General features: G+C 38.9%; 7 protein-coding genes and 1 long non-coding RNA gene across 11 annotated transcripts; 2 read left to right on the forward strand and 6 right to left on the reverse strand.

The window, feature by feature from the left end:
* Nucleotides 1-519: 519 nt before the first annotated feature.
* On the reverse strand, nt 520-35,541 carry gna11b (guanine nucleotide binding protein (G protein), alpha 11b (Gq class)). Of its 2 annotated transcripts, none has more exons than XM_008399277.3 (7): nt 34,511-35,541; nt 16,599-16,783; nt 14,536-14,690; nt 10,436-10,564; nt 7,705-7,834; nt 7,365-7,518; nt 520-6,197 (listed from the first exon to the last, which is right to left on the reverse strand). In XM_008399277.3, the coding sequence occupies exons 1-7, from the start codon at nt 34,644-34,646 to the stop codon at nt 6,007-6,009; spliced, it is 1,080 nt and encodes a 359-aa protein (XP_008397499.1). In that variant the 5' UTR covers nt 34,647-35,541; the 3' UTR covers nt 520-6,006. The 2 variants fall into 2 exon arrangements, with proteins under 2 accessions (XP_008397499.1, XP_008397500.1); XM_008399278.3 differs by lacking the exon at nt 10,436-10,564 and adding an exon at nt 13,213-13,341.
* A 664-nt stretch (nt 35,542-36,205) lies between these two features.
* Nucleotides 36,206-40,297, reverse strand: LOC103458453 (uncharacterized). Its single transcript, XM_008399279.3, has 4 exons — nt 40,023-40,297; nt 38,763-39,311; nt 38,527-38,687; nt 36,206-37,638 (listed from the first exon to the last, which is right to left on the reverse strand). The coding sequence occupies exons 1-4, from the start codon at nt 40,188-40,190 to the stop codon at nt 37,206-37,208; spliced, it is 1,311 nt and encodes a 436-aa protein (XP_008397501.2). The 5' UTR covers nt 40,191-40,297; the 3' UTR covers nt 36,206-37,205.
* Nucleotides 40,298-41,382: 1,085 nt separating this feature from the next.
* Nucleotides 41,383-43,513, reverse strand: tpgs1 (tubulin polyglutamylase complex subunit 1). Its single transcript, XM_008399280.3, has 2 exons — nt 43,100-43,513; nt 41,383-42,160 (listed from the first exon to the last, which is right to left on the reverse strand). Exons 1-2 carry the CDS (start codon nt 43,444-43,446, stop codon nt 41,503-41,505), a joined length of 1,005 nt encoding a protein of 334 aa, XP_008397502.2. The 5' UTR covers nt 43,447-43,513; the 3' UTR covers nt 41,383-41,502.
* A 1,214-nt stretch (nt 43,514-44,727) lies between these two features.
* Nucleotides 44,728-51,161, reverse strand: LOC103458455 (inositol-3-phosphate synthase 1-A). 2 transcript variants are annotated; one of them, XM_008399282.3, is made up of 11 exons: nt 51,026-51,161; nt 50,718-50,842; nt 50,440-50,601; nt 49,463-49,592; nt 47,431-47,624; nt 47,185-47,334; nt 46,877-47,095; nt 46,633-46,797; nt 46,415-46,528; nt 45,544-45,761; nt 44,728-45,430 (listed from the first exon to the last, which is right to left on the reverse strand). In XM_008399282.3, the coding sequence occupies exons 2-11, from the start codon at nt 50,829-50,831 to the stop codon at nt 45,229-45,231; spliced, it is 1,668 nt and encodes a 555-aa protein (XP_008397504.2). In that variant the 5' UTR covers nt 50,832-50,842; nt 51,026-51,161; the 3' UTR covers nt 44,728-45,228. The 2 variants fall into 2 exon arrangements, with proteins under 2 accessions (XP_008397504.2, XP_008397503.2); XM_008399281.3 differs by having other exon boundaries at nt 50,938-51,145.
* A 4,440-nt stretch (nt 51,162-55,601) lies between these two features.
* Nucleotides 55,602-71,175, forward strand: LOC103458456 (programmed cell death protein 10). Its single transcript, XM_008399283.3, has 8 exons — nt 55,602-55,759; nt 58,655-58,873; nt 60,072-60,125; nt 65,973-66,090; nt 68,283-68,409; nt 68,933-69,011; nt 69,087-69,169; nt 70,307-71,175. The coding sequence occupies exons 2-8, from the start codon at nt 58,784-58,786 to the stop codon at nt 70,386-70,388; spliced, it is 633 nt and encodes a 210-aa protein (XP_008397505.1). The 5' UTR covers nt 55,602-55,759; nt 58,655-58,783; the 3' UTR covers nt 70,389-71,175.
* Nucleotides 71,176-73,286: 2,111 nt separating this feature from the next.
* LOC103458488 (beta-1,4-galactosyltransferase galt-1-like) lies at nt 73,287-86,787 on the reverse strand. 2 transcript variants are annotated; one of them, XM_081603375.1, is made up of 5 exons: nt 86,339-86,787; nt 75,453-76,058; nt 74,746-75,076; nt 74,489-74,664; nt 73,287-74,028 (listed from the first exon to the last, which is right to left on the reverse strand). In XM_081603375.1, exons 2-5 carry the CDS (start codon nt 76,025-76,027, stop codon nt 73,815-73,817), a joined length of 1,296 nt encoding a protein of 431 aa, XP_081459501.1. In that variant the 5' UTR covers nt 76,028-76,058; nt 86,339-86,787; the 3' UTR covers nt 73,287-73,814. The 2 variants fall into 2 exon arrangements, with proteins under 2 accessions (XP_081459501.1, XP_008397553.2); XM_008399331.2 differs by lacking the exon at nt 86,339-86,787 and having other exon boundaries at nt 75,453-76,139.
* On the forward strand, nt 79,280-82,040 carry LOC103458457 (uncharacterized). The gene is made up of 2 exons (XR_532585.2): nt 79,280-80,042; nt 81,697-82,040. It is a non-coding gene; the product is annotated as an uncharacterized LOC103458457 (long non-coding RNA).
* Nucleotides 86,788-88,394: 1,607 nt separating the features above from the next.
* Nucleotides 88,395-96,013, reverse strand: LOC103458459 (beta-1,4-galactosyltransferase galt-1-like). The gene is made up of 5 exons (XM_081603374.1): nt 95,873-96,013; nt 93,124-93,754; nt 91,276-91,606; nt 91,018-91,193; nt 88,395-88,670 (listed from the first exon to the last, which is right to left on the reverse strand). Exons 2-5 carry the CDS (start codon nt 93,711-93,713, stop codon nt 88,454-88,456), a joined length of 1,314 nt encoding a protein of 437 aa, XP_081459500.1. The 5' UTR covers nt 93,714-93,754; nt 95,873-96,013; the 3' UTR covers nt 88,395-88,453.
* Between the last annotated feature and the right edge of the window lie 47,731 nt (nt 96,014-143,744).

Genomic DNA, 143,744 nt, shown 5'->3' on the forward strand with positions numbered 1-143,744 from the left:
CACAAGTAAAGCCTGGTGGCCCACCAGGCTTACATACACTGAGGGAAACCCTGATATTAAGCTGATATTTCATTCTGTACTGCTGTGTGACAGCTACAGATACTTTTTGTAAGATGGTACAAATATGATGCTCTAACGTGAGGCGTAGAAGGTTGGAAAAAACAACACTTTATGAAAGTACACTGCTTTACAATTGATCTGTAAAGATGAACTGAACTCAAGTCTTCAATAAACACACATCTTCCTCTTGGTGAGACTCAAACTAAGACAGCTTGTTGCACATTTCTGGCTTTATAAACTTCACTCTTGATCGCAAGCATCTTTAATTCCCCACTCCTATACCAGAAACTCATTCTATTTCTCCATCACTTGTTCAAAACTTTACATTTTTTGGACCCTTTCTCAAGTTTATACATTTTGTAATAAATCTTCAAAATAATAATAAATGAAAAAAACATAGTGACCTCCAAAATCTTGCGTCTTTCCTTCAGTTGGCATAAAACCCACAGACACGTCATCAGCAAGTATAGGAACAAATTTATTTCAATTTAAAACAGATACCTTGTCATTATGTTTCTCTCTTAGAAGGCGACAATGATCATAAGTCATGTTCATGTTTGAATGAGGATCAGGCAACAGTGGTTGAAACAAATACATGAAACAAATAAAAAAATATGGCAAGAGTTATTGTAAATCAATAATAACCAACTGATTGAACCCTATTCAACAAAAGGGCTCTACTTCAGTGAAAAACATCCAAGCCCTCACTTTCAACACAAAAACAAACACCACATGCAGATATAATTACAGTTTCTTTAAAAATATGAAAAAAAAGAAGAGCAGATTATCTTTCAAATCAATCTTAAATACAGATTAAGATCTTTGTGTGTTCATAATTATCACTTTAGTCTCTGGTTTGTTTTACAAAGGGGAGCCCCCTCGGCCCCCTTCTCAAATGGTGGTCCGTCTGATAGCGACCACATCATTGGCACTTAGAGAGAGCCTGGCTCTGGAGAGTGGGGTTGGCACACTCAGAATAACATCATTTACATGTTGGTTCGGATATAAAATAAAACCAAAAAACAGAAAAAGAAAAAAAATCACATTTTATACAAACCACTACATGATTGAAATTCAGCTTTTACTGGAGTGAGGAAACCAAATGAAGTGGTCCAAAAAAACAAAACAAAAAAAAAGTGTTCAGGAATTGTTTATATTACATTAAAAAAAAAACAAGGAACAAGCTTTGGGCTGAGTGTCCAACTCTATAAAGATGTGTAAGAGATAAGTCTGATTCCCTTAGTTTAACAGCAAGCTTACAGAAACATTGTAAAGGGCCATCTCTCTTAACTCAAGGCAATAAATAAGTAATGTAGTGTGAAAGGAGGATAATAAAACACGGTCACGATGAGTGACGGGAGACTGAACTGCATCCGTCTGCGCCGCTTGGTTGTGTTGAAATAATTACATGTCCAAAAACAGGAAAACTGAGACCGCCGACTCGAGTGCGCCGACACCAGCACTGTGTCAGGGCTGTGGAGTCAAGTCAGCAAATTCACGGTCGGAAACCGTCTGGGTGAGCTGCGCTCGGCAGAAAGTAGAACTAACACTACTGATAAAACTCTTGGTTACGCTCACTGGCATCCTGATCCTCTCTAAATGACAGCAGTCACAGCAGCAGTCGTGAGGTTAGTGTCATTTTCAGCAGAGAAAATGGCAGTGCCATACTGGTGGGCACTGTTGCATATTTTAAACCTGATTACACTGGAAACCAGCTCCTCTGTGTTTTGTTTTAACAGAAAGATAGCTGAAGAATTATAAACATCAGGTTCTGTTGAAGCGTTTTAATGGATCAATATCTCACTCGCAGAAGCTTCATTTAGTATAAACCGGGGGCAAATCTGGATATAATGGTTAGTCCGAGAAGAACAGAGACCAAAGTGGACTTCTACGGTATTTGTGATGAATGCAAACTATTTTATGAACATTTAAATAATCAGCATCATCTTCATCATGTAAGCGTTTGCTGGCCATTTAAGCAGAAGTCCACTACTTGCTTGGGAAATTTGAGGTAGCAGGCGGTGCGCCACTAATAAACTTCCTGCGTGAAATATGAACCGAGAACAAAACATGTGAAGCATTTCCAGTCAGAAAACTAATGCAGTGGAAAAATTAGACCGGTGTTCACTTGACCTGGGTTTTTTTTTTTGTTTCTCGATTTATACCATAAAACTACTATGACTGAAAACACTTTACTTGTTCTGTTCTCAGTATACGATCAGTGCCTCCAAGCTCCATTTCCAGTGTCCCCATGTAAATAACCAATGCAAATAATGCAATAATGTTTGCATAAGCTACTGCCATTTTGATGCTAAAACGATTAAAAAAACCCTTTAATATTGGTTTAGCCGTTAGCTTGAGACTCTGGTAACAACTAATCTGAATTTAAACTAAATCAAAACATCATCTTGAAAACAACGAATAAGAAACCCAGCTTTTATTTAATTTTTTTTTTCAACAAATGCACCATTCTTATATGGTGCATTTGTTGTTACTGTAGTCGTTACTGTAGGAAGAAGTTAATAGATACTATAAATGGTTAATGCTAAAACTCAGCCAGATGGAGCATAAAAAGTGTCAGAATCTTCTAAAACAGGAAGCGTATTTTCTACGGCTGCCTCATCGGTGAACTGGACGTTTAGCCAATAAAGGGCTGAATAGCAACTCGAAGTTTATAAATTCACATTTGCATACACTTTTATTTATTTTTTATATTTTTGGTGCCGTTTTAAGACAATAGACGTCCATTTTGGTCTTAGTCTTGCAGTAAGCTTAACCAAGTAATACTGATTTTTGCTAAATGAAAGTTCCTCCACTGCTTGTAAGATATCAACTTAAAGTCTCACTTCAAAAACCTTACCTATCCTTTTAGCTGGACTTTTATTACCCCTTTGCATGAATGTTATCGACTTCCACACAAAATGAAGAGATTTCTCAAAATTACATACATGTTATAGTAGGGAAGGAACACCGTAATCGATCTGTTCACAAGGCAGGCAGTTGGTAAACTGCAGCACTTTAGTCCCCGAAAAAAAAAAAAATACTTTTATCATTATCACTATTCGACCTCCTTTAGCTGCCATAAAAGCAGAAATGCATACAGGTTAAAATATGCAACGACACCAGTATGGTCTTAATAACATCTCTTGGCTTACGAGCTACAACTCAAATACTTGGGGAAATCATGCAATACTTGTCCTGGTAGTAGTAGTAGTAGTAGTACTAGTAGTAGTGTCCGTACTGATAAGCGCCTCAACACTCCATGATGGATTACAAGCAACACTGCGATACGGATGCAAACAGAAATGGTGGTGAGAATCCAGAGGAAATACTTAAAGAAAGCATCTTAAGTGTTGGTAAAAATGCTCTACTCGCACACATACACGCACCTTACAATTGTGTTAACACTCTTCTGCCTTACTTCTTAATAGCACAGACAGCAAATAATCTCTTTCTAAACAAGTAGTAGTAGTAATAGTGGATGACTTGGTTCACTGTGGTCCTTTGCTCCACTCCCCGCTGTCGGATGCACTGTGATATAGCCCTTAATGAGGATGAAGGGTAAATCACTTGTAGAAAAGGTCGTGTACGAGACCAAAAGAAAATATATATATTTATATATATATATATATTTATATATATATCTGCACTTCACTGGCACTATTCAAAGCAAGCCTCCAAAAACTGGAAATAAAAGCAAACAAAAACAAAACAAAAAAAAAACATTTTATCTTTTGTTAAGTTACAAATAGCAAGCATGGACCTCAGAGGTCTTCAATCACTGATAAAAAAAAGTCCACCTATTTTTGTACTGTACATTTTTCTAGGTATGTATTACAGCGCTGCATCTATAACCCAACGGGGAAAAAAATAAAATAAAACTAGTCATTAAAAAATATGAAAAAAAAAAACATGTGAGGGCTCCCTAAGATATAAGAAAAAAGAAAACAAACAGCATTATAATGGATGGAAATGTAATGGCAAGTACATCTGGAAATGTCTATAAGAAATAGAAAGCAGAGATAAAGTTCTTACTATACCAGACATTCGTTTTTTTTTTTGTTGTTTGTCGTTTTGTAATTTTTTTTTTTTTTTAAACAGCAGTTCAGACTCAAGTTAGGCTCTGCCATGAGAAAAGGAGCCCTTCAACATGACAGAAACACGAGCAGTCAAATTATCAACACCTTCATCCTGGTCCATAAATTATATAAATAAAAAAATCTTTAATTACTCTCAAAATCATCCTTTCACCTTAACCATGAAGATTTATTTTTTTTTCTTTTTAGTTGAACCAGCCCTAGTTAGTTTTACTCTGAACACAGAGCTGTTGCAGTAGTGTGGCGTTCAGAGGCTGTCTGTTTCTCCGACTTCCCCCCCACATCCCCACTTCATTTCCTCAACACCATGCGGCTCTTTGAAATCCTATTAATCAAGTGAACATAATTCATAATCACAGTATCAATACTACCATAAATTCATAGGAGAAAACTGTATGCTAAAGAAAGTCTTTTTTTTTTTCCTTTTTTTTCTTTTCAAAAACCAAAGATGGTGTACCACAGAGCACTTGTTTTGTACAGAAGAGTTTTGTGTATATGTATTTACAAATATACACAAAAATTTGCAGACTTCAGAGTATTTCTCTGTGAAAGGCGCATCTTCCTACCTTTCCCCTTAATTTAAATCGCTCAACAAAACCCAACGTAAAAATAAAAAATATAAGAAGCACAACCTGACGCCAGTGATGGCCGCGTCGCGTCAGGAAGTGTGATGTCGTCGGACATGCTGCGTTTCCGGCCAATTTAGTTACTCGCAGATCAACTCCATGATTGAGAGTGCAAAGTTTTCCAATGCGGGGTCCAAGACTAGTGTTTTGTACTGAGGGAGCGGTTTCGTGTGCTGCGTCAAGTGGAAGATTGTCCCTGTAAATTCATACAGAATACATTTTGGAGGAGGGAAGCGTGTGATTAACTTAAACAAAAAAAAAAAAAAAAGGATACTTATGTCAAATAAGTTGCTTTTTTAAAAAATTTTGCCAAATTTATTTTATACGCTTTCTGCTTTCATGCCCGCTTGACTCAGCCTGTGTAGTGTTAGTGTTTAAATCAGTAGAAATCTGCTAAAAAAAAAAAATTATTCGGCAACAGATTTTCATTAGCTCCGCTCCCTCTCTTCTTGTTGAAAATGGATAAATGTGCATTAAATTCATAATATACATTTCTTTTTTCTTTTTTTTTGCGATGCTCACACCTGGGGTACATTCATAGATGCGAGGCGATGACAGAATCCTCCAGTCCGTCCCTTTGTTTGGTGCGCGACCTCCCATCCGGACCGCGTCGCTCTGGAGGGGCGTCTGTGTTCAGCACCGCTGGTTCTCCGATGATGTCACCAGATAAGTCAGTCAGTGCCTTCCACACTGGCAGGAAAGGAGAAAGGGTCAACACTGCGGGGCCCTACGATTACTGTTTTCTTTTTGTTTTTTCTCCAACAAAATTCATTGCCAATAAAAACTGCCCCAAATACAAATGCCAAAGATAAAAAATAAAAATAAAAAAAAAAGATCCCTTCCGGTCGCTGCCGCAGAGCCCGTCTGAAAGGTTTGTATGCCAAGCTCTGACACACGGAGCAGCTTTTTAAGGGCCGAAGACTGATGCGACAAGCTGCCGAGAGAAGGAGGAGAAGGACGGAGCGGCTTTGGTGAAAGAAGGGAGCACGATTCAAGGTGGGAGGACCTGGAAATACACACCGTACTGGACAGGAAAAAAAAAATATTTAAAAATAAAAATTAAAAAAAGCAACAGTTCTGTTTGTGTGTGAATGAGTGTGTGAGAGCCGGAGTGCTGCACTGTGCGATGCGTGTGGGGTTGACGGCACGTTCCCAAAGAGGGGTGCGCTTTGTGCAATGGGTGAGGGGGGAGAAGTGCGTCGTGAGCACCGTCCCCGCCCCTCTCACACCAGGTTGTACTCTTTCAGGTTGAGCTGTAGGATGGTGTCCTTGACGGCCGCAAACACAAAGCGGATGTTCTCAGTGTCCGTGGCACAGGTGAAGTGGGAGTAGATGATCTTGTCGCTGTCTGGGTTCAAGTCCACAAACATTTTGAGGATGAACTCCCGCGCCGCCTGGGCGTCTCTCTGGGGACCTGGAAGTGGAGGGACGGGGTAAAGTGAATGTTTTTGTTTTCATGAACACACAAGGTGACAGAAAGCCCTATTTTTGATCAAATCGTGTGTGAAGTGGAGAGAAATTTATGTTTGTTTTTTTTTTTTTTTAAATTGCCGTTGTAAACAATGTCCATCTACCATGTCTAAGAAGAATCGTCAAATGTGGAGACGGAGCCAACTGGAGATTCATTTACACTTTACCCGTGATGGACACAAAAAACTAGCAAGAGTATTTTAGCAGCTAGTTAGTAGCAGCTGCAACCACTTCAAGGTGACTAAAATGTTTGCCTGATAGAAAAGTCCCACAAACACTACATACGAGATTAAATAGCCCTTCCACAACAACATTTTAGACCTCTGATTAATGTATTTAAGGCCAACTTACATTTTAAAAAATAAATAAATTTAAGACATTTTAAGGCCTTCATTTTAGATAAGTAAATTTAAGACTTTTTAAGGATGCGAAGACAAGCTAGAAGACGTTCCATCTTACCATGTAATGGCCTCAAAACATGCTTTGGTGTAATTAGACTAAATTTGAACATTATGGCCTACAGGAAATGCTATTTGTGGAAGAATTTCAACACCGCCTTGAACCACCTCAAACATGGTGGTGGCGTACCGAGGGGATGCTTTTCTGCAGGAGGGAGAAAGAAGCTGATCACAGTTGGATGGATGGAGTCAAGTTCAGGTAAGATCTTTGCCAATTTGTAGAAAACCCACACAGGTTTGTTAGAGCACTGAACAATTTATAGAAACTAAAAGCTTTTCAATGCAAAATCTGCATTAAGACCCCTTATTACTCAAGGCTTTGGTGAATAGCACACGCCTCCAAATTGCACCAAGACTCATTTAACACATAATCTGTGGCATTTTATAAATCGAAATCTAACAGGATTTAAAGGTTCAGTACGACTGGCTCACTGTGACTTGGAAATGGCACAGAGGATCATTTTGGATACCAGGAACTTGAGGGAAAACTTATTTGAGAAAAATCAGCATGGAAGCATTAACGTTTCCATCTCACTGACGGTGGTTCTCCATATTTGCGAGGTCGTTAAAACCGTTGTTCAGTCTAAATCTTGGGCGCAGGATGACTTTGGGAGACACTTTAGTCGTTAGTTTGGTCTGAAATATTAACGCACCGTCAAATTCGGGGAAGTAGTCCACCAAGTGCGAATAAGAAATCTTCTCCTCTAGTAGATCCTTCTTGTTGAGGAAGAGGATGACTGAAGAGTTTTGAAACCAGGGATAGGTGATGATCGTCCTGAACAGAGCCTTGCTCTCCTCCATGCGGTTCTGATACGGAAAGAAAAAGGGATCAAAAGACTCAAAACCTTCACAATTTTTACGAGAAAAAATAAAAAACAAACAGAAAACTCCCCACGGCCGAGAAATGACCACTTTAAAAGCATTCAAAGTTTAATCTTCCATTTAAGTTCAGAAAGGCTAACAAAAGCAACCAGTTTATTCTTCCTCGCTCACCTCGTTGTCGGACTCCACCAGGACCTGGTCGTACTCACTCAGCGCCACGAGAAACATGATGGAGGTGACATTCTCAAAGCAGTGAATCCACTTCCTCCGCTCTGACCTCTGACCCCCGACATCCACCATCCTGACGGCAAGATGACGAGGAGGGAGGACACGTCAGAGAAATTTGTCGCAATTGGAGCCTCGTGGGGCTCAAATGTAATCGTATATTGGTGTATTTTTAAGACTTTAGGCTGAGAGCGCTCAGGAAAATCGGAAGGAAATATTTCAGGTGGAATATTTTTTTGTTGTGCAGACGACGGTTTTGAATCCATCACAGTGCATTTGGTGCTATGTGAGGATATAAAAACACCAAATCAACAGGTAGACAGATCAATCGTTCTTTCTAGTCGTAATGAGGCCTGGGGTATCTGTAATTGGTCAACTGATTTTGGCTTTTCCATTTAATGGCATATTTAATTGTTTTTGTTTGACTTTCTCTAGATGTTTGGCTGATGTTCTTTCTCCCCCATAATAAATATAAAATCAGATGGGGACAAAAATGCTTTGTTTTCCCTTCATATTCTCTACAGTCACTTACATTTATTGCATCTTGGCAGTATTTTCAGCATTTAACTTAAATAAAATGCACGCCTCATCCCAAATAAAAAAATATTTTTTACCCCGTCGCATTTTTATTCTCTTTACAGTGATGTAGACAAATGCACCTGATGGATTCAAAACCTTGACAAAATGTTATCAAATATAAATAATCTTACCCTAATAAGTGTTTAAATGTAATGCAGATTTCCTTACAGATCTGCACCCAAAACGTATGAATGTAACTGAGAAAATACACCAACAATTTCCAGTCTGCGTTAAAGGAATGCCGTTCATTTCACAAAAATATAATCTCACAGCTGTGTTTCAAATGATTACTGAATGAAAATACGATGTTGCTTTGAGGTAAAACTCCACTACTCCATTCGCAGGGAAATCAAAACGTTTCACATTTCAATATCATACAAGTATGATAATATGAATAAGTACAAATAGTGTGGCAACTTGGGGGAAAAAGCAAGTGACCTCTAGACCTAACGACTGGCTTGGTGACAGCAACTAACATCAACTGTTTGCAGTAACTGGCAATACGTCTTTTTTTTTTTTAACAGTTTCTGCCTTTGACCTTTCAGGCAAACCGTCTGTCTACATCTGGCAGGGCAGATCTGCTCTGCAAAGCAGATATCTAGCACAGGCATCTTAAGTGTGTTGACTTTATTAAACATGTGCTTGCATAACCTTCAACCATGTAGATTACTTGCATATTGGTGCATGGGTGTCTACGTGACTCACAGGCAATAAGTATTTCATGTGGCTGAGGAAAAATGCCAGTCAGGTGAATATCTAAACTGTGAGTCCAAGCCCTTCGTTTTGGTTCTTAAAGTTTCTTTTTAGCCATTTATTGGTGTAATTTCTATTGTTGTGAAGTAAGTGTATTTACTAAGGTTATGTTTGATCTAAATTCTTTTTAGAGGACAAATAAATAAATCTGGAAGGAGGCTACTACTTTTCAGGGGATTGCATACCAACTCTTTTGCATTCTTATTTAGTTCATCAAAATACGGCTTAATCACTGAAACACAGCTGGACGTTTCATAGTGTTATTTTGGTTTCTTAAAATGAGCGGCATTCCTTCAGATCCGTTCACTGGAGGTACATCTTATATGAATATCTTACATGTACTTGGGAATTTGAACATCAAGGTGATTCGGTGTCTGACCAGGTTTGTCAACTTTTCCCACAACGACAATCGTCAAGTTTCAGAACATGCATGGAAATGAAAAGTGAGAGAGCAAAAGATGTGGCGTGAGGAGCCGAAAAGTGGGACACGGGAAGGATGGAGGACAGACAGAGGACAGGGAGAGTTAATAGTCTGGTGAAAGAAAGAGGGAGCCAGAGGTGTGCAGGAAAAGTTGATGCCGAGAACATGCAGGAAAGCAAGCGGCTGATCACCGACATGCACACAGAAAACATGAGTTTTTTTTTATAGGTTTCCCAATGCCTCCCCGAGACGGTGTCACCCACTGCTCATTTTAATGAGCCCTAATTTGTAAAAAAATAAAAATAAAAAATAAAGATCCAGTCGGATCCTTCAGGAAACCGCTAATGCAGAAAAAAAAATTGCCGGCATGGCAATTAAACGTTTCCCTTTGGAGTCTGCTCTCCTGATTCACAGGTGCATTGGCGCCCTCTGGTGGTGGCCCAGTCCACTGTGGTCCACAGAGACCCAGGGCCAATATAGGCCCTGCAGGACCTGCTGCCCAAAATAACATTCCTCCACAGCAGAGAGGACGACCTCGTTTCTTATGACGGCCGAGGAGGAATGGAGGAGGAAAAAAAAACGAGAGAGGGAGAGAGAGAGAAAGAGGAGGCGACCCATTTAGAGAAACCGGGCGGCAGAATGTAGGACTTTGTGTTCATTCTCTGTTGTGTTTTATGTGCACTGTAGGATTCTTCTTGGTGGCAGCAGGTGACACTAAATTAGCAAGGACTTCACTTTCATGATCGCATGGAAGCATTTAGAAAAGCATGGGATAGGAGTGGGACATAGACAAAGTGTTTTTTTCATTAATGGAGATGGATGAAAGATGTTTTCTAAAGGCCCAACGGGAAAAGAAAATCAAATGATTATATGGATATGATGGAGAAAAAAAAAGAACCCACTTGAGGTTGGGCCTCTTTCTACCTGAAAATGATGCTTTGCAAGTCGAAGGGGTACTCTATGATTCCTGTAGTGGGGATGCGCACTCTGAGTACATCCTGCTGAGTGGGAAGGTAGCTGGGATCGGCAATACGATCCAGATCCGAAAGATAACTACGAGAAGGCCAATCAGGAAACGAGGGAGGAAAGAAAACAAACAAACAAAAAACAAAGAGGGAGGGAAAAAAAAGACAGACAGGAAAACAGTTATATAAAGCGTGATAGGCAATTATCGCAAACTGCTACAATTCCAGGAAAGCGCTGATCAGTCCTGTAGAAAAAGCTTCACAGGAAAAAAAAAAGACCACATCACAGAAACAAAGGGGTGTTAGTCTGTGCCACTCCTCCAGCAGTACTCTTTCCAGAAACTAAGAATATGGCCAAAGTTCAGCAGCAGCAGCAGCTTTTTAAAGTGAAAACAAAATCTGGAGTCAAGTTACTGATGGGTTCTGGCTCAGACGGTGAGATGGTGTCCGTGACTGCAGCAGCATTTGGGCCACATAAAGAGGGACTGGGCATGTATGGAGACAAGATCCATACAGGAAATATGTCATTTTAAAGTCAATTTATGAGTTTTTTAATTTTTCTTTTGCACTTCAGTTCCACACATCAGGATTTCCTTGATATCCTTGTCCAATCCGTCTTTATCTGGGATTCTGTGGCTGCTCCCTACACGCTTCAGTGCAGCGAGGTCTGGCCTCAGGCCAACACAACTCTAAACACAAACCACTGATCTCCAATCAGATTAATTGCATCAGCTACCATCCACATCCATAAGACAACTTGGCTTGTTCTAATCTGTAACCTGGAGTCGCTTCACAGATTTTGAATTTGTGTTGCAAAGTCGTACAGGAAGAGATGCACCGAGAAAACTGCTGGTGGCCGGAAACGGACGATTTCACGTCTGGTTAAACCCGAGTGGCGTCTGGCAAGTTGGGACGCTCAAATCTGATCTTTTGAACGCATCGGGTAGCTGATTTTAAGGTCCGCTAACCTCAAAATTGTGCAAATTGGAGTAAAGAAAATAAATCTGTTTGGCGGAAACACGGCAATGGTTTTCAAGAAAAAGTTTTTGCATTACGATAAAGCGATTTTTCTGCAGTGTCAAAATCGGTGTTTTTTGCAAAACCGCAAGAAAAGCACTTATTTGAATCACGTCAGCTTGTATACACTTATTTGTAGGAACTGGCCTCTTTGCAATGCGCAGCCACTCCCAAGTATGAGGGCCTTGTTGTTAAATAAATGCCTGAATAAAACGTAGATGTCTCCTCTGATGGCTGATGATGAGCAGCAGGCTGAAATATGAATCTCTCCAAAATGTCTACATCCATCACATCACAATTTTTAACAGCTTATCAAGTGTACAAGTTTATACACCTTTGATTTTAATTGCATTTCTTATTAAATACAAACACCACTAATGTAACTGTAATGGAAACTCATCTATTGACATTCTTCAGTGTTGAAGCCTTCACTGAGGAAGGAAAACTTTGAGTTAGCCATACAAGATTGTTTGTTCCCATTTGCCTGTAAAAAGCTGAAATCAAAACTTGTCAACCACAAATTGACATATGGCAAGTAACTTGAAAAAAAGTCTTGACAATAATTTCCTTCTCAAATATTTAGCAGAAATTTAAACTAACAATTTCTAGATCCGGTTTTTACAAAATGACCGTTTTGAAGTGAATGCTGCCCTTACTCCTGTCAAAGAGCAGCGGGTGCTGCTTTGGGTTCCTGCTCTATCCCAAAGTGATCACAGACTGCCCCCTAACTAGTAGGCCGTCCCTCCCAGCTGCTGTCGGAAGAAGAGAGGCGTACCCTTCGAATCCAGACTGCAAATAAAACTCAAAGCTGATCTTGGCTGGGTCTTTGTTGTAGGCTCGCGCTACAAAGATTGAAATTAAACCATACCCTAGAACACGTAATGAAATCTACTGCCAGATTTTATTTTGGGTCATTTTTGTCGGCTACTTGATATAGGAGCAGAATATGGATTGTAAAAAAGTAAAATAAACACGAGGCTCTACAGGAAAAAAAAAGTGTAGTCGTAAACATTTTTACGGTGATCTAATCTTCCCTCTTAATCTCGACTATGACATTATTCCTCTCCCACAGGGTGCATTACATTTGCATGGACACTGTTAATTATGCAAATTGAGCGGTGACAACATTCACTGATTTTCAGACTTTCAGGACATTCAGAATTTCAGCAGAAAGCAGAACAGAGCGTGGTGAAGTCGCTCCATTTATCCTTTTGAGTGTTCACACCGCCATCTGTCATGTATTTGGAAACGTTGGCAGCCTTTTGGAAATCATTCGCTAGAGGTAAGCATCCAATTTCCTAAAATATACACACACAGACTCCCGTTTCTGTAACGCTAGCCCCGCAAACTGCCGATACACGAAAAGAAAGATGGTTTAATGTGTCGACTAATCGTTTCGCCTGTCGTAGCAATAAATCACTAGCTTTACACCGACTCCTGGCTTATAGGAAGTGATGTCACTTCTGGTTCTAATACACATAATTGATGATGTAGGGAAAACTAACCAACACTAGCAGGTGAAAAATCCCCAAAGTTTTGATATTTGCCACAAACGTCTGATCAGTGCATCTCTGCATACTTGTAATGTTCTCGTTTTTGATTGGGAGAGCAGAATAAACGTCCGCTCTTTCAGCTTTCTCATCTCTACTCTGATTCCCCATCAGTGGTTCATGTTGTCGAGCCCCGGTGATGCTGCAGTCCTGGTGCTTTTGGGGGTACCTGAAGATGACGTTCTCCAGGTCAAAGGGGTACTCTATTATACCCGTGGTGGGAACACGGACCCTCAGCACATCCTGCTGGGTGGGAACGTATCCCTCCGCAGTCACACGGTCTATATCGCTAAGATAACTGGAGATATACATGAATAGTGTCGATAACTGTGAAATGAAGACAAATATGATGACTGACTCATATACTTTCTCAAACACACACACACACACACACAGGAAAAAAAAAACATTTAAGATGCAAACACACGGGAACCAGCCATGAACATGAAATCAGATGTAATTCAGCTAAACCACAACCAGGGGGCACTATAAAGTGACTCAATTCCTCCTGGTTGTGCACCCTGGGGTCACACGCAGCGTCAGTTTACACTGCAGTACACAGAGTAGTACGGTTCAGAAATTTAAACCTTTAAATGTAGAATCATATAAATATACACACATTTACCTCTAATTATTCAGTAAAACTGAGTAAAATAACCAGAAGAATGTGGATTAGTATATTAAAGAGAATCAATGAGCTTGATTCCGAGTTTTCTGTCCAGGTTCTGTGCCTTACAAGCATTTTAAATTTGGGGGAAATAAAATAAAAGAAAAAAATTATTCTTGGGTTTGGTTACTAGGCAGATTTAATCTACTTGGGATGTATTCTCTAAAGTAAATAACTCTAAAGTAAATATTGGGTTTCTGCTATTGGGTAGAAAAGGCTCAACTATAAGAGGCACAGCAGGTCTCCTTAAGCTGCCGGCTGACTTTCTTTAATTATTGTCGTTTCAAATTTGGACAAGATTTTTAGTTTTCTTCAAACCCCAAATCATGATTTTTAGGACTAACTTTGAGTTTTTAAGAATGCAAGATTATAAAACTTAAGTAGATTCAAATCCAACATCACACAAATCATTTTTTCTCCCCTTAATCACAACCTTTTTATGAGCCAAGCAGCCAAAACAGCCATCATTCAATATGATGAGATTCACAGCAGAAATTATGTGCCAATAACTTTTTCTATGAATTTTATCCGTACACAAGTAAACAACTTTACTGCAATAATTTACAAACTGCATTATGAAGAAGTCCAAACCAACCATGCTAGCGTTGGCCTGGCTCATTGTAAGCACTTCTAGCTCTGCATGTAAAATCCTACAGTTTTACAATCTCCTGTTGGGACAAAATGTGTCGCTGTCAAGAAAGACCAACACTGAAGCATCCAGAACATCACTGGTGAACGAGATGAACACAATCACAAGACCGCACTTAAAGTGACTGAATTTTAAAGCATCAATGCACATTCACACCCAAGGATGAGCACACGTACTATTTAGTGGAATCAGAGAGCTGGTACTCTCTGCGACGATCGTAGGCCTCCTGGATTCCCGGATCAGCCCACAGGCTTTTAATAGCTACGACATAGTGCTGATCAAACCCATTGATCTTCTCAATATCCACTTCCTTCACAAGCATGGCGTTGGCCTGGAAAGACATGTGAGAACAAAGAGACTGGGATTAAAGGAGGACATTAAGAAAGTCAACAGAGTAAATAAAGTCTGACAGAAGTATTTTAATAAATTTGAACTGAAGTTTTGATACATGAAACATTGCTCCTACACTTTATTTAAAAGTCCCATATCTTTCCAGTATCCAGACACAAATTATTCAATTTTTATGATGCAATGGACACTTGAAAACAAGCATTCTGTTTTTTTCCCCCCAAATGGTTGACTTTGGACTCTTATAGGGCTACTTCACCTTTTTTTGGACATCTAAACACACTTGGATCATTTAAAATATATAAAACGTGGGACTCCTTTACACCCAATACAAGGACTGGGGGTTTCAAAACCAAAAAAGAAAAGAAACAAAGAAAGCTTGCAATGTTTTTAAGAGTGCATAAAATAAATTTGTAAAAAAAAAATAGATATGCATTTTGAAATACTAAAAAGGGAAATCAAGTCTCAAAAATGTTACTTTTGTATAGGCTTATTTTTTTTTTTTATCCAGACACAAAAAATGGCAAAATCCAATTCCACACATATCAAGACTGCGTAGGAACCGCTGATAAAGCCTTCCTCACCGTCTGCCTGGACCAAGCAGGAAAAATCTAACCACCCACCAGGTCTATGTCCTCCAAATATATTTTCGCCAGACAGATTTTAGCATAACTTTCGGTGCCAGAAGTTGGTTCAAGGTAAGACCTAAAACACGCCGTCTACCCACGCAGATTGCATTCAGAAAAAAATGCTAGTTGATTGAGTTTTAAATAAAAGGTCTTTAAAAAAAAAAGGTTTAAAAAAAAAAAAAAATATATATATATATATATATATATATATAGCTGGTGAGAGTTAATCAAAATGTCAATGTCTGGGATCATGAGCGCCCCCTGCCATTAGGCAGGAGAACTGCCTGCCTCACCTCGAGTCTGTTCTCTGCCATCTCTGATCGCTCCTCAGCACACGAAACACGGTACACAGTTGGTGACAACACTGTACATTATATATATAAGCTAAATGAGGGGAAATTATTTTATACATTAAAAGTTTTTTTAACCATTTTATTGGTGACGTACAGACGTACAGACAGGAGGAACAGGCTCTCTTCGAGTTAGCGAGAAGTTGCGCAATCCAAGGTGAGGCTCAGCTTGCTGCTGCTAAAAATACATGATAATGCAAAATGCAGGATGAAAATAGCAATCTAAATTATCATTATATTATTCTTCCATGATGACAGGCTCTGCCTCCCAGGACTGCAAGTCCAGTTCCTTGACAATATCAAAAGAACAAATAAATTTCTATCACATTTCGTATTCTTATCCATTAAAAAAACTACATAAATCCATAGAATATTTTATTCTATAAATAAAATTTAATATGTTTTACTTATAGAATAAAATGGGATGTAAATCCTATTTAGTTCTATAAATAAAACATATTGAATAAATCCTATTTATTCGATTTTATTAATATTTATAATAAAAATAATAGAATAAAAATATCCTTTATTGTCCCATCATGGCAAAATTGGTGTAATGCACACATCCAAACCAAGATAAAAACAAGCCATAAAAACAAAAATACTTTTTTCTATAGTATTAAAGACCAAATTATTTAGATTCCTCTTATCCAGTGGAAACAAACAAATAAAAATAAAAAAATCAGGCAGTTCTTTGCACTACCCTAAAGAAATAAAATACATTTTTAAAAAAGCTCCTCTTCTTTCCTCAATATACAAAATCAAAATAGACTTTTTGCATCCATTTTTCCAGCAGCAGAATGCCGTCTTTAAGATGGCAGACAATACATTTTTTTCTTAAATGTGAAAGTAATTAAAGGAAATAACCAAACATTGAGATTTTCCCGTCGTTTTCTGCAGGCCAGCATTTACCCGGTTCTGTTCATATTTGTACGGGATCTTGAGGTTCTCGGTGGCGCGGATCATGGCCTGCATGGAGGTGAAGATGTTTTGGTAAACAAGCCGGATGAAGCCCCGCTTGTCTTCATCCGAGTAGCCGGCTCCGTGGATGATCCTCATCTGCTTGATGAAGGTGCTCTTGCCACTTTCTCCTGTACCTGAACACAACAGGCAACAAAACAAAGACAAAAAGCAAAGTTACAAGGAAGGCATAAAAAGGGCCAGAAATGAAAACAGAGACCGGAAGTGAACTGGTTTCCCTAGAAACGCAACCAATTATTTCAGAATTCCAGTTAATTTATACAAGAGTTAATTGTTAAAATATTTTTGTTTAATGGGCACTAAATATTCAGTCAGAAAACAAGAGCAGTTGAGATAATCTATATGACAACATCAACTCTCCACATAATCTGCACTCACCAGTTAAAAACAAAAGAAGGTTCTGTTTGATTTGGATCAAATTTCCAACATCTATTGTTTGATGGGTCAGAAATTTAAAGTATTTTTTTTCCAGCATTTCTTCCGTCACCTTGGCCAAGTAGTTCAGTTTCTCAGTAAGTCTGAAGAGTCCAGAGGGAAATATAATGTCTTCATGCTCTAGACATGCCAGATTCTCACACAGACCCTTTCAATCAATTAGAGAATTGTTGAAAAGTTGATTTCAGTTACTCAATTCTCAAAGTCAAACACGTTATATTGATAAACTACACACGGACGGATGTTTGCAGGCTTTTTATTTCTATTGATTAAATCAATTGTCCATTTGCGTCTAATAAAAACACAATATTAGAATACGACTGTAGTCCAATTAAAGGAGAAGTGTGTGTTTAATCCCTGATTATTTTCATCTTAATTTGACAAACTCGGTTCATCGGAACACATATTTTATTTAAGAATGACTTTTAACCTATGAGATACTCAGAAATATGATTAATTTTGATCTCATCTATACAACTGTCATTTTCTCACTGGGACATAAAATATATTTATCTACTTCAGCACTGCGCATATGACGTTATTAGAATATCAAATGTTTTGTAGAGGCGCTGCTATTGCCGCAATCTGTTGCACGAAGGAAGGCGTGGGCCAGCTGCCAGTGGCAAGGTCCAACAGAGTTTTTTAATAAGTTACAGTTTCGAAACCACTAAAATATTCCATCAGATGATATCTACAGTTCAAAATCCTTTCAAAGAGATACCAGAAGCAGTACCGGAGATCTCCGGCTGTTAGCATAAAATAGCGCAGAGCTTCCTGTCCTTGTCGCTGAAAGAAGGAAATTCATTTTTATTTGCTTGTGAGAGAGAAACATTCAACTGTAAATCCTTCAGGGTGTAAAAAAAATAAAATGGCAAGTGAAAGAGAATATGGTGGTGGCAGCATCATGGTGTGGGTTATTATTGGTCACTTTATTTTCAATGAGCAATTAGCAGCATGTGTTTTAGTTAGCAACAGCTTAATCTATATTTTATCTTTGTGTCAAACAATAACAGTCAATATATACATATGATGTTATTACAGCAGCGACGAAACTAATTGTTGCTATTCTGTTCACTTGTACCAAAAAGATACTCAGTGAATGGCTCAAATAGGCAGCAACAAATAGACTCTTCTTTAAAATGTCCAATTTTAGTCGGATTTAGTTTTTAGGAAATTCCTTCTGTTAAATGCCAAGTTGATTAATCCGGTTATGATGACAAATATGTCAAAGCACCCTTGTCTGATGTCAGGAAGTAGCCCTACAGTTTGGTAAGTGACCAAATTAAAAAATACTTCTAGGAAGAAGACATGAGTGGAAACAGAGAGCTAACTGAATTATGATAATTAAGACAGCTAGCCTCATTTCCTGGATCCAACACTGAGCTACCGCTGCCTAAAAAGGTGACAGCAGAGGTTGCATTTCTTGAATAATCTCTCCTAAAATCTGCATTTTTATCGACCATATCTGGTTGTAAAACAAACGAGTGGAGATTTATTTTTTATTTTCCTAGAAAAATGGGTTTAAGCTGTTCAAGATTTAACAGCCCCCATACTCTACATTCTGCCTGGAAACGCCACCCTGGGGCCATTTAAATAATACAAATAATGAAGAAGAAAAAAAAAAAAGTCAAGCTGATGGCATTTCGGTCCTTACTGAGATCAGAAAGGTTCCAGCACATCCATAATATCTGCAAAACTGAGAGAAGACAAGGTTGGGGAAAACACACTCACACGCACACACCTCACCACCACCTACATTCAAGGTTTTTGAAGAGCAGCCATATTTCTGTTACTATAGCAACCCCTCCTCTGTCTTCCTCGCTTTTTCGTTCCTGCTTTTTTTTTTGCTTCTTTTTTTAAACCCCTCCCATCCGCCCCTACTCTCTCCTCTCTTTCGTTGCAGACAGCAAATATAACCGAGAGCCCCTCAGGCTCCCTCTGTGCTCTTCATATTCTGGTGCACCACAGAGAAGAAGAAGAAGAAGAAGAAGAATGGGCCCGAGTTGCAATCCAATGAGACGTTGAGAGGAGGGGGGGGGGGAGGGGCGGCGCCGAGGTCAGCGGTATCCATGTTCACGCAAGAATACGTACTTTCTATCCCCTCCAACGCAAAGTTGGGCCTTCGAGTCCCTCTCTGTAGCAGCTAGTGACACCTCCTCCTTCTCCAACAATCCAATGCACGGCAGTAAAGGCTAACCACTGACGTTAATTAGTACTGCAAACCAAACATGGAGAAAAAAAAAAAAAGTCAAATACAGAGTGTGGCATTGGCTGCATCCTGCTTCTGCAGACGAGCAACAAGATCACTCCTCAACTTACTGTCTGATTTATTTCTCGTGACCCCGTCACAAGATCTTCCTCCGCGGCGTTCTCGTAACTGTCGTGTCCCCCTTTGACCAGAGAGCACACTGCGCGCCTCTGTCTTCCCGGTTTCCTCCCCACGCCGCAACCACTTCCATGTCCTTGCCAACTCGCTACCCTCACAAATCCACACCACCACCACCACCCCACTAAACCCCCCCCCCCCCCCCTCAACCTCCTGCTCCATTTCATCTCAACCCCTCCTGGCCTCCCCGAGGCAAGAAATATGCCTCTCCATTCTCATCTCTCTCTGTCAAGAATTTTGGATATTCATAACTAGAATCAATCCATTCTTTTTTGGTAATGACCCAGAAAAAGGAGGTCACCTTTTAATAGCTCAAACACTACTTTGGCTTGATAACGCCTTCTGTTCCAAGCAGCCAGGAGTGTGAGGGAAGAGAGGGAAAAAAAAAAGGAGAGAGAGATTGAGAGTGAGATTATGTCCCAATGCAACAGTGCAAGGTACATAGCACAGCCCACACACCAACACCAGCCTTTTGTAGAGCTACAGCGTTTCCTGAATCACACAGACGTGGACGAAAGTAAAAGTTTCTATTATCATTCGGTACAAGTACCCAAATGTCAAGGAGTTGGTCAAAGAAGAACTGCATTACAGTAATCCATGATGGAGCAGGTTCTGAACACCTGGACCCTGGTTTTCATAAGTCTTTACATAACTACGGGTGTCAGTTTTGAGTAATACCCGGTAGAACTCGAATAGTGGTATTAAATACAGCGGTTTTAGATGAGTTGATGTCTGGAGAAACTTTTTTTTACCTCCCTCACACGCACACCTCAGATACTACGGGTGTGATGTTTAGGCCTGAGGAAGATTCTGGTACCAAGGAATACAGATCGGTTAACCCACTAAATGTTTTCATCGTACCATTCCTAAGCTTTAAAGTCCATCTAATGAGAGGCTTTCCTGGCTGTATCAACCACAGGTAGGTTGTTGAATGCTTTGCATGGCCATCGATTAAAAAAAAAAAAAATTGCATAAACGTTCTATGGCAACCTGGGTGGTTAATGCAACTCCACATTTAAAGAAAAAAGAAAAAACAAGGGTGCAATTTTTACTGACAGGCCTTTCAAAAAAGATAGGATGGTATTTTTATGCTTAAGATTTACTTTTGATGCTCCATTTAAATATTGTGTGTGTGTGGGGGGGGGGGAAGCTTTTGTAACTTTAATTAAATAAATAAGCCTGAAATGTATTTTTTTTTAAATTGTGATTTAATTGGTTACAGCTTTCTCGATTTTCACACTATGACTGTCTTGTTCTCAACGGCAGCAATAGCAGCCAAATTACTTTTCTTTTTGTTTGAAAATCAAGAGGAAAAATGTGAATGTCAATACCAAATCAGACTAAATTTTTTCTGTTCGAGGTCGAAAGGATTGCCAAATCATTTCCACAATTTGTCAGCAACACAGGTCCATCTCTGGGACACAGAACCAGTTTAATAAGTTCAATTATTGAACAGACGAACGTGGCATCATCAAGCATCTGGTATCTGTACCTAAGGATGAATCAAACTTTAACAGATCTTTTCTTCACATCTTGGCTGATTTTGTTAGATTTTTCCAATGATGTCACTAGAAGCAGTGTGTTTAAGGTCAGAGCTTCAACATTTTAAATTTCTTACTTTTCCACGGTCAGATTTCTAGACTTTTTTTCTTGTTATTGGTAGAGCATTAACCCTTAAATTCTTTAGTAATAAATGAGTTTTATGTTTAGGTTTCACAAATTATGAACCGAAACAATACTGAAATTAGTGTCGTATTTTCATATCTTAATATGCATTGATACCCAGTGGAAATGGTCTCAGCACTACTACAGAAGCCAACATTCGTGCTCTTCTTCATCGCATCTTTAGAGGATTTGGCCAATCAGCACCAAGGCAGGAGGGAGAGATTATGGATTGGCTGCCTAACAACCACCAGTCGTCCAAAGTTGCACTGAAGCCAGTCTGCAGTCTTTTAGGTATTTTATTTATTTTTCTTTTCTTTTAAATAGGCTCTAGTGGCCTTTATTTGACAGTTGTCAGACAAGAAGTCAAAGGTCATCGGGCCAGGACTAGAACTGGAAACGGCTGCTTCTATGAAGGCCTCCGTATATGGGTTGCGTTCTCTACCAGAAGATGCTCCAACAACCCCACAAAGCAAAAAAGAGAAATGAAAAATGGACTTTTCTGTAAATTTGAAAATATAAGCAGGGATCAAATGCGACTAATTTTAACCATTTCGTTTTAATGTAAAGTGACTACTACTCCAATAAGTTAGTAGTTTTAGGAATGGGACTATAATTACACAGTTCTCTCATATGGCACAGCAACTGGATAATCCCACATAAGACAGATTTCACTGATGAGAGTCAATATCACGCGACCTCATTACACCCCTACAACTCTTCCCCGCTGCTTACCTGGTGCCTGCCTGCAATACCTGCCAACTCTCTCTATGCACCAAAGATTATCATGGGAAACCCGTATGCAAATACACACACACAGATATAATACCCCACATTCAGCAATGGTGGCTTATCGCAGGTTATGAACTGTCCACTCAGCAGGACACATGACAATTCAATCTCAATGAGGCGAACGGATTTGCATCGACACGGCATCGAGGTGAAAGTGCTAACAAACCTCGAAACTGGGCTTGAGCACGTGTTGGCATTTCTGTCAGCACCCTGGAAAAATCACCGTGTGAGTCAGAGGAAGAAGAGGGCTGACCAAAATGCAGCGTGGGTCCCGATCTTTACACCATTGAGGAAAGTGGCCTCTTTACGGCACACAGAGAGAGGAGTCTGAGCCAAGACGGCCTGAAGCCCCACAAGACACCACCTGCCTCGCTAAATGTACCACACACAGACTCTGAGGTCAACCTCAAGGCATGGATGTTGCCTCCGCTGCGATGGCCCACTTCTCCTCAGTCATGACCCAGGCCATCCCAGGCCGCACCAAAAACAACAAACCTGCACATGTAGCGACGCAGAAAAAGAACCACCGCCGCTTGTCGTCAGAGTCTGTTGTGTTTATCGCTGTCTGGATGTGCTGCTTTGTGCGGACGGCTCTGCAGCTGCTGAGAGACCTGCGCGCGCGCGTGTGTGTGTGGGTGGGTGGGTGTGGGAACTGTAAATCGAAGATACATGCTGGAGCTTGTGCCACACACAAACACATGCATCACAAGCTAACACACTTGGATTGAATCACCTCACCATCGTCTTGTCTGTCGAGCGAGCGAGTGTCGTTCTAGTCAAGAGGGAGTGGGTGAGCTAAACCAGGATTCAGAGAGCGCAGCAGTGATGTGTTTTACCTGGGTACCTCTTTAGGGGCATGAATTGCTCAAATTATTAAAAGCAAAAACAAACTTAGGGTTCAAAATAAGGGTGGTCATTTACCGTATCGTTTATTGGGATAAATTTCTTGTCAAGATCAGATTTTCGATTTTAAATTCCCATCAATAAAGTTGAGAAATCCTCCAAAACTGTCCTTTTTGTAGGGATTGTTAGCTTTACTATTTTCTTCACTGCTTGTTCAACAAAAGTAACAACCGACGTCAATAAAATTTTAAATATTAAATGCAGTTGGTGTGACTGGTGTCGCATAAAGAAGTGCGTCATAAACGGGTTTTTCAAAAGCAGCATTTGTGTTTGTGGGGTATGATACAGATACCTAAAAAAAGCAGTAATAAATAGTTCTTTTCGTCACTTTTATCGATATCACAATAGCACCAGAATGTATCGTGACTACTCTTTAAGTCCACATCGCCCGACCCTAGAGCAAAAACAGATGAATCTGCATGTCTCCTGATTGGAGCAAACCTGGACGAACATGTCTGCTTGTGCAAACCTGACTTTAATATGTGTAAGTTGTGATGGGAAGCGATAAACTTTGCAAGAAGCCACTGAACGACAGAGAGAAATGTGAAATTCAGCTCCAGCTTTAGCATGCCGAATTTGATCCTCTCATGCGCCTGTAGATGGTTTTCAAACCACAGAGCAAAAAGCAGCAGAAAAACAAACCTATACACACATTAAGGCATACAAATTTGTCGTCTTGGAAAAGTATTCACACCCATTAACTTTTTCAAATGTAGTCGCATCACAACCACCAATTATTAGCCGATCTATGAAGACCTGAGAGGTTAACTAGAGAACGTTGGTAAACGATCGACATCAACATTGAACCCGACAGACGCCTCAGGGGGGAAAGTTGTGGTGAAGATTAAAAAAAACAACAACAAAGGTTAGGTTATAAAACAATATCCTGAGTTTTGCCAAAAGTCACTGCTTAGATGGCAAAATCTCAACTTTTACATTCAAACGCCACAGATCCAGACTTTAGGAATTCTGGCAGGAGGAAAGCTATTGCTGAAAGAAAGCCAATAGTCCCATATGAAGTTTGCCACAAGAAAGTTGGTGTTAAACATTTTTCTCCACAGTGGAAGATGGTAATGGCAGTATCATGCTGTGGAAATACAGGAAAGCTGGTCAGAGTTAATTGGAAGATGGATGCATCCAAAAGAAGACGAAATGCAAAAAAAAAAAAATAATTACATTTACATCAAAACTAAACAGATATTTTTCTCATTTGACTCTAAACTTCGGTAGGTTTATTTATTTTCTATTGCTAATTAGAACAGGTTGAGCTAACAACTCAACAAACACAATATGTGAAAAAGGTTCAGTGTTCACAGCAAAAGATGTAAGTAAAATTCAACAAACGTAGATTTATATTTAGACTCATGTCTTCTTCCTAGAAGTATTTTTTAATTTGGTCACTTACCAAACTGTAGGGCTACTTCCTGACATCAGACAATATTTCACTACGCACAGTCAGTGTTGTAAAGGCCATGATGCTTTTTTACGCCTTTTCTTAAAGTAATAATTTTTTTTTTTTAATCAGGAACAACAAAAAATGGCTGCTGCTGCACTTGGTTGAAGATTAAAGTGACAAGTTTGGTTTTGATTAAAAAAAATGAGACAGACATCCTTCTAAATATAAAAAAAACTATGTAAAGGTAGAATCAATTTTTTAAAAATACACCTTTTTTCCCCCAGATTATAAAAAAAAAAACTGCAATGTTGCAATAAATGTATAGCCTGTTCATAACCAATGGAAAAATCTTTGGCTTTAAACCAGCTAAACCAGTTTTCTATCAGACCAGCTTTATGCATTTTTCCAACGCCTCCTGTCTTATCTTTAGCCAACTCTGCAGATTCTGTCAGATCCAAGTTGGGACTCTGGATAGCCCGGTTCAAAACATAAATATCACTTCCAGTCAAAATTTAAACACCAAAATCACTTCTTACTTTCAGGATCTTTACAGACACATTTAATCACCCACTTATGCCAATCATCTCTCTATAGCATAGAGCTAGTTCTGACCATGTAAAGAGCTCTGCAATACCCAACCATGTGCAGGGCTCCAGATCCACTGGCATTAGCAGCTCTGTGTACACACACACGCGCACACACACACACACACACACACACACACACACACACACACACACACACACACACACACACACACACACACACACACACACAGCAGAAGAGTTAGAACATCCCCCCCTTTGCCATATATGATCAAAATAAGACCACTTGGCAAGAGTAGTGAGTTCAGAAAAAAAAAAGTAAGTCAGCCCACAGTCTGATCCTCTTCCTGGTTCAACCAGTCTGTTCCTCTGAAACACATTTTAACCAAGGTAACAACAAGGATCACATGCAACAATAAAAACAGAGCATTAAAATATGTCATCTGAGTCAATGTTTGAGCAATGGGGCACGCTTTTAAGCCTTTGATCACAAAACATCCCTTTCTAGCAGCAGCCATGTTTAAATGCAATATGTTGCAGCCAACGCCGGCTCACTGACGGAGCTTTACTAGAAGCCTAACCTCAACTGGTTTTTGCGCAAGCTTCTCACCTCCCTGACAGCTCCAGCAGTCCATCTACCCAAGGCAGCAAAGGCCGCAGCTTCTGGCTCGCTGTGTTTTGACCAAGTAGAGGCAAATTATTGCTCTGTGGAGCGGGATTTTGTCAGTATGGCCTGATATGGCACTCCGTGACAAGCAGCCAGACTGCGGGCACTGCCTCACTCAAGACAGAGACGATATCTCAATATACGCGGCTACAATGGTATTGTTTGCTTAGAAAATACATAAGGAATCTGTAAGCTCTGAAAAAAATATTTAAAAAAATATTTAAACCTTTAGAGACGAAAGTATGTCAAAGGATTTTCACTCTTGTGCCCTGAGGTAAAAGTTAGCAATGCGCAACTTAAATTTTTGAGTACTTACTGGTTGTGTAAAATAAGAAAAATAGAAAGACTGAAGTGGATCAAGCTTTTTGTTCGTGTTGATTCCACAACTTGGTAGGAAACTCCATTCCTCACATTTCGTAGACGTCCAACTTGACAAAACCTGCTGGTTACTAGAATCGGCCGATTTTCAGTTCGACTGACCCAGACTGCTGGTTAGTCAGTTGGAAACTCAAAAATCAGATCTTTTTCTGATCAGTAAATGCACCACAACTGCAACTTTAGGCATTTGAAAACTAGGTCAGTGTTCACAACTTGTGAAGCTTGGTTTACTCGTTAAACCAATTAAAAGAATTATAGAGGAAAATCATTTTTTGTCACTGAGATTGGGACTTAATTTACCTTTAAGTTACAGAAAGAAGAGAAAAAAAAACTTTCGACTTGACTTAGACTCCAGTCTTTTGAACAATCTTATTATCTTAAGTTAAATGGAGGGGAAACAAGCTAGTGAGCTGCACAGGCAGGTAACATGCCGCAAATGTTTCTTTGTTGTTTTTTTTTCTTAACACAATGAAAAGGTGCGCTTGATTCATCATCCAGGGTCATTCAAAGAACATGGACTATTAATGGCTCATAATCTGTCCATGTTAGCTTTAGCTTTATGCTACTGACCACATCAATACTGCCCACAATAAACACTATTAAATGACTCCATGTGATTTCAGAATAATATTAACAAAACATAATTCAGACAAATTATTTTCCCGTTGTTAAGACGACTGAATCACCACACGAATACTTCCTGCTCATCAAAATAAAAGCTATTTTTATAATGCGGGATCATAAATTGAATGTTTAACCTCAATTAGTTATGTTGCTTTTTTTTAGTTGACCATCATGTTTAATGCTAAAACTTGATAGATTTGACTTATAATTTTCATAACAATATGAAGCAGCTATTTTGTTTGCTGAATTGTAGAAATAATTCTTAAATGTTAAGTGTTAAATTATGTGCAAAGAAGCGTTACAGGTCTGCATTGCAGCGCTGTAGGTAATTTACATGGATTTCTGAAATTAGAGAAATTGCCTCTAATTTACAAAGAACTACTAGTAATTTCTCTGCTTTGTTTCAAAACGGTAAAACACTGTTTTAAAAAGTTTTACAAAACCCGCTGAAATTAGAAGCTGGCTGTTGATCTCTAATTTGTGCATTTCTAATTGGGTCAAAATCTGAACTACTTCTGCAAGTCAGACCTGTATTTAATACACAACAGATAGTGTAAAAAGGTTTGATATTTAGAAAACCTTTGTTTTAGTTTCAAAAATGCAAATTATTTCCAATGTTTCCCTATATAAAAATTTTTATGTCATCTTATCTGAATCTAGTAATCACTAATCATTTTATTAAACCCTTTTTTAACACTTTAATAAGTTAATAAAACTCCATTAACAGTTTCAGCCTCCAAAGTGAGGTCCAAAATAGACTCTCCTCCATTTTGATGTACTAAAGTCAACAATGCCACATCCAGAACTGAAGTACTTATTCATTTATGGCCACCGTTTTTGTAATAGTATATGAATTATCAGCAAATAAGTACTTATTAACAATTTTAGCTTTACCCAGTCATTAATAAATTAAATTATTGCACAAGTGCTACTGCAGTCAGCTGTAACACATTATGTACAAACTGTGCATACCTAACTAGATTAAGCTGTCGGGAACATTCTTGCAAGATCAGCTGAAATGAACAACAAACTGTATCTCCTACATGTGCTGAATTTGCTGAGTAGTGTAAACACAGAAAACCTCAAAATTTACCCAAGAAGGCGATTGTTATCAGTGTTCAACTCCAGTGCAGTCGAGCACACCTGATGGCGGCTCTGTGGCTCGGTACGGCAAGTCTAAAGCGGAAGGGGTCACCGGTCTCATTTCCCTTGGGCAAGACGCCGAAACCCAATCGATCCGGCGGTCAGGGCAGCGTCTTGAAGGGTGGGCGCTGACAACAGAGCAGCTTCGCAGCTCTGAAGTACTATAAACATCGTCTCAGTGTGGCACATGTGGTTAAACACTCGGAAACAGACATTGTCCTGTCCTCTCCGTGTAGAAGGCGACTCACTGAGGGTTGAATAATGCCAGAGGGGGGATAATAGGAGTCAGTGACATCTTAAAGTCTGAGCAGCAGATGTGTTTAACCAAGCCTATTAGAGCCCGGACTAATCCTGCCTTACACGTCCTTATCCAGGCATTCACCAACACGACTTAAGTCACACTGAACAATCCACTTATGCCGTGACTAATTGCAGCTCTTGCTTGCTCTCTGCCTTTCACCCTGACACTTTGATAAATGTCTTCTATTGCCTGTCATCAAAACCAGGGTTCATTCGGAGACACGGGCAGAGACCAAAGCACAACACCGGAGAAAGACAGTCATACTGAGGGTTTAGATGTGGCCGTAAGCAGGGGATGAACAACGGTATCGAGGCATTAACCCCTCAGTCAGACTGTGGCATTGATGAATGGGTCATTTCAGGTAAGAATGCGTGAATGTCGTCGTTCACGCAAAGCGTTGTGGGTTGTAGGAATAAGTTCTCCATTAGATCCTCACAGTTCAAAGTGAAAAAAATATATATAAATGTCGCAATAGAAAGTTATGGTGCGACCAGAACTTTCTCTGGTTGAACTGACAGAAGGTTGTTACGTTTGTCTCTACCGTATGAGACAAATTTGACTGTTTGTATTATTTCCAATCGTGACATGGAAACTAAAGAACGCCATCCACTAAAAAGGTAATTCTGTTTTTAAGCAATAGTTGATTAACTAAAAGAAGAATAATTTGTAAGGCATATTGGCAAAAAAAAAAACACATTAACTTGAAATCTGCTACTTAAACTTCAATGTTATTTCCAACCCAAGACACAAAGTCAAACATGATTCTAGCAATATTTTTTAGGAAAACTAATACTCTGTTTTTAGAAATAAAGGTTTCACAAATTTTATTACACCTTTATTAATGAAGTATTTAAAAAAAAACACAGTTGGCTGAAGCACTGTAGACCAGCAACCACAAAGAAACAGTTAAAATAAAATAATAAAATCACCAAACCTGATCTATAGGGGTGTAACAATGAACAATCGATATCTTATATACTTTTGGGAAAACTAAGAATCCTCCCACCCCGAATTTCATGGGAATAAATGTGCCACAAACTGTTCGAAGGAATCTGGACTCAGTGTGGAGTCATCCAAGTCCAGGTTTGACTGGTCCATATTTTGTGCACGTTTACCCAATAAATAAAGGCTGTAAAGATTTCAGAAATCTTAAAATGTGTTATAAAGAATCTGTTAAGTGTAAAATTATCCCATTCTTGTTTGACCAGTTTAAGAATATTAAGATTTCAACCTAGAAATTATGAAATAGCGCTGCAACAAAAAATAAAAATAAGATAACTGGTTGGCGCTAGTAAAACGGAGTTCAGCGTTATTAGCAACTAACGGTTAGTCAGTCAAGATATTTACTTGGTGCTTTGAAAAGGACATTAAAAATATATAAATATCAATGGTATGCCCCCATTTATTTTCTTCTACCAAATCAAAAATGCTGCCAGATTTAAAACAAACAAAAAAAAGGTTTCTTGAGTTTTTATGTAACCAAGTGTTGTCCAAGTCCAAGTCTACTACCCAACAGCAAGGCAACAACTCAAGAACTACTTCCTTTTTCATATCAAAATAGGAGTTTTAAAGAAATAGTGTTGAGCTGAAAGCCTTCACATCTAGTGCCTATAAAAACTATTTGCATTAATTTGACCATAAGGCTGATATGCATCACTTTGGCAGTAAATACGTTGTAATTCTGTAAATCTCTTGACACATCATCATGCTAGACACTTATTAACAGGTATTTTACTCAAAAATACCTTGGAGATTAAGTTATAATAGGAACAATTATGGCTTTTCAGTCTTTAAGATGAGTAATTAGTTTGTGTAAGGTCTTTGTGTATCTAACGTGCCAATGAGAAACCCTGGTATTTTTCCTCCAAGTTCCCATATCATCAGAATCTCACACCAACCCATGCACGGTAGCTCCAACCCGTAGATGTGTCGAAATCCGTCCCTCACAGACAGTCTGGCAAAAACCCAAAATGATTGCAGCACACAAGCTTTTCAAAAGCACAGCAGAAAAGCAAACACCTCTTTCCAGATCCTCTCGCCTCAGCAGCGAGGTAGAGGAGAGCGCCACAGTGGTCGAAATGTACGACATGAAGCAGAATGTGCCCCATCAATGGTATGGCTCTAGTGTGGCCTACTTTACTGAGCTGAGGTATTCAGCGGGGAAATAAAGGAGACACACATGTCGGATAACCAGGACTGCTTTTGGTGGGTGAGAAATGGGAGCAAACGTTTTGAAACCAAGGATGCAACCTAGATAATTCTAATTGTCCTAAAAATGGACACCTGCGTCCCCCCCCCACTCCTTCACCTCCCTGTTCCCGCCCCCCCCAGCAAGTTTCCAACATTCGACGATCCAAAAAGGTGCTTGACGAGCGGCCGAGTGGCGGCGCATCTCTCGACGGAAAGGAAAAAGGAAAACGGGCACATTTGTGATAAATCGCAGCCAAATGTTTCTGTGTCCACAGAACTATGAATCAATGCAGTGGAGCTCAACTTATTCAACAGCAGCTCCCACCTGCCCACACACCAGCTATAAAAATAGCTAACCTACTCAGCTAGACTCCAGGACGAGGGGGCAAATCCATCAGAATCCTTGTCCACCAGAAGGGTAAACTCTGTGCAACGCCGTGCTTACCGAACAATAAAAAGAAATGCAGCGGTGACAAACTGGACACCCAGCAAGGTCTAAGTGAGGGAGCCAAAGCCCCTTTCTAGCCATACAAATGTTACGCAACATGTTGAAGGCAACTCAAAGCTGCTGCATTTTTTTTCTTTTTTTTTTTTTTTTCTACCCTCCAGACTCCATTAGGTTTCTAAGTGTATGTGAATCCATCTTGAGCTCTCACATTAGAGATGTAAAGGCCGGAAGCTGCACAAATAATAAAAAGATTAATGAATATAACATGGAACGGAAGTCCATTCAGAACTACGCTCATGGATAAACAATAGACATCCACTGATACGGCTTTTATTGGCCGACACCAATTTAAAGTTTTGTCTAATGCCCCGCCAACCCAATCTCTAGGGTTATAAAACACATAAAATAAATTGCAAGATTATTCCCTCTGGTGTAACAAAGGATATGTAACCAACTTTCTTTATATCTAAATTTTAGAATCATTCTCAGACATTTGTATTTGGGTAAACAAAAACAAACAAAAAAATGTGCAAGATTTGCTGACACACGTCTGTTTCATTGTTAAACTGAAAGAGCACAGGTGCAGGATAATGAAAAAAATTCAGAGTTTCAAGCTTGATGCATTAAAACAAAAAAAGGTAGATTTTTTTCCCCCAGCCTTTGAACTGCCAATAAATTGGTGTAAAAAATTAATTAACTAAACTGCTAGTAGATCCACATGTACAAAAATCCTGAACATCTTCAATCACAATAGACATTAAAAGTAAAACAGTTGCTTTACTTTATCTAGTCAACTACAATGCATTTATTGAGCTATACTGATCATCATTATTTATTTATTTTTATACAGATACATCTTACAATTACTAGTGATTATTGTATTGTTTATTTCTACACTAAACTTAAAATGATTTTGCAAGGATTTCCTTGTAGTAGCAGCACAGTATAGAATAAAAATGATTAAAATGACAGGTGAAAGTTGTCCTAATAGTTATGAGATGGGAAATTACAAAAGGTGGAAACAGAACGGCTCCAAACTAAAAAGCTGTGCAATGTGGCTGAGGTGTTCTCCGTTGTTCACCTGGACCAAGTTCTTCCTGTTGTCTGCTGGAGGCAAAACAGGGAGAATTTTATTTTATTTTTTTGTAGAAATACTCAAGAAAATTTTCTTTAAACTGCATAATCTTTTATTCAATAGAAGTTGAAACTGATTAATTTGAAAGTATAAGATCATTCTACAATAGTTAAGGTTGCTGAAACTATAACTAGCCTGCAAGGAAGTGTTTGTTTTTGACAGCCGATTTAAACACAAACAGAAAATGGTGAATTCTCCAACTATTCCTCTGAAGTAATTACTTATTTACTCTGTCGATCGTCAATTTCCTCATTATCTGCATGTGCATTACCATCATCAGTGGTTTACACCAATCTCATTTTCTTAGGTAACATTATAATTAGCATGTAGCCTCAATGGCAAACTCAAACTAAATCGCAAACTAACCACATTAAACTTTAGCGAACAACAGGAGTCGTCAAAGGAGGTTTGAAATGTGCCTGTGTTGGTTAGAAACCGAGACGTCTAGTGGAAAACGGTGCCTTTTGGTACTTCAAAAAGTTGTAACCAAGTAGATCAAAACTGTAAAGTGCATAATTCAAGCATAATTCAGATTAAATTAATTTATGTTAAAAGTTCAGAGATTAGTGAAATGAAGGATATAGCTGCCATCTACGTAGTACAAAATGAGACGAGCTAGCACACAAGAGTAGTGCAGGACGGGACAACATGCAGCACAGTTCACAAATATCTGTCAAATGTTGTTTGTGCAAAACAAATATCAGTAAGTGCAAAAAAGATGGAGTCCTGCACTGAACTACTTCATGCAAAACAAGCAACAACCGTTGGCTGCGTTCGTGATTGCTGTTTGCAAATTCTGCAGAGTTAATATTATCTTTTTTATAAAACATTTGGAGAAAATGTATCATGAAAAAGTGAAGCCGTTGCACAAAATGTCTGGCTGCTTTACTGCAACAAAAGTGTCAACATGCTATTATTATTATTAGTAGTAGTGCTAATATTCTCCACATCATTTCACTCAAGTCTTTTATTCTCATAATTACACTCAGACCGTCTTGTTTTCACATTAAATCTGTCAACTGTAATTATTGCGATCTAAATAATTGTTTAAAAACGGGTCTCTCGTAGAAATCACCTGCAGAAATAAACTTGAAGTCAAATAAATGGGGTACTTCAAAATGACTTCTATTTTTTTTTTGCTAATGTAGATGTGTTATAAGTCCAAATATTGTGGCAGATTTTCACACATCATCTCATTAAAATCTCACTAAGAATTTCTGAAACTGATTCAAAGATCATTTGTTGCAGATCCAAAGCGCTGGCATAAAAGAAAATAAATTTTAAAAAAAAAAGCTTTTGCTTTGCGTTACAACTAAGTCCCATTTCTCTCCATATCGCTTCATTGCATTTACTTTTGCAGCAGCAGCGAGAGAGCTTTCTTCGTGCGGTAGCTGGCGTTTTTACTGCTGGAAAACAAACAGCCCAACAACTGCTGTACATAAATGAGCAAATTGCTTAACAGCTCAATCTCCATCAGCAACACATGCCTCCTAATGCACCCGGCACATTGCTTCTAGAGATGCTACGAATGGCAACAAAATAATTTCACAAGTTTTCTTTTAATAAATGGCAAGACGTGTCACAGGCTAATTACAGTTTGCAGCATGGACACACAGCGCACTGAGATTGCTTTGTTATGAGCTCAGCAGACACAAGAAACTCCCTGAATATGCTATTTGAAGTTCAGAGCATGCTAAATATTCTTTAGGCTCTTACGACTAAGGAAGTTGCATCACAGTTCATTCACTGTACAGGGACGGTCCCAAGAGGAGAAGAAGAGGTTTGCAAACATGCATTATTTACAGGCCGCTCAAGTAAAAGAAAAATTTTAGATGCAGTGTGCAAACTGTAAAAAAAAACAAACATACAAAAAATAGTTATTAAATAAACTAAGAAGAACCGAATAGAATTTTTTTATTCTGAATATGTCAAATTCAGATAAAACAGGTCAGACCTTTTCAGAAAATCTGTATTGACCAGAAGACCTATATCACTACATATTTAACTTCATACGTTTTTGAATTACCTGAAGAAAAATAAAATCACGTTATAGGGATATACATAAAACATGGATAATCATGTAATTACTGCTGTTTGGATAGAATTAAACGTAACTGCTAACTCCATCAAAGCACACTTAAAAACATTCAAATAGGCAAATCAGCACTTTGCATAAAACATTTTTTTTTTTTACAAAAACTGTAAAAAATCTGTATGGAAAAGCCAGCTCGGTGCATTTCTAACCATCATCCACTTCTACATAAAAAGGCAATAAGAAAAGTCACAAATGTTAATTACTTAATTAGCTATGTAAAGTCTTAATTTTCCATTTTCTAAATTTGACCATCATAACCCATAAAACTTGCAACAGTTTGATCCTGGTGCAGATGAAATCGCTCATCAAGGAGAGGCAGTAGCACAATGGAAATGATTAATGACAGGTTTTTGGAAAACGTGTGGCTGAAAAACAAATTGTATTTACAAGTGTTTTAAAATTGTTTATCAAAGTATGTGTTTCAGTGGTTCAATTAAGGTTGTTGTTTTTTTTTTACACATCTGTGCCCAGGAAACCTTTGTTTCACTATTTGTCCGTGCTTTTCACGTATACGCCCCTGGTCAATTTGAATGCCTAATGTCCCCCCCAACTAATCACAATTCATGCAGCGCCTTTCAGAGAAATCATATTAAAAGCCTCATAGTGAAACCAGCCTTCCAGTTAGCAGCCTGGGTAGCATATTTGTTAGCATTGCCAAAAAGGCCCAAAACGGTAAGTTGCCCACACAGCAAAACAAAACACTGCGAGCGATAACGGTGCTTGAACGTTTTCATGCTACATACCGAGCAGCAGCAATTTCAGCTCTCTCCTGGAGTCCCGCTTGTCTCGGCGGAGTTGTTTGTCAATTTCTGCATTGATTCGTTTCGACTCCTTCGCCTCCTCGCTCAGGCAGCAAGCCATCATGGACTCCAGAGTCATCCCCCCTGGTTGTGACAGCCCGGATCAAACGGGACCTGACGAACACTGGCTCACGGTTTCCGTTTCTCCCGAATCCCCGGCCCTCGCTTGGCTCTCAAGCAAGCGAGGAGGCGGCGGTCAGTCGGACTGGACTGGACTGGACGGACGAACGGATGGATGGATGGTCGGGGCTGGGGGAGGGGAGACTTAGCCAAGGGGCCTCGCTGTCAAGTTGTCCCCCCGGCCGGGAAGAAGCGCGACTTCACCCGGATGTTCCACCGTAAATCACGGGAGATTCACACTGGAAACGGGAGCTAAGGACTCCTCTGACTGCACCGCTCTGAACACAGCTTAGGTTTTTTTTACTTTTTTGTTCCTAATGGCAGCAACTTAAAGCCCCTTTAGGTTTTTTTTTTTTTTTTCTGTCACTGCCTTTTCCAATTCAATCTTCACCATCCGTCAAGAGTGGTTCAAACCTGCAGCCTCCAACCCGGTGACCGCTGATGTGTCTGCAGTCTCTTCGGCGTTATTCCAACAACATCAGCACAACCTCCCTTAAATTAGGCCGAAGACAGTCGGGAGTGCTCGCCCTGCTAGCCCGCTAGCTCGCCCAACTAAACAGCGCCTCGGCTAACGTAGTGACAGCCCGCAGTGATTGAAACAGCAGGCTGGTTGAAGGAATTTGTCCGCCTAGCTAAAAACAACAGGACAACACCCAGTTACATCCTGAGTCATCCCGACGGTAAATGACAAAGCTAGTGCAAAAAGCTGGTAATAACGGAGAAAAAAACTCGTGCCGAACCGGCGGCCCTTGCCGTAAATATGTTCACATCAAACGCCCGTCGCAGGAATAAGGTGGGCACACTCCTGGATGCTGCCAAGCGAGGCGGAGGAGGGAAGCGCGGCGTTGACTGACAGACGGCGGACTGCATGAAACAGGTTTGGGGCAGACCAATTGAATGAGCGAGGCGGGTCTCGGGGTGGGATTTGTATCCGAGCGCCCCAACTTACGTCCATGAGATGCGAAAATTGTCCACAGCATATATAACCGTCTCATATTGTAAATGTAGGACGCGTATGGTGTGGTCTAAACAAAGTGTTTGCGAAAATGGAAAAGTATGCATGGAGCAGGGTGTTAAAAGTGGAACTAGACCCATATTTTAACGACACTGAAGCAGCACCGCCGCATGAAAACCCCCCCAGCAAAAAACGATGTAACCAAAAGGCAAAGGTATGCTGGAACTGCAGCGACATCTTGAGGCCAGGGGAAGAATTGCATAAGACTCATTCACAAAATTTTGTGGGCTACGCAACTCCCAACAGTCTGTAAACCTCTCATATTTTATTTGCAATAAATAAGAAATTTATTGCAACTAAAATATTTTTTAAAATATGCATTTTTTTAATATAGAAGTATTTTTCCTCTTCCTTTCAGAAACGGCTTAAACGTCCTAGCAAAATGCTGAATTTATAAAACTCAAAATGTTTTAAGACAAAAAAAAATCTGAAAAGTATGGTGTGTCATCAACTAAAATGCCTTGCAGTCATCTACCTCCAGATAGCTAACTTGTAAACACAACTTAGCCATCAGTCATTTATTCTCAGTTTAAATTCAGCTGCCACATTGGAGGTTTGTTGGAGAACATTGGTGAGCAAACGGGATCATAAATGCCAAGGAACATACCAGCAAGTGAGGGATAGAGTTGAGACATTTATAGCAGGGCTAGGTTATGAAACAGCATCTCAAGCTTAAAAAAATCTCACTTCACCGTTTCTAAATTTGATCATAATAACCAATAAAACTTGCAACAATTTAGCCGTATTGCCCAGCAATAGATCACATTTTATAATAAGAGAAAAGGGGGAGGGGATGCCATATCTGCTAAAGTTCCAAAACAAGGTTGTCCAACCAAGCAGACGGGCTAGATAAGGAAAACATCAACAATCGTAACAACCATAAACATACAGTCATAATGAAGAATTTTTGAGGTATTTTGCAAATAAGAGCGAAGGGGGAGAAAAAAAAAATCAGTCTTTAGATGTGCAAAGCTGGTAGAGACACTATAAGCTTCCAGCAACATACGAAAAAAAAAGTGATTCTGTAAAACACCAGCTCTGGGAGGATGAATACAAACCCATTACATCATGTCTCACTTTCAAAAAAATATATCAAATCATACATTATTTTTTGTTTTACAAATATGCACGTCTTTTAGATTTCCACATAAAATCCCAAATGAAATCCATTGACATTTGCATGTGGCAAAAATGTGCAATAGTTCAAAGGGATTAGTATTGTAACTGCATTAATGCACCTGCGTTTATCTGGCGGTAGAAATCATCTTCAGGTTCGGTTTTCCGTAAGCAAACAGACCGGACTGAACTGGTCTTAATGGAGGCCACACTGATACCAGACAGACAAGTCAACATGCTGTTGTTTACAGAGAAGATGAAAGCACACACCTGTCTCTGTTCAACTTCAAAAAGTGTTTATGAGTTGAATAGATAAGTTCAGTAGGTTATATATTTGCAAAGACAAAATTGATACGCCAGTTGAGAAAGCTTTCTCGGCAGCTAAACTCAGGTTCTTTGCTGTTGGAAATAGTCACAGAAGAGGCCTCGGACCTCCTCGGCATCACTTTGGTCCATGCTGGTAGGAGCCAGGGCTTTGTGGCAGGGCTGGGGGTTCTCTGCCTCACACACCTCCACCTGCCACTCTGCTTTGAAGGCGTCTCCGTGGGACTCGCACATGTTGTGCAGAATGCAGCAGGCCAGCATCATGGTGGGCACCACGTCCAGCCCGCAGTCGTTCCTCTTACTGAGGCACTGCCAGCGCGCCCTGAGCCTCAGCAGCGCCTCCTCCGAGGAGCGCAGCGCTCTGCTTAGGCGCCGGTTGAACAGCTGCTGCGGCTCCAGCAGCGCCGTGCGACATCCCCGTCGGCTCTTTTGCTCCGGATAGGCCTTCATGAGCCAGCTCTGGAGCGGGTAGCAGGCCTCCCCCAGCAGCACATACCTGCAGACAGTAGATGGGTTTCAGGCTGAAAATATAAAAAAAAAAAAAAAAAAACACAAAGCCCTCAGGCACAAACGAGTAAACAATTAATATATTCCACTTCTGAGGCTGACCTGGTCCACCTAATCTTGCTTTGCATTTCCAACTAATATTTTTCCAAACGCTTAAAACCTTTCTTGCAGTCTCATTTTACATATTTTATAGCAGGAGAGATGGCTTTTGTTTGATTGGTGTCCAGTTTTGTTAATTTTATGTTCAGTATTCTAAATTCAGTTTTGATTACCTTAAATCTTAAAAATTAGTTCTTTAATTTTACCAGATTTTTTTCCCACCATACATATGTTGTTTCTCGTTTCATTTTAGTTGTTTTAATTATCAAAAGTAAAATTTCCCATCTTAAATTCATTTAAAGTTTATTAGCCTACATGGAAATGACGTGTAACAGAATCTTTGGTTATTGTTTTGGGGAGGCTTTTGGGAGGGGGAGTTGTTGCTGGAAAAAAACTGATTTTTATTTTTGCAAAAGGTGATCACATTTTTGGGATCATTTTGAAATATTTAAATGGTTTAGTTTTTTTTTTTACAATTTGTTGTTTTATTTATTTTGTAATTTGCACAGCTCGGTTTCATGTTTCACTAACAATACAAAACAGGGTGGTGAGAAAGGAGAAAATGAGTAACACCAAACTAATCAATGATTATTGATATCAACTGATATGAAGCACTTTTATTGTGATATATTTTTCAGCCATGTTTCCAAGCCCTAGATCACATTTTGTAAAAAAAAAAAAAAAAAGAGAGAGAAAAGACTGAAGCATGATTTTAGCCGATCCATTGTCGTCATGTGAAGGTCGTTCTGTGATGTGTTTACTTTCTTACTAACTGTACCCAAGCGGTTTCCCCATGAAGACAGACGTTTGGGCAGGAGACAGTCCACCCTCAGCAGCTGTGGCCCACAGAGCAGAGTTCTGTAAGATCTCAGCTGGATCGGTCCCACCGGGGAAACTGGCACATACATCCCAGAAGTAGCCTTGACCGCTGATAGCAACCTGGAGAGAAAGCAAAATATGTTACAAAAGAAAGTCTAAATCGGATGTGAGCGAGAACATGAGCCACACAGACACCTGAGACAGGACAGACAGCCAGCCAGCGGGGTTGGCGTAGTCCGACGCGTTGCTCGATGGGGTGATGATGGCTGTGTGAAGCGTTGTGATGGCAGCCACGCAGTGAGGAAAGCCCAGGTAGGAGTGGAAGAGCTGGGCTGATTCCTCCAGCTCCTGCTCGGTGGGGGGACGCAGGTACGTGGAGCTGAGGAGAGCCACGATGGCGTGGCACATGTCTCTGACACACCTGCACACGGTGGACTTCCCCACACCGAACAGGGCGCTGATGGTGCGGTACTCGACGTTGGACGCAAGACGCCACAGGGCCACGGCCACGCGCTTCTCTACCGGCAGCGCCAGCCGGAAGCTGGTGTCCTGGCGCGCCAGGCGGGGCCTCAGCTTCTCGCACAGGTAGAAGAAGGTCTCCTGGCTCATCCGGAATTTGTCCAGCCAATCAGAGGGCTGAAACTCCGTCATCACAACCCGCTCCCACCAGTCGGAGCGGGGAGTGGTTGTCCAGGGTCGGGTGCGGATGCGGACGTTGGAGCGCATTCCTCCCGCTATCATCATCTGTCGGAACAGAGGCAGAAGAGATGAGAAGAACTGCTTTTGGAAGAGGCTGGAAGTTTCAAGCTTGCTCGTCATCCTCAGAAAATTTGGGTCTTCTAAAGACGCAAACCTGTACATCAGCTAAATAAGGTAAAGACAAGCTCTTGTCCCATCTATATAGGTTACAAGTCAACAAGAAAGTGTTTTATTTGGTATAACAAATAAAGTTTAGTGTATTTTATTGGGATTTTGGGGGGATAAACCAACAAAAAGCAATTTATAATTGTACTGTGGAAGGATATGAATCATTGGTTTCAACCCTGAAAATGTGGGCTGCATGTATTTACTCGTGAATAAAATCTATTTCCACCACCTGCCTACACAAGACACCATTTCAGTAAATGGTAAATGTAATTTACAGCTTAAATGATTTTGGTGAAGATTTGTTAGAGAACACATGCGAACAAAAGCGTCATATGTTTTTGTATGTTGACAATATTAGTAGTTTATTCTATACAACCAGCCTTTATGAAGGAGTGAATGAAAGAAAGCCACAGTAAAAATAAAGGCTTTAAAACTCTTACCTGGGGTTTCCCTGGTGTACAACACAGGTGTGCAAAAGGGACCCCATACCTAGAGTTCAGCTCTGGATTTGAGACATTTTAACTAAAACTTAAGTTCAAAGCGCCAATAATTATAGATTATTACCGAACCGACTCCCAAAGCACTGACCATGAGCATCCTCCTCTGTCTCTGGAAGAAGTACTGTCGATGTCGGATGCGCCTCTGGATTTCATCGCGCCTCTGAATGTCTGCGTGGTTTAGGTCTCTCCTGCGCTTCAGCAACATGTAGGACAGGAGAAACATCAAGGAGCGCTGCTGCTCCTCCTCGTCTCCCATTCTGGAGAAATTAACGGGGAGCTAACTCGGATTAGGCGAGAGCATCATACTGAACTATCTGAACGGCTAGAGAAGCGACAACCAAGCTATGATGTTTACTTCCGCATTTGCATCCGATGTCTGTTTCTAAATGGTGCTGCCATCTAGTGGTCATATGCAGTCACTGCGTCTGTAGGTCAAAGATCGAGCAAAGTCCAATTTTAATATTATTTTTTTTGATAATAAAACGGACTTCACAAAGTTATACAGTAAAAATACAGTAAAATTGACACTGTAGCTACAAAAAGATTTGGTCTACGCAAATGCTGTTTGTTGTTGCTTTAACAGTTTTTTTAATTTATTTAGTTTCTTTGCGTTATGTTGAATATCCATCTCTTCTTCAAATCATGACTAATGTTCTGTGCTTGTAATTAATTTTGAATAACTCTCTTCTCAGACTTGAATTTTTAGTGATGCAATGATTTGGTAGAAGTTTCCAGACACGTTGGCTTGTTTTTAAAATGCCATTATTATTTTTGACACACTTAGTCACAAATGGAGAATGTTTTGATTCCCCTCCTTGTCGATGCCAGTGCTCTTGGAAGGATCAGGTGCATGTTCGCAACTTTGGATGACAAAAAAAAAAAAAACTCTAAACGAGGATAACTACTTCAATGACTGCAAAACAACAAAAAAATATTTTTCTGTATTTTCTTTCAAATAATATATTGTTTAGTGAGCAATATTAACTAAAGGAGGTTCAGTGCATGCATGAAACGTTTGAAGGGCTAATAAACATTTCATTTAGCAGGTATAGCTAAATTTTATGTGGCAGCCATATTAGATTTTGATAGTGAGGTTGGAGAGACACCTCAGCCTGCCAAACTAGTCATTCTGATTGATATTTTTATTACTTTTCCAATTTGGAAATGCACGACTTCTGAGAAATAATGACCTGCATGTTTAATTAAATCGCATCCTTTAAAAAAATGTATGCTGTGAGCAATAGATAAGATTTTTTTTTCCTTTTTGTTTTTAATGATGTACCCAACAAGTGAAGGGCTTGTACTACTACTTCAAAGTATCTCTCCCTAAAAAAAAAAAGTAATTACACTTGCAGAAATATATGTTGTTTTTTTTCATTTAAAAAAGTTTCTGAAGATGAATACTTATAGGAGCTGATTTAATAAAATATCAGAAGCCACCAAAAGTGTTTACTGTGGTCACTGAGTTTATTGTTGGTGTTAAGGTTTGTTTTTATTCTGGAGTTTTCAGACATGAGTCAGAGATGAAGGATTGTTTATTGCTGTACATTCATGACATCTATGTACCTCTAGGATACAACTTTTACACGAGCGATGAACAGATCTGCGGCTGCATTTTCAAACTCCTTCGCGTCCATGTTGCCACCGGGCCCACGGGTCTGGGCTCCGGCCATGGCCTGCGCCAGTTTGTGGGGGGAGATCTTGGCGCTGGCCTCCAAGTAGCGGATAGCCTTCGCATTTGCTTCCAAACAAGCACTAGATTTAGCGTTGGCATTAACGAAGCAGTTTGCATCACAGTCCTGGGAGGTCTCAAGCGCTTCCTTTAAGGTCCCAAGCACAGCAGAGCACAGGGCCCTGGAGGCGGGCCCCTCGTCGGGGCAGCACACCTCGGCGTAAAGCCTCTGAGCCTGCCGGATGTAGTCCGAGAAAACAGCACAGGTGAGCACGCCATGACGGAAGACATCGTAAGGGACAGCTTCGTGGTCCTGGCAGCAGAGGCGTCGTAGGAGCGGGGCGGAGGTTGAGGCAGGGACGCCGCCTTCGCTGCAGAGGCACTCCAGAGTCTGCGTGTAGAGGCCTCCTTTTACGCCCCCGCTGCCCTCTGAGTCAGGAGGGACGTCAAGGCAGGAACCATCTGGGCCCTCCGGATTCTCACTTGCCTGCCTCAGACACCCGTTGAGGTTCAGGAGGTCGTAGGCCACACGAACATTGTTGCTGAAAGCTGATCTAAAATACAGAAAAATCATACGGTCAATGTGTTTTTTTTTTGTTTATTGTTACTAATGATGCGTATTGACTGTTATTTTCCCAGCAGCTACAGAAAAACAATAATCTCCGAGACAGAGGGCTAGAGACAAATAAGAGCAGGGAGATTTTTTGTAGCTGGGTGAATAATCAAGTGTTTTGTTCTTTCTGACAACAGTGCTAAAATATCTTACTGAAAAAATAGCATTATAAACTCAGTAAACAGATATTTTCAAAGACATAGTATGTTAACTTATTATACTAATAATGAGGAATGAAATTGTTGGGATGATAATACAGTATCCCTAAAAAAAGAAACAACTCCTTGAACTTTTTCACTATTTTCTCACGTTACACCCATAAACTTCAGTGTCTTTAATTACGATTTTATGTGATGACCAACACAAAACTGTCTAGTTGTAAAGTAGAAGATAAAGTAAACATGTTTTTTCTAATAAAAAATACACAATAAATATCGTGGTGACGTATCGGTGCCACCACAATATTTACTGTTGGGGTGGGATGTTCACGGTGCAGCATCCGGATTCTCACTTGCCTGCCTCAGACACCCGTTATGATGCAAAGGACTTTGAACTGCCGTGTTGCTGAAAATGCGCTGTAAGCAAATAAAACTGACTTGACTCATGAGCTCCTTCTTTTACTGTTTCCAAATAAATACGTAAAAATATGAGAACTAATAATATTTTGTGTTGATCTATTGCATAAAATCATGACATTATACTTTGCAATATGTTTCTGTAAAATGAATACATTTGAAAAAAATACATACGCATTTGTGAAATTGTCGATACATTTTTAAGTGTTTCTCAATCCGTTAGTGTAGTCTAACGAATAGTAATCCTACTGACAAATGCTGGTGTCTACGGGTAACTCGTATTGAGCGCTAAAATCTGCCCGCACCTCTGAGAGTGATGCGCCAGACGCAGGTGCCACAGCGCCCTGTTAAGACGCTGCTGCTCGTGTGCGCCTGCGCCCGCAAGGCCGGTGCTCTGCTGCTGCTGCTGGTCTTCATCCCCGCATCCAGCCGTCCCGCTGTCCGTAACCGACGCCAGGTTGCAGAAGTGGTCGGCCAGAAACCCGATGGGATCATCCGACCTGGCCTCGACCATCTTCAGAATGGCCCCGCGGAGCAGGTCCCCGACGCCGGCCTGCTCCAGGAACTCCCTCTCGCTGTCCGATTTGACGACTTTGCCGGAGGACATCCCCGAAGGAAGAGCCGCAGACCGGCGCTTCTCTTTGTCAGCCATTGCTGTTGACGTCCCGTGTCGCAGCAACGGCAGCGGAAGTGATGGAGCACCGGTCGGGAAGCAGGAAGCAGTGCGTCATACAATAATAGCGCATTGTTGAAATTTGCCAATATAATGACAGTAGAGAACATTAAATTTGTATAGATAGATAGATAGATAGATAGATAGATAGATAGATAGATAGATAGATAGATAGATAGATAGATAGATAGATAGATAGATAGATAGATAGATAGATAGATAGATAGATAGATAGATAGACTTGGAAAAAATATACTTTATTTTGCACATAAAATAATTTTGGTATTGTACCTGACTGAAAAAAATGTATGTAAACATCTGGTTTCAGCTCCAGATGGGTTTCACAAAGCCAAATTGAGTTACAAAGAATCTATAGTTCATAAAAATGATTCAGTCTAAGCTGGAACCTTTTACACTTTTTGGTTGTATTAATAATCTTAGAAAAGCTGTTTAAAAATAGTACTCCATATTCAGCTCTTCATTAAGCTTTTATAAATCTCTAATCTTTTTTAAAGGGGAAACAGTTGTTACAAAATACTATAGCCTACATATCAAATATGATTTAAAAGAAATTTTACATCATAGTTTGACTATTTGAAATTGGCCTCTGTCTCTTTAAGAAGCTCCTGCTCTTCAGCCCTTCTTTGTGGAATAGGCAGTGTTTAGGTACCCCCTGAATGGTTGCCATGGGAGATTCAAAGATTTCTTAAATATGAAAGAATTAAAGCAACACTCTGGGTATGTGTGCTTTCAATTCTTGTTCAATTCGAAAAGATTTCGGTGGTTAAATGGGATATTTGACTGTTTCCTTAATCATGTGACAGAAGGATTTAAGTGGCAGGTAACTGGTTGTCTTTTCATGATACAGATAGAATAAAAATGTCCTTTAACTTTGAACATCTGAGGTCAAGTGGCTGTGAAATTATAGATTTTTAATTACATACCTTTTGGTTTTATCTGTCCTTATCAGCAAAAGTGCAAATATGCAACAATTTGTCACAATAAAAACACATTCATTATTTTTTTAATTAGTTAAGATTTTAGTTGTTGGACCAATAAAACATAGTGTATAATTGCTAATGATAAAATGTTATATTAAAGTCTAAAAAAATTGTAGCCTGCATGTTTAGCAACTTTACTGAAACTCTTAAACAAAATCCAGAGCAAAAATTTCTTACATTACTCATTACAGCCTGTACAGTACAGCCTGTCTGTTAAAACATTTAACCAAACGTGAGACACTTGAACAAAAACTTAATGTTCAACCTAAAAATTCTAATTTTATTGTAAAATACTCAATTTCACACAAAACCTTTAAGAATTCTGCAATACATCAGAAACAAGATGTCAACCCTAAACCAGTGAATGCAACGTTCACTGGTTTTCATGTAGCTTATGGTGTCTACACAAATAGACACCATAAGCTGTCTATTCATGTAGAAACAATACAGTATTAAGCATCTATTTTTCAGATATATACACTACATTTGTGCTTTAACATTCTAAACTTGAAAACCTACTTTAATTTAAACATTGTAAACAGTGAAATGTTAAAAAGATGTAGTACACAAAAGATCTGGTCAGTCAATGTGTGTGGTTTCCACACATTTCTAAACAACTGTGGTCTCTACCCTCAAGCACATTTAGCTAATTCCTTTTTATATTTGGATCAAAATTTGATCAATTGGGGTGTTTGTTCATCTCAAACAATTTATTAAACTTCGCAGCAGTCCGTTTTGGGCTTCAGTGGAATATCTTCCGTTACATAGCGCAAGCCGTGTCACTCTGGTGAGTGATGATGCCGTTTTTCAGCGGTACAGAGGCATGGTTCCCATTGGCGAGGGCGGCTTTTTTTAGTGTGGCCACGTCGTTGTTGATGTAGGTTGACTGCGCCATCAAGAAGTTCCTCTGCAGCTTGTGCTCCAGCAGCATGTGGTTCTGGGGAGGAAGGCTGAGGCACGCTCTGGACAAGAACAAAAAGAGATCAGTCAGAACTTATTATTCTTGTGTTGGATGGACCGTTAAGTTTATTAGCGAGAGAAAAAAAACACATTCTCATTTGAAAGCAATTCATACCTCATGATGTTTTCTATGCAGGCTCTCTGGCGGAAGAAGGCATTGACGACTGGAGTCCCTGATGGGACCAGAGGGGCCTTGCAGAGGAAGGAGAGCAGAGCGAGGACGCTGTGGAAGGACTGGAAGTCCTCCTCTCCCTGAGGCCTGACTGTCACTCGCTGGCAAAGCTCAGTCAGGATAACCAGGTCCAGGATGATCGGGCTGGCCAGGAGCGAGTCCTGTTAAGATTCAAAGAGGAAAATTGAAAAGTGAAGCTGAGTCAAACTGCGTCAAAACAAAGCGTTTGTTTTCTTAGTTTATCTTGATTATTATGAATAACTAAGTTCAAATTAGAGTAGTATTTTGTAATAAATCAAGCTGTTAAATATAAAGGAGCTATGTCTCATGTGAAGCTATTTAGATGTCCGACGGTGTGAGCAAGGCATTCTGCAGAAATTCTCGCCTTTTTTCTTTTTAGCCACTTTTTTTTCTTTTTAGGAGACAAAGTTAAAATATCCCAAATCAAGACTAATGTCTTTAATTTACCCTAGAGTACTACAATATTTAAAAAATACTATAAAAAAGTGCATATTTATCTTCTCCCCATTTACTTTGTTGACCCAAAATAAAATCTAGTACAAGTACCTATAAAGTCCCCTAACTAAAGAGTTTTGTAATGAACAAATTTAACTTGGATGCTGTGCTTCTGTTTCCAGCTGGTAGCAGAATGAGCTAAGACAGTGTGTGACCTGCATGTGTCTCTTTGTATTAGATTTAAGGCTTAAAAAGATGGATTATCATCGAGATCAGTTGCTCCTGAGCCTCTCCACAGTAACATTGCTTCCACTCTAATCTCATGGCGGTTTTGTTGCTGAAATGCATTGATACTAACCTCACAGGTGTTGTGGAGCGCGATGGTGTTGAGCCCGCCCATCATTATTTCGGATGTGTACTCATCCATGGCACGCTTGCTGTCTCCCACATATGGGACATATTTAATCACCACCTGATGTAGGAGGGAGACGCGGCAGAGGTCCACCATGAGCATTCACACAAATGTTCCAGTGTGCGTTTGTGCTTTTTATATTTCACTCACTATATTTCACTCACACAGTGGTCAGGTTTCTCCCCAGGCTGATACAGCACAGGATTGGACTGAACCATGTCGTCCACCACGTTGCTCTTGGAGATCTCCTTGGAGCGGAACTGCTGAGGGGCGGACAGGTTCTTCCCGTCATTGTTGCCGAGGTGATTGTAGCTGACGATGGACGTCGGCTGTCAAGGCGAAGCAAAGCTGCTGAATCATGGATTACTTTCCTTCTAAAAAAAAAAAAAAAAAAGTGTATAATCTTACCTTGATGCCTGCGCTGACCAGGAAGTCCACCAGAACTGACTTGATTTTGGTCTGGCCGGACTTAAAGTCATCGCCGCCGATGAACACGCCTCTCTGCATGGCCAGCTCTACGGCCCCGGGGACGAAGGTGTTCTGTGGAGAGCCGTTGATGTAGGCGCAGTCCTCCAGAATGCTGGCCACGGCAAACAGAGTGGAGGGAGAAATCTCTGCTGCTCCAGCCTGAGGAGGAGGAAAAGCGTGCAGGTGAGAGAACTGAAGACTTCAAACCAAACCTGCTCAATGCAACCTCGCATAGAGCTCTTTCTCACCTGGATTCCAGCCAGCAGGTTCTTGGCTGAGTCACTGACCCCCGGGACAATATCGCAGAAGCGCTCAGTGTTGGCCGTCCACAGAACTATGACTTTGTCCACACCGCTGGACCGATGGAAGTCTCTAATGTCAGCTCTGATCTGCTCCATCTGGAAAATCATTTACATGTTGTTTTTTTTTAATAAAATGGCACAATAATAGCTAAAATTGATCAAAAAGAAAAGGGGAGTGGCAGCATCCGTTACCTGCTCTGCCATGGTGCCAGTGAGGACGTTGTCAGCCCGACTCTCCTGGTTCGCTGCAATAAATTCGGGTATATAGATGGAAGGCCTTGGTTTGAGGCTGCTCATGTACGGTCGCAGCTGCTCCTGCAGGGACCAGTCCAGCACCTGCGCTCGCTCCATTGCTCCGCCCAGATCCTGTGAGGAGATGTCCCAACCTGAAGACATGGATCCATCACAAATTAAAGGAATTTTACTTTTACAACACAGATTAACTAGAGAAATGTCACTATGCTCTATGTTCCGATATGAACATTAGTTCATATCAGAGCCAGCACTTGGCAGCAGTTGGTAGACTTTAAATTTATTGTTTCCCATTAAAACACAAAGATACTCATCTAGATTGTCAGGTACTATGCAAAATTTGTACTAAAAATAGTATTCCCCACAATGAAACTTCAATAAATATTTTAAGTTAAGCTCTTTGTTTACAAAGTTGAGTGAAAATAAAGGACTCATAAACACAAATCTTCTGTCTTACAAATACAGAGATCTTGGGGCCCCCTGCTGGCCTGGAGGCCCTAAGCAGTGTGATTGTTTGCTTATGACTTGAAAAATGCCATGGGAATAGAAATTATTTTCACAGGCGTCTACGAAAAATGCAATAAACATTCAAGTTAAAATTGGTAGGCCTAACAGCAGCCAATCAGAGTGGAAAAAATATTGTTGTTTTGTGCCATTTTCTAGTTGTTAAATATTCCACAAAATGACCAGATAAAAGATGAACAACATGCCAGTTTAAACTTTGAACTATTTGCAAAATGACTGAGCTCTGCAACATTAAAACATGGATAGAACTGTAACTACATTAATCATAGCTCTTCTTCTCTTCAGTGCTTGCCAGTTTCTGGTGGTGCAGCTCTGTGCTGCCTTCAGGAGAATGGGACATCAGAGTATCTACCATAAAATTTCACCCACATGGCATTTATTGTGCAAACCAGAGCTTTCAGTGGAAAAACAAAAGTTCCAGGTCCTTTTAATGCCATACAAATATGAGACAGAAACATGGATTATATCTTTATATAGATCTGTCTATTGATTTATAGATTGATAGTTTTACTGGACAGAAATTACAAAGAACAAATCTGGTTCTTAATCAAATCCTAATGAGTCAAATTCAAAGTGTCATGGAGTCATCAGCCTCATGACATTAACACTGACATGAAAAATAATATTGAAGAAATGAATACATCAAATCTAATTAAAAACATAAATAAGTGATCAGTTCTTTACCGTTATGGTCTGCAAGATATATTTATTCTCAGTATTACATGTGGTCTCAACAAACCCATGACATTTCAACAATATTATTTTACCTTTTATCTGGAAATAGTGTCTGTTTATTCTTGCCATACAGTCTCTGTATTAATTATTGCTCGAAAGGTCTTGCCATACCAGTTTATTCCTCTGTATTTAATTTAGTTTCATAGTTTAGTCTTGCATTTTGTTTTTCATTCATTTCCATTTAGTTTCCTTTGACTATTGTTATCTTCTCTTGGTTTATTGCTATGTCCACTTTAGTTTCTTTCCTGTTGCTAGATTTACTTTATTGTTTATTGACTACCAGTAATCTTCACTCATCACCTGCTGCACCGCCTAATCGTCATGTGTTTCACATCATGTGTTGATTTTTTACTGTTCAGCGTCAGATTCTCTGTTTTTATGCCATTATTCACATCTAGTTCATCGCTCCGTTTTATGTCCCGCTTCTCCTGTTTCAGAGTTTTGCGCAATGGGTTTGTTTTCTTAACCCCCTAAGGTGCAGGGCGGCCGGGAAGCGTATCGATGGGGAAAAGGCAGACTGGTATTATTTGCATATAAGGTGTAAAGTTTACCTTTGACTAAACGCCCCCCAAAGGAATCCCAGCGCCCCCCTTTTGTAAAAATTTCCGCCAGCGCCCCCTGCCGTCCTCTGAACGCCCCCAGGGGGGCGGTAGCGCCCACGTTGAGAACCGCTAGGTTAACCCATGAAGTGAATATCTGGGGTTCTCCATACCGTCAAAGACAATGTCATTAGGATGCACCATGGGCAGCAGGTCACGGAACGGCACGTTGACTTCTCCCTCCAGCCCTGACCCCAGACAAACAGTGGACGCCTGTAGCAGGGAGCCATAGTAGTTTGCTTTCTAAAAGGAATACAGATGAGAGAAAGGGCAAAAAAAGAAAGTGAGTTCATTCTGTTACAGGTCAGATTAAACTATGTTACATCACATAAAGGAAGACATGGTTTTATAAGGAAAACACAAGACTTGGCCACCGGGGGTAGTGTTGCATATCTCAGCCCTTTTATGGGAGATATCTAGGAACTCTGATAGTTGTGAATGAACCCTTCACTAAGCAGGAACAGGAAGTTGACGATCAGTGGTGGTACCAAAAGTAGTGGTGGAATAACAGACTAATTATAGCATTAGACAATATATATATTAATTAGCTTAGCAATGGTTTTCACAGAAAAAGATTTCCCCACAGTTTGGCAAATGAACTGAGATCAGTGGGACTATTTATATTAGGAGATATGACTTTCTGCTCAGGGTGGCACAACAGGGGGTGCCACAAAGAAACACATGCAAATAAATAAAAATGGCGATAGACTATGAATTACTAATTATGTTAAAGTCAACATCTGATTCGCAGCTTACGTCCACAACTAAAGGCATTAAAGGGATTATTTCTGTGCTTTTAAGGAATCTAGACTCAATTTCATCATTTAGTTTTGAATATTAAATATTTAGACAAATAAGAAGTAAAAATGGGTTGTCAGCAAACTGAGGTTCTCTAAGAAAGTAACCCGAGTTTTATATATGCATCACCAACATTCACTGACAGACGCACATAATTTTGTGTAATTAACTGGATCCTACAATGATTATATTCTTATAATAATATTACTATTATTCTCAAATATAACAACTTTAAAGTCTAAACTGAATTTTTCTACATTTTCTGCACTTCAACCTGGGTCCCTCCGCTCACCTTTTCTCCGTTCTTGGTCCTCCAGGTGAGACCCAGCTTGTTGGCCAGGACAGCGGCGGTGACTGTGGCTCCGTTGTTGCCTCCCCAGCCCACCAGCATCACGCCCAGCCGGGGAACGCGTCGCTCGGTGCGGAATGTCATCTCGGTGCTGCGGGGGGTCACCTGTATGCCACAGAGACCGACATCAGCTACGGAAACTGGGACAGATGGCAGTCTGTGCGCAGCCGCACATTTACTGTGATGGCAGAGGCGGTATTCATGGCTATTGCAATACTGACCGTTACTCTGTTCCCCTCCTGACGCACAGAGGTGGTTTGATAGGAGTAATGCGCCTCGATGTGAGTCTCTGTGTACTTCACATTGGGGCTGTTAACGTGAATGCTCGCGGACATGGCGACAGACTCTGAAAAGCAACGAAATAGTTATTACAATTTGCAATGAAACACTTCCTGTTAGCTCCAGGCTTCCGCTAAGCTTGAAACACACTGTCTAACTAACCTATTTTTGTTCTTCAAGCGATAAGAAAAAAGCTTTCAGCGCTAGTGTCGTTGTCGGATATTCTCCTAGTGCTTGTGCGAAGTAGTACCGGGTGGCTTCCGTTGGTTGCCCTTGCTAGTAGACTCCTCTTCTTAGTACGACGCACTCATCCGATTCTTTGCAACCAGCACACCCCCATCCCTTTATATAAGGCGCGTGGCTGCAGACAAAGGGCCAGCGCGTGGCACCGTCAGCCAATGGGAGCGCTTCTTTGAAGCTCAGCATCCTCGAGGAGGGACCGCACACAAGTCAGAAATATTCCATTCTAGAGGGTTTTGATAGAGAAGAAAATCTTCCACTGGCGTGGATCTAATGAAGGCTGCTTGCAGAATCACAGTTTAGTAATTCATTGCTGTATTTGATCACTTTATAACCCAATAAAGCATTTGTTGAAGCTTTAAATAACAACGTTAAAATTGTTTATTGCATTTTGTTGCTTTTCTTGTGCCTTCAAATGTAAACGTATTAATTCAGGAGAATTGCATGCAGTTGGAAGTGCTTGCATGTATACACACTGAATCATAAATGTTTTAAAAAATCGCTCCACATTGACAATAACCGACTCAACGTTGCATCTTGACAGTCATTATCAGTTTAAAGCTGCTGTGGGTGCTGTAACTGCTTTTCCTACTTTGACCCAGATTATTCACAAAATGCACGACACCGATGATGCCAAAAATGTCTTTATTTCAGTTTAGAAATGTTTGACATAAAAATAAAGTTATGCACTTAAAAAACATTTTTCATCTTTTAATTATTTGTTAGTTGTATCATAAACTTAACTTCAAATGCATGCTTCTTGACACGACCAAATCTCTTGCAAATGAAAAATAATTGCATTTATGTTTACACTTATTAAAAATTATATCATTGTGCCAATTTTAACCCCGGTTCTACTAAGCTACATGCAAAAGATAAGCGGGATGTGGAACTAACACTTACCATTCCACTGTTTCAGAGTTTTCTTTGACAATTTCTATTGAAACATTAAAAAACAAGTATTAAAAGATCTTACAAAATGAACGCCTCTTCCTGACCAATCACTGCCAAGTAGAGACCGCCTCCAGCCAATGAGCGACAGAAAGCACCATATCACGTGCAATCCATGTGCAGCTACTTCACAGCACAGGTAGAAAACTACGCAGGATATGTGTCAATCATGTCCAGATGTATTTAACACTCATTAACACAATCCCCGTGCCTTATAATGCATGTTAGGCATAGATCGTCTGCCGTTTGAGTTTTGAAGCCGGCGCATGCGCTCCGTCAGTCGGCCGGTCTCAGGAAAAAAACCAACCGGTTATCAAAGACAATAATACTGTCATGCAATAATTACAATGTAGAGACACAAATCATTCTGATTTATTCATCATAATTATGCGAAACTAAACAAAGTCGTTTGAAAGGCGATTAGAAGAGGAGGAAAACACCACCCCCTCCCACTCCACTCCACAGTGCAAAAATAATCTTAAGAGTGGAAAATTCCTGTGTAACTTCGCTGACTGCAGTAAACATGGGATAAGGCTATCGCTCTTTGCAATTGTATTAGTAAAAAAAAAAAAAAAAGGGGGGGGGGGGGGGGTAAAAATTGTTGGTTGCTATTGTATTTATAATAATTATATTCTCAATGATTTTGTGCATTTTTGCATACTTCTTTTTTTTTTAAATATCTTTTTATCTTACATACCTCTGTGACAACACTTACATCCTCTGGCAGAATAGATAGGAAGAGTTCACACAAAAGCTTTTAGCGCCTTCATTTTATGACTTTTGCGGTCCAAATTTTCCACGAACATGTCTTTGACCCTCAGCCAATCAGATCGCTGGAAGTATAACGCATGACCCACTGTTGACTGTCACCCCACGTGAATCTAGGTTGGAGGAGGAAGAGAAGGATCCAGAACAAACACCCGTAGACAATAAAACAGATATCAAATGGGTGGTGGGGGGTGGGGGGGAATGAAAGACAATAAAAATATAAATATAAAGACAACATGTAAATGTTAATTATTGTGTTTTTTATGTTCTTCTGATGTAAATCGCTTTGAACTGCTGTGTAGCTGAATAGACTTGATTGGTTAATAAATAGATACTGGAATTAAGAAAGAAAAAGCTGATGATCCTTAGCCATTTTTGTTGTAAAGAGATTCGATGAATCGTAATAGTGGCAACAGTATGCCTATTTACAATGTTCACACTACAGTTGGACTCCCATTTCAATTGACTGACTATACAATTGAGTAATAGAAAACACAATCAGGGGGAAACAATAGATAGCTTTTTTTTTTTGGCTTTGTGACATTCCTCTAAGCTGTGCCACCCTGGTCAGGAAGCCATATCAGCCATTATTAAAATTTGTGAAGACCTATAATTTTCCAAACTCGGCTGTGCTTTTAGGTGAGGTCTGCATTGGTCTTTGCCCTGGGTGTCACTGTCACTGTCTTCAAGGGTGTCACAAGTCCTAAAAAAAAAAAACTGAGAAAAAAAAAATTAGCACTCCAAACAGATTTCTATTGTTTGTTAGCAAGTCAAAGGGGAGATTGTACCTCTGTGAACAATATAACCACTGCAAGAAATCATAGCTGCACTGAAGCTGGTTCATAATACGGTCGGTACTTGATCCAAATTTCAAGTTGTAACACAGAAAATGTAACACAGAGAACATTTTCTGCTTTTTTAGCTTCAATACAAAATAGATGGAGACAAACAAGAAGCTTTTGACAACAGCCCGAGACCGTTGCCCAAGTTGGCCTTCACAGCAATTTTTGCTGTGTAGCTGAATTTTGACCTTGGTGACTATTGTCTGTTTTTGCATGGGCAAGGACATTTATAGCAAATGATAGGTGACAAAATAGACAGTAAAAGATTAATTTATGGTTCAGTTTTAATGTATTACTCAGATTGACACACGGAACCACAACCATTGCCATATAAATGAAAAATCTCTGCAATGCTGAGAATTTTACTCTATGACAGTCTAGGTCAGGTTACGTCAGGGTGTGTTTGTGTTCATATCTGTTTGTCTGAAGTCTACGTGCAAATTAACATCTTATCAAAGGAAATGTACCCAGGCTTTCACAAACAAGACAACACAGCTAAAGCTCCTGGTTAAAGCCAACCGTGTTTTTTCTTCTTCTTCTTTTACTCTTTATTCCTAATGTGTTCTATGATCCTGATTTTGGCGTGGATCTGCATACTCTAGTTGATCCTGATTTGATTGATTTAACAATAGCTTTAAGTCTAGTTTTAAGAATTTGAATGTGTCTCAGACAATATTGACTCTTGCTAACATCCATCCATCCATCCATCCATTTTCTTCCGCTTATCCGGGGTCGGGTCGCGGGGGCAGCAGCTTCAGAAGGGAGGCCCAGACTTCCCTCTCCCCAGCCACTTCTTCCAGCTCCTCCGGGGGAATCCCAAGGCGTTCCCAGGCCAGCCGAGAGACGTAATCCCTCCAGCGTGTCCTGGGTCTTCCCCGAGGCCTCCTCCCGGTGGGACGTGCCCGGAACACCTCACCAGGGAGGCGTCCAGGAGGCATCCTTACCAGATGCCCGAGCCACCTCAACTGGCTCCTCTCGACGTGGAGGAGCAGCGGCTCTACTCTGAGTCCCTCCCGGATGACCGAGCTTCTCACCCTATCTCTAAGGGAGAGCCCAGCCACCCTGCGGAGGAAACCCATTTCGGCCGCTTGTACCCGTGATCTCGTTCTTTCGGTCATGACCCAAAGCTCATGACCATAGATGAGGGTGGGAACGTAGATCGACCGGTAAATCGAGAGCTTCGCTTTTTGGCTCAGCTCTCTCTTCACCACGACGGACCGGTACAGCGCCCGCTTCACGGCAGACGCTGCCCCAATCCGCCTGTCGATCTCCCGCTCCCTTCTTCCCTCACTCTTGCTAACAACCTTGCTGAATTGCTTGTCATGTTCTGTGGTTGTTAAGGACCCACATGTAGAACATTTTCACAGAGACTGTCTGCCATTTGGCAGACAGTTTATACAATGAGAAGATTGTATAAAAATCTGAATGAAGGGATTTGCAGGGAAAGCCATGGAGATTTCAACATATGGAAAGGTGACAGCAGCAATAGGATCCAGGAATGAACAATTAAACTACAGAGCTTTAAGGAGTTTTTAGATTAATACGCAGTAATGCAAGAAAAATATTGCATAATCTAACAGTGTTATCCAAAATAAAATCCTAAAAATGTGGTATACATTCAGCTTGATTTTTTTTTTGTATTACAAAAAGGCTACCCTATTACATCAACTCCATTTGCTAGCAGGCTAAATTTGAACCATTTTTGAGGACCTCATAAAATTATACCTATGCCCAAAAACAGCTTTCGGGCCTAAATTTGGACACCACCGGTTCAGGTATTTCGTAATATTTTGAAGTCTGGTAAGCATATTTTCTTTGATTGATAAAACTTTACCTGTTCTTTGAACCGCCGTAGGCGCTTTTGGTGTCGACTTATAAAAAAGCCGACATTCCCTGCGGGGAAAATCAAAGTACAAAGCAACAGGCTGTCTTATCTTTATAGTACCTGAAAGCACAGACATGAATACGCCTGAAAACGGCAACGCCAAAAATTGTAACCATTTAAGTTACGTCACGGTCAATTTAGCCAGCTGATTGGATGACGCATGCTCATACGTAGCAATGGTCCGGAAGATGTCGCTTGGGCCAGTCCTAAAAAACTTCCGCCTTAAGTTGTAAAGAAAACACAGGAGCTAAAAGGCAGTCGACGGGAGAGCCAACCTATTTAAGAAGTCAGCCAAAAGGTAGATACTAGTACCAGTTTGAAACGAGTCCACGAACATACGCATTAATCCCTCAGCAGTTCGTTGAGGTATTTTAGCCCGACTTCACATACAAACATACAAATTACCTAAGCTAGCTCGCAAGCTACGTTTCGGTGCTATCATCGATCTGCTCGGCTACAGGCCTCAAGTCAATATTACGAGTTAATAGCGTTTAATTTGTTTTGATACACGGCTCATCGTCGTGATTTGAATTCCTCACAACAGCTTGTCAACTAAAATAAAATGTCAAACCCCGGTTTTCATTTCATCTCCCACTTTGTTAGCTTTCCTGTTAGCCAAGTAGCCTTACCCAATATCTGCTTCTGTGTCTAGTTAGCTTTCTGTGTAGCCCTCAGTGGTGAAGACATCGCTTTAGTTAGCGTTAAAAAAATAAACGGAATCCTTTATCTACTGTATATTTTCAATGTTTTCACCATATACGTCGCGAGTTGGGCACAAACGCTCCCAAACTAGTATTATTTACCATCTTGAGCATTAGCTTCCAGTATTGTCAGTTTGCTGTTTTGCATATGTTGAAATCAGCCCGTCAAAACCAATTCCTGTTTTTATCATATGGTGTTTATGGTAATTTTTCTTTGTTTGGACGTTTGAGAATGAGGTCATCAGCGAGTTAACCTAGATGTGTGCCACTCCCGTCCGCCGGGAAAAAAGTTCTCTCTTCCTCATTACTGGCTCGGCATAAGATTGGAGAGGGTACGATGTGCCAGTCTCCGTATTTACTGACAAGAGAGGGAGTAGAATTGATGCGTCTGTGCCACAAGGGTGGTTATGTCTGTAATATTATACAATAATCGATGTGGATTAATTTGTGACTGTGATGACTGAAGCTTCCTTTAATTAATTCGCATCAGTGAGATATTCTCACAGTATATACACCCCGTGGTGACAAAGTGTGCACGCAAATTTTAAACAAAAATACGTCATGTGATCTTGGAAAAGACGTCGACTGGCATGGGATTGGTGAAAATGAAAAATGTCCAAGCTGAGTAAGAATAGTGTATAAAGAAAGTAACCTGTAAGATCGAGTGAAAATCAAACAAAAAAAAATCTATATATTTGTAAATTTCCAGTGGATTGTAGAGAATATTATAGTTTTAACAAGCTGATATTCTCCAGTTGTAAGCAAGTGTTGCAATTCACCTTAAACCTCCAAGTCGAAGGTGTTGCATACATGTATCCATCACCTGTTGATGCACATCTAATGCATATCAAATGATTGCTTTGGGAGTGATTTGGCTCCATCTGGTTGTACGTTTTGTTCAAATATGCCTAATTTTAGCCATTTGAATTACATACACAAAAATATATTGCATGCACTATGTTCAAGTTAAGAATTTTTACTTAGTTCAGAATCAGTCTGACAATAAAAGCACAAATAATTAGTTGTTTTTTTTGTGAGATGGTAAATAATTCACGCCACAAGAGTTTTACGAGTTGGACTATCTGTTGGCTTACAGACATGGTGCTTGTAGTTTACCGTTTATAAATATATAACAGAGGTACCTGAATTTACAGAGAGCGTGCTCTGTTAGTTTCTATACCACGACTGTGTAGTTTTTGTACCACAACAACCCCAATGCCTTACTATTGTAGCTGTAGCTGTATGTAGCTGATGGACGGTGCATTACAGTTTTTTTTTCTTTTTCTTTTATTTTGTTGGATGTATTTTTATTTTTATTTCATGAAAAAGACTCGTCTTTGTAATGGTAACTTTGAAACCTCAGCATATCTTCATATCAGAAACCGGCCCATGTCTTACTGGGGTTCAGATACCTGACGTTGCACTACTCTATATTTCATCATTATTGTTTTCCTCATATTCTCTGTATCCAAAACTCACAGTGATGTCTTTTTTTTAAATTATTATTATTATTATTATTATTATTATTATTATTATTATTATTATACAAAAACCTTCCTGAGAGCATCTTAGAGGGGTTTGTTTTAAAAAACTAGCTACAAACTCCTACATTTATTTTGACTATTTAGCTTATTTACTTGAAGTGTGTTGATAAGTTGTAGATGTTTTAATAGTGTTTGTATTTTGTTCATGTAACAAACTACTTTTTTTTTTCTACTGTTAATGTATAATTTTTTTTGTCATTTTTGATTTAATCAAGCTGATTTTTCTGTTTTTGTTTCCGTGGTTACTAACTTAGTTTAGCGCTATAGCACTTTTGGCTTTTTATAGTTATTTCCTAAGTTGACTCATTGCATGATTGAGATTCTTCAATCTTTGTCTTCTATAACTGTGTAATATATATATATATATATATATATATATATATATATATATATATATATATATATATATATATATATTTCTTTTTTACATGTTTGACACTTATTTGAATGGGAAATGCTGTAGCAACAACGTTTAACCGTTCAGTATTTCATATACAAATCACCTTGCCCAAAGGTTGTGGCTCTTTACAACCACAGATATTTGCCATTGGTGCTCTTGTGTTATTTGACTCTCTTTGAAAGTATTGTGCTTAAGTTTAAATGGTAGATTTGAAGCATTTATCCATTTATCATCCATTAAGCATTTTGCTCCAGAAATAGCGTGGTGAGAGCGAATTAAACCGAGCGGGTTGAGCATCTGACTGGAAGTCGCTGCAGTTTGGCTGTCGGCAGCCACCTGTGATTGAATAAATATATTTCAATGCTGAGTTATAAGTTATCAGATGAATTAAATTTGATCCTTTTCGTCTACATCACAGCAATCATCATAAGTATCTTTTCTGCATGTCAGGATTAGGTCAACCCCTTCTCTCTTAACAACAATGGTTAACACATTTGAATTTCATCACTTCTCATTTGTTTTTTTTTGTTGTTTTTTTGTCTTCCCAGGCTCTCATCCCTCTGGATCTTGTGTGGTTTTCAGGGTGTGTGAGTGTGAGTGCGTGCGTGTATGTGTGAGTGTGTCTGAGCTGCAGTTTTCTCTTTACTGTTTTGACAAGAGCTACTCCTCCCTGGAGGATGACAATGGAGGAGATGAAGAATGAAGCGGAGACAAACTCCATGGTATCCATGACACTGTACGCCGTGATGTATCCGGTTTTCAACGAGGTAAAGCAGCCGTTGACAGAAGGGTTTTCTCCTCTAGAGAGGCAAAGAGAGGGCGGCTCATAATCATTATTGAGAGAAAAATGCTTGCATTGTGAATATAGTTAGTCAAATATTTTCTTCCATCTAAGCTGGAAATTAAATAAATCACTGTTATTCATTTGACCAGGTTATCTGGATTTGTTCCAACAACTTAATAATAATAATAAAAAAATTAAATATAGCCAAACATTTTCAGCATTTTCAACCTCTTAAGAACTTGACACATGTGGGTGGACGTAATCTATTGAGTGACTCGAATAACTTAATTACTACACACAATCAACAGCAGATCCTCTCTGAATGCATCGTTTAATCTGCAGAAGGGCTGGGTGACGTGACCTAAAAATAACACAAAGCCTGCATCTGTTTAGTGGCTCTTATCCAGTTTCTAAAATGATTGAGTTCAGTTTTGCTGCTCATTTTTGTTGTTGTTGTTGTTGTTGATCTATCGACTATTTTTGAAAATAGCTTACTGGCAAAACAATCAAGTGATTTTATCGTCTAGCTTGTTTGCAATAGATTTATCCCTGACTACGTTCCATGGGATGAAATTGAAAGATTTACACTTTAAAATATATTTTCAGTGCACAAAATAAATAAAATGAACTCTCTTGAAATGAAATCTTGTCATTGTCAGAATGTTTGTTTTCGCTCCCTCTCTCACCTGCTGTCAAAACAGCCGTCACGCTCTTGAGTTTTTCAGATGGGCCATGAATGATGCATTCAGGAGCACTTGGGAATCTTAAATTTACAGCAAATGAGATGCAGACAGAAAATTTGACCTGAAAATGTATTCCGGATTGATATATGTGATATGCGTTTTGTGTCTGTTTACTAAAGAAACAACCTGAAAGATTTTTAAATGCTTCAGTAATGAAAGGCTGTCGAAAACTAAACCAGGGCATGTGTGGTTTCTTCTGCACTGGCAAGTTGCCTGCAGTAAAAATGCTTAGCAAGTGTTTTTGGAAGCCAATAAACTCATGAACATAAAAGGTTGTATGTCTGTGAGGACTGCAGCTTCACACATGCTTGATACCCACAGGAGGATACGAACTAAAGTAAAAAGAAAGCATGAAGGGTTGAGCTAAGTACCTTCTATGTCCTCATTCCCAGTTCTGGTTTGGTTCTGATGTGCCTTCCTCTTGTTTTCTTATTCTAGCTGGAAAGGATTAACATGTCAGCAGCTCAGACGCTCAGAGCAGCCTTCAAAAAGGTAAGCAGACGCATTGATAAAATGAGCGTAAACATGAAATGGCAGGATCAGACCACAGCCACAGCAGCAACATGGAATGACAGCCGAAGCTGCCTGGTTTCCGGTTTGATGTGAAATGATTGCATATATACTTGCATCTAAAAACAAAACCAGAAAATTGCATAAGTGTGTAATATCTCTTGCTATTTGAGTTAGAAAGTGGAACTATTCACATTTTTTGTAATTTTGAATGATTATGGTAAAGAAACCTCGAAATTCAACGACTTGGAAAATTAGCATATCACATTAGACCTGGTTTCTAGGGCTTTGTAATTTTATCGATTCCACGACATGAATTCATAGTTTTTTCCTCAGAAAGTATCAATTTTTCATCCGCGATTATCATCCTACTTTCTTTTATGTCAAATCCACATGAATTAAATGAGTTATTACACTTCACATTTTTTTACCCAGTTGCACATGTACATTAAAAATGACATGTAATGAATCTACCATTTACAATCAACTAATGAAATTAAATAGATAAATTACAGCATCTAATATAAGTGAATAGGACTATAAAAGGTTCCTTCTCTGCATAACCAAATACATAAAGCCACACAATTAACATTTAAACAAAGCAAATCTATAACAAAAACATGTATTACAGCAGTGTTTCAATTCATTTAATCCAAGTCTATGGAACAGTCACAAAATGTCACCAAAATCACTCTGTCCCTCTAAAATCTTTCAGAAATTCTTAAAAATGTATCAAATTACATTGTATCGTTTGCAGAATATTGTGTATCATGTTGTATTGTGAGATTAGTGTATCGCTGCAGCCCTACTGGTTTCCATGTACACACCCTGATTTAGAGCGTAAAGCACGCATTTTCAGCATTGTTGAAGTTTGACTTTTCCCAAAAGACCAATAGAAAACTTTTAACAATTCCAAATCCAGTTTTTATCTGTGAATCAGTTTTCCTGTTAGAACAGCTGTTTGAGTCAAAAACTCAATCGTCTGCTGAACTCTGTGTTCTTCCTTCGTTATTCAAAGCACAAGTACCCTTGGCAACAAAAAGGTCCTAAAGCACTTTTCTTCCACCATGCTTGGTGGTTAGTACAGTGTTTGCATGTCTGAAGGCCTCAACTCGACTTCTCCAAACACTTAAAACTTTTCTCCCTGAGGTATTTTGCTTATCCAAGGAGGGATGCAAAGTTTAGTTGAGCATAAAGGCGTAAGTTTGAGATCAGAGGAACCAAAACTTTCTTCTCTGGGGACAATAACTTTGGTGATTCTGCAGCATTCAGGACATGTGAGAAATTGTACTTGGTGGCTCCTTACCTACCAGTTTGCTCAATTTACCTTCGTCTGAGGATGTCTGGTTGAATCACCACTGGGTGATCCAACAACCATGATCCAAAACAAACATCAAAACTAGTTTTGGGATGGATTAAGCTTTTGTTGAGCCCTGAACTAAACTGAACTCAGAATTTAGAACCTAAGATTAAAGTCTGACATAGAAAAATTGACAAATTAAACATTCAGTTTGCTAAGAACAGTGGTCAAATATCTATATCACAAATATACCAGTAACTCATTAATGGCAAAGCAGGTGTTGGTCTCTACAAGGAATATTTAAGCAAACATTAGAGGGAATTTCTATTCAACACTTGTTGTATTCATCGCAATGAATACAAGTGATGTTGTGTTCATCATTGTCACGTCTTTGACTTTAAGTTTTATGCGTAATAATTTGCATAGCGATTTATGGGGAAAACCACCAGTTTTTCTCAGACTAAAGGACAGGATAAAACCATTTATGGAATACTACATTACTACTAATAGTTTGCTAGTTAAGAAGGAAAATCATTCGTAACTATCACTCGAGTGACGAAACATCAGTTTCAACCTCAGCTCCTCATTCAGCTTTAGCTTCATTTGCATGTAATACTTTTACAAACCACTAGAGGTCATGATAACCATTTAAATGCAATTGACTTATAAGCACAAAATGTTAATGATAATTTAAAAACATGTTAAATTTGAGAGCAGTTGATCTATCTCAACCTAACTAGTTAACAGACAAAAAAAAAAAAAAAAAGACGAAAAAGAATAGTGAGGTATTTGGAATTAGCACAATTTGAAAATGAACACAGAGACATCCTCACTCAATAATATCTGGGGAAATTGTAGCCAAAATACTCGACATATGAAATCACTACAAAAACTTAAACCATGCAGATTATATTAACGTATAGAGTTATGTTGTGTGTTTTGTGTACAAAACTGCTGCCTATGTCTTCAAATAACGCTTTGAGTAGACTTTGTGCTCAATGTTATTTTATGTTTTGTTACAGTTTGCAGTTTGCTCCAGCTTACAGCTGATGTTATCACGTAATAGTGAAGAGCTGTTTTGATTTCCAGAGTTAAATTCTCAGTTTTTCATTCTTCAACGCACCAGTTTGATGAGGAGCTTTTTATTTAACAAGGGTGTATGGTCTTATTATATGCATCATTGTTTAAACAGAATATTTAATAAAACACTAAAAAGACAGAAGTTTCTTTGACGTCCACTTTCACTTGAAGATGGTAATTGTGACAGTGTGGCTCAATCTCGGCAAGATTAAAATCTCTCATATGTGAAAGAGCGTATGAATTTTTAAAAAACGCTTTATTGTAGGCTGCTGCATTTATCTTTTGAAACAAAATAAGATGCAAATATTTTCTGTGATGTGGCGTGCACCTCCGAGACTTCCTCGGACCACCGCATGTCGCAGCTTCCTAACTGGAACCTCGTTGAGGTCAAGGTTACTTAAGGTCGGCTTGTTTATTGTGCTGTTAGAAGCCATTGTTTGCACTTTTCAGCTTTGGTCTGAGACCAACAATACGAAGAGAAATCACTTCCTGTCTTTAGTTGAACAAGAAAAGGAACCTTGAGAGCTTTGCTAGAATGCATTTGATCATAAACCCGCTTTGAACCAAAATTAGCACCAATATAGGAACTCCTTGTTGGACATAACATCCGCTTCTTCTGTGAACATCCAGAAAATGTAGGAGGATCCAGGAACTCTCTGAGAGATTATAGAAAGAGGAACGGTCAAAGGTCATTCTGTGTGTGTGTGTGTGTGTGTGTGTGTGTGTGTGTGTGTGTGTGTGTGTGTGTGTGTGTGTGTGTGTGTGTGTGTGTGTGTGTGTGTGTGTGTGTGTGTGTGTGTGTGTGTGTGTGTGTGTGTGCGTGTGTGTGTGTGTGCGTGCACACACCAATGTTATAAAATGCAGTTGGATAGAAAATGTAGGAGTTGTAAATATAGTTGTCTCAGTGGCAAAAGGGTGGAGTATTGACCGTAGAGGTTCAATAATCGGGCCGACAGAGAAGTCTATTTTTCCTTCTCAAATATTTGTCCCGATTAAAAAAGCTTTTTCAATCAGCTGTTTCCAGTGTTGTGGTCTAAAATGTCTTTAGTCCATTTCAGTAACAGAAGCCCATGAGTTATTCTTTTAAAACATTTTGTTTTCTCACACTCTGGAAACCTCTGCTTTTGGTCGTTGTTTGATGCAGGTACACAGATTGAGACGTGTGGACCGGCATCATTTACCGTCCAACATTAGACAGAATTTATCTACGTAACCTGAGAGCAGTCTTTGCTGTTAGCACTTTAAATGAAGAGTATTAAGTTTTCTCTTTTATCAAAACATCATTTTCCTGAATAAGATTCAAAGTTTCCCCCAGGAAACTTGCTAAGCCCGGTGGTTGAGGCGCTAGGCAATCAGTCATTCATCCAGCGACCCGTAGTATTTTTGAGTTAAAAAATGTTTAAAGTTGACAGGAAATTTGAAAAAGTCACTTGATAATTACGTGTTATTGAAAAATTGGAAGATTAATACCTGATCACCAACTATGAAGTCTTAAAAAAATGCAAACATTTAACAAAAAACTTAAATAGGCAACGCTTAGCCTGGTGGAGACACAAGTAAAGTCTGGTGGCCCGCCAGGCTTATAGTACGCTGAGGGAAACCCTGAGGTTAGTAAACTGTAATGTAAAATATCCAAGCAAAGGCTGAGGAGCTGAAAATGTTTCTGTGCATGCAGCAGGAAATCAAACAGTTAATTTCTGAACAGAGCTTTAGACAGTGGCCTAATGGAACAATTAGATGGATTCCTGCTGCAGCTTTAATTTGACATGAATATATTCAACTGATATGCCCTACTAGGAGTACAGTATGAAGACTGAACAAACATCAGATGAGGATACAAATATACATCTTCATGGTGTATCTTTAGATTTCCTCCTTTCATATAACCTGTTAAAAACATTCCAGGAAATTTTCAGAACTTCCTGGAAACTTCAGGAAGTTGAGTTAAGGATCTGCAAATAATCTAGAATGCAGATAATTTGCTCTGCTATACAGAACCAATGACCCAGGTTAACAGGATATGTTACTTTCTATATGTAGTTAGAAAATCCACAAAATTAAGAGCGACAAATGCCATTGAAACTTAAGGTCAATTGACATTTTACAATTTTTCATCTGCCAGAGTAAGCTGATGCCAAAATGGATGGAAAAAACTTCTCTAAACTTTGCAGTTGTAGCAAATATTAAAGCAGCAGTACGTAACTTATAAAGAGAAGTGTTTTTTTTTGCATATTTGTTAAAAGTACATGAAGCGAGACATGCCATATACAACCCTCCTCATGCCCAAAACCCCCAATCCCCAAAAAAATCCAAGTACACAGTAGCAGTGCAGTTACCACAGATTATCTTGTGCTGGCTCATATTCATACACAAGCTGTGGTGATAGTTACTTCCTGACAAACTCAGACATCACATGCAAGTAAGAGACAAACAGTCAAATCCAAAGTGTTCAAAAGTAAATGGCAGCATTAAAAGGTTTGGTATCGACGATACATTTTTCAGGTTTCTAGGAATTAATTTCTGTTACTTGTGCATCTAGCATTGACAAAATACCTTTACATGCAAACTAAGTCCAGTTGATAAAACAAATAACTTAAAAATCCCTGAGTCGTTTATGAAAACAGAAAAAGGCGTGTTACACGTACGTGAATAGTTTAACTACCAGTGCACATGCACCACATAATTACATTGCAAAACTGACTCGCGTGTACTGGCTATATATTGGGGGAAAAAAAGTCTGTAAAAGTACAAAACAAGCTCCCTCTGAGGGCATGCATTCACCGTCAGCTTTAAGCTGCGAAACAGGATCCTCATTGCCTGGTCTTTCCTTCTGACCCCATCCTTCAACTTCTATTATAGGAACCCCAGATTTTCCAACACTTTGTCCACGTGGGGAATCAATTCTTCCTGAAAATCCCACAGCCGCTTGTCCACATGGAGCTCCTCCAGTTTTAGTGATTTCCGTAGGACGACACGGACGTGAATGATCCGGCAAACGTCCAGCGGGACTTTGTACTTCTGCAAAAAAAAAAAATCTGAGCACTTCATTGTCTTTTTTTTTTATTACAGCTTCCTTTTTTTATGCTTTAGAATACATTTAATTTAATTGAATTACAAATATTTCAATAATTTAAACACATAATGTGCTTAAAAAAATCACTCACACAAGTAAATGCCTTTATTTTATAATCTATGTTATCCTCAGAATATGTTTTTCTCTTTAAACAAACCAAATGCAGATAAGAGCACCTTGCAGCTCTTTCACTACAACCTTCAGTGTTTTTTTAAATCACCTGCTTTCTGTGCTTACTGGCTGTTGCAGTGCAGTTTGAATTATTTAGTGGAGCCCATCTGCACGTTCTGCTCACAGCGGTTATGTTTTTTTCTCAGCTAAGAGCGTTGCGTTTCACCTTCCTCATCTTATTCGCATATTTCCCATTTGCTCCCAGGCGGAGCGAGAGAACCCTGGTCTGACGCAGGACATCATAATGAAGATCTTGGAGAAGAAGAACGTGCAAATTAACTTCACCGAATCCCTGCTTCGCATGGCTGCGGATGACGTGGAAGGTAAGCAACGAGGAAAATTAGATTTTGTTGTGTTACGACCTAAACGGCCTCTTTGGGGTTTGTTGATGGCGCAGCTTTTTGTGGTTCTGGTCACGTTTATTCACACCGCTGGAAGAAACAAAAATCTAAAAAAATATATACATCTTTTCTCTGTAAAGAGTACCCTTTAGCAATTCCTTTAAAATAAATGCAATTGTAGTATTTGTAAATATAGATTTGAACTTTTCTTTATATCATCCACCACTTTCAGACTCATATTTGTTGCGGTTGGAGAACTGCAGCATAAAATGGCCTCTTGAGATCAGAAAGTTTCAGAAACAACCAATAGACTCTAATTGGGCCACTGTGTGTTTTGGAGTGATGTCAGTAGGAAAGCCTTTCCTGTTCTGCCACATAAACATCTGGCCTTTGCTGAACTCCGTTGGGGCTTCAGTTGGAACTGAGTTCTTTGGTCAGAAAAGATGAGATAAGAATAGTTTGTGATGTTCAGCACCAGTGATCCAGGCGGGGGATTTCCTGCTGTCGAGAGCAGTTGATCTATCTCAACCTAATTTTAGTTAACAGACAAAAAAAAGAAAAAAAAAAGACGAAAAAGAATAGTGAGGTATTTGGAATTAGCACAATTTGAAAATGAAAATCTCAATAACATCTGGGGAAATTGTAGCCAAAATACTCGACATATGAAATCACGACAAAAACTTAAACCATGCAGATTATATTAACGTATAGAGTTATGTTGTGTGTTTTGTGTACAAAACTGCTGCCTATGTCTTCAAATAACGCTTTGAGTAGACTTTGTGCTCAATGTTATTTTATGTTTTGTTACAGTTTGCTCCAGCTTACAGCTGATGTTATCACGTAATAGTGAAGAGCTGTTTTGATTTCCAGAGTTAAATTCTATGTTTTTCATTCTTCAAGGCACCAGTTTGATGAGGAGCTTTTTATTTAACAAGGGTGTATGGTCTTATTATATGCATCATTGTATAAACAGAATATTTAATAAAACACTAAAAAGACAGAAGTGTCTTTGACGTCCACTTTCACTTGAAGATGGTAATTGTGACAGTGTGGCTCAATCTCGGCAAGATTAAAATCTCTCATATGTGAAAGAGCGTATGAATTTTTAAAAAACGCTTTATTGTAGGCTGCTGCATTTATCTTTTGAAACAAAATAAGATGCAAATATTTTCTGTGATGTGGCGTGCACCTCCGAGACTTCCTCGGACCACCGCATGTCGCAGCTTCCTAACTGGAACCTCGTTGAGGTCAAGGTTACTTAAGGTCGGCTTGTTTATTGTGCTGTTAGAAGCCATTGTTTGCACTTTTCAGCTTTGGTCTGAGACCAACAATACGAAGAGAAATCACTTCCTGTCTTTAGTTGAACAAGAAAAGGAACCTTGAGAACTTTGCTAGAATTTATTTGATCATAAACCCGCTTTGAACCAAAATTAGCACCAATATAGGAACTCCTTGTTGGACATAACATCCGCTTCTTCTGTGGACATCCAGAAAATGTAGGAGGATCCAGGAACTCTCTGAGAGATTATAGAAAGAGGAACGGTCAAAGGTCGTTCTGTGTGTGTGTGCGTGCGTGCGTGTACGTGTGTGTATGCATGCATTTTATAACCCCAATGTTATAAAATGCCGTTGGATAGAAAATGTAGAACTTGTAGACACTGAGGTGTGGAGTATTGACCGTAGAGGTTCAATAATTGGGCCACTGTTGATTTTGTTTAAAAGAAAAACAAAACAAAAAAAAAACCTTTAAGATGCAACCAGAATAAAACCAGAATTTCTACGGTTTGCAGACCATGTGGCTGCCATCGGATGCTGTGTTGCATCCACCTGTAACTGAGCTTGGTCTTAAATTCGTGTAAATTTGAATTATGGAAATACATTTTGCTTCATGGAAACAAGGCAGGTTTTTTTTTTTTTTCGCATCAAGAGTCGTGTGATCAACAGCCTTTCTGACAGAAAAGACAGGAAGTGATTGGAGGATGATGGCACACCATGTTTTTAAATTGCTTATTGCATGTGATTTTTATTGTTATTTAATGGAAACACCACAATTACTAAATTGTTTTTTTTTTTTTTCTCCAACATTTTTTTTGCCGTTTTGCAGACATTTGGTATGAAACGCAGCTTATTATTGTTTCCTTATAATAAGGACGTGTGAACCTTTCCTCCTGCAGAGTTCATGATCAGCCGGCCTGGACAGGAGTTCCAGGACCTGAACGAGAAAGCCAGAGCTCTGAAACAGATCCTTAGCAAAATCCCCGACGAGATCAACGACAGAGTACGGTTTCTACAAACTATCAAGTGAGTGCACGCAACCGGCATCTTACTCCCATTCAAGAAAATGTTGCAATTATTGCCAGCATATTCCAAATGTACATAAGCAAGAAAGCCTCCAGTTTTGTTTCTTTCACATTGGAGGCACTGGTTTTAGGCTCTGTAAGTTGTTAAAGTTGTTTTCTTATCTCATCATCCAGCACTTGGTGTTGTTGCAGAGCAACTGGTTAATCTTTAAAACCTTCAGCAGAATTGTTAAAATGTCACTAAATACCCACCCTGTTCAGTTAATATTTGAGCCGTGGATCAAACATTAGTGGATCGTCATGGATTATCGTTTTGCACCGACGTTTCCTGAAGCCGATAAGCATTTTGTTCGTTTTGTAGTGTAAATTTACATTTGGACGCCGTTTGCTTTATTATTTCTAATCCGGCTTTTAGCAGCAGCTGCCTGTCTAAAAGTTGTGAGGCTGAAAAACAAGTAGAACACACCAACATTCAGACAATGTTTAATCTCATGCGTCTTCATCTGATGCCTTTTTGTCCACAGAGACATAGCCAGCGCCATAAAAGAGCTTCTGGATACAGTCAACAACGTCATTAAGAAATATCAGTACCAGAATCGCAGAGTGAGTAACACCTCTGGTTCTGAAATCATTCGTTGAGTCGTCCGTCTGTCTCATGGTGTTTCTCTGCCCTCCAAGGCTCTGGAGCACCAGAAAAAGGAGTTTGTGAAGTACTCAAAAAGTTTCAGCGACACCCTCAAAACATACTTCAAAGATGGAAAGTGAGTCTCACACAACACCACATGCTGCCTCAGCTCAGTGAACAGCATCCTGCTACAGGATGGGGATATTCACATAAGACGGTCAGACAGGAAACATGAAGAACTCAAGTTTCAGGCTTTTAGTGACGCGTTTAAACTTCTTCTTCTTTTTTTTTTTTTTGAGCAATAGTTATATGATGTTAGTTCATTTAAAAATGATAAACAAGACTCAGATGTGTTCAGAATTATTCACTAAGGCTCAAATATTTACATACTTCCTAAATGGTTAAATGTTTTTCTATGTGGAGATATATTTATTTATTTATTTAAGCTTGATTTAAACAGATGGTCGCCATTGAGATTAAGAATCTCATTTTGACCTGGCAGCGATGGACAGGAACATAAAACAAAACTTTCATAAAGACTACTTAAAAAAAACAGTTTTAACACAAATGCAATACAATTACTAAGAGATGTTTTTTTGTTTTTTTTTTCATTTTTAATTAAAATTAAAAACGTGGTGTGTATTGTTACTGCCACTCATCACAATATGAATTTTATGACATGCCACACATCCCTACTGTCATGTTTTTAAAAGTCAATATAATGAATGTTCTTAAAGGGCCAGTACTGCCAGAATGGTCTGATAAAATCACAATTGTTTTTGAATTTTTTTCGTCAATAAAAATCACTGATTTTTGTGGAGCTAATTTGGAAATATTTGCCAGACATTTTGAGTGGCGGTAAAAAAAAATTTTTGTTTCTCGTGATATAAATCATGGACTTGACATCAGGTAAGCCTGAGGCACCAGGGGAGTTAAAGTAAGAAATACTGCCACCTTCAGATGGGAGATGCACCAAAAATTTTCTTCAATTTTTTTGTGGAAAAGTTTCATTAAGCTCATAATTTGCATTAGAGCAAAAAAAAAAAAAAAAGCAGGGATGTGATGATTTTTGGGTGAATGTCTGTGGAAATACTGGAGGGAATGATTGATGTAATCTGGCAGTGTACAGATAAAAACTGCCTTGATTTGAAAGATGAAATATTTCTCCTCACAGCTGTAATCTTGAAGCTTGTATTTGCTCGTCCCTCTGGAGTTTAAAGCTCATGAGTTTGGCCCACAGTCAGATGACTGAACTACGGCTTTCTGTTTCCAGGGCAATAAACGTCTTCATCAGCGCAAACCGGCTCATCCACCAAACCAACCTCATACTGCAGACCTTCAAGACCGTGGCCTAGCCCGCAGAGAGCACCGAGTCCCCACCTCCCCCGTCCCGTGGGGAGACACTGCTAAAGCGGCAGAAGCCTGAAGAGCGCCTCGCCCATATATGTAAATTAGAGTTGATTTTAAGGGTCGGGGTCGATTTCCTTGGAGTTGAGATTCTAGATTCCAGTTCAAAAGACTGAAAAGTGCCATTTGTTTTCTCAATGAGGATTTTCCAGTCTTGAAGTGGAACTGAATGGGCCCAAAGTCTTTTGGTTAAATTGATTTTATTTGGACAGTTTTAATTTATAACCCTGTTCTTGTTCGGGAGGTGGTGAGTCCAGGTGTTTATGAAAGACTAATTGCCATTTTTCTAATATATTCATGTTGATCATTTTACTTTTAGCTTTTCAGTCACGTCTGAGAGCACATTCAATTAGGGATGTGTCTCGGCCTTCTTTACTGGTTTTCTCTTCTCGCCTCCTCTTGGTGTCATTTTGCCACGGTGTTTTGTTTTTTTTTGCGCAGGGTTGACAAAAATTGGTCGCCCGGCTGCGGGTGGAAACAGTCACGAGGAGAGGGAGCAGTGTTGGACATTTTGAGAGGCAGACTCAGATTTTGTTTCTCGCTATCAGAAGACAGAAAGCCAAATTACTTCCAGCACTGTGTGCGCCTTACAAAGTCCTGTAACATTCCCTCCTCTCAGAGTGTAATGAAGTGGAACTGGTCCCTGCTGTTTAAGGGGATGTAGAGAGAGAAATTAAACTTCTGTATTTAACTAATGTCTGGTTGCAAATGTTCAAATAAATAGTTTCCAAATGACGTCTCTTTGTTCTCTGCTCTTAAGTTAAAGTTTGTCGTAATTTCTACACACTGTTCTGCTTTTGATCTTTAACAGATGTGGGCATATCAGCAGACATTTTCTTAACCCTCCTGTTGTCCTCATTTTCTGTGTATAGGGAAAACACATACAAATCTTGGTCATTTTGACCCAAGGACAACAGGAGGGATCTGATATCTGCTTTGCAGGAGTTTTGACTAATTCACAGACATTTAATTGAATGCTAGAGAAAAAGTCTCCTCTAGCATTTGTTTGTTTTCTTTTGGGATAAAATCAGTGAGTGGCCAAAACAAGCTGAACATATTAAAACCACTTTGTTTTTTTTAAACCTAAAAATTCAAAATGGCTTAAATGTGAAGTCTTTTCTTTTCCCCAGACATCAGTAAATTAAATTAACAGTATTTAATTGAAATAAAGTAGAAAAAAAATAAAGTATAAAGAAATTGTAGATCTGAAAAGTTGGATATTTTTATTGAGTTAAAAATAGTGTTTTATGTATGAAAGGATAAAACTATGACCCAGTGGAAAATAATTGATCCTAACACACATTGCATCCCAAAGGGAATAGGACAACAATACTCTGCAGAGATGTTTATACAGTGAAATAAAACAAATTGGATTTCTGTGCCACAGATCAGATGACATATCAGGGTTTATCACAAGAAAATGCAGAGCCTGCAATAAAGCTGCTCTGTACTGTTGATGCTGCTACACGCCAACAGAGAAGTCTATTTTTCATTCTCAAACCTTTGTCCCATTTAAAAAAGCTTTTTCAATCAGCTGTTTCCAGTGTTGTGGTCTAAAATGTCTTTAGTCCATTTCAGTAACATTAGCCCATGAGTTATTCTTTTAAAACCTTGTATTTGTTTTCTCACACTCTGGAAACCTCTGCTTTTGGTCGTTGTTTGATGCAGGTACACAGATTGAGACGTGTGGACCGGCATCATTTACAGTCCAACATTAGCCAGAATTTATCTACGTAACCTGAGAGGAGTCTTTGCTGTTAGCACTTTAAATGAAGAGTATTAAGTTTTTCTCTTTTATCAAAACATCATTTTCCTGAATAAGATTCAAAGTTTCCCCCAGAAAACTTGCTAAGCCCGGTGGTTGAGGCGCTAGGCAATCGGTCATTCATCCAGCAACCCGTAGTATTTTTGAGTTAAAAAATGTTTAAAGTTGACAAGAAATTTGAAAACGTCATTTGATAATTACGTGTTACTGGAAAATTGGAAGATTAATACCTGATCACCAACTATGAAGTCTTAAAAAATGCAAACATTTAACAAAAAACTTAAATAAGCAACACTTAGCCTGGTGGAGACACAAGTAAAGTCTGGTGGCCCGCCAGGCTTATAGTACGCTGAGGGAAACCCTGAGGTTAGTAAACTGTAATGTAAAATATCCAAGCAAAGGCTGAGGAGCTGAAAATGTTTCTGTGCATGCAGCAGGAAATCAAACAGTTAATTTCTGAACAGAGCTTTAGACAGTGGCCTAATGGTACAATTAGATGGATTCCTGCTGCAGCTTTAATTTGACATGAATATATTCAACTTATATGTCCTACTAGGAGTACAGTATGAAGACTGAACAAACATCAGATGAGGATACAAATATACATCTTCATGGTGTATCTTTAGATTTCCTCTTTTTATATAACCTGTTAAAAACATTCCAGGAAGTTTTCAGAACTTCCTCGAAACTTCAGGATGTTAAGGATCTGCAAATAATCTAGAATGCAGATAATTTGCTCTGCTATACAGAACCAATGACCCAGGTTAACAGGATATGTTACTTTCTATATGTAGTTAGAAAATCCACAAAATTAAGAGCGACAAATGCCATTGAAACTTAAGGTCAATTGACATTTTACAATTTTTCATCTGCCAGAGTAAGCTGATGCCGAAATGGATGGAAAAAACTTCTCTAAACTTTGCAGTTGTAGCAAATATTAAAGCAGCAGTACGTAACTTATAAAGAGAAGTGTCTTTTTGCATATTTGTTAAAAGTACATGAAGCGAGACATGCCATATACAACCCTCCTCCCGCCCAAAACCCCCAATCCCCCAAAAAATCCAAGGACACAGTAGCAGTTCAGTTACCACAGATTATCTTGTGCTGGCTCATATTCATACACAAGCTGTGGTGATAGTTACTTCCTGACAAACAAACTCAGACATCACATGCAAGCAAGAGACAAACAGTCAAATCCAAAGTGTTCAAAAGTAAATGGCAGCATTAAAAGGTTTGGTATCGACAATACATTTTTCAAGTTTCTAGGAATTAATTTCTGTTACTTGTGCATATAGCATTGACAAAATACCTTTACATGCAAACTAAGTCCAGTTGATAAAACAAATAACTTAAAAATCCCTGAGTCATTTATGAAAACAGAAAAAGGCGTGTTACACGTACGTGAATAGTTTAACTACCAGTGCACATGCACCACATAATTACATTGCAAAACTTACTCGCGTGTACTGGCTATATATTGGGGGAAAAAAAGTCTGTAAAAGTACAAAACAAGCTCCCTCTGAGGGCATGCATTCACCGTCAGCTTTAAGCTGCGAAACAGGATCCTCATTGCCTGGTCTTTCCTTCTGACCCCATCCTTCAACTTCTATTATAGGAACCCCAGATTTTCCAACACTTTGTCCACGTGGGGAATCAATTCTTCCTGAAAATCCCACAGCCGCTTGTCCACATGGAGCTCCTCCAGTTTTAGTGATTTCCGTAGGGCGACACGGACGTGAATGATCCGGCAAACGTCCAGCGGGACTTTGTACTTCTGCCCAAAAATTTGGAGCACTCCATGCACTGATGTCTGCTCAACCATCCTGCGGCATCGGTACACAAGAGTTAGATGTTGGTTAGGTATACAGAACAGTAAAACACACTTTAAATTAGTACTTCTCACGAGAAACCAGACTTTACTATGTCTTTATTCATGTTTGACTGCTAAACAAGCCTCCGGTCACTAGGTGACAGCAGAGTTCAAATTAAGACTGGCTGTTCAAGCCAGTAGAAGAAGTAGCCTATGAGAACAGAGTAATACTACCAGAACAGGGTTACACTATTGGCGGAATAAAGTAAAAAGAAATGATGATCAAGGTTCATTTACTCAGGTGGTACAGGTTACAAAAACATTTGAGAATCATTGTACAACATCCTGCTATGGTCCGAAGTGGTTGAGTATCCGTTTTATTGTCATTTAAAAAAAAACAACATATATTTAAATTCGGACTTTACCAATTAAATTTAAACATAAATTAAGACTGAAAGCATTTCTCGGCCTACCTTGGCTGAACGATCATCTTGTATGGATGGAAAATCTTTTGGTCAGGGTCTTCTCTGTAAACATGTTCCAGAATATTAATTCCAGGCACGCTGCTCCACTTAGGAAGGTGAAACCTGCCACTTGGTTTAAAGTGATGCTTGGGAAAGATGTGGTTCTCAATGAGGAACACTCCCACCTAAAAATGTGAATATGCTTCAATAAAAAGATGGGAAACGTATTTGGAAATACAAGCGCATTGCACTGATAAACAACCTACTTTTGGATGCTGCTTCTGCAGCTCGTCCATCAGAGACTTCAGGTTGTCATGCTGATACGGCATGATGATCTCATCTATATCGTTTAGCAGGACGTAGCGGGAACGCTCCATGGATCTGTAGATGCAGTCGTTGAGTGTGGTGAGCTGGCCAAAGTAGTGAATATCACCACCATGTTCCGAAAAGAGCCAGCCTCGCGATGGATTCATGTATTGGTCGATCGGCCAGGAAACTATTTCCACAAAGCCCTCCTGGCTGTAACTCTGCAGAAGACGGTCAAGGTCCGGGCCACAGCTGGTGTTGTAGATCACTACTCTGTTCACGCCGAGCAACCTTGGACAAAAAAGACAAAAATAAAATCACCTACTAAACTTTTTGACACTGCAGGTAAAGCAGCCTGAAGTGCTAAATGTTTGTGCAGCTTTGCAGCGACTAGGTGCTTCTTTCCTGCAGTAGGAAGGCAATCTGCACACATCATTTAAGAAAGATACATGTACAGGTCACCGTTTGTGAATCCAGTAGAAATTAGGTTTAAAAATGAAAGATTTTCTGACATTATGAATTGGTTTTTGATGTCAACTAGAAGTTTTAACCCAGAATTATTTTAGGTGAGTTTGATTTGAGGGTAGAAAGAGATCTGTGAACCTCAATTTCCCATTGTAAATCATAAACTGAGGTTTCCCCACTAGTAAGGATTAGGATTACTGACCTGTACATCTCTAGTGTCTGTGCAAACTGCAGCACATTGTTGTAGTCCCCAAACAGATTGGAGACGCACACAGTGAAATCCATCCTTTCCTCTGCTCCTCCGTTAGTTTTCTTGTTCCTTATGGGAAGCCAGTCAGCTCTATTCTCAGGCTCGGGCTTCGTCAAAAGAGTGACATGTGTGGCATTGCAGTTTTTAGGAATCCGGCACATGATGTCTGTGGTGACGAATGGAAACCCGAAGTTGTCAGAGTGTTGTAAAACTTTTGTCGGAGTGGTTTCACTCGTGTAGCCGGCACAGCAGAAAAAGCAGTGGAGTTCCTGGATGGAGTCTCTCCGAAATATCCCGATGAGGCGAATGTCAAAGCCCTGCGCTCTCTGATCCATGTAGGCCGAGACCAATAAGTGCTTGGTGTTTTTCAGGGGAGTTATGCTCTGTTTGGAGACTGATCGTGGACAAACCTCTGGAACAACTGGTCTCGGCTTGAAGCTGCGTGATCTGTTGCTAACAAAGACCGTGATTACGCATATGGTGATCAAGAGGAGGCAAAGGAACTTTATTCTGATGGATTTTGACATGGTGGGATGGGTTGCTGATCTCAGGCAGAACCTGGAATCAAAGGAAGAGAAAAAACATCAGGGCCATTCTGAATCTGTTATACAAATCAGGCATTAAAGGTAATTTTATTTATACAGCTCATTTTCAAGGCAATACAAAGTGCTTTACAAGAAATAAAAGGAAATACAAACAAAATAAATCACAGGAAAGAGGAAAAGAAGAAAAATAATCTAATGTTGAGCTGAAGTATGTAAACAAGGTGCTTCTGTTCAAGGTTGATAGATAAGTATCCTCTGGTCTGATTCCTCTTCTGGGTTGGAAGAACTGGAGTCTAAAAAGACACTGCTAATGTAACCCAGTGTTAAAAACACAAGTAAAATGAATAGATGTTGATTTAATATATCATTCCACAACGAGATTAAAAAGTATTTAAGTAAAAAATAAAAAGAATGTTTGTAAATATGTTCTTAAATATTGATAAAAAATGTGCTAAAAATCTTTTAAACCTGTGAAATATCCCTTTAATGATTGCTTTTAGTGACATTTTAAACAACCAATAACTGGCACCGTCTATTTCACATCAGCCAATCAGGTTGTTTGTCCCGCCCCTTTAACTGCAGCGCTGAGATTTAGCTCAGATTGCGTCTAACTCCCGTGAGAGCTGATAGCTGACGGTTGTCCCGTGAATCCCCCTGTAGGATTGTGTTAAATTCCTTGAAGAAACCTGGAAATCGGTAAGACAATGTTAAATTACTATCTCAGAATTCATAATTCAAAAATAGTGAATCTGTTTTTTTTAATTAGATCTCCAAAAGCTTCTAACAGCTGACGTCCGGAAAAATCCCTGGTAGTTATATAGCATTGAAGCATCGGTGAGTAATCGCACGCGCTCAGCCGTTGGCCCAGTAAATTCACTAAAAATTGGCTAAAATACCTAATAACTGTTCAAATTTAATAAAAAAATCAAATTGTATTATAAATGTTATATCATTATTATTGTGCATGTTGTATTTTTTCCATGTAAATTTACTTCTTTTTCTATTAGTACGTTTTAATATTTCAACGTTGTTAATGTGATGGTGCTGTGATGTGTTCTTATTACTTAGGAACTTTCTGCTCTCTGTAGGTCAGAGCTAATGCGGGTTTCTAATCCACATTTTGAATGTTAGATTTAGTGTTATAAATGTACTTTGGCACTTTTAGATTGAAATTTGAATTGTTGAATTGCTTTGTTGATATTAGCATCCTGAGTTTTAAGATACTTTACTTTACTTTGACCTTCTTCCAGGTCAGGTTTTTTTTTTCTTATGGTGCACTTTTGAAACATTGTGCCAGAGACATAAAGATCAACCTTACAAGAACTTGGATGGCGAGCCCCAGCCCAGAGGACCAAGTGGACTGGTAGACAGTGACCCGACTGGTCACCAGCTGTGAAGCATAAAAAAATATTTCACAGACATATTGGAAAGACTAAACAAACTTGGAAAGAATATTTGACAGATATAAAAAAGACCGGTTTATTTTATTTATTTATTTTAAAAAAGCGCGCAATTTTTGTTTATTTGTACAATATGGATCCACAAATGTTTATATTAAATTCTACTTTTTTATATACATTGTGTGCTCTCCTCTGTTGTTCACACCTAGGCTCCCCTGAATTTAGAATCTCCTGATCAGGCCTAACTTTCTTATACTTTTGTAGTGTTGGTATTGCCATCTACTATTAAAAGGTATTTAAAGTAACCCTTCTTGTGGATTACACTAAGGTAGTTTTTTCTAGATTCTAAGTTTTTCTAATCCCTGTTCTGGGTTCCCAAATAAGTGTTATGTAAGTAATCTCTGGACTTTCTAAGTGCGCTCTAAATTTGTAAAAAGTACCGAGAACTCCACAGTTTCTAAGTAATAATAAAAACTAAATGTTCCTGTTCTGGAATACATTTTTTTCTGGATTCTAAGTTTGTTCCAATTCCTGTTCTGGGTTGCACTAATAGGTGTCTCTGCATAATAATATAAAAATCAATCTAAGAAGTAAAACGTTGGTCCGAGTACGGTACATTTTCTAAAAAAGAAAATAAACTAAAGAGTGACTAATCAAATTCCTTTTCTGGGTTAAAAGTGAGTACTCCACAGTTTCTAAATAATAAAAGGGGAATGAAATAAAAAGTGGAAAGGTCACATTAGGGCACATGGCAACATTCAGACAAAACAAAGGTCAAAACAAAGATATGAGTGAAGGCGGGGACGTCACACGGCCATGAAACCACGTTGCTCAACCTCCCAGCAGAAGTCCGATAAAGATGTTATCCAGGAATGTCCTTGGGAAGGAGCGTTATGTTTACATATCTTCAAGGAGATTGGAAATATGCAGCCCAGGGGGCGGATCTACTGGGGTGGCATGGGGTGAACGAGAACCTCGCCACCCATGTTGCCACCCCCGCTAGCGACAATGAATTCAATAAATAATTATGGCAAATCGGACATTAAGCGCATGAAACTCTTTTTTCCGACAACTTTGAATGCAACACAATGTAACCTTATAAGTAGCAGGAAGTACAAGAGAAGGACAGAGCGCCAGCAGCATTGATGGACATTACTGGACTGGACATTACGTGATTTATCGTAAGTCACACATGCGCTATTGCTGTCCATTGAGTCAAGAATGAAGCCTCATGAAGCAATGAACCTTTCCAGCCCTTTGCAAAAAGGTTCATTACTCGATGCTTCATTCATTGCTCACTAGTGACATCTGCTGGTGAAACTGTAACAGCCTCGTCACTCAGTTGGATCATACTTCCAAAAATTAGTAAATGCAATATTGTCACAAAGTTTTCATCAAACTCATGTTTAGTAACAGGAGAATCAATGAAACCATATTTAATCGTCTTATGTTTTAATTATTAAAATTATTTGTAGCCAATCTAATCCTGGTTTATGTTGAATGTCAGTGGGTGTGTTGGGTTTTCTTTTATGTCAGACTGATTTGACAATAAAGACATTTGATGTTTTAGTGTCTTGGGAGTGCAGGGCCTGTTGGGACATTTGCTTTTTCTTGGATTTAGAATTGGCTCTCATCCCTTATATTTGGCTACATGTTGAATTTTAGTTCTGCAACAGGGTTAAATCTGTTTCTGCTGTGCAAGACTGATATATATTTGCCAATCAGACTACAAATAATAGGGGAACTTTGCAGAAGGTGAGAAATTGGGAGGTGGAGGGGTTAATTATTGTTATCTAAGAATTTTATTATGAGCGATCATCAAAGTATTCCCAGATATCAGATTTTCCTCTTGCTGGCTCCATTTCAGACAATTAATCAAGTTTACCAGTGTAGCACATTACAGCAGCAATGCAGTTCAAAGAGATTTACATCATAAAATCACAAAAATATAATTATAAAAAACAGACTGGCGACCTGTCCAGGGTGTACCCCACCTCTCGCCCGAAATGTTAGCTGGAGATGGGCACCAGCAACCCTCCCGACCCCAATGAGGGACAAGGGTGTCAAGAAATGGATGGATGGATGGATAATTATTTTAAAACAAAACATAATCTACAATTGAGAAAAGCAGTAACAAACATTACATTTTGATGAGTGCCATCATCAATACACATCAAATATGTTGGTCAATGTTCATTTTATTTTGGCTACTGAAGACAAATATCCTCCTCTGGTGCGAGACCAAAAGGACAACAACCCATGATGCAGCACGGCTCATCGCGCTTTTAATTTGAAAACCGACACGCAAAGTGAAGCAGTCACGTGACCCATGCAATGCGAGGCCTCGTTTGTTGCCAGTCACGTGGTTTTCAGCAAGACGACACAAGCCTCGAAGCGGGGCTTCATCGGACACGCCCCCTTTTTACTCGGTACAAGCCTCGAAGCCTGGATTCAGATAGCCCATCACTGTCCATTGAGTCAGGAATATCGGTGGTCAGGAAACTACTACAATCACGCAAAGAGTCAGAACAACGGACGCAATGTTTAGTAGTTAATTCAACCGTAGATAATGGTAATCAGGGCTTCAGATTTCACAGGTGAGGAAAACTTTTTAATTTAGCATAACTGTTGCTGGTCTGCTGTTGACTTTGATAATCTTAGCATGTGCTGCGCAATTCAGTGTGTTTTGGTTCCGTTAGCACTAAAACAGGTCAACCCGCCCACCACGTCATCAGTAGAGCAGCTGCTTAAATCAGCTAATCAACCACCACTGCGCTCAGGCGAAAACTTATTAATAATCACAATATAGACATTAAGCCTGACAGCATAATGTAACAGACTGGATGTTCTGTTTGAGTGTTTTTGCTACTTTTTTGTGCGGGAAATGTTTGGGGCCGATGGTTTTTCAGAGTGGTAGCATGAGAACAAATGAAAGTTTGATGTCTGTAATTGTTTGGTGAAAGAGGAAAATAAATCACCAAGAACAATCAATAAGTTTGGACATTGAACCTTCTTTTAAATGTGTTGAGAATCATGACCCCAGTGCCTTAGTAGTGACTTGGTGGAACGTTTATTGGATGTTTGGCTTGGCAAACAGTCAGAAGTGGTTCTGTCTAGTTTGGTTCTTCACCTGTTTATCAGCTTTATTGTACCTTTATTGTGGCGCACTGCAGCCGATGCAATTCCTAAAAACAAGCGACAAAAACTGAGCTAATCCCCTGTGTTCTAAAAACATGGTGATATTTATGACAGTCGTCAAACTACGGCTCATAAAGCATATTTAAAATAAAACGATTGACCAATATAAGTAGAAATTCTCCCCTTCTTGCATCTTGACAGAACTAACAGAAACTAAACTGTTTATAGATTTGTATCATGGAGAATTTATCAAATATCAGTTTTCTAATCTTTATTTTAAGTCGTATTTAATAGATATATCTAATAACAAATGATGGCGCTAATATTTTTGTGACAGATTTCTCCTTGTCCTGTATTGGGATAAAATAGTTTTCTGGACATAATGAATCACATAGCGACCAATAGGCGCCGTCCAGTCCAGTAATGCATATCAATTAGCAGGAGTATGAAAGACGTAAAAATAATTAACTATACTATATTAAGAAATTGTATTTAAGCCTCGGTGCTACATGAAGCTCATTTTGAAACAATGCAAGTGTAACCAGGATCATTTTTGTTGGATTCAGTTTTTATTTTATTTTCCATTTTGTTAGATTTATTTCATTTAAAGATTTAATTATTGAATTCCTTTCCTTAATGTATTCTTTACAAACTAAATCAAGCGAGAACAACATTGTTCTCGCGCGGTTTTAAAGTCACGTGACGGCTGCACGTCAGGGTCCTAAATTGACAGCTACTGTTTATATGGATGCAAATCGGCGTCCTAGGTAGAAGTCGCTGTCGGATTCTGATGTGTAGGTAGGCTTCTGGTCTGTTTCCAAAGCAGTTGTTAACTGTCATTCATCCAAACGTTGTAGCGATCACGGTTTGTCAAGAGGGAACTGGTGAGTGTTGTGTTCGGGAGCTAGCATGCTAGCACTAGCCTTCCCAGCTTGTTGAGTTGGTTATACACACCGATATAAATATAGCGCATTTAAACTGAAATGCTTACGGGTATAAAACACTGTTGTGTAAAAAACTGAATTTGCATAAGTTGCATTTAATTATTAAACTCATGTAATCATAAGAAAATACATGTACATGTGAACTGATTATTTAGGCCTGTTGACACAGGCCAGGTGTGTTGCAGACTCCCATTCAAGCAGTCTGCTTCAGGATCCAGGAAAAATCACGGATTGTCTGGTATCATGACAACCAGACTGGCGAGCTAACCAATTAGCGGATCACAGGAATACCACATCATCTTCCTATCAAGAAACTCTTCTGAATTGGTTGGAGATTCAGCCCAACAATCTTGGGCTCTGATGGAACTGGATTATTATTGTTATTTTTGCTTTTTCCCTTTCATCAACAAAGACTTGTTGACTTCCTTGGTTTAAGGAACCCTTCTGGACTTGAACTTGTGGACCAACTTGTATATATTGTAAATATTAATACAATTCACCAATTTCACACCATCTAGTTGTCTCTGTGTTTTTACAATTTGCCACTTCCTCCAGCAGACAAACCTAGTTTTAAGAATCACTTGGATTATTTCTTTAAATAATCCTAATAGTCCTAGAATGTAATACAGGTTACACAAGTTTAAAACAATATTTTGTGTATATATATATACTGCCACCCCTGTAAAAATCCCTGCCCCCCTCTTGCCACCCCATAAATATTTTTCTAGATCCGCCTCTGAGTGTATGCTAGCCAACAAAGCCACCTGTTTCGGTCACTTCTACCCACAATCGGTTCAGAAACGCTGAACTTAAAGAGCTGCACAATATGGGCAATCAAAAACTTTGAACCATGACAGTTTCTTTTGGCTTCTAATCCAGGCAGACATTAAGCATCATGTGACTAAAGTTTACTCCTGTATCAAGCTGAAAAGGTCCAGTCATGATACAAGACGAAACAATCATTTTAACAAGTGCTTTAACCCTTGTGTTTACAAATGGGGTCTAACCAACCCCACACACGTAAAACTTGAATCATTTGCCACAGTCCTCGCCTCAACCCATGTGGGTTAACTAAGCCCACATGCAGGACTTCTAATTCTATTGTTCAGCGTACCGGGACAAATTTCCAGCATGGCGTTTACCTGGACCTTTTCTAGTGTTGCGAGCATAAACGAGCTCTTGCCAGAGAAACGTTGTTACGACTCGCTTCCTCTGTGATCCACAGATCTGGTTGCACAGGATTCATCTGCCTGTTCCCCACTTGATACTGGCCCCAGATTCCCCTACTGCTGGTGACGGTAACATTTACACCCAACTACTCGTCCTGGGGTTCATCATTAAAACACACAAAGTAGAAATCATTCACATGTATGGCAGGTGACAGATCTAATATACATAGCAATTAAAAAATGAGTAGTAGTTCATACAAAATGTTGGTAAATTCATAAAATAAAAGATTCCATTTATGTTACTGTTAAAACATGAGCGAAGGCACAGTGTCTAATGAGGGGCAACATTGAGAAATGTAATAAACAATACCTCCAAAACTCAAGAACAGGAAAAACGAAACAAAGAACGAGGAACTAGATGTGGATCAGGGTAAGAAAACAGAGAATCCCACAGACAAAGGATCATAAACACACACTCTAGAATTCAAACGTTACAGAAAACCTTACTGCTTCTCAACACCTGCGCTGAACAATGAAAAAAAAAATTGAGCTTTTTGAGGGCAGATCAGGTGAAACACATGGAGACGTTAAAACTAGGACTAAAACCTTTGTGTGCAGGTTCTTCTTAATAAAGTAGAATATCTTAATTGTCATCTTATAAAAGTATTCAAATTTAAAAAAAAATCTTATGGGAGGATTTTGAACCATTACTGAAGACTATCAATCAATAATTCAATCAACAGACCCTACAAGTTCTGACATTCTTACTGGAAATCTAGCATGGAGATGTGTTTCACCCGAGGGTAATGAAGGTGAATAGCATGAATGAGTGTGAATACAATAGAAACGGGAGGCAAATAATTAACAAGAGAGAAACTAAAGAGGCATCTGCAATGCATTTCTGAAGACTGTAGTAAGACCACAGAGAGGAGTAGCTTCTTTTTTTCAAAGATTATCTGTCTGATATTACAAATAGTGGTGGTTTTAACAAAGATTAAGTGAGTAAAAAATTTTTTTATTAAAGTTATCTATTGCAGCTTTAAGAATACAAGCTTTTTCTTTGCTACAAATCATTTTATTTTGTCCTCCACTCCTAAGTTACCTAATTCAATTAGCCATGTAAGGATGGGGGAAAAAGTATTTTGAACTTTCGACAAGTACAGCAAATGTAGGCCTCATTTCTCTACTTCCTCCAAATCATTCGCTAGGGTTTGGGTAAACCTCAACCTAGTGTTTTGGGTAAAAAAATAAAAAAGACTGAAAAAACGCCAGTGTAACAGTTTGGTAACTTGGAAACTGTATCTCCGAGGAGGAGCTGCGCCTCCAAGGAGGCGCTCGGTCCACCCCGGTATTTTGCAGACCTGAATGGTTTCCATTAGAGATCGAAGGATTTCTAAAACATATCATTTTACGCAATACCGCCCCTTTAAAAATGGGAAAAACATTGGTGGGATAGCAGAGACCACACTTGTTGAAAATAAGGAAACTGGACTAAAAACAGCAACTTCCAACAGACGGAAGCTGCATCAACAACGAGACTAACCGAACAAAAGTCGTTACAGAGTTGATGATGACAGAACAAGAAAGGAGGCCTGACCTTGTACTTGTTCTGACAGCAAATGGGTTATGGCAGTATTTCCTCAGGGTCCACAATACCATGTTTTATACGTTTCCCTGCCGTCTCACATCTGACTAAAATAAATGAATGATTAACAGCCTTCAGCAGCACCTGATGCAATCATCTGACACAGGTGAGCTGGAGCAAAGACACATCTAAAAGAAAAAGTACTCTGGGTCCTGAAGAAGGGGTTTGAAAAACACCTGAAATATTCACTCAGATATCAGTCATACAAACACTAATCATACCTACATCTCATATGTATTATGAGATGTGTTATGAGGCAGGTTAGGGTTTTGATTATACTTTACAATCTACACCTTTGTCTCCCCTCCTTATTGTTAGTTCACCCTCTGATTTTTTTCAGCCAAATGCCTAGGGCATAACACAAACGCACAGCTATCAAACGTGTCGCATAGAAGAAGCAAATTTCCTCAGTGTACAATGTTTGCAGTGGATTTGCCTCTGTGGCTCCCTGCCATCTCACACATGTTCCTGCATGTTGTGAACAACCTGGCTCTCCACATCCTGATGACCTTGTTTCTATATGAAAACACATCCATAGCAAAAGGTAAAAACTCCGTACATCAAATAATGGCTACATCAAGTCCTCACATCTGCTCCAAAATTAAGACCAGTACATGTCTGTAAAAAACAAGCATTGCTAAAGAAAACTGGAAGAAATGGCAACCATGCACTGAGATTACAAAAGAGACAGCAACAGATACAACAAAGATGTAACGTATATTTAGAGGTTGTGGTTGATTGTCCAAGTCACAACCTCAAGATACACAGAATTACTCTCATGATCAAACTTGGAAGATGCCACTGGTAGAAGAACTTTGTCACTTCTTTGATTATTGGATGCTATTGTGAGAATGATTGATAATCAGAGCAAAAATATTGCATTTTAAATGTCTGAAATGAATCATTTCTAAGTTGATCTTGTTCAACCCTGCTTTAAATGTTATATTTGTCCAGGAAGTCAGAACTTGTAGGGTCTGTTGATTGAATTAATTTGGACACCACTTTCAGTTTGTTCAGTGTAGAGTTGCAGGCACTACGTTTAGCACTGATTTTAGATGAACTCTTACACGTATGTCTTGTAAAACAAGTATGTGGTTTTTCCACTACAAGTGTATGTTTTGGCTGAAGAGAGAAAAATAACTCTTTTTAATAACTTCACTTTTCAGACTCTCTGGTAGAAAGTCTTTGGAGGCATTAGCCACAGATTAGAGTGACAGCTGACAAGTTTTCCACCAAATTGGTTCTGGAACTTGCTCATTACCTGAAATATGCCCAAAGACATCAACTGTTGACATGAATAAAACTATTTTCATCCAAACAGAAAAAAACAAAAAGAGGGAAAATATTAAGATATCCTGTACTTTAGACTCAAATCCAGAGATAAAGTATTAGCTTAAGGACGTGCAATTTATTTGATGCATTTAACTGCTCTAGTTTCAGTTCTCTTCTCCGAATGCTTCCTCTCAGATAATAAAAAAAGGCTTTTTAAATACTCCAGTGAGAATTTGAAAAAGAACCACCGCTTCCTCTTTTATTGTTCCTCTTTGTCGTACCAAGGTTGTGACTTGGTACGACATACAAGTGACTTGGTACGACACACAAGTGACTTGGTACGACACACAAGTGCATGATACTATAAAACTTAGTTTCAAGGGTTTGATTGTACACGTGTGAACAATAAAATTTATTGTTCAATTAAAACCCAGTTTAGCACGTATAGAGCTAAACTGGTGGTAATACAATGGCCATTTAATAGTTTTTTCATCACCGTTTTATAAAGGATGCGCATTATTTTACTGTAATGAAGCTAACAATTAAGATGCCAGGATTTCCCGAAGTTTTAAACATCTTTAGTAAATACAGGACGAAAACCAGATCGTACTAGTTCAAACCGAAAAGGGCAAAAAAATATTGACATTAACCACAGCATTTAGCTACACAACCAAATCAATTCAAAAATGAATTCGCCCACATAAAAAAAAGGCTTCATCACTTACCCGAAGCTGAGACTGCAGCCACTGCTGATCTTCTTCCTCTTGAACTAGCAGACAAGTTGCCGAGAAAGCGGCGATGGACTAATGATTAATCGATTTCCTACGAGTTTACCCAAGAACCTCCTATTTCGTTTAGCCGTCATCCACTCCAACCAGCCAGCCTCGAGTGATACATAGACAGCATGCAGCAGTATCCTTTAGTCCTGCTGAGAAAATAAACTGGTTCATCCCGATGCGCCTGCACAAACCTGACCTTTCCAGATCTCCCTGCGCGATAAAGAAATAAGGGAGGGAGGAATAAAGTAGAGAAAAAATAAATAAAATTGCATTCAATTTCTTTTATTTTAGAGCACTCAAAGCTGCATGGTGAAACCAGACAAGGCAGAGCCAGTAAGAGAGTCACTCCACGCCTCTTCCTTTCTTGAGTACTCTGGGAGGAGGATGGCCAATCAGCAACCTGCATTATGAAACACGCTCTCTATGTAACATATAAAAAATACCAAACGACGTGCTTTAAATGTTTCAAGTTGAATCATGTTTGAATAAACTGTTTTCAATGGATTAGATTATTTTTATTTATGTCTTCCTAAATGTTCTACTCAAAAAAATAGCACAAAAATTGAAAATTGCGGGTATAGTTAAGAAGTAAAAAATAAAATCTAAGCCAACAGAAAGCGGTACGGTGAAGTAAAAAAAAAAAAAAAAGCTCAGAATAATTTATGATCAGGAAACTAGGAAATCCAATGATTAATAAATGTTAGGAAAGTGGTTTCAGTGACTGATGGATAACTGGTGGTCCAGAGAATAAAGATACTGGTGACATCTAGAGGTACTCTCTGGTAAGTACTACACTGTTATGTTTAAAAATATAATCCTTACGAATTCATAACAAAATATGAATTTACAAGAAAGAATTTCAAAGAATTGCAAAGAATTAAATGTTTTCAAAGAGTGAATTAGCCCCAGCGCTAACTCTCCTTTTTTGTTTTCTTCATTTAATCAGACAGCTGCATTTTGGAGACAAACCTGACTTCGCCAAATAATCACAGTAAACTATTCATCTTTTGGCAGATGCTAAACATACTTTTTATTTGTCACACGTTTCTATATTCAAATATTTTTTTGTATTGGTCAGATGTAAATGTTGCAATCGTAAGTAGTGTATTTTCATTAGCTGTAAGTGGGAAATTCCCAGTTAACAGAAACCAAAGCTTAAAAATATGTATTTAAATTACATTCTTTTTAATGTTATAATTTTTCAGAATCATTTCTGACCTATTTGACACCTCTGTTAATTTATATTTATCAAAACTTACACCCTTTATTTCCCCCACTTTCTGCTCTTAAAGTTATTTCAGAATTTGTATTTAAAATGTTTCAGCCTCTAGGAAGTCTATAAACTCAATGTAATTTTTAATCAGTTCTTTTTAAATAATCAGCTTTATTTAGTGGTCTTGATTTAAAACATGTTTCCATGATAAGTAAAAGAATTCACCTTTCAGAACTATTTTGATAGCTTATGAAACACATAATTTGATTTTAGCATCTGTACACACAAAGTGGCCAAGTTCAATGCAGTTGGACACAAAGTCAATAGATCAGAGATTTGTAGATAAAAGAATTAAGAAAATAGGTAGACAATAATAAGAATAGTTTAATTCCCCCCCCTTACTGTTAACAGGTAAACGTGAATATTCCAGGAAGTTTCCAGAAAAGACGCCACATTACAGTACAAAGATGCAGTAAAACCCATCAAAACTACAGGTCAGTTTATTCATTCAACAATAACTCATCTGCTAGAGGCAAAAAAACAAAAACAAAAAGATTTTAAGCTTCACAGCTGTAGCAAATCTTTGGTCCTATTAGCTTTTACAGGTGCATCAAAATATGCTGTGCTGCTTCATACTTTAAATTTGCTTCCTGAGAAACCTGTCTTACACAAACAAACTTCACTCGACCATTCCTTTCAATAATACAATGCTTTCATTTATTCACCTTACAGTTGACTGGTTTTAAATGAGAAAACAATAGAATAAAGAAACACCAAACAAGCTCCCTCTGAGGGTATACAGGACCATGGATGGACCATACATACATGTCAGGTCCATCCATAAACTTTTATTTGAGCAATCCTGAATTATTCAACACCTTCTCCACGTTGGGAATCAATTTTTTCTGAAAATCCCAAAGCCTCTTGTCTACACTGAGCTCCTGCAGTTTGGATATCTTCTTCATGGTGTTGCGGACGTGAACGGCCCGACAAATGTTCAGTGGGACCTTGTACATCTGACCAAAAAATTTGAGCACTTTATGCACTGATGTCTGCTCCACCATCCTGTGACATTGATACACAAGAGTGAGATGTTGGTCATGTATACAGCATGGTAAAACACACCTTAAATAAAGTGACTCTACAAATAGAAATGGACATACACAGACCTCTAATTTGACAGAAAGTACTGAAAGTATAGTACATAAAGTACTGTAAAAAGTAATTTTACATTTATTTCCACAGACACTCCAGAGAATGGGAGTCACATTTGTGTCAATCAGACTCTTCAGGAACATTCTGATGTCCGTGATGAGGACAGAGATGCAACTGTGTGTGAGTATCTACTATTTTATAATGTTGATATTTTATGCTTCAATATTGTTTATGTACATAATGTAATTATGCTATGTATTGACAATGCACAAAAATGTTTTCCAGCTGCATCCAGGACCTACTGCCAGTCATCCAGATGTAGCTCAAGAAAGAAGCAGGTAAGATCTAGAGATGTCACAATCCCTTGAATGATTAAAGTACTGTGATTTATTAAAATCCATTAAAGCAAATTATCTGCCTCAGAGTTTGTTGAATTATGTTTTACTATTTATTACCAACTGCTTTTAATTATTTTTTTCTTCTAATTGTTTCCAAGTGATTTCTCTTTTTCATTAAAGTTTTTATTTTTCATAAGAATGTATTAATATAATGTTTTTTTTGTTGTTTTTTTAGTTTTAATGTCTTATGTGTGCATACTAAGCTGGACGTTGCCAAACATTTTCACTGTAGTTTCATAATGACAAAAAGATCCCTGTAGCTCATAATGATTGTCTGTTCTGTATTAACAAATGATGGAGGAAGGCAGAGAGTACTGGCAGCAGAGGAGGTGCCATTCTGGGAGGAAGCAAGCAGCAGCTATGAGGCGGTGTTAGGATGGACCCCAAGTTCCCCCAAACAGGAGCTCAGCGACGTCGGGCCTACACGAGAGACGTCGGGTCTACGCTACAGGAGAGACGTCAGGTCTACGCTACAGGAGAGACGTCAGGTCTACGCTACAGGAGAGACGTCAGGTCTACGCTACAGGAGAGACGTCAGGTCTACGCTACAGGAGAGACGTCAGGTCTACGCTATAGGAGAGACGTCAGGTCTACGATACAGGAGAGACGTCAGGTCTACGCTACAGGAGAGACGTCAGGTCTACGCTACAGGAGAGACGTCAGGTCTACGCTACAGGAGGGACGTCAGGTCTACGCTATAGGAGAGACGTCAGGTCTACGCTACAGGAGAGACGTCAGGTCTACGCTATAGGAGAGACGTCAGGTCTACGATACAGGAGAGACGTCAGGTCTACGCTACAGGAGAGACGTCAGGTCTACGCTACAGGAGAGACGTCAGGTCTACGCTACAGGAGAGACGTCAGGTCTACGCTATAGGAGAGACGTCAGGTCTACGCTACAGGAGAGACGTCAGGTCTACGCTATAGGAGAGACGTCAGGTCTACGCTACAGGAGAGACGTCAGGTCTACGCTATAGGAGAGACGTCAGGTCTACGCTATAGGAGAGACGTCAGGTCTACGCTACAGGAGAGACGTCAGGTCTACGCTACAGGAGAGACGTCAGGTCTACGCTACAGGAGAGACGTCAGGTCTACGCTACAGGAGACACGTTGGGCCTGTCCTGAATGCTGCATAATGTTGGATCATGTTTGGACAAAAAAACACTGCCAGATGGTCCAGAAATGGACAAGCATTTATGTCTTATTTTGTGTGCAATCAGGACTGGTTTAGTGAAACTTCAAACTTACTAAGGTGGTACATAACATAAAAACTACAGGAACCACTGTAGAACATTCTGGTATATTCCACCAGAGATCACCCAGGGTTCTATAAGCCTGGCGGGCCTCCAGGCTTTACTTGCTCTCCCACCAGGCTAAGAATAGTTTATTCATCTATTATAGGCTTTTCTATACACCAGATGGGTTAAAGAGTCTCTATGATCAAACGATTGAAGCACAATGTGAACAAGTGAACACAAGAAGACTGAAGTCAGGTGTCATTTTTATTCATCACTTCCTGTCTTTACTGGTTTACATACTTACCAACTTCAGCTGATAAAAGTGACAAATCATGGATAAAGGGAAATTTTTAACACTTTAATTAAGACGGAACAACGGAAGTGCAAATAATTATTTATTTTAATCATATATATTTTTTATGTATGCCTTTTTTAAGAATTTTCAGTTGGTTTTTAAGTATTGTTAATGTCTTCCAATAACACATAACTCTTATTTTCAAATTTCTTGCCAACTTTTAAAATTTTTTAACTCAAAAACGCAGCAAGCTGATTAACCTAGCGCCTCTGCCACCGGGCTTAGCAAGTTTTCTGGGATTAAGACTGAAAGCATTTCTCGGCCTACCTTGGCTGAACGATCATCTTGTATGGATGGAAAATCTTTTGGTCAGGGTCTTCTCTGTAAACATGTTCCAGAATATTAATTCCAGGCACGCTGCTCCACTTAGGAAGGTGAAACCTGCCACTTGGTTTAAAGTGATGCTTGGGAAAGATGTGGTTCTCAATGAGGAACACTCCCACCTAAAAAATGTGAATATGCTTCAATAAAAAGATGGGAAACGTATTTGGAAATACAAGCGCAATGCACTGATAAACAACCTACTTTTGGATGCTGCTTCTGCAGCTCGTCCATCAGAGACTTCAGGTTGTCATGCTGATACGGCATGATGATCTCATCTATACCGTTTAGCAGGACGTAGCGGGAACGCTCCATGGATCTGTAGATGCAGTCGTTGAGTGTGGTGAGCTGGCCAAAGTAGTGAATATCACCACCATGTTCCGAAAAGAGCCAGCCTCGCGATGGATTCATGTATTGGTTGATCGGCCAGGAAACTATTTCCACAAAGCCCTCCTGGCTGTAACTCTGCAGAAGACGGTCAAGGTCCGGGCCACAGCTGGTGTTGTAGATCACTACTCTGTTCACGCCGAGCAACCTTGGACAAAAAAGACAAAATAACTCACAATATTTCCCAAACATAAAGTACTATGGTGGAAACATTTATCATAACATATTATAACTTTAATCTGATGGTTATGTTGTTATCAAAGTTGGGGAGAGTAACCAAAAATTGTACTCAAGTAAGAGTAGCACTACTTTAACATATTTTTACTCATGTTTAAAAAGCAGCTATTCAAGAAGTTACTCAAATAAGAGCAAAAAAAAGGCGGCTCAAGTACTTAGTAACTGATCAAAGCATCAATTATTTAATATTTAAAAATTAGACCAAAATATACTCGTGGAGATTTTGGTATTTTACAGACCAAAATGAATTCATATAAACAACATAATTGCAAAATAAAATCAGGCAAAAGATTTTTTTTTTAACCAAACGTATAAAACTAACTAAAACTACAGGTGTGCGTCTGTGTCTAGTGAATTTTTGGTTAAGCAAGCTTGTTCTTCATTCAGTGAAGTATCCAAAAAAAATTACTCAAGTGAGAATATTTACTGTGTGATGTGTTTGTGGTGAGATTAGGTGATTCTGATGGTGGCTGGTTAGGAACATTGTTTTTCATTTTGATAAAGTGAGATACACTGAATCAATCAGAGAAATGTGCATTTGTCTTTAGAAAATCAGAGTAAGTCTCAGAGATCAGTGCGTGAGAGAAGAAAGAAGAAGTGAAACTTAAAACAGCCAATTCTTTCTATATATCTTCCCAGTCACGTACACAGCACCTTCCACCCATCTATTCCCCTGTAGGGAGTTTCCCTCAGTTTCTCTCATTTCTGGTTAATTGGTGCCTCTGTCCTAAATCAACCCGGTTCAGAGGAGTTTCGGTGGAAAAGAGAAGAAAAACATATTCACTGAAACTTCCGTTATCAGTTCTATAAAAAAAACACCTGCTCAGAAACCTTCGCTATTAGTTAATTATTCCCAGTAAATAAGCCAAAGTTTTGTTTGTTTTTTATAAGGACTACAGCATAAGCTGTTTCATGGTGATGATGTTTGGTATGTTTTGGAGAAAATGTATATGCTTTTGAACAGCTGAATTATTAATTACAGTGTGCCTGCCTGTATGTAATTCAAAAAGCTGAGTTGTAAATAGTAAAATTATTCTTCCACTGTTGTTCTAAATATTATTACAGTTGCTCATGAGTTTTGTTAACTTTTTCCTGTACTACCTCAGTAAAAATCTCCTGATTTCACCTTTCCTCTTGGCCAATCAGTGAACAGCAGTCTATTCACGTCACATTTTGGTCAGCTCAGATCCAATGGTCCCCAAAGAAGTACCAGGCCAGAAAAATCAGTAATGCAGACTAAGTAGAGTAGAGCTAGGCTGAGTAGTCCCAGTGGTAAAGGAGCAGCGGTTTTAACGAAATTGTAAAAAACTATATTTTTATAAATTACCTACTGCAGTTTTAAAGAATGCTGAACAAGGCTGATTTTACTTAATTAGGTTGATTCCTGCACCATGTTAAACCTTCGAGTAAAAGATTAGGATTACTGACCTGTACATCTCTAGTGTCTGTGCAAACTGCAGCACATTGTTGTAGTCCCCAAACAGATTGGAGACGCACACAGTGAAATCCATCCTTTCCTCTGCTCCTCCGTTAGTTTTCTTGTTCCTTATGGGAAGCCAGTCAGCTCTATTCTCAGGCTTGGGCTTCGTTAAAAGAGTGACATGTGTGGCATTGCATTTTTTAGGAATCCGGCACATGACGTCTGTGGTGACGAATGGAAACCCGAAGTTTTCCGAGTGTTGTAAAACTTTTGTCGGAGTGGTTTCACTTGTGTAGCCGGCACAGCAGAAAAAGCAGTGGAGTTCCTGGATGGAGTCTCTCCGAAATATCCCGATGAGGCGAATGTCAAAGCCCTGCACTCTCTGATCCATGTAGGCCGAGACCAAGAAGTGCTTGGTGTTTTTCAGGGGAGTTATGCTCTGTTTGGAGACTGATTGCATGCAAGACTCCATTAATTTTGGATAAGCCAGTAATTTTGGATAAGTGCTGCCATATCTCCTGATAAAAATTACTGTGGCCAATAAAGTGAAGAAGAGGAGAAAGACGAACTTCTTTTTGATGTGATTTGTAATTACCATTGAGACACAGTGGGGATGGGTTTCTTGACCTCAGGCAGAATCTGGAGTCAAGGAAGGAGAAACACATCAGACAATAACACATCACTTTGTCTGAGCCATACAATATTATAAATCTGTTTTAACAATAGCAGCAAAAAACAACAATTGCCATTGTGGAGACTTTGAGAGCATTCCAAAAAATAAAAAGTAAGAATTGGTTAATAAATATTTTCCCCCATTTCTTTACAAACTCTTTACCTAAGTGAAAAGATGCTATAGAAATGCCTTTGCTGAAAATTATTTTGGTTTCCAACTAATCTCAAGGCTCTACAACAATAATTAGGAGGTTAAAAGTTGAACATTTCTACTAACTAAAAATTGGAGTAGGAAACAAATGAGGCAATCTCTAATGATACTCGGTTTTAGCAGTATGCATTTCAGTAGAAAATCTCTAGGTCTAATACATGGCAATGCTTTGGCTGGAAGAGCTGGGTAAATACTTTATGACACCTGCTCAATGTATTAATATTCATGTTCCTCCAGTTGCTGGAGAAACTATGGAGCCCAGGAGTATAACATTTCCACCTGTTTTGGTCATGTCCTTTGACCAAACATTTCTGGATTAAAATTCATTCTGAGTTTAAATGAACTCTAATCATGCATCTGAACATTTGTATTCAGTTAACAAAGACACAAAGATGGTGTAGATGCCTGTATGGTATTTTTAGTTCACTGACCCAAAAACTATTCCTAAGAAATGATTAAGCTCAAGTCTCTGGATAATTAGCACTGGATTGTATATGGTTTGTTTATTAAGGAAATAAGTTCTTGTTCTAGTAGGTTTCAATCTGACACATTTGAAAAGATCAGGGATAAATTCAAAAGATTAATTATGTTAAAGTGTCCAGAATTTCTGTGACCCTCTATTTGTATTTTCATTTATAATCTTTGCATGTCATATTTTATACACATCCCTCCTCCTTTTGTTCATGTCATTATATGACTTGTTTGACGTTTTACTTGTATAAATGAAAGTTGTGCTGTACTCACAACACTACTAGACAGCCAGTGAACAACTAATAGAAGGTCTCCATGCAAGACTTGCTTTTCTAAACAGAAGCTGGTTAATACACTCATCTTAAAGCTACACTCAGACATAATCAGTGTTTCCTCAAGTGTATTGTAAACCTGGCGGGTCACAAAGCTTTACTTGCACTTCCACCAGGCTAAGCATTTTTTGTTGATTTACTATAGGTTTTTTTTATACACAGGTAATCGTGATAGCAAAGACAGGTTAAAAAGTATGGTCAAAAGGTTTGAAGTACAACAGCAACATAGTATGGTCAGTATGTGAACACACATAAAGTCTGGGGTCAGGTGTCTTTTATTCAACATTGCCTGTCTCTACCAATCTACATGCTAGCTTCAGCAAATAAAGTGATAAAGATAAAGGATGAGAAAAGATATGGACACTTGAAGGATGAAACAACTTAAGTGCAAAAAATATAATTATTTTAAATGTATTTTTTACAGTTGGTATTTAGTTTATTTTTTTAGGACTTTTTTTTTTGCTCTAGTGGCCTTTTTTTCCCACAGCAGATATTTGGCGTGATTTTTGTGACACCAAGTTGAGTGCTTAACCATAAAACAATACTGAGCGCCCAACTTGGTGGCACAAAAACCACGCCAGATAGTTGGACAGGAAAGTGGGTTATGAGATGGGAGAAGACATTAGCATAAGGTCAACGGGCCTGGTCAAGGACTGAGGCCTCCACCGCCATGACCTATGTATTCCATAAATTACTAGTAATATTTTCAAATATTTCAGCGAAACTGTTGACTTTAACATTAGATACACCTTTCTCAACAGGTGAGGGCGCACTTTTTCCGTCTATAATCAAACATTTAAGCGACTTGAAACCATTCCTCCCTCCCTGGCACCTCCAGACCCGGGCCCCCGTCCGGCCCGGTTCGGGGGAGCGGGGGACGGCAGCCCCCCCTATAGCTCCGCCCCTGAAGCTGTTAAAGTACATTCAGTGTTCACGAAACATATACTCCAACTGCCGCGCTCAGCACGTTTTTCTGGGAAACACTGCAATATGTACACTACTCTACATTTTATGAAGGGAAAACAAAAACAGCACATGCCAAAAGTGTCTTCCAAATACATAAATACTTACAAAGACGAAAGTTTTCCAATGTTCAAAACTTTTAAAGTACATTCAAGGATCACGAGTCATTTATGATCTCGTAACTGCCCAAATTCTGGTTGGCAAGGTTACCAGAGGAATATACGTCAAAGATAGTTTGCTGCTAAGAGCGCTCAGTCTGCCATATTTCTTTAAATACAATATGACAAAGATCGTTTGGAATACAGATGTCACACTTTGATTAAATTTCAAACCCTTAAAACTTTACCCATACTTAGCATGAATTTAGCCATGCTAACAATGAACTTAACTACCAGCTTACTTATTTTGGTTGCTCTTTATTTGAAAGGGTGTGAATAGGACTGAAACAATACTGTCATACACATAATTTATGATACGCTGGCACAACACAAACCAGGATTGTAAAGTGGAAGTAAAATAACACATGGACAACCACTGTCTTTGAAAATGTTATTCTAAATTTTGGTGTGAATTTGTATTTTGCCTGTTATCGGAGGAGGATTTCTACCGTGATTAAGAGTTCAATTTCTACAACGGTTTCACAAAATGTGTGGAATTATTCTTATTACAATTTGCTGTCATTGATTCTGAACCTAAGTCCACCAAACTTGAAATCTATGGTAATTCCTCCTTACAGCAAGCGAGCCATCACCACTTCCAGTCTTTTTGGGGTGACATTAAAGGGGTTTTAAAATGCCTTTTATCAAACAGGTAAAAATATTTTTAAAGAATTTTTACTTTTTTAAATTTTCACTCACATTGGAGAGTAATTTTTACAAGCTAAAGTCAGTAGTTAGAGTATCCTGCTCAATATTGCTGTGTCAGTCTGCTTATTTTTGCCATTTATGTGAAAAAAGCAAAAAGCTATTAAAATGAGAATGAGACGATGTGACGTCATCGTTGATGAAGCAGCTCATCAACCCGACCAGTAGCTACCTACCACCACCTTTCGACCAACAAAACAGTTTAAACATGCAAAGTAGTGCTTTGCCTGTGGGGGGGGGGGAACAAATCATGCCGCTCTCTTATGCATACAGCATCTCGAAAGAGCCTTCGCCCAGTGGCTGCTTGTTCTCTCACAGCTTCAGTTTTCACCTTCTTAGAACATAGTCTGAAAGTAGCAATTTAATTTAGGCTGAGTGTAACAAAACAAGGACACCATACCCTAAGCACTTAATCAAGTGATGTTGTAGAAGCCAAGGAGTAAGGAGAGAGAAGGATGAACAACAAAAAAGGAAACATTTTCCCATCTTTGATGTGAGTGTAACTCACTGCCATTGCAAGAAATTCAAGTGTCAAGCGCAGACACTTGATATGCGGGGATCCATCACACATAATAGTTTGATCAGTTGCCTGTTCTCTCTTTTCGAGGGCACAAATGAAGCACTTGGGTTATGAATCCACCGTTGCTCAGTGTCCCCTGTCAATGAAAGCGCTGCGTTTCTGCATGCATGCGTCCATTAGATTTGTTTTCAGCATTTGCATTTCTTTCACAAATAGTTTATGTTTTTCTGATTTTGTGCAAACAGTGCAAATGAACATGTTTTGTGTGGCCTATTGACTTATTGTAACCTGTTTAAGGAAGTCTTTAAATATGAGAGGGATGTTTTGGTATGACTTCAAAACCGTCCAAAGTTGGATTTTCACCTCCTTTTGCAAAGGAGGCAATCTGAAACAAACAAAAGCAAAAGATGGGGAAAAAAACATTTTCACAGCATGCAAATGTTGCCCTTTTAAATCTGCACTATGTAACTTTTACTAAATATATATATATATATATATATATATATAAAAATAAAAATAAAAAAAAAAAAATATATATATATATATATATATATATTTTTTTTTTTTTTTTTTTTTTTTTTTTTTTACATATTTGTTGAAATTGTCACTATGTGGGTGTCAGACAGATAGTCTGGGAAAGCAAATCCAGCTCCTCTGCCTTTACCAAGTACTTCCAGTGATAACTAGAAACAACCAATCAGAGCCAGGAGGGGGGTCTTAGCGCTGTCAATCACACCTGTGTGCGCTCTGCTCATGCCCCCTCCACCTCTCTTGCTTGCTCTCTGCCATGCTATTGTTTCTTCCTGTTAGCAGAGCCTGCTGTGAATGCTCATGCTAGTTAGCATGACCACTGATAATGTCAGATAAATGGTTTTCCTGGAATGATAAGTTGTTTAGCACATTGAGCAGCATGTACACTAAGTTGATTGACAGCACTAAGATGCTCCTCCTGGCTCTGACAAGTTGCATTTCTTCAGATGGCAATATTAACACTGGGAGGAGGCGGAGGCGGAGGAGCCCAATCTTTTCACGGATTATCTGTCTCGTATTATACTGTCACAACACGGTAACAGTTTTAGCAAATATATAAAAAAATGTAAAAAAAGAAACGTAATTTTTTAAAATAAAAGTGACATACTGCAGTTGTAATCTTTGCTGGCATTTTTCTCCCATAAATTAACTACTTTACAAAATTCTATACAACCTTTGTCTTCAGCTTCAAACCTCTTTGAATAACAATATCCCTTGTAGAAGTTCTGCTCTCCACCAGCAGATGTCCCCACAGGTCTATTTTACAGTCTCTGCTATGGAAACCTCTCAGCCATTATTACTATCAGTAGAGGCACAATGCAGTGATTTGTACACTATTTCAATCTAAGTCTAGCTGAAAATAAAACAGATGCACACTATAGAATGATGCTGAAATGATCTCTTTATCATTATGTTATCACAGGTATGTTTAGCTGAAGCTTTAACGTATTATTTGTTTGATATCTTAGCATCGTTATGAAGTTAGCGGTGTTACACTCTCTCAAGCGGTCCAACGGCAGTGGCATGTACATTTTCAGAGATATTAGTCAGCTTGCTGCTGAGTTCTCAGCCAGTCACACTGCTTCAAAGTTGAAGCTTCAAAGTAAGCCAGCATCATTCATGCCAGGGGGCTGGAAAAGTAGAAATATAACTTGTCAAATGTAAGAAAACAGCATGAGGCTATTGTGCGTTTTGATGTGTTAAACCACTATTTTAACTCCTGTGAAAATCTGTGAGCTGGCAACCTCCACCCACTAGGCGCGACACATTAAACCCTTTGGCATGTATAGAATAGCAGACTGAGGGACTTTAACAGACCCTGCATGTCAAGCTTTTTATGGCTGCCTAGGATCCGTGAGTCACACTGCAAACTAGTGATATGTTATCATCAGATGTATCAACTAGGACATTTTTGTCCATTTGAAAAACAAAAACAAAATACTCATCAAAGCGTAAGTGAAAATTCTTCAGTTTTTTTTTTTTTTACCAAAGTCTGGAATTCAAGTACCGTGTGTGTGTGTGTGTGTGTGTGTGTGCGTGCGCGTGCGTGTGTGTGTGTGTGTTTTTTAAGCTAACAGAATACTGTTTTGTCTTATTCTTTTAAACAAAAACAATTTATGGCGTGCTCGGATCAACCAAGCATTTACTAATTCAGAACAGAATAATTTAAAACTTTAAATGCTTTGCTGTTATTTATGATCCCACCGCCTCCTCCATTAATGTAACAAAGATTGGGTTGCTGACCAGGTGTTATATTGTTCCCTTTCGTGAAGCCATTGATTTAAATTTTACAGCTTGATTCATTACTAAAATATATATATATATATATATATATATATATATATATATATATATATATATATATATATATATATATATATATATATATTTTTTTTTTTTTTTTTTTTGTGTCCTAAATACTTTTGATTTAGTTCATTCTGGATCAAATTGTGAATATTTATTAGGACTTTAGCTATATTCAACTGTGTTTTTAGTTTCATGTTGATATTTTTTCAGTAAAGGGACACAAAAAATAAGCTATTTTGCAAATTGTTGGCTTCCTTTAACCTGTGATTTAAAATTTACTACGTTGCTAAGACATTTGACCACAAAATGTTCAATTGACTCATTAAAACCTCTCTTTTAATGTCTTGGGTATCACAAAATATGCAGAACAAGATGTTAGGCTTTCATGACTTTTGTCCTTTTTATTGTTCGCTGACGAAATCGTAGTTAACTTTGACATTACCAAGAATCATTCTTAAAAATTTCTAAGTGCCCCAGGCAAGCAACGTTTCTTTTAATTGTAAAATGACACATTCATGTGAAAATGTACCCCAAATAGCAGGTACATTGCTGTTGTACATGCTACAAAAATCTATATTTTTGTAGCATTCTTTTGGACATGGAAATTCTTTATCCTTAATGACTAAAAAGGGTTGAAAATGAGTGCAATGCCTCAGGGGTTTTTGTAAACAAAAAAAGTAGACTTGCATGATGCAATCAGCTCTGGTCATTTAAAATGCAACTCAATTTGCTCTGAACTAAAACATTCATGAATAAACATAAACATAGGCAAACGTTCCGTCTAAATGCATGCATAAACCCGCACTCAAATGTGTGCGGTCTCAGAATTAGATTTTTTTTTTTCAATAAAATGCCACAAACAGAAAACATACCTTTGTTGACCAAATACACTGTGAGAAAATACTCCTTCTCTCTCTAGTAACCAGATCAAGTTAAACAGAATTACTTCAGGAAGTCGTGCGAACATAGCATCTCTTGTGCATCAGTCAGGTTTCCATGTGTTCCTTGAGTAATAAACGTGAACTATGAAGGCTTAAAGATGATCCTTAGAAGTGAACTTTAAGCCTGAGTCTGCCTCTTTTATGACAAATTATAAATAATGTCTTTTTTTGTCTTAAATTACACTGAGCAGGTTGTGGCGGGCGCTGGCAAAAATCCTGAAACTATTGAGGCATGAAGTTCTCTGGCCTAAATGCAACCTCAGAGACCACAAGCCATTAGTCAGCCCATGAGTAGTCAGGGCCAGAATGCACAAAAGCAGATATTTTGCAACTTTAGCTGAAGCTTTAGTTTCCAGTCACAACGGTGAAAAGAACAGATTGGACTTTTTCTTTCCCCAGAGCAACACAGTAAACTGCATCTACTTCTCAGAAAACATGGAATGTTTTATTTTTATTTTGAGAATGGATGCTTCCAAATCTGGAACCCTATACAAGCAGGACTATTGAGACAAAACGTTTCCAGGAAAGAAATGGAAGATTTTGCTGGTATAAGTCTTCTACCCAAAACACCGAGGCATTCACAAAGAACCCTAAGACTAACACGTAACTCTTAGTGACGGCATTTTGGGGAAACTACTGAGAATTTCTAAGATTTTTTGCAAGGCAAGTTATTAACAACCATGCATTCACACACCAAAGTGCAATTTAGAGAGACCTACTAGAATAGCAGTTATGTGGGAGGAAGCTGGAGAAGCAACACATGCATGAGGGAGAACATGCAAGCTACATGCAAAGGAACCCCGGCTTGGGATTTGAACCAAGGACCTTCTTGGTGGACGGCAACGGCCCTAAAATGGTTTCCTTCACAATGAAATAGAATCTCAGCCTTTCAGGAAGGCGCCATACTTTAAACAAAACCTTAACATGGACAAAAATGTGCTTTGCTACTTTCCAGGAAGTGATTTGTGCTCTTTCATTGACAGTGAAACTTTAAATGGCTGCTGGTTGTTCAAAGATGTTTAACTTCAAGCTTTAATGTTCATTTGACCAAAGGAATGGCCTGAAATGGGTCTGAAATTACTTTAGTTCTTATAATTCATATTTTAAAGATCGCCTTATTACATTACACCACATCAAAACCCTGAAAAGCCATAAATATGACTGTTTCACTTGGCATCTAGACACTGACATGTCTTCCTGGAAATGTTTTTTCTTCTTTCAGAAAAGATATTAGATTTTAAAGACTGTAGGACACCAACTCGACTGCACTATAAATTTTATTTTATTTAATGTGTGTAAAAGCACACATTTGCCTTAAAAATCAGGAAGTTATGTTTTAATGTGTATACAAAACACCAACTTTCACCTTCATTTTAATACATACACAATATTGTCAAGTTTTAAATTTAAAATAATTGGGCGGTGAAAGTGTAATTTAATAAATAGATGTGCTGAAAGGCCAGGAAAGCATTTACAACCACATTTTATTTCCTAATGAGCACAAAGCTTTGAAATATAGCTGCTAACTTGTTTTCAATTGAACGGTTGCACTCATCCGCACACAGAAAAAGATGTATAGTGGGAATCATCTGTTCCTTGCTTCTTCCTGCATGACATTTTTATCCACCTGCAGGCTCTGAGGGAGCATATCCAATCATTCTGAATCCCACCTGAAAACAATATAAATGGAAAAAGGCTTACACAAGGAGGATACATAATTTCTAATAACATCCCTATAGCTGCTACAGTGGTATCCATTTTGAACGTCTGTGCGATTCGAGTTGAGCTGTAAAAAGAGGCATCATTGTTTCACAAAATCATGAAGTTGAACTCAAAAAAAAAAAAGAAAACCTACACAGAAGTTGATTTTAACTGGAGGTTTTAAAACTGAAGCAAGGAAATAAATTTCTACATCCTCTGATTACCTGTTTTTTTCAGCTTCCACCACATTTCTTGATGTGTAATAATGAAGAATAAAACAACCTCAGACATGCATTTGTTAAAAAAAACACTTTTAATTAAAGCAGTCACATAACCTGATCATTTAGTTTCCTTTCTGCTTTAAGAGATTCTGGACTTTTACCTTGTTTTGTCGCCTACCAGCAGATGTCCCCACAGATTCATGTTGCACTCTCTACTTCCAGTAAGACTGCCAACAGAGACGCAATGCACTGAATTGCACATTGTTCTCCTTTAAATCAAAAATAAAAACAGACACACATAAAATGATGGGAATATGACATCTTTGTCATATTTTCCGTTTTGTCAGGCTCACAGGTCAGACTGCAACAAACCACAGGGAACAAAACCTAAAGTATCTCGTGTTTATTTGACAGATGTTTTTAATATTTTCTTTTGGCAAAGTTTACGAGCCCAACGATATTATATATCTCCAAAGTGGACATATAGTTGTGATGTATTATATTTGTCAGCTCGGTGCTTTATTCCCAGCGTGTCATTCTCTGTCAGACTGTTTCAAAGCCGAGGCTTTAAAGTAAGCCAGCATTGTTCTTGTCAGGGGGCTTGAAAAGCAGAAATATAAGTTGTCAAATGTAAAAAACGACATGAGGCAGTTGGGCGCTTTGATGTATTAAACCAACATTTTAATTCATGTAAAAACCAGTCATTTGGCAACCTCCACCCACTGAGCATGAAACACAGAAACCTAGCTTGGCGTGTACATAATAGCAGACTGAGGGACTTGAACAGACCCTGCATGTCAAGCTTTCATGGCCTTGACTCAGTCAAAACAGAAATGTTTGAACTAAGACGGCGTTGTTCGAAGCGTTGCGCCTTAATATGTGATTTTATTTTTGGTTAAACACGGAGCAGATGATCTTTAATAATTTCCCAGCATGCAGAAGTTTGTTTCTGTGCAAATTCTTCTGCATCTGTTCCTTTTTGTGTTTTCCATGTGGAACAACTCTGATTTATTTTGGCCAATAGAGGTGTTTTTAATGTTTCTAAGGCTCCATCTGCTGCACATTGCATGGGCATTACCGATGCCCACCCTCCCATTTTTCTTCGGTAACGAAGCAAAGAGAGAAAATCTACTTTCACTGGCATTATACTCTCCTGTCTGACCTTAACTCCTGCTGTAAGAACAGCCTGGTTTCTTAAATACCAGCATATTGCAGCTAGGTATTAATATTCCTTTTGCTTTGTGCTCTCATTTTCCTAATCTTTCATTTGAATTCAGTTTATTTACAAAGGTTTATTTATATGCAGCCAATTCACAACAAATGTGAATTAATTTCAGTTCAATCACACATGCATTTCAATGAATCCTTATTTCCAAACAATGCATTAAACTCAGATGTTTAGTAAAATTAGTTTACCAATGTTCTTTAAGGAACCCCATCAGATTGAATTGAGTCATTGACTTTCAGCAATGCGTTTATGTTCTTGACTTTGCAGCAATCTCTCGTACTCAGCATGCACGTAGTGACAGCGGAGAGGAAAAACTTACCCCTAACAAGAAGAAATCTAAAGTAATCATTTTAAACTCTTTTATAGTTTCATATCAACAGCAACATATTATGCCATCCATAAACATCTAATATTTCAGGTTGTAATTTTTCAAAGAGCCTTCATGCATGTAGTATGACATTGTTGTGCTGGTCACTTCTCACAATTAATTTCAGTTCATTTCATTCCTGTTCAATTTAATTCAGTTCTTAATAGAATCAGTTCAGTTTCATATGTTTCTACAGTGTAGTACTAATTCATTGCAGCTGTTGTCTCAAGACAATTTATAACACAAACCGATCAAATTGACGCCTACCTGTGATTGAGTTCAATCCAATTCATTCCAATACAATCTCGGGTTTGGATGAGTACATTCCAGTTTAAACACAAATTATAACCTGGTGTTAAAATCGAAGAATAACCAGTCGAACCGTTGACTTTGCAGCAATCTTACACCCTGAACCCTTTGAACAGAATCAAACAAACAAACTCAGAATGCTGCTGAGACCATATGGAGGTCACATGGACAGAGACACAGCAGCTGGGAGTACTTTCTATAAGAAAATAAAACAAAGACCTAATTTACATGGGTGTCTGTTTCCATGGCACCAACAATACGACTTGAGCTAACACAGTTTAAGAAAAACAAACTCTGTTTGACATTTGCAGTCACACACTGTTACTTAGCACATCGCTGTCATTTCAGGCATCATTTCTTTTTAGAACCTTAGCATTTATTCTCCAGATATCAAAAAATATAAATAGCATGGAAAGTGAAAGTTTCCATGCTATCCATGAAAGCATGAAAGTTTGTCCAAGTCAGGCGCCATATTTGTAGTCTCTAATGTCTTGCAGGCATATCTGCCCCCTGGTGGTACCATGTAAACATGAACTGTTTTCTTTCCAACATTCACATTTTTTACGAATGTCCTTTTAGTGTTAATACATTTCTTGATCTAAATCAATAAAGGAAACATTGGTAATACAGGCAATTGGTGCTAAAGTCAATAAGAATCCAGACAGAAAAAAGAAAAAAAATTAAAGCTAAAAACCAAGAAAACGTCTGTTCACAGAAGAATCTGCCTCTGGAGTGGTGAACCCATTACCTCCCAGTTTGTTGTTCTGGAGTACAATTCAGGCGAGAGAGGCAGAGTTTTATTATTAAAGAATCATTCACTCTTAAAATAAAAAATAAAAAAAACACAAGCAAAGCAGCATTCTAAGCAGCAGCACGCTGAGCCCAGCAGGAGAAATAATCTCTCCTACTGCTGCTGGAACATCATCACTGAACAGCAATATTCATAATACGGAGGTTATTCTAAAATACACAAAACACCAATTACAGTCGTCATACGAGTTTAATCGCATTTCCCCAAGATTCTTACTTGCATAGAGAAAACATCATGCAACATTGTATTTGGATGTGTCTAAAGAAATACGTTCAAGTGCCATGTGAGCTTCAAAACGCGATGCATTAATTTGGTTTTGGAAAGATTTACTGGCAGTCTTCCTACACTCCTCATCCTGATATAGCAACAGGAGTACAACGTACGGATGTATAGAAAATGAAGATAGGATCAACAAATTCTGCAGGTACATGTCTTATGCCAGAAAGAAAAGAAAAGAAAAAAGCTTTTCATAGAAATCAGAGAGAGACTAGATTATTTCTGAGGAAGTGTCTTTCTAAGTTTTCCTTAATTTAACTGTGCTGTTGACAGATTTTCCCACCAGATTTCTGGAGCTCCTCTAGAGTTACAACGAATGCTCTGTTCGCCAACTTGTCAACTTAATTGGTAGGTTTGCAGTTTTGCTAAACTCTTTTCTTTTGTGATGGAGGGCACAGTGCTGCTTATGAAAGTTTAAAGATCAGGGTATTGTTTTATACTGTAAACCCTGAGTTCTGCTGTGGGCCTTGGTATTCAAGATAATATTATTATACAATGCTATTAGATGACTCCTGACAGCTGCACAGGATTTTATTTAGAGTGTAAAGATGGTTGATTGAATGTACTTCCTATTTCAGATTTGATCTATAAAAGGTTTTCAAAACTACGTTATTTTTTTATTCCACTTCATTATAACACCCCATTCATATTGGGCGTATATCACTATGAATTTGTTACAAATTTCCTAAAGCAACATCAGGTATTAAAACTTGATTTAGTCATGTTTAACTCAAACTATTAATGCAACCCATGCAACAGTTGTGACCTTGTTTTTAGCATTTTATTTGCTTGATGTGTTCTCCTTCACATCCTGATTGTGGTCATTTTCTCTTTTGATTTTCAAAATTATTATTTTTGAGATTAAAGTCAAAACTCTTTTATTTTTTTTTTCTTCCAGTGGCCCTAATCCTCTTCCGTACACTTCCAAATATATGCGACTTGTACGTGATCTCCGGAAAAACAACCTGAAAGTATCCGACATGCGCAGTAGAGGGCGCAATAGCGTCAAATGTCAATGTTTTTCCAACCGCCATAAAAGGAAGCGCTCAGTGTTTGCGCATAACTTACACATTTGAAGTTGTTGTCCAACCGGAGCAGCATATTAACAACGGAATCCTCATTATAGTCCGTCATGGTTGTTGTTATTCTTCCCGCTTGCGCGTATCAGGATGCAGAATAGTGACGTTTGTCGAGAATGAATGACGTTCAGTTCGGATGAATGCGACCTGGACGGTAGGTCACATTTGAATCGGATACCCAAGCGGCCTGGCTCGCAGTCGAAAAGAATCCGATTAGTGTTGTTCAGACTGTCATGAAAAAAATCCGATACAGGTCTGATAACGTCAAAAAAAAAAAAAAAAAAAAAAATCGGAATTGAGCCACTTCACTGTCTGAGCGCGAGGAGAAGCTTTGAAAAGGAAGACATGAAGTCCTGCTTTCAAAAATGAAAATGTAAGCAAAAGCATCAACAGTTTTGAGAACAAAAGACATGAAAATCTGCTTTCAGACCGAAAATGTGTGCTCTTGGATTATGGCAGAAAAATTTCCCCCATGCAAGTCCAGGCGATGCGCTTGTCTCTTTAACATTAGCTTCATGCACTGCCAATTAGCATCCATCTCCCAGGTACCCTGAGCATGGAAAGTAAACTCCAGCTACTCGCTGCATCGAGGTGAATGACAGAAATTCTAACAAGAGTCTGTGTTACAGGTTGGAGCGGCATCATCACCTTGACACCGACTCACCTTCACACTAATTGGCGCTGATTGGAAGCGGTGTGATGACACAGGTCAACCCTGCCTCAGCTGCTTCGAGTTGCAGCTGTTATTGGAGCAGCAGCCAGTCCAGGTATTGGAGGAAAGCTTCACTCAGGTTCAGACTCCTTATTTGCTGTTGTTTACACAATTTTGTCATTTTTTAAATTTTTTTTAAAAAAATTTTTTATTGAGCAACACTTAAGTTAAAGTGCTGGTTACCATTTCTGGTCCAGTCAAAGAATGAACTGAATAGATGTGATATTTGTAAACAACTTGCTCGGAGGAGTTTTTGTTCAACACACTAGCTAGTCATATCAAACAAACGCAACTATTAGGCAAACAATCAATACTGTTTCTATTAAAAATACAGCAATGATGAGCAACTTGATCCGAGTCAAAACAGCTGAGTATCAGAGAGGTTACTTCGGTTCAGTCAGCTGTACGAAGAAGCATCTAAACATAAGGATGACTCATCTCCAGAAGCTATGCAAATCGCAGTGTAAAATAAGAGTTATGTATGATAAAAAAGAAACCTTTTTCCAATATGTACAAAGCAAACAAAATTATATTTCCCCCCTTTTTTCCGCAAATTTATATTCGCTGCACACATGCAAACACACAGAAAGCTCAAGAGGGGCCCAACAGCTTGATAAATATAAATGCAGTGACAATTCATCATCTTGCTTTATTGCTCAGCCTACACTCCAAAAATAACTCCAACCTCTGCAACATACATCATAATATAATTCTCTAAATAAGAAGCTTTTAACTGCAGCTTCTCCTGGAGCTGACGCTTAATGTGGCCCAGAAGTGAACCTCTGACCAAAATTGCCTCTATTCATCAAATAAACAAGACAGTAAAAGGCACTTTTTTTTATGTAAAGTTTTCATCGCGCATGCTTTTTATCTTTAAGTTTCCTTTCTTACATAAACTGAGATTTTTTTTTTTTGCTGCTAAATTATGCTATTTATCTTTACTTCCCTCTCAAGATCTTACTAAACAATTTTTAAAAGTACTGACCAATAAACTAAAAAAAAAAAAAAAAGCGAATATGTAGCGTAAAAGTAATGTCTCGGAAAGACACAATCTGCTACAAGCTTTGTTGATGTGTCAGATATTGAATCTGCCCCTGAGAGGAACCGGGTGCCTTGGCCCTAATATTGCACCAGATGTCTGGCATATGCAGTCATGATGTCGGAGCCCTGGTGCTGTCACAGACCTCTCAGAGCACCCCGGTTAATTCATCACCACATAAGTAAGCGTGCATGCGTACTGAAAGCGCCGACTGCGGGCTTTATGAAAGCTCAACAAAACGACACGCCATCAAACGGCAGGAGGTCTTCCTTGAGGGTTATTTTGACACAACGTCGAGAAGACTTAAAGTTGTTTATGGTTCTGTGGTGCGTGAATGCTCATGTTGAAATGGGTGGGCGGTCTGCTTTTTTATTTTTTTATTTTTTTAACTGGTACAATGGTATTATTGTGTCGGAACAGAGCATTACGCTGGCTTACAAAAGTATTCATGCCTCTAGAGCTTTTTCCACATTTTCTCACATTTATTACAGGGATTTGAGGAACTAAACCAACACAAAGTAGCACATGCTTGTGAAGTAGAAGGAATATGTCGGCTGTGCATTTGTATTCAGCATGTTTTCCACCAGTTTACACATGTAGATTGATTTTATTCCCTTTTGTTCTTTGAAAAATACTTCAATCACAACCAGATAGGATGGGGAGAATCTGGATAATTTATTTCCAAGTCTAACCACAGATGCTCGATTGGATTAAGGTCTGGACTTTGACTAGACACTTTGATCTAACCCATTGTGGCTATGGTTGTATGTTTACAGTCATTGTCCTGCTGGGTTGTGAACCTAAATCCTACTCTTGAGTCTTTTGCAGCATCTAACAACGTTGTAGAAAGCAGGATTTATGTTTTTTTTTTCTCGTTACTTCTTCTTCTTTTTCTTCTCCCACCTGAGTTGTGGATGTTTGCAGCTCCTCCAGAGACACACTGACATTTGAGGTGAATTTTTGGTTTTATATACCTGCTTGTTCCCCAGTGTTTGCTTGCACTACTTGGTCTGTCACGTAAAATCTCAGCCATGGAAGTTTGTTGCTATAATGTGACAAAATGTAAAAAAAAAGAGTATGACTACTTTTGAAAGGCACTGTATTAGTTTATGACTACCTTTGTGTCATCCGTTCTCCCATTTCTTTCTGTGAACGCCTGCTTGCTTGTTGTGTTTTACCATATTATTTTTACAGAGCTTTTCTTCCTGTTAATGCTAAATCCTTGTTTCTGCCAGTATTCGTCTTCAGTCTGTGTATCACTGCATCTGTGTGAATGCGTAGTCCAGCCCTTCTCTTGTTAGTTTGTCAGCTTGTCTGTTTTCCAGCAAAGTGAAGGCCCAGGGCCAAAAGAAAAAAAAGAAAAAAAAAAAAAAACAGAAGCAAAAGCATTTCTAGATTGTGTTTACCATTTTCCTTTGCTCTTTTCATGATGGACGCTGCAGTTTTGTTCACTGACAGTGATTTTTACAAATGTTCTTAAGAATTGATTTTAAGCTTTCTCTTTTTTTCCTTATCAGTCTGTGAGGTGATCAAACGCCTCTCCGCTTGCTCACACAGTGCTGTGAGAAAAGTGTGCACACCCTTACAGATCTCCAACGCTTTTGCTGTTTTGTCTCCCTTCAGTGTCTCAGATCCTCAAACAAATTTTAACGTTGGACATAAATGACCTGAGTAAATGCAAAAAGCAGAAACCAAATCAAAGCAAAATCAAATTATGATTTCATTGATTAATGCCCTTGAAATCCGCGAAGCGTTTACATTAAGCGCCGATGAGACTTCTCTTTGGAAATATTTAATCTAAGCTGTACTTGAGGGCTTTCAAGCAGGAATGTCCTGTTTTAAGATCACATCAAAGCATCTCAAATAAATGTCCAGTTTTTAATGGTTTGATTTTATTTGTTAATCTCAGTCGTTCAGTGCTGAACTGTCTGGTCTGCTCCAAATCATTTTCCGGCTGCAAAACACAAACTGATGGCTGGATTTTATGCTTCATCATTTTCCTCTAGAGAAGTCCAGGCCTTGAAGCAGCAAATCAGTCCACACCATCACACTATGCGATTTCCCTGTAATCCTGTGATAGTTTTACAATAAGTGTAACAGAATGTACGCCTTTCGAAAACTTCGTCTTTGGTTTTGTATTTGTGCTCTTTTTTTTTTGATCAACAATGGTTTTCACCTTGTGGATGCCAGTTTTTCCCAGTGTCTCTCTTATACCTGAATAGTAATCACAGAGCGTAACCAAGGTTACACCCGTGTTTTAGATGTTGTTCTTGGTTATTTTGTGATATCCTGGATGAATAGTCGATTCACTTCTCTATGAGTTATTTTTGCAGGCTCCGTAGAAAGTTCAGCACTGCTGCATATTTTCTCCTTTTGTGACTAATGGTTGTCACTTTGGTTCAGAGAATTCCCAAAGCCTTAGAAATGTCTTTGAAGTCCCTTTCCACACTGACAGATGTCAGTGACGTTATTTTTAATCTGTTCTTAAATGTTTTTAAATCAGTGCATTATGAGCTACTGTTTGACATCTTTTTGTCATGAGTTGTGTGTGTTTCAGGGCGGAACAAAATGCAGAGAGGAGCTGGAAAGTTTTAATGAAAGTCTGAAAAAAAATGTATACAAACCACTGGAGCCTGGGCACAAACAAACAAACAAACAAACAAAAATCCATAGGTACAAACCATCAGGGAGACGTGAAGACAACATGGGGAAGTGATGGGAGTTAGACGAGAGAAACCAGCAAGGAGTGACTGGGAATGACAAGCCTAAATACTGGGGATGTTGAATCCTAAACAAAAGGGCTAGGCTGATGAGCTAACAGGTTGCAGGCATCAGGAATTAAATCTAACAAGAATAACTACATTAAGGAAACATAACTAGACTGGAGTAACTAACTATAAACAAGAAATAAACTAGAAAAACTAAGAAGAATTGAAGTGGAAATGGAAACGAGGCAGAACTAATCTAAGGAACACAAAAAATGACAAAAACCAAACTCAAACCATCCCAGATCCTGAATCTTTGTCTTGTCAGACAAGATCTATTTGTGACTTCATGAATTTACTGGCTGATGATATTTAGTTTCATTGTTAAATGAAATACTAAATACACTGGACCAATGTGTTTTCCACATTAATCCAAATTGGTTTGGACAGATTTTTTTTCTTAGTGAATTACATTCTTATCTAAAAATCAATAATGTAATAAAAAATATGTCTTTTTCTGGCACATTTTTGTCAATTAAGCATTTACATGTTACAAAGAAACAATAATCGGTGCCAAATATGTGTATATTTTTTATGTTGGAGAACAATAACTGGTTATTTAAACAAAGCTGATAAGAGAAAAGACAACCAATGCTCTGCATGTTGGAAAGGGCTAAAAATTACTCCATTGTGACTGATTTGTGCAATTTAAAATTTTGTTCCATCTCTTTCCGTGTTTGTCAATCCCATCGATCGGCTCTGCCGCTCTTAGCCTCAAAAAAACCCCCAAGCTCTCCACGGCAATATGTTCACATTTTGGATCAGGCAGTCGCTGAAGTGCCACAGTTGGGTGTCCACATGGATTTTCTCCAGTGGCTGAACAGAGAGGCTGCTTGGTGCCGAGTTAATTATGACACAACCTGAACTGGCTCTTCAGCTGCTCTCCAGATTTCTCGAGCGCTTCATGTAGTGAGGCCTGATACATCATCCTGAGAGGCGCCGCAAACATTAACAAATACTATAATTCACAGACTGCTGCGCACGATTCTCCTGCTGATGCAGACTTTACTGTACTTTAAGTCCTGTTGAGGTGACACTCTCCTGCTCTGCGAGGAAACCCACTTAGAAATGTGCAACGGGAAATTAAACCGTTGCACTGAAGCGCCGTGTAACGTGCTTTATCTTAAAGCTGAAAGAATGTGAAGCACTTCAGGACGCGTGTGGCTTTGTGTTCAAGACGAAGCGAGGCCATGTTGAATGGTTTATAGAGCTGTAAACACGCTGATTAAATGCCTTTCAGTCACTATTATTACTAAGTTTCACAGAGTGTAGAAACGGCTTACTTGGGTGAAGTGAGTCTTCCAGAGCAACAAAAGTGTAAGGAAGGTAAAGTTAACTGAACTGTGGTATTAAGCTAATAACTAAGTCTGCAAAATACACGTAAGAGAACCTACATTAACTGTCGAATATAAAATGTAAAGCGATTACAGTGGTGTTTAATTGGTGTTTTTCTGTTAATTAGCTGACCTCCTTGCAAGTTACTCCAAGCCCTGATAAAGTCAGACTGGGGTGTGTTTTCGGCATTTAGAGAATATGATTAAAGTGTTTAAATTATGATTAAAAAGGGTTCAGCGGAGACCATGAAGCCGCAGACTCTGAGCCAAATCATCAATTACTTTTATTTGATAGCAAATGTTTATTCCAAGTGGCCCTCTCATTCCTCTTCATTAGCATTCATCTGAACCCATCGGTCTGCACAGGAACAAGCTGCTCCTCTGACTGCCAGGCCGGGGCTGTTTTAGCCAGATTGTTGGGGGTGAAAATTTCCCCCGTAGCCAATAATCGCACTGGAAAGTGTTCAGTCAAAAGGATCGTTTCACATCCTGTCTGCAGAGGTTGAAAGAGGAGATTGAAATGTCTTTTTTCTGTTGTTTGTCTTCGGTCTGGATCAGCGGGAAGCATGAGCAGGTCAGAGGATCAAATGTACCAACATTTGAAAAGGTTGCAGTTTCAAACTGATTAAAATGTTTGTTGTGATTCTTTGTTGTTTGGAGTCTTAGTTTCAGTTTTGATTATATTTGTATTTGTCCTGATCTCTTGCCTTTTCACTTTATTCCTCGCCTTGGTTCAGTTTACTTGTTAGTGCGCATTTAGACTCATGTATCTTGTTGTTAGGGTCTCTTTAGGACTAGGTTTGATTTTGTTTATTTTCTTTTCCAGCTGCTAATCATGTCCTCAATTATTCCTACCTGCTCCTTTCTCACCTGCATCTGTTAATTGGTAATTAGTTCTCCTGCTTTCTTTTCCTGTATGTACATATGTAGGTTAACCTGCTTTCTTTTTTTGTTCTCCACTGGTTCCATCCACCTCATCTCCTTGGTCGATGTTGTACCCTGCTGTTCCCCGTCTGCTCCTGTTTTTATGCATTTATTTTGGTTTGTTTTGCTTTAATAAACTCTCATGATAGTCATTTTCTACTCCAGTATTGTTTTTATTCTCCACATCTTGGATGCCTTCTAAGGAGGCGCTGGAGAAATTTCCTCTGCTTCTTTAAGCTTAGATTAACGTTCCTGTTAGGAGCATGAGTAAATCTGGGTACAATGGATTTTATTTTTTGGTTTGTGTTTTTTTTAAATTGATGTTTGGACTAATTTGAACTTTTGGCAGCAGTAGGAATAATTGCCAGACCTAATGTATTGCCCTGATATAAGCTTGATGGAATATCTAGCCATTTACAGAAATAAATGCTTATTGCAGATTTTAGCCATTTAAAACGGCTCACACTGAATATGTTCACATTGTTGTGCCGCAAAGCTATATTAGTCACACTTTCACAAGTTTTCTGCTCTTTTTGTGTGAAACAGCATCTGTGTTATTACTTAACGTTGCGGGCTTTATGTGCATTAATCTCAGCTAATGCTGGGATTAATGGGATGACGTCCTAACAGCTGCAGTACATGGACAGACACGTACCACTACTGGTGTTATTTTCTTTCCATTTTCATTTGATCTCAATCATTCATTGATAAATATGAATAGTTTGTGTAACAAGTAAGAGAAAAACAAAGAAAATCATTGGTGTTGCACGCTTAAAGCCTGTTACCAAATCCAAAGACTTTCTCCACTCTTTCTGCACTTGCATTGGACGGACGAGTCACAGCTGAAACGGCAGCACACTAATGAAAAAGAGAGATGATTAGATGGCTTAATATACTGACATGCTCTCACTAGTATAAATATACTGAGTCTGAGTTGTTTTTATGTTGCAAAAATCACCTAAAGCAAACGTTCAGTGTGACGAGCTGTTAGCGTTCCTCCATCCTGAGATTGGCACGCGTCTGTCAGACATCTTTCTTTTACACCAGAGAACTATCACTCCTGTTTAACTCCACAAAAAAACAAACAAAACAACAGCAAGCTATGACTGTGAGAACCACATAACGACCCATTATAAAACAACAGGATGCGTGTATTTGGAGCATGGTGAAGAAAAGGCATTTGATGACTTGAATTGTTGTATTTCTCGGTTTGCGGCGTTGTTTGGATTGCGGTGAAGTGTAAACTGCAGCTGTCTGCTTCACCGTCTTCGCAGCTGGAGCACCGCTATGATCATTAGCACAACGGCATGCTGGGAAGTCGGAAGGGCTCAAGTGTTGGAGGTTAACAGTAAAGTTGGTCCTCATGTGCAACTGAACATTATGCCACATTTTTCACTTTCTGTGAAAAAAGTTTTGTCTTTTATATTGGACCTTTTTCTGAAAAAGACAAGAGTGAACTGTGACATCTCCCCTCTGAGGAGAACACATCAAACAATGCTATTTTCAATTTAATTTCCCTTTTAACAATTTTCTGAAGTTTTTTTTTAATTATTTGCAGTCTTCGGGGGAGGTTTACTGAAGCCTTGAACCTGCTGAAGTCTTTTCTTGTGTCTGTCACGTTTATTATCCAGCCGGAGCTTTAAATTTCTGCCTGAGGGGTGTGAAAATGGTGATCTTTGTGCCTGCCCTTGTTGCTTATGTAAGTGTCTGGTTTTCAAAGCAAAATTTACTTGCACATTACCATAATTATTTTAGCTTTTGCAGCATAGGGTAACTAGTTACGTCACGTCGCCTACCTGCTTAAGAAAAGAAAAATGGATGCATGCAGTCTCCATGCATCCATTTTATGCATAAAAGTTGGACAATATAGATTTGCAGGCATATGGGCTGGTAGTAGCAGCATCAGTATTTGATAATATGAAACATGAGGAAACTTTTTTTTCTTGTGAGTTTACGCTAAACTTATGTGTTGCATAGTGTCGCAATCCCTTATATCCTCATTTAATTTTGTTTTAAAACGGAGACTGATTGTGTTTGCTGTGGTTGCAAACATCTTTTTTTATTTTCCAACTTGTAAAAAACAATGCCCTTTTCAGGCAGCAGATGTCAGCGAAGAGCAAACATCCACAATGAATCTCTAGCTGAGGGACGGGCTGGGATGTAGTTGTTGTGTGCTTTCCTCACAACAGATGGCACTTAAAAACAGCCATCTTTGATATGAATGATAGAAAAACATCAGATCAGCTTGCAAGACGTATATCGTGGACTGGAAATTGAAAGAAACGCTAATTAGCGTGTAGATCCAGGTGGGAATTTGTCCTCCCCCCTCCCAACCCTAAAAAAAGAATACATCAAGCTTTCATCTGCATCTGTCCTATTGTGTATATTCACAATCGCCTCCAGTTTTCACCAACCACCTTACAAGCTGGAGCACCTCCTTTTGATTTTTGCAAATCAGGTCAGAGATTGTTTCATACGTGCACACGGCTTGTTTTTCAAAAAAAAAAAAGAAAAAGAACATGATCAGATTTTGAAGAGCGTATATTTTTAAAACTGTCACCTAACAGGAAACATTCTTGTAGCTAGCTTAACTGTAAATGATAGAGAATTAAAAGAAGAGATCTATATTTGTAAGCCAGGATTCTTTTTAGGGAATGAAAATCTCCCCCCTCCCCCCACACACACAATTACCAAGGGTGTCATTGTGTTCTGCATGCGTTTTGTGGCTCTTAAGAAGACTTATGACATTGTCCCTTGAGGTAATGGTGCTTGTTCCCGGTGCAGATTGTATTTTGCTTGGTCTATCCCCCGTCTCTGATCCAGTGTGTGCCGCTCGTGGAGAGGATCTCAAGAAAAAGTTGGGTTTGTGAACCTTTACTGCGGCTAATGTAGTTTCATTATGAGCTTCATAATGAGCTTGTGAGAGACGGCTGCGATAGAAGTCAGCTCCTCGGCGTCTGATGCTGTGGTTTTTAAAGAAGGTGAAGCACTTCTCTGACTCTTCGCCTCAAGTGTGGGAGTTCAAGTGCATTGACCAGTCCTTCCATGATGTTGCAATGTTTTTTTTGTGTGTTTTTTTTTTAATGATCGCTGTGGCTAAAAAACCAGAAATGCTATCGCTTAGCGCCACACACACTTGCAGGTTTGGCTTTAAAGAGACGTCGTGAAGTTAAATTAGAAAGAGGCTAAAGGGGTCGGCCAAAATTAAATCGAGTTGCAGTGATTATGATTCGTCAGACGAGAAAGAATTACAGAAAATGATAAGGCAATTGGTCAGATTTGAGGAAAAGCCGCGATGACTGATGATGAACTCTGCAAGTCCGCGCAAAATTAGCAAAATGACGACTCGATTTGCAATCGCACCTTTCTGGAGGAAGTGATTGATGCACATCTTGAGTAAATAGGTTTTTACAGCTCAGACTCAACCAGCAGAAATTATTAAAAGAGCTCTAAATGATTACTATTAACATAACCCTCAAACTATGAGGGTTTTCCTTAGCATGTGCACAGCTGGAGCATTTGGCATTATCCCGTCATTATCCTGTGTGAATTCAATTTCCTCCCAGGCACCCTGAGGCGAGCAGGGGACCCTGAGTAGTCAATTTGCTTATTCTTTGAGATTCAAAGAGGAAACAAACAGTTAAAATGAGCTTCCTCCAAAGGTTGGCCTGACTCTATCTAAAAGACGGAGCACATCTTCCTTACCTGGGCTCAGGGAGATGTCTTTACAGGATAAAAAAAAAAAGAAAAAAGAAAAATGTTGTTTCCTCCGAGTCAGCATTTTCTCTTTGCGTGTTCATGCAAATCTCTGGGAAGAGAACAATTCCTGAACCATTTTTACAGGAGATAACCTTTGTTGCACTAAAATCTGTGTGATCTGCGAGGCTCCATAATGTCTGTGCTGAAAAAGAAATGAATCGCTGTTGGCCATTTGAGGCTACTCCAAGGCCAACTTAAAATAATGTGTGCCAAGATTCCTCAGGAAAGCTTTTTCTGATCTCACTGTGGGTAACTAATAATAACTAATGGATAATATTATTGGCTAAGAGTAGATGGCTAATAATATTAGAAGACTGACTCAACCTTTGTTTTCAACCCTCCTTCTTTTAAAGCAAAAAAAAATACTTTGGATTTTTTAGGTTCAGTGGTATGTACTCCATATGCAACATTGCTTTGTCAAATCAGACTTAATTTTTTGCTAATCAATCTGGAGATTTGCAGAACATGTTTACATTATTTTTTGTCAAGATGTAAAGAAAAAAAACAAAACTGCGGCGCAGATTTTTTTTGTTTTGAAGAGATTTCAGCCAGTTGCATCCGTGTTGGCTAGATCATAGCGGTGGTGTTTAAAAAAAAAATTGTCCGTCGCTGTTGAAGGCCAGCAATAAGAACTATTTGAAGAGAAAAAAAAAAACGGCACACTTTTTAAAATGAAAACAATGATCTGAGAGATGCTGAAAGCACCGCTGTGGAGTCATCACCGCAGGCGACTCGGTTCACAGCGGAAGAATTTGATCAATTGCTTTAATGCTCCCCCTTGCTTTAATAAGGCAGAAAATACATGCGGTCTCTCTTTGTGCGTTTATGTAACTTTCTCGCAGCCTTTCACTTTGCGTGGCATTGAAATAAGTTTCGAACAACTGATGAAAGACGCTCGTTGGAGCAAAATCTCACATCAAGTTTCTGTCTCCTGCCTATGACCTGAGCCGATGACTGATGGGGAAAAATATGCTGCACAAAGAAGAACTGGGTTTGCTTTTCCGATCACTTGTCTGTGTATATATATATATATATATATATATATATATATATATATATATATATATATATATACACAGCCACCCCTTTCATAGAGACACTGGAATATTACGCCACTTGTGTTTGAAAGTGGAACAGAGTATCCTTAAAACTGATAGTTTCAATTGATTATAGGATGCTTTGATGTAAGTCTGTTGGAGGTTTGTGCTTAGCAACCCGAACTGAAGCCTGTGGTTTTGTTTCCTCTGTGCTGTCGGCTCTGATAACTCCTATAATCTCTTTCTACAGCCGAAACTCGCTCGGTTGCGTCTGAATTGTGTTGTGGCATAACACTGATTCAGGCTGACAAGCATATTTTATACCTCCTTAATGTATCTGGGGCGTTAAAAGACAAACGTCTCTCTGGTCTCTCCAATCCATTAGACACTACCCTGAGAAATTGTTTTCTCCGACATCCCCCTCAATCAAAACCCGCGTACATTTTTCTCGCTATCTTTATTCCAGCTGAAAACAAACAATCACTGATCGGCCTTATAAATATTAGAACCCGTGTTCGTGGCGGTGCGCCAAATGGCGCTCATTGATTTTCATGGTAGCGCCGCAGTCGGGAGGCACATCCTAGTGGTGTTTGAGGCTGGAGGCCAGCCACAGAGACGTAGCAGCGCATGATGCAAAGGAGGTTTCAGAGAGGCTGCTTTGCATTTGATCAACCTCTTACGCTTTCATCAGCAGCAATGAGAACTTCTCAGGCACGATTAGAGGGCCATGTAGAGAGATGTAAATTTAGACAAGATCATAGAGGAGGCTGCGAGGCTTAGGCAGCCAAAAGTTGGAAAGATAAATCAGGTCAAACAGAGCAGGGGACAGAAGCTGCAAGAGGTGCTTTTATTTACAGAGAGATTCAGTTTGAACCTGAAGGACTTTCTCCCTAAGAGCTACACCAGTCTCATGTCTAACTGATGCAGGTACAATGACGGTCACATTTACCTCCAACCGTGGCACAAGGCCTGACGGCTCCGAAAATAAAACGATGAAAACTGCAATGCAGGATTTAATAAAAAATAGCACCAACAATATACATACCATTACTTTGATATTGACTTCATAATAGCTCTGAATCAGTAAAAGAATAACATCTTGTCAGTATTGTAGGTTATTACCTTGTCAACTAGTTGTTACATAACTAGCAAAGAATGATGGCATAATCCATGAATATGACCGTTTTCTTGGAAATAAAATATATTTTTGTAGGTTTTGTGCTCTTGGCTCCTTTAAATTGTCACTTTTTAAGTCTCATATTTATACATTAGAGATTCGATCAGCCCTACATTTCTAAAAACCATTTAGAAATGGTTTTACATTTCTAAAACCATTCTTTAGTCACATAAAATATTTTTGTTGGCTCAGAAATGTAAACAAAGAATGTAGTGAAAGGCTTCTTGGTGACGAGGTCACTTGAGGAATAAGCTAAAATGCAGGAAGAGAACAATTTTAATTCGACTTACATGAGTTACAAAGTTTTTTTTGTTCTTGTACAGTAACATAATGACCAGCAAATAGCTTAATAAATTTAATGCTCCTTACTGAAATAAGAAAAACAAATTCTGTTTATTTCAAAACACTTTCTACCTTTTTACAGACAACAGCAAATTCATAACACACTTATTACAGCACATCTTGCTTTTTAGTGTAATTAAAAACATACTTGGTAAACACTCTGATCTCTCTGAATAAGTTTATTTATATTTTTTCCAGTTACATGACAATCTGCAATTATCTACTATATGGAAGATTGACTGTGGCACTTGGTTTAAAACTGACTGAACTATGTTTTATATGACTAAAAAGCAAAGTTTGGGCAATACATTTAAAATAAACTCATCTTTGTTTTGGTTTTGAGGCATAATGTTATACTGGAAAATGTAAAAAAAAAAAAGAAAAAAAAAGCAGCTTTTAACTTGATTCATTTTATTTAATGATGAATAACAATGTTAAAAAACACTTGTTTTTAGCAAAACTACTAAGGGTGCGATTACTTTTGCCCCCTAAAAAAAATTAAGTATTTAGGGGGAAATTATGTTTCACCTTTTTAGTGTGATCGGATTTTCCAGGATCTACTATCTAGCAATTCATTACGTTTTGTTTTCCTGGGATATAAATTATGTGAGGTGCATTTCTTTTAAGAAGTATCTGACTGTAGGTGTCAAAAATCTGGTAATAAATGAACTGGTATTAAGGTGGTAAACAATAAAAAAACTAAAAAAAACTTGCATGACTGTATTCACACTCTATGAACATAAAAAATAGTGGCATATTTGAAAACTAAATCATAAATGCACTGTATGTTGAAGTGAACCATTTGCTTCAGTTTTAAACTTTATATTTCTTGGTGCGACCAAATGGATTTAAAGCTGGCTGCATTACTGATAAAACTGAAGCTAAAAACAGTTCAAGTTTTCTATTAGTGTTAATAATAAAGTATTGTTAGTACATAACGTACTTTGTTTAAGCGACAGTTCATGTCACTGTGACATCATGCTGCTTGATGAATTAGCATCAGGTCCACATCAATCCATTTTCCCTCAGCAGGATAAACTACATGCATGCATAAATTTTAGCACAATGATGTTGTTGGAGTCAATTTGCATTCCTCAGCTAAAAATCACAGGAAAGTTTGAAAACACAAATTCTGGATTAATAATGATGCTGACCAAGACATTAGGACCTTGCAGTTGTCACACTGTCACTGCCTCCCTCACTGTTTTACTAATGTTATTACTCACCAGGTCATCAAATATCACTCTCTCCACTCTGTGTGCCTTTAGTCTGTCTCTCTTATTACTCTACTTTGCTGGTTACATTTGTTGTCGCAGAAGTCAAAGCTGCAGCAAAAAAAAAAGTGTAATTTTTGCACGTTTGGCATCATATGCTAGCGGGTTTTTTTTTTTTCTGTTTTCCTCACAACTTTTCTGCAACACTCTTTCTCTTTTGACTTTTCATTGTGTGTCCTCTGTCTACATGTGTTTGTGCTGTTGACTTTGACTGCGACAAAACATCCTCTTTGCATTTTTCCTTTCGTTTAAGGCGCAGTAGAAGCACTGTAGTTCTTCTTTTAATCAGTAGATGGCGGTGCAGATAAAACCTGCCCGTATTCAACAAGTGGTAGTTGAAGAAGAGTCTAAAGAGGAAGTACATTCCTAATAAATCTTCAACTACAAACTACAAAGTTGGTGTTTTTACAAGTCTATCAAACATTTAGGAATAATCATTCCCACTCGGTTTGTAATAATAAATCATGTATTTACTTGTTAAAATGGGCATGTTTTCAGACTCAACCTTGCTGCTTTTCCTGATTGGGCCAGGCTAATACCAGAAAAGTTTTGATTGAGACTTTCATGAGTCTTGATGCCAAACCGCTTCCTCACACTTAAGCAAAACAAAATCTACACTGATGAGGACTTAAACTATAAATCCTTTATTCATCAACAGGCCTAGAAGGTGTTTGTGGACAATTTGACTTCAAACTCGGTTTGGGGCCTTTGTGAGGTGTGACGGTCAGCTGTATGGTGTTATATCTTCTAGTTACTGGCTGCTTGGAGGAAAGAGAACCCATATTTATTTAGCCACCATTCAAGTTCAACAGTGAGCATGATGGGAAGAGACATTAACAACTCCAAAGCTGCCTATGTGAAAATTCAGCAAGTTTAACCATTAAATACTGTCTACATAAAAGTAGTTGTTGAGAAATAATCCCATAATGAGGTACTTTCTGTTCTACCCTCACAAATGTAAACGGCTTGAGCTAGCTAAATTGAGTAGTAAACCTTGACTCGGTTAGAAGTTGACACTTAAAACTGATCACGATGGCTTGAAGCAACCTTAGTGTTGTTTGTGTCTTTTCACTTAATTGTTGTAGGAGCTTTTGGTAGTTCGGTGATGTCACAGTCATTTCCTTGGTAAACGGGATGTCCTCTAACGGGATGTCCTCTGTGACAGATGGCTCTAAGAATTTCTATAGGATTGGTATGAATAAACATAAATATCTCGTCTGAACAAAAAACTCTGACTTCTAGTAGAGAAGTTTTCTTTAAGCCATACGATCCAATTTTTGTTAAAGCTACCAATGACGCTATACAACATCCTTGATGAAATGATGAAAAACATACAAGCTTCCTCCGGCAAGTACACATAATGCTACAAACATTATGACTGCAAAGCCCACCCACTTAGAGGACCGATATAACTGGTTGACTTCGATGCCATTCACACCGAGTTTCCCATAGAGTTACTATAGGGGTGCCAATTAATATTACATTTACTGGAGGTCCAGCATTTAAAGTTGGCACTGGCCAAACTGTGATGAACTGCTGTTTTCATTGCAGTGCAGCTTCATAGCCGCTAATTTCCTTCATAAACAACCCCCTGGTTTGTTACTGTACGCTGCTCAACAGCTCGGCTGCCGCTCTGCGAGTTCCAACAGCGGCCCTCGTTTTTTATTTTCCAGAGCACACCCTTCACAAGCTGACCTTGGGAGCTGAACCAGAACAGTTTAGCTTCCTGCGTTTTACCTTGAGGCTACTCAAGTGGTGAAAATGTTTTGGGAATTTGTTACAGTTTTGGAGGTGGAGGGGTGAGGGGTGGGGGGGGGGGGGGGGGGGGGGGGCGTAAGAGAGCAGGCTCTTCTGGAGGGGGATGCTGAGATCAGACAGTGACACTGACACAGCGCCTCACGAGGCTCTCCGTACGATAATGCTGAGGTACAGTGGTGCTCTGACAGATTTAGGTTTCAACAGCAGAACCCTAATGAGAATGCTGGGAGGGGAGAGGGAGGGAAATAAAAAAAAAAAAATCTGACAAGTTTAACTGAAGGTACAGTTGATCCGTTTCTGCCGCAAATACCTTTGTGTTTGCTTATGAATAATGAGCAAATGTGCTTACGTCCCCAAGACTTGTTATACGGTTTATGAAAACCAGGCTGCAAACATCTGCGTCTTTTTCTCCTCTCCTCTCTGTGTCCATTGAGAGATATCTTTTTGTCTACTGTCATTTCACAGGTGGTTAGGCCTCATTTTTAGCTGATGTGCATCGACAAGTGCACACGGTACGCGTGTGTCGACGCCTCAGACGGTATTGTGTACATGCAAAAGTGTTGAGATGCAAAATATGCTCCTTCCAGCAGCACACCGAAACACAACAAACAGAGGGAGGCTGAATAAAGTGCTTTATGAGGGGAAATGAGAGAGTGAATGACAATATCGTTTCCTCTTGTTATATGCACTAATTGACTTAATGTTTCTAAGCCATTAGTCCATATGTATCCATTGGCCGAGGGGCAATTAGCTTATCGGGCGAGCACACGCGCACTGTGGAGACGTGGCACCCACACAAACATCCACAGGCAGAGATACTTGACAGCTTGATCAATGGACGTCTTACTGACCATAATGACTCAGTACAGCCTCCTTTCAAAGCAGCACAGCTAGAGTCCAAGCACAATAACCCTTTATCTCAATCTGACACACACACATAGGAGCGCACGCGCTACAAAAAGGCACATCAATCATAATCACGGGCACCTTTAAAGACAATGCCGCTTTGAGGAGATGGGAAATGGCATAATTCTAATTACCGTCTCACTGCTGTCCCCGTTTGATTATCGCCCATAAACACACACATTCTGTTGCAGAGCGCACCCACACACACACACGCACACGCACACACACACACACACACACATGTCAATACACACATGTAATAGATAAAGTTAGAGCATGATCGAGTCTCTTTTTTTTTTTTTCTTTTTGCACCTTTTTATTAAAACTTTTAAGTAAATTTGTAAAATCCATGACAGGTTTTGACTACAGCACATTAAATCAGACCAAATCTTCATTATCTGAGATCAATAAGGATTACTAAAATGATTTCTACTTGCTAAATGCCAGAATAATTTCTGTTCTGAATCTGTTTTTGTTGTTGTTGTTTGTTTTTAAATCTCAGTTGCCTTTGAGTTGTAATTGCTTTCTCTTTGTGCAAACCTCTTTTTAATATTATTTCTTTGGTGGAACTTTTTTTGTGCTTTTTATATAAATTTTTAAAATATTGTACCTTTCTGTAAAAGAAAAATTAGATTTATATGTTTTTACAGGTGCTACTTCACACTTCCACACGATACATCAAAACTGGAACAATCAGAAAATGCAATAGGCTTTTTTCTTTTGCAATTTGCCCACCTTGTTTAAAACTGTTTTCTAATGTATGCCTGCTGCTGTCTTCAGAGTCGTCTTCTTGGTTGCAGATTTTAGAGAATGTACTGAGATATCTGATGTAACTCATTTCTTTCCCATAAAGCTTCGTGTCCAACAAGATAGTTGCACTCTATACAGCAGAAGTACACTCAATAATACTGTACATGATGCTTTTTGGGAGAGTACAGCACTAAGTGTGACAGTTAATGCTTGTATACATAGTAAAATAGTGCATTCAACAGAATATCTGTAATGAGGCAAAATGCAATGATGCTCCCTCAAAAGGCTGTCTTCAAGGACCGATGAAATGAAAAATGTCTCCACTTTGTCAACATGCGCTAGAAAAAAAATCCTTAAACTCTATAAAATGTTTCTAAAAAATAAGATATGCAAATGTCTGTCTTCAGTCCCTCACTGGTTCAAGTTCAGGTGCAAAGTGTAAGATTTCAGCTGTAACCTTGACATGCATTCACCAGTCGAGGAATTAGTCACCTGGGCGAATAGCATTTATATATATATAAACATTTATGTATAAAACAGTAGCCTCCTGTAAACAGGTTGCATCAGCTTCTCCTGGTATTTGGAGATGCAAGAGAAAAACATAAAAACATAGTGTGTTTTGGTTTTTTAGCAATAAAGTTCATTTAGTCCAACAATGATGGAGAAGGACTGTTTTTATTTGGGGAGGAGATAATGGCTCCAGGAACAAATAAGTAGGCTTGTCACAATAAATCAATTAAATGGTAAATTAAAAGAAGCTCAATTATTCTCATTTGCTTGATTTATTGTTTTTTTTTTTTTTTTTTTTGTTTACCAAAAACCGAATGATAAAAGTCTTCAGTCTGATATTTTTGTCTCAACTATCGTTTTTTTTTTTTAAAGATAATTTTGTTTAGAGGCTTCATAATTTTTTTTATTTGTTGTTTTCTCAATTTATTTTGTATGTTCCAAATGTCTTCCAGTTCCAGTGTTTGAATGTTCATCAGAATTTAAAGTTTATTGATCTTTGGGAATGTCTTCTTGCATTATTATACCATTATTACTATTATATTACTTGAAAATGTTCTCAAAACCACAATGGTGTCATTTATTGCAATTTTTTGTGCAGCAAAACTTATTGTTACAGACTAACTTTAGTTCTTCCAGCAACTGTGCCACCATTAATTTAGTTAAACACACAACTACTTTATTTTGTAACAAAAATTTCTTTTTTTATCTCCAAATTTTGATTAACATTTTCAGCTGCAATAATAAAAGAATATATATTTTAAGGCTTTCCATGTCTTTACCAGGGGTGCCTATAAATGTGGCTGGCACTTTAAGTGCAGGCCATTTACCATTCAGACTGTTATCTACAAGCCCAAAAGCCTGGTTCTGTAATGGTGTGGGGTATTACTGGTGCGTCTCATGTACGTAACTCACTCCCCTGTGATGGCAGCTTTAATTCAAGGCACATTAAAATTTTAGAACTAGATATACTGCCTTAAAGATCACATCCATTTGAAGGATGTTCATGCATTTTTCAATAAAACAATACAAAATCACGCCCTGCTTTGCTTTTATAAAAGCAGGGTTATGAAGCCAGCATTCTGACCCGTGTCCAAGAGAATGTGTCTACAAAACCACAAAGGCTTTTCAGAAGACCAAAGAAAGGTAGTTCTAATACAGACGTGGAGAGCAAGATAAAAATAAGCATATAAAACCAAGATCATGTGGGCTGCTTAACACTCATGGAAAAAGCTCGTCTCTTCCCACCTGTGGCTCTCTTGGGTTGACAGACACAATTTATTGCCAAAAGTATTCGCTTGTCTTCCTGTACACCTATATGAACTCAAGTGTTGTTAATCCACTTTAAATAAGATTTCGCCTTCTTTACAAATATTACATTTTGAAATATATTTTGGACAAATTTGATAGTGTACAGTGTTTCATGAGTAAATTTGCTATGTTTTGTGTAAAGTTTTAAATGTCGTCATTGCTAACGTCGCCCATTTTAGCTGAGTTCAATTGTGCAAATGGTAACTTTCTAACCCCAAGGAATGTTTACATACATATGTAAATTGAGGCTAACGCATAGATATATGGATGCATATATTTATACATATGTAAATCTGTGTAAAATGAAAGATTTTTATATATTTTATTTATTTTTTTATTTAATAATGAGGGTCCATCTGAAAATATTGTATGAGCTTATGGGGTGGGTGTTAATATGTTTTTTTTCTTCTTCCTACTCATTTTCGAGCATGTTAAGATTATTGTGGTACAGAAATATGTGTCTTTTGCATTCCTTGTTCATGTGTGTGATTTTTATACTTCTATCATGTTCAAAATAAATAAATAAGACAGTGGAGAGGATCTCAACCACTGATTCGACTCTAATTTATCCTAAAAGTGTTGAGTTGGGTGGAGGATGGGAGTCTTTGCAGGCCAGTTGTTTACTTCTACAAAAAAACTCATCCATGTTTTTACGCACCTGGTTTTCTGCTGCTCCAATATGTTGGAACACGAAGGGAACATCCCAAAAATTTGGAAGTATGAAATTACCAACATGTCTAGGTATGGGGTATGGGGCTGCACAGTAGCACTAGCAATAAGGTCCTGGGTTCATGTCTAATGCTTATTTATTTAAATGCGTTTTATCCCAATATTCATGCTTTGGGATTTATGGATCAAAAGACACTTTCCAAAACGTGTCATGTTGAGTTCAATTTAATTAGTAGCACTCATTTCAGTGTCTAGTGTCTAACCATCTTTTTTTTATTCTGACAGCTGGCCTAATGCTCATAATTTCTAATGAATGATGCATCTGAATTCTCTTAAATAAATTAAAGTCATTCTCAATTAAAATATGACCCATGGTTTACCTGAAAAAAAGACAACAGGTTTCCACACACGCGGCATTTAGAGTTTCTTTACCAGAAAAGTGCACTGCGCATTCAGTTCATTTGTTGGCGCGAACTTAAATGTAACATTTTTGACCTGAACTTTGAACAAAAGTAGCCGCACTCCATGTGCTTTGATTTAAACAACGGTAACCCCCCCGCCCCCAACATCAATTATTTAATTCACACCACTGGAACTTTTTACTAAGTTTTTACTTCAGTGTGCTGCATTTGGAGTTGCATGTGAAGCCAACACAAAAGAAGTAATATTGTAGCATTTAACACGTTTTTCTTTGCAAAATATCTCATGTACAGGTAGATTAGCTGGAGAGCCGATCGTTGTTCGTCGCCACAGATTGTGGATAACCCACTCGGCCTTGTTAACACGCAAACTTTCTTTGATCTAAACCACGGGTCTCAAACTCCAGCACTTGAGAGAAAGAGCCCTGCAGCTTTAGCACAACTGAATCAAAGCAGGTATAAATACACAAAAGGTTCAGCGGCGTTCTCGTCTGACCAAAGCCCCTTTCTCCACGGGTTTTGCCGTGTCTCCCACATGGCCTTCAGCAAACTACAAACGGGACTTCTTAGGTCTTTCTTTTCGTTACGGCTTTCTTCTTGCCACTTTCTCTTAAAGGCCAGACTTGTAGTCAACAGACCCTCCCACCCTCCACAGCTGCTCCGGTGGATCCACGAGCCTCTTGGCTGCTCCTTTGATTAATGCTGTCCTTGCCTGGTCAGTCGGTTTAGGTGGGCTGCTAGGGCTTTGTATGTAAAATTTCTCATTAACATTTTCCCTGACCTGGCTGCTTTGTTCCTTGTTCTTCATGATGCTGCTCACTAATGATGCCTAAGAAACCTCAAAAGGCCTTTGGAAACAAACATGAACCTTTTCCCTGGACGCCATGCTGCTTTGCGATGGTCTATCACATAAAATCTCTGTAAAAATGCATCGCAAGTTGCGATTCTAACGTGACAAAATATGAGAGAAACACTTTGCATTTAATTTTTTTCTGTTTCAAGTGAGTAGAAATGAATACATTTCCTCACACTTGCTTTTCTTTCCCCTCAGCAACCGGGCCTCTATTTTAGTGTGGCTGCAAGATGTGAAACAAAGTTGGAAGAAAGGTTAGGTTTAAACAATGAGGCTCTGAGGTTTAAAGGTTTGATAATCTTCCAGTAAATGAGCTGTGAGTCACTCCTGTATCCTCGCAGGTAGATTAACCAACATGTGGGGTGCTGTAAGTGTGAAAATACCCATGTAGAGTGGATCTTTATTTAAAGGCCGGCGGGGATTTTGGCTACAGTCTACATTGATTTTCTTAGAGGAAGTCAGCTTCTGTAAATAGAATGGTTTCTATTGGATTTTTTTTTTTTTTTCATATTTTGCTTTTCTTTTTTCTCCCTCACATCTCTTGGGTTTTTTTATTTTTATTAAAGCAGGTGTTTTCTTTTTCACTCTCTTTCTTCATCTCCTCCTTCACTGCTGTCCTTTGTTGTTTTGTTCTGTTTTTTCACGTCTCTCCATCTTACCTCTGCTTCCCTAAGAGTCTTGTTGTTGTTTTTTTTTTCTTCTTTTTGTCCCCTGGAGCCAAACAGGACAGTGCATTTGCTTCACATCGCAGTCTGCAATTGCAAGTAGATACTGCTGAAACAGGAGGCGCCTTCCCGACCATTACCCCCCCTCAGCCTCCTCTCTGACGTTTCCTGCACTGCCTCTTCCTCCCCTCTTCATCTCTTGAAGAGCTGCTGTCGTCAGACTGCAGTAGGATAATTGAGAGTTGTATAGATCGCGTGGGGAACATCAATTCCCTCCACCGCGCTGCTTCCCCTCTTACCTTCAGCTACACCTCCCTCTTTTCCCATTTCCTCACCTGTTTTCTTTTTTTGTGTGTCTTTTTTTTCCTTCTGCCTCTTCCTTTGCTCCCTACGTCTGTCATTTCCCGCCGGTCTCCCTGCCTCTCATTCCCCCTGTGATCACAAGTTGTAACTGCTGTGATTCGCTGCATAGATAATTCAAGCACATCCTGATCCGTCTGTCTGATAAGCCGTCTAAGTATCTCGCTTTCCGTCCGCCTGCTGTACAGTGCGTCGTTCCCCATTGTTGCCACGAGAGATGGATGGAAAAGAAATGCCTCAGAAGCTGATAGTAAAAAAAAAAAAAAAAAAAGCAGGAATAAATGACTAGAAGGAAGATAAATGAAAGCAACAAAGCAATTACATGAATATTGAGTTCCTTTCCCTTTTGAACTTCACAGTTGTCTACAAGAGTTGCAATTTCCTTAACTGGGCTCCTGCACTTTGTTTACATCCCCAGATTAAACTGTGAAATTGATAAGGGCTTGCTGCGTTGGCGGGATCTTTTTATTTTTTAAATGATTGTGTGTTTTATTTTTAAGGCTTCTGAACAACAATCCCCACGTAACGTATCGATCACGCTATTGATATTTCGGAGCTGTTTGACTTTGAATACCAGCTTGAAATGCTTCATTTGTGGCATCCCAGAAACGTCAGCATAAAGTCTAAAAAGACTCAATCAGGCGCAGCAACAGTAGTGGACAGAAATATACGTTTTTACATACTACCACTTTAATCTCCCAACGTCCAAAGGTGCAGAGGCGACACGTTTTTAAAGCTTTTTTTTTTTTGGCGCCGAGTTAAGAGTGCACAAAGAATTCTTTCAGACGGAGCTGACTTTCTTTTCATTTTGCAAGGCTTGGCTGTTTGCACATTGATCTGCCTTTCACTACTCCGATTCTCTCCTGGTATGGATTCTTTCAGTCGGCCTTGACTACCTCTCACTTACACTCAGTCATTTTGATCTGCTGCCGATGCCGAGCGAGTGCCAAACACAAATAGTCGGCCCCCAGCTCGCTCCTTCATCGGTCGGTTATGCAAAGGTTGGATTCACCTTTAAAAAATGTACATTAATGGCTTGTTATTGTGCAGCTGTGGTAGAAATATTGCAGCACATTGATTTTTAGCGGGATTTAGAAGGTTTGTTTTTTTATTAGAGATTCTAGTAATTACTAGTTTTAGTGTGATCGTACTGAAACATTGGGAGATGCATCTTTTTAAATACCTGTGTCGATTGATATGTATTTTTTACTGATCAGTACAAATGTATATACTTTAATATTTGGGCCAATGACTTAGCTTGACAGCTAACTAAATGCTTGGTAATATATCTCTGGTTCAGTCAAATATACAACAGAAAAACAACAGATGATGAATCATATTCAGGAAATAAAAGGTTGCCATATGATTGAAAAGTTGTTAGCATTTCCTCGAAGCTTTAACTTGATTTCTTTTTTCTAGTTTCAACAGCAGCTAATGTCGTTTAGCAGCTGGAAGATGAAAAGCTTTTTGGGACAATAGGATTTTGTGTTCTGCAAAACGACGACATCCATCTGTTCACAATTAAGTTTTAAAAGTTGGATCATCAGGAACCCTGAAAAATGGCAACCAAATGACGGCTCTTTGACGGGGAAATGAAAACAGAGAACGGCTAAAATTATATTCACACGCAACGTTTGGATCTTTTGTCAACAAAAGTCTTTAAGTTATAAACTTAACCATGTATGCAGGTGGAAAAAATGGGCTTAATAGTCAACTAAAGATGATTTTGTTGCACACCGACTCCATTTTAAATGATCTGTTTGAAGACCACTCTGGATTAAAAGCAGGAAACTTATGGACTCTCGTTGTGTTGTGTAAATTGAGCCGATTGTTTTACTGTTTTAGAATTTTTTTTTCACTAAAACAAACCCGTATGGAGCTCATAAACATGTTCTTTCTCTATTTCACTCTGAGTTTTACTGAGAAGTTAGCAACCTTGCACTAACGAGCTTCCTGTATGAATCAAATACAGAACGCTGAAAAGTGTACCTGCCCGATACAAACACAAGGCAGGGTAAAAATCTATTTAAAAAACTTAAACTTCACTTAAATAGCTTTTTTTTTTTTTTTTTTACAAATTTATGCAGCTTGGGTTTTTATTATCTCCTTTTCCATTTGTCCAACTAGATGACTCCTACGTTTGTTTCACACAGGGAGATTTTTGGTGGTGCATCTAAACTCTATTTCCCATGTAGATATGAAACTTAGACAAATAACCTGTTATGTGTAAAATTTTAAGCCAACTTGGGGTTTCAAATAATTAATTTTTATATTTCTAACGTGCGTCTTCTTCTTTCTGTATGGTGGAGATTTAAAGGGCTGTTAATTATAAGACAAGTTTAGAGCTGAAATAAGTCATGAAAATAAGCTAAGTTTGCATTAAGAGCAATTATTGGCTCCTTGAATGCAAATGAGATTATGGTCTAAATGTTGATAAATTATGGCTCGCATACATACCTGTATCAAATTACAGTTGTTTTAAAACAGTAAAAGTTTACTTTGGTCTCGGTTCATCTCATACTAGCCTTTAGCTGTAGCCTCCAGTAGGCCTGTCACAATAAATACTAAAGCAATTAATCACATGATAAATTAAAAGAAACTAAATTTTCATTTGTTTTTCTCTCTTTTGACCAAAAACCGAATGATAAAAGTCTTCGGTCTGGTGTTTTGGTCTCAACTGTCCCTTTTATTTTTTTAAAGATAATTTTGTTTACAGAGACGTAATAATTAATTTTATTCGTTGCTTCTGTTGTTTCCTTTATCTATTTTGGATATTCCAAATGTCTTCCAGTTCCAGTGTTTAAATGTTCATTAGAATTTAAAGTTTATCGATCTTTGAGAATGTGCTCTTGCATTTTTATGACATTGTAGCTCTTATATTACTTGAAAATGTTCTCAAAACAACGTCATCGTTTATCGCAATAAGTTCTGGGGGCGATTTATCGTCCAGCACACGTTGTTATCGTGACAGGCCTAGCCTCCAGGCCCAATTAATCTGGGTTCATGCCAAATAAATACACAGAGAAAGCACAGCGGATAAGATATTAACTCCTCACAACCTTTTATCAGAACTTTACTTCAACTATTCGTATCCATTCATTTAAAACGACAATACTGCTTCATCTTTTTTGCTATTCAAAATAGCCTTTCACCATAAAGTTTTCCCTGACAACTAGTAGATTAACGGCGGCAGAGTTACGAGCAGAGGCCACCCATCTCTGCAAGGCCCCCCGACCAGGAGCAACGCTCTGCAGCCAAGCATCTGGCCAGTATTCTTATTCATTGCAGAGTTTAGTGTCTGTCTCTAAAGACACCAGACTGATGAGGTTATTCTAAATTATAATCAGCTAATGTGAGTGCTCATTAGCTTTCATCTGCTGACTATGCTGTTGAGAGCAACACCGGCTTCCCATGTAGCCAGCAAGGGATATAAATCCTGGGAAGGACTGACAGTGGCACGCACCAATCATTTTGTGGTGGAAGATACTTTATTGGAAAGATTAATAAAAAAAACAAAAAAAAAAAAAGAGTGAGGAAAATATGAAAAGAATCGCCTGGGATAGGATGGCAGCCTTGGTGAACCAGCAAGTTCAAATACATTTTTGATAGTTGGTGCTGTTTAATATTTAAAGGTCCATCAAAGGGCTTTGAATAAAACCTGAAATCAATAGTCATTAAAGTGAAATCATACAAGCTTGACTTTTTAAGTTCAGCTTTTTTTTTTCTAATTTGATGCCGTGAGAAGAATCCCTTCATGTCTCAACACTGATGTAAATCCTTTGCCTCATCTAGTATTTGTGAATAAATAAATAAGTGCCCCTTCCCCCTTTCTCCAATGCTTCCTCTCTCTCTCTCTCTCTCTCTCTCTCTCTCTCTCTCTCTCTCTCTCTCTCTCTCTCTCTCTCTCTGTCTCTCATCCTAGCTCTACCTTGTCGCTTTGTGCAGCTCAAATGTTTGTATGCACTTTATAATTTCAGCTAGCGTCTGAACGAGTTGTCCTGTTTTGCCTCTTTCTTCGCTCCGCTCCATGCTCGGCGTATACAGATTTTTTTTGCTGTATGTCCCTTTTTTCTGTTCTCTCTATATGCATCTCCCTACTGACTGTGTGGGCGACTACCTGCTGCGCCGTGTTTCTGCTCTGCTTAACTGTTTCAGCTGTGTTTTTTTTCTTCCTGCGACACACCCGGCATCGCAAGACCTGGACCTGTAATAGCTGCGGTCGTGGTGAAAAGCACACCGCACTGATGGTGCGAGCTGCTGACGCATCCAGCAGTGTGCCAACACGTGGAGCGCGATTCCTCATGAGACAAAGGCAGGAAAAACATGCTCAACAGTCCACCAGTGCAGTCAGCTATTTGAACAACAAAAAAAAACAACAAAAAATCCCAAAACAGGAAACATGGCAGAGCAAAACAAAAAGTAGAGACACTTTTAATTGAAATAAAAGCAAGTTCACACATATAATGTAAGAAAGTAACAGGGTTACAAACAACCCTATTAGCTGCTTGTATTGTGTTGGTGTTGACTAAAACTAGTGCACTTGGGGGAAAGAAAGGGATGTGTCCTTAAAAGTACATACAGTACGTTGTGTTAATTATTCATGATTGCTGAACTTTTTTTTTTAATATTTTGTCAAGCTTCAACCACACCCATTAGTGGATTTGAAGCAGATTTTTATGTGACAAAAATAAATAATTCAGAGCAGAATTGTGAAGTGGAAAAAGATACAAGTTTTTGAGGCTTATTGCGATTAAAATCCGCCACACAGTTACACTGGGAGAGACGATTTAGTATATATATCGCAACGCAAGCAGCATCAACAGACAATATATTGCCTTAATGATTTTAAATGAGGTATGCTCTCTCATTGTACTATTAGTGGTTATGCTTATTTTGATTTTCTAAATAAGATCTCAAGTTCCCAAACCGGTTGTCTCTTGAGTCGTGTCCAGATGTCAACTCTGGACATCGCTGATGGAAACCCGTCCGTTCCCACGCTGCCGTCACGTTTCGGTCCCACGACTGAAACAAAATAACACTATATTTTCTTTCATTTCATTAAGTGAATCTCTGCCCCGGGTTCAAATATTTGAAGCCTCTAATTTACCAAAGATTCTCCCATATTTCGTTTAAACCATCGTCACATCAACACAGCAGGTTTCACGTACCTGCAGAAGAAAAACACACTCACAACATGCTGATGCCACCGCCATCTTTTACTTTTAGTGGGGACTTCAGGGTGATTTGCAGTGTATACACACACACACACACACACACACAAAGTTAAACTTTGGTCACGTTTGACCAGAACATTGGTCAGTGTGTTTCTTCAGGATGTTGGTTTCTCATTGCCTAACATAACCTCTGATGCCTCCACCAAACAACTACTATACCAAGATTAGATTACACATGCTGCATGCCAGGTTGGCGCTATTCAAGCAAATACATAATAGGATTTGAAACGTTACGTTAAACCATTTAATTGGCCTGAATGGAATCAGTTTCAACAATTCTCTGCAAAAAAAAAAAAGATCTTATCTAAAAAGAATTGCCTTTTTTTCCTCCCATCTGAATAATCTCTATGACAAATATCAACAGTAAGGATGTTGGAGATATTTATCCAAACAAAGATTCTTTTACTTTCAATCAATTTAATTACATACTTGTCGTTAATCACACCAAGGTCTATTTTCTGATTACTTATTTAACTAAAAAGAAGCACCAATAGGATAATACAGAAATGTAACAATAATTCCACTTACCACTGAAAAAACTGAGTTTATTTTATGAATAAGATGTATGATCTAAGGTCAGAGCTTCACTTTATCTCTCTGAAGAGTTTAAAGAAATTGTTTGGAGTCTATGTATATCTAACAGTGTTTTGAAAGCAAGCGGTAGAAAACAGCACTAAGGAGAAATTTATTGAACTGCCAAGACCAGAAATTCACTTTTGCAGAAGAAACACAAAAAATTAGCAAATCTGACCTACTCTGAAGGTTGTTGGTTCTTTCAGTGGGCCACTTCCATATCAAATTAAACATGAAGGAAAAACAAAACAAAACACACACTTAAGAAAGTCAATGAGGCGTTTGCCAGTAAAATCAGGCTTGGTTTTGACTCCAGTCCTCTCCGCCTGGAGTTTGAGTCTGTTTCAACACATTCCAGGTACGAAGACGCCAGAACCTCGCCAACTAATCAGAACTTTTTGAGAGCCGTATAAAGTCATTGAAGCCTGCAGCATTATTACTTTTGAACCACATTACTTAAACAGAACCAAAAAATTAAGCAGCTATCGTTATAGATTAAACACACGTTGCTGCAGCTGCTTTCTCATTCAAGGTCTCCAAAGATGTAATAACTGTATTGAATAAAAGACGGGCTGAGATTCAATGTTGAACTCATTAGTCACTGTCATTGTGTCACTGGTAATTTAAAAAGCCTTCCTAAATCTGTACAATAAGCTGATTTATTAAACACCTTCACGTGTAATCAGACGCATTCAGAAAACCTTTTTGAGCATTGATGCAACATTGATGCAAATTTGAGCTTCAGCGACACTATGGGCATGGTATACTGACAACTGAAAACATTTTCTTTGAGGACATTTTCTTGGAGTATTTGAAGGCAGCGTATAAATTAGCTTGAAAGGTCAGATCTGGGTTTTTGGGTTTTCATGGTCACTATATCTGTGAGTTCTGAAGGGAATTGATTGGACTGGGTTTTTAATACATTTAGTGTCACAAAAAGTATTTTACTCATCACAGATTCCTGCAGCCTCTTTTTTTTCATCACACATGTTTCAGATTGTCAACTGAATTGTAAACTCAGACAAAAATAAGATACAATTGCCCTCCTGTTAAATTTACTGTAATAACACAGTATTTTGTTAAATTTCATTTGCCACACCCACCCATCTATAACCACTTTTATGAAAAAAAATAATGTAAACAGAAACTTTCTGAGATTATAGAATAGGACAAAATATCTAAAAAAAAAAAAAAAAAAAAAAGTAGCACACAAATTAGTAATTCCTAAGGATTTTTCCATAAATTAGAAACAAATGAAACTGCGTTGAGTTTTCCCTAAGCTGCCAGCCTACCAAAATTACTCCAAGAGAACATCAGTGATTCATCCAGGATGTCAGAAATAAACTCCTGAAGAACATCTTAAAATGTAGTTTTTCTTTTGCTGTGCTTGTGTCGTTTTTTAACTGCCTTGTTGCTAAAAGAAAGTGGTATATAAATAAAACTTCTTCCTCTAAAGCACTGCATGCCTCTCTTGTCTTCAGTGTTAATAACAACAACAATAAAGAGACCGAGTCAAAATGGCTCCCCAACAACACAGTGAAGCTTTCTGGAAGGCGTGCATCCTAAAACTAGCGCAGTATTTCAGAAAAAGAACAAGCGGCTCTGTCTTTTTGGTATCTGGACAAACTATTGTAACAGACGAAGCCATGAATTCAGAGAAAGCCCTGAAGGAGGCATCCAGCTGTCCTGACAAGGAAATAAACAGAAATTTGTGACGTGACAAAATGTGAAAAAACAAGCTTTCACGCCTTATTTTTTCCCCCCCACATTACTATCGTCTTAATTAGAGATGTGCCGATCAGGTTTTTTCCTGCCGATACCGATTACCCATGAGGGCCGATCACCGATACCGATCACATAATTATTATTTTTTTGTTTTTTTTATCCTAAACACTACCGGTTACATTATGTGGAAAAAGGAACCATGAATTCACCTTAATTTAGACAAAACTTGTTTTTAATAATTTTTTCCAAGAAGAAAACTAAACAAAACAGGCATTCTGCAAATTGTACTGCTATCGGTAATACTATCTTTAACAGACTGATAACATATGAAGGCTCTGAAGAGGCTAAATAATGCAAAGAGCCAAAATAAAATCTCTCAACATTGCCAAAAAAATTCAAGTATAAAACTTAACATTCAAAGGCAAATACAGGATCCATTACAATAAACAATCCAGAGTTACTGAATGAAAACTTCCTGATAGCATGGCGGCTAGCTGATTACTGCTAGTTCTGAGTGGCTGTTTCTGACTGAGCGGAGTAATTATGCAGAACAGGGAGGAGATCGATTATTTTTTTTAGAGATTATCCGTCTCATGTTGGGACAGCGAAAGTTTTAATATGTATGTAGAATTTATGTTTTAAGTTAGATGCTGCAGCTTTAAGCAGAGGTTCGGTGTGAGAGTCACTACCAGGTGGAGCAGAAGCGGCGCTCCGTCTGTGAAATATTACTACCTGTAGCGCGTAGCAGCGGTTCAACAGCAAGAGCAGAACCAGCGTCTTGCATCGCAGCTCGAAGACTTAAATAATTTTGCGGGTTATTTGTTTAGCTTTCTGACCGTCATACTAATCCGGGTGAGTGTTTGTAGCTGTGCGCTGCTTTACCTGCTATCTGATCCTCCATATGTCATTTTTACTGCAGTGAGCCTCGATGTAGCCAAACTCCGTCAAGTATGCCATTGTTTTTATGCCATATTAGATTCGTCGTGTTGATGCATTTTGACGTGCTTCAATTTTCCGCCGCAACATGCGAACTTTCCCATTCACTCAGTGCGTTATAGTTCCACATCGCTTAGGATTTGTTGCTGTGCGTTTGCGCAGAGTGAAGGAAAGAGGAGACCAGCTGCACAGGCAGGTTGTGAAATGAGATGCAGGTGATCGGTTTGTGTGATCGGCAACAAGAGCCAATGATCGCCGATCATGCACTTTTTCACGGAAATCGGCCAATTGTGATCGGTGGCCGATCGATCGGCACACCTCTAGTCTTAATTAATGTATTAAATCTTTCTGTTTTCCTCTCCTGACAGCTTGTAGGTTTTTTTTATTTTTATTTTTTTTATAAAAAGCAATTCCCAGCCAAGGTGTTGTTTTTGCGTCATGCTGTTTTAAGTCATTATCACTTAGCTTAGCTTTGTAGTCGTACAGCCTGACCTGTTGCAGAGACCACGCTGTCTCACCATCTGTCTCAGCTTGAGAAGACTCTGGGTTAAAGGCTTCTTCTTCTTCCTCATTTGCAGTTTCCAACGTCTGTTGGGGAAAAAACCCCAAACAAAGTTGCTCTTTGAATTTTGTCCAAATTTCAACCTGATCCATCTTCACAGAATTTGTGCTGACACGAGGCATTTAGCAAACTCAACAATGGCAATTAAAAAAAAAAGAAAGGCAAGAGGAGAAAGGAGTGATGTCTTAAGGAGAGATAAGAGACTCTTTACTTCTTCATCAGTAAATCCTCGCTGACGGGCACAGAGGACTCTCTTCCCCCCTCTTTCTCACTGTTTTTTTATTTATTTATTTTTTCACTTTTAATGAGCACACCCTCACTTTCACACACTCCCTGTCTTGATTCCTTTCCCTATGTTTGTGCCTTTCTTTTTCCTCTGACACACGCACACGCACACACACACACACACACCCCTAAAGAGCAGAGATTGCCTCATTCTATCATCATTGACCCTATTTTGAGCAAAGCGCTCACAGGCATATACTGCAGAAAATCCTAAGTCAGAAAGAGAGCAGCATCTTGTTGCCATCTCAGAGCATCACATTTCATTTGAAACCACCTCCTCGGTTTGGTGTTAATCTAATGGCCCATTACCCCACCTGTCATCATGAGAAAGTACGGAGCACCAAAAAGAGAAGAAGAAGAAGAAGAAGAAAAAAAAAAGACGACTAGGTTCAAGTCTTTAACGGCTGAACAGAAAGGATCGTCACGTCACGGTTGTTTATGTGTTTATGCATGCACATGTGGAGCGTGTCTTAGTGTGTTTTTGCGTGAGCACGCAGAGGCAGGCAGAACAATGCCACTTAAGAAAAATCCCCTGCTGCGTTGTGCACGCACCACACCTTTTCACACTTTCTCTTACACACACACACACACACACACACAAACACAGAGAGCCTCTCCTTAACAACATTTGTAATCTGGCATGAGATCCATAAGGGCAAATCCCAAAGTGGACACAGGAAATGGGGTGATAGCTCCTGTTTAACTGATAGTACTGGTTGTTTCTCACACAGGTATTAGTGTGTGTGTGTGTGTGCTTTAGCATTTCTCACTTTTTAAGACCTCATATTTAAATACTACACTCTGAGGACTAAGGCTGGGCCCCATAAGGAGAAGTTGTGTTTTAGGGTTAGAGGTTTTGTTGAGTTTAGATCAGGTTAATGAATGAAAAATGAATGGAAGTTGATGCAAAGTCCTTGTGAAGATGAGAAAAAAAGGTATAATATGTGTTTGTGGAAGTGTGTGTGTGTGTGTATGCGCGTGCAGAAGTCTACACACAGATGCCTTTTGTGGACCAAACTCAAGGCTTTTGGTTGCCTGGCAACCACACTGAGAAACTCGTACCTACAGTAAAAATGATTTCTTTTTCTCTCTGATGACATCCAAAAAAAAAAAAAAAAAAAAAAAAAGAAAGAACCTGAGCAAACACGCCCCATCCCCGCGTCAGGAGGCTGATCAAAGCTGCGCCGTGGGATTATCGCCCCTGCAACTTCCAGTTTGGTCATCTGTACGTTTGTGCTTGTGCGTTCTCAACAAAATCCAAAACAATCAAAGCTGTGCAAATGCAAATGCGAGCTCACGAATTTGTAAAATAAAAAAAATAAAAAAAGAAAAATCGAGATCGTTTCATTAAGCATTCAGGATGCGAAGAATGGATAATTACTGGCTTTTTGTGGAGCTAAATCTGTGTGGTCACACACAGCAGCCTGTGTGCATGAATCACTGTAAGTGGATTAATCCCTCCAGTGTAACTACTTTTAAAAAAAAGTCAAAAAAATTACAGTGCCTTGCAAAAAAGTATTCAAGCCCCTTTAATTTCATTCAGTTCTTTTCAACTACAAACTTGATTTAAAAAAATAAAATTAAATTCTTTGAGGATCAGTGCTTTGTAGAATTGCGTTTTACTATAATTAGGGGAATTATCAGTTTTAAATACATTTTTCTTTAATGGACAAAAAGTTTTATTGATTTGTTTTGCAAATTAAATCAAGCTGAATCTTGGTTGGAAACGATAAGGAGATAAATGAATTCATCTTATTTTGATATGAGACGCTGTTCCAACTGACAACGAATCAAGAACAACACCCAGAATGCATTCTGTCATTATTTTATTCAATGGTCAAAGAAATGAAAGACTCTTGAGATCTCTAGAAATCCAAGAGTAAAGAAAGAAGCAAATACTCTTTAATTTCCACCAGTGACGCAGCATGGGACTTCCCATCGGCTCATAGCAGAGAAAACACAGACTTTTCACTTTTCACATGCACAGAGCTGTGACCTTGCACAGAAGCTGTTCAGTAAGCTCAGAAACAAAACAACTGCTCACAAGTCGTCTGTTATCCGCTTCTGTTTGTCCGGTGAATAAGCCAAAGTTATGTCACCACAGAAAGCACGTGTGAGCAGCAATTTTCAAGTTTCGCCATTGATTCTCTAGGTCGGGACTTTGAATAGACCATTCCAACACATTTAAAATGGCTTGATCTCATGTGGCTCTGGGTCTGCGTTCAGCGTTGCTGTCCTCAAGAAAGCTGAACCTCTAACTTTTCTTAGTCTTAACAATTTCTCGTCCAATATTCCCCGTCCTCGTTGTCAAAAACCATCTGCACAGAGGATGGTCTGTCATGTGCTATGGGTGTGAATACTTTGGCAAGGCACACAGAGTAGAAGTAGCTGCATCCCTTCTTGAGAAGCGTCCATAAGAGTTGCTTCAGGAAGAAGAAGCAGGCGACGCTCGTCACGTAAGCAGACTCGGAACAGGTAAAGACTTGCCCACTCATCTGTTCTTGTCACATCCTCGCTCCTATATTTGGAACACAACCGTACAAATTTAGCTCCGCTGATGCTTTGACACACCCAAGGCGCTGCAGTTTCCATCTCACATTTGAATAAGTCTGTTTTTCATGAGCAAATCTATTCCGCAATTACACAGCGAATAATTACCCAGAGCTGAAAACGAAGGATGAAATCATTATTCCCCGTCAGATTATTAATCACTACTCCAGACCTGATCTGGCTCCTCAGCTGTGAAATTATAGTTCTACTTTAGCAAACAACAATAATGAACTGTACTTAGCTGAACAGGGTGAGATTTGAAGGAGTGAAAGGGCGAAGGAAAAGAAGGAGGGATTTACAAAGAGACGGGGACAGACGGAGTGAGGACGAAGAGAGGGAGGAAGGAACGGGGAGAGAACACAGGGTAAATGAGTTTGCAATGCAGCGTGCTGGAATCCGGAGCAATAATTACGGCTCGGCTTCTTCCATTGTGCATCTCTGGAAGCCAAATCCAGCCACAGCCAATTTCAATTCATCTTTATTGAAGCCATTGTCCGCATCCTTGCCAGCGTTAAAAAGAGGAGAGAGAAGCACAGATATGGACAGAGATGGGAAATGGGACAGAGGCTTTTAAGAGGCACAGAAGGCAGAGGGATAATGATCACTGGGGTTCTTGTTCTTCAGATTTCGCCCTTAATGTCTCCTCACCTGCAGCCGTGTAGAAACTCAGATTTGGGTTTTTTTTCCCCTCCTTTTTTGTTGTTTGTTTTCTTTTTTCCAGCAGTCATCTTTCTCTCACGGTCTCAGTTCTTGATGAGGGCAAGCGGTTCATAGCCGTGGGGGAGTTAGGCTTTCTTTAAGGCACAAGCACTCTGGGAAAAAAAAAAAATATATATATATATATATTTTAGCTGAATTCTCAACATTTTTTTAATTACTTATTTGCTATAGTGAAACAGGAGTTGTGTGTAAGGTGCGTGAGAAAATGCTGCTATGCACTTTGACTCTTAGGTTGGTATCTGGATGGACTGTTTCACTCACCATTTTCAGAGAATTCAAAAACTCAATTTGGTCATTCTCAGAACAGAATGAGATTTTTTTTTTCCTTCTCCAGTAAGAAAAAAAATCTTTGAAAACAGCTTGAAAAATATGTATCACATTATAAACACGTTAAAGCTTGTGTCATCTTCTTTTAGGATTATCCTAAAGTGTGAAAACTGACTCAACTGTTGTACCTGGATGAACTGTAAACATATACACACACACGCACCCCCACCTCCACACACACACACACACGCACCCACACACACACACAACATAAGTCAGCATTTATGTGCATTTTTCATAATCTTCAAAGGTAGTTCCTCAGGGCACCATCCACTTAAAATCTGGTGCTGGTCTTAGAGGAACTGGTTTAGAGGGTTTTTTTTTCTTTTTTTTTTACTTCAGCCTCCAAAGCAAAAACATAAAAACACACCGCTCTGCTTAGCATCATGATTTATTGATTAAGAGCCCTCTGCACCTTCATGAAGAGTTAATCAGTCTTGAAAATTGTGAGCAAGTGTGGTGTAAGGCCTTAAAATAATAATTAAAAAAATTACTTGAATACTGGGTCATAAACTTTGAGGGAACCAAAGCTGAACTGTGATGGGTTTGTGTGTCTTTTTTTTTTTAATATCCGTTATATTTTCCTAATCATTATATGTACACGATATCTGTAGAATAGTTATAGATATGACATCTATCTGTGGTTAGGATTTGGTGTTGTGTTGCAGGTTTAGGGAGATTTGATGTGTTGCTGCATCTGCAATGCTGGCACAAGAATTTTTGGCACAAATGAGCTGCAAAAACGGATGAAAGCTGATTTTCACCGTCCGTGCAAATTGAAATGAAACAACCTATTTAGAGTGGAGTGAAAATAACAACTGCAATGATTTCTAAATTAAAAAAGAAAAAGAGGAATTATTCAAACAGTCATCAACAATCTTCTGGTATAATTTTTGTTTAACTTTTGGTTTAATTGGTAGCGCTAAAATAAATGTGCCGCTTTCCAAAGACAGACTAGGATTTTACGACGTCCACAAAACGCCTAACATGTTTGAGGCTTTGCCATCCCATAAAGTCGATGTTAACTCGCCGTGACTGGTCTAAAACCATTTCTGAAGTGTGCTTGGCACCATGGTCCTGTTGGGACACCCCGTAATGCCCCAAATTTCAGCGGCGTCAACAAAACTGCACCCCTCCAACAAAAGGCAATTGGTCCGAAGATGTTCAGAAACGACAGCGGTAAGTGGAGCTCAAGCCAATCATAAAATGGAAACCGCTGGAGCTCGATTCTCACCGTGAAGTGAGTTTAACATCAACACAGACTGAGAGGGTGTTGCCTGAAAATAAAGCCCCTTCTCTATACAATTGACTGTCTGAGGCTGGACTGAAATCTGTTCCTACCTACAGGGACACTCAAAGAGAAACACTTTAATGTCAGAAGAGAAGAAAGCTGAACTTTCTGACCATAACTACTAGAAGTATATTTAGAGGAGTCAAGCGGAGACTAAACATGCTGTTGAAACTGTAAAGTATGGAGGTGGCAGCTTCATGCTGTGGTGGAGGATTCATCCTGAAACTACCAGCATTATTTCTACAATGTTGCCTTAAATCAGAAGCTGGATTTCAAGGTTTTAAAAGTCAAAGTTTGATATATAACAACTAAAGGTAACATAGTTTACTTGATGGTGCTTTAAAATGTGCCTGGAAATTATGTAATACTGCCCCTTTAAATGTACTCCATCAATAATCAGTCTATAATCAATTTAAGAAGAGCGATCAAACATCCAGCCAGAAGTAGGTCAGATTTGCAAAGAGATATTTTGCTAAACTTAGTGTTGGTGGGATGAATATACAGCTTTGGAATAAATTAAGAGACCACTTGATGATCAGTTTTCTGATTTTACGTTTTGGCGT

Source organism: Poecilia reticulata, chromosome 22, assembly GCF_904066995.2.
Source record: "Poecilia reticulata chromosome 22, P_reticulata-male-v2, whole genome shotgun sequence".
Classification (NCBI taxonomy): Eukaryota; Metazoa; Chordata; class Actinopteri; order Cyprinodontiformes; family Poeciliidae; genus Poecilia; species Poecilia reticulata.

What these genes read in the sequence shown, in the direction of transcription:
- LOC103458453 (XM_008399279.3), bottom strand. Translation starts at nt 40,190, where the DNA reads ATGGGAGACGAGGAGGAGCAGCAGCGCTCCTTGATGTTTCTCCTGTCC. An exon ending in GGCTGTCTGTCCTGTCTCAG is followed by an intron (nt 38,688 to 38,762) that starts GTGTCTGTGTGG and finishes CTTTCTCTCCAG; the next exon opens with GTTGCTATCAGCGGTCAAGG. An exon ending in TTCATGGGGAAACCGCTTGG is followed by an intron (nt 37,639 to 38,526) that starts GTACAGTTAGTA and finishes TACTGTCTGCAG; the next exon opens with GTATGTGCTGCTGGGGGAGG.
- LOC103458488 (XM_081603375.1), bottom strand. Translation starts at nt 76,027, where the DNA reads ATGTCAAAATCCATCAGAATAAAGTTCCTTTGCCTCCTCTTGATCACC. An exon ending in CAGACACTAGAGATGTACAG is followed by an intron (nt 75,077 to 75,452) that starts GTCAGTAATCCT and finishes TTTTTGTCCAAG; the next exon opens with GTTGCTCGGCGTGAACAGAG. An exon ending in AAGATGATCGTTCAGCCAAG is followed by an intron (nt 74,029 to 74,488) that starts GTAGGCCGAGAA and finishes CCGATGCCGCAG; the next exon opens with GATGGTTGAGCAGACATCAG.
- LOC103458456 (XM_008399283.3), top strand. Translation starts at nt 58,784, where the DNA reads ATGACAATGGAGGAGATGAAGAATGAAGCGGAGACAAACTCCATGGTA. An exon ending in GGCTGCGGATGACGTGGAAG is followed by an intron (nt 66,091 to 68,282) that starts GTAAGCAACGAG and finishes TTCCTCCTGCAG; the next exon opens with AGTTCATGATCAGCCGGCCT. An exon ending in CGGTTTCTACAAACTATCAA is followed by an intron (nt 68,410 to 68,932) that starts GTGAGTGCACGC and finishes TTTTGTCCACAG; the next exon opens with AGACATAGCCAGCGCCATAA.
- gna11b (XM_008399277.3), bottom strand. Translation starts at nt 34,646, where the DNA reads ATGACTCTGGAGTCCATGATGGCTTGCTGCCTGAGCGAGGAGGCGAAG. An exon ending in TTGCAAAGCATCATTTTCAG is followed by an intron (nt 7,835 to 10,435) that starts GTAGAAAGAGGC and finishes TCTTGCCGTCAG; the next exon opens with GATGGTGGATGTCGGGGGTC. An exon ending in CTACTTCCCCGAATTTGACG is followed by an intron (nt 6,198 to 7,364) that starts GTGCGTTAATAT and finishes CTCCACTTCCAG; the next exon opens with GTCCCCAGAGAGACGCCCAG.
- LOC103458455 (XM_008399282.3), bottom strand. Translation starts at nt 50,831, where the DNA reads ATGTCCGCGAGCATTCACGTTAACAGCCCCAATGTGAAGTACACAGAG. An exon ending in GGACCAAGAACGGAGAAAAG is followed by an intron (nt 49,593 to 50,439) that starts GTGAGCGGAGGG and finishes TATTCCTTTTAG; the next exon opens with AAAGCAAACTACTATGGCTC. An exon ending in ACCTGCTGGCTGGAATCCAG is followed by an intron (nt 47,096 to 47,184) that starts GTGAGAAAGAGC and finishes CCTCCTCCTCAG; the next exon opens with GCTGGAGCAGCAGAGATTTC.
- LOC103458459 (XM_081603374.1), bottom strand. Translation starts at nt 93,713, where the DNA reads ATGGTAATTACAAATCACATCAAAAAGAAGTTCGTCTTTCTCCTCTTC. An exon ending in CAGACACTAGAGATGTACAG is followed by an intron (nt 91,607 to 93,123) that starts GTCAGTAATCCT and finishes TTTTTGTCCAAG; the next exon opens with GTTGCTCGGCGTGAACAGAG. An exon ending in TGCAGAAGCAGCATCCAAAA is followed by an intron (nt 91,194 to 91,275) that starts GTAGGTTGTTTA and finishes CACATTTTTTAG; the next exon opens with GTGGGAGTGTTCCTCATTGA.
- tpgs1 (XM_008399280.3), bottom strand. Translation starts at nt 43,446, where the DNA reads ATGGCTGACAAAGAGAAGCGCCGGTCTGCGGCTCTTCCTTCGGGGATG. An exon ending in CTGGCGCATCACTCTCAGAG is followed by an intron (nt 42,161 to 43,099) that starts GTGCGGGCAGAT and finishes TCTGTATTTTAG; the next exon opens with ATCAGCTTTCAGCAACAATG.